Consider the following 121,896-nt stretch of genomic DNA (forward strand, 5'->3'; position numbering starts at 1 on the left):
GCCTTGAGGGAAAAAGCCAGCCGGAGTCAGCCGCTCTGTGGGCTTCAGGGAGGCCTGTGTGGGCCGCCGGCAGAAAGGGTGCCCTTCATTTCTAGACAGCGTGCCCTTTTTAAAATACAATCATAGATAGAGAGCGAGTGGCAGCCTTACTTTTGTCTGTCCCCATTGCTACATTCGCTCAGAAACACGGCCTGAAGGCAAAGGTGTTGTTTCAGCGAAAGCCAAGGTATAGCAATGTGATGATACATCGTAGGAGTACTCAGTGGTGCTGGAATCTAAAAAAATTTGACAATGCCCAATATCTGTGTGTAATGTATGACTTAGAGCAGGGTAAATGCCTTTCAGCCTAACTATTCTGGTGCATATTTCAGCACCATGGACAGAGAGTTTAGGTCTCATTATCATTAGTCTTGTGTTTAAACTTCAAGAAGAATAAAGAATCTCCAATTTAACCACGGGAGTTAACAACATAGCTGAAGTAGTAAGTGTGTGTTTTGAATTCATTTATTACCAGAAAAGGCGCCTACACTTGACACAGTTATAAATAGCCTTGTTTCCTCCCTTTCTCACAAGTTGGAGTAAAAGATTTCAGACTTTTTTGTGCCCACACAATAATTGATTGTCTCAGATTTTGGGCAGAAATCTGTTAAATATCTGTGTTAATGAGCCATGATGATCCATTAACCTGATGTGTGTGGAACATCAAGGTGCTGACTCAACTTCAGAATGAGCACACTGGCAATCTGGTAAGCCAGGAAAGATCCTGGTTGGCCGCCGCATTGTTACGCCAGTCAGACTCTTTCGTTCACATTGGCTTGGCTGTCCTCTTCACCGGCCTTCCCTCCTGCCAATTATGTGTACAATCAATCAACGGGGTGAAAAGTTCCAAATGTGTCAACCTTTACAGGAATACAGTTGGTTTTGAGTTACAAACTATTTTCTATCCATTTATATTTGGCCTTGAGCTATGGGAATGTCCAAAATGGCTCTTTCACAAACAAAAAAACGATCTCAAGGCTTAGGCTATCCACCTTTTTTTTTTTTTTACTTTAGTTGATTTCTTCACAGAAGTTACAAAGGAAGGCATGCTGGTAAAAGTAGTTGACCAGTGGCCTTGCTTGCCCCCTTCTGTGTTAAAAATCTAGAGACGCGCATCAACAACGGCAAGATCAGATGAAAATGTCAAAAAGTAAAAGAGGAGCTGAAAAGCTTAGAGGGAAAAGAAAGCGGGCATTAGAGGCTTAGGCTTCCGAGTACAGCGAAATCCACCCGCTGTTTGGCCATTATGAGCATCAAGTGACAAGCAGTGTGGAAATGGAGGAGCACACACAAGCGGAAAAATCAACATTTAATTCATTTTCGGCAATTCCGGTTATGTGTTTGGTTAAAATGTGCTTGAGCTTACACAACGACACCACTGAAAGTCAGTTTGGTGTTAGCCTACTATTTAATGCATAGAGATGAGTTTCCTCTTCGGTGCCAAAGGAAATGTGTCCTGGAACACTGTTCCAAATGTCTAGAATCACATGACAGTATTTGATTAGCAACCAGCAAGTGTTGCAATGCTGAAGCCTGTATGCTATGATATGTCCTTCCGAGTCTGTAAGTCTATGTATTTAATCTGACTGAGCATTGACAAATCAAAATCATGCAATGGTCTCATTGAAAAATTGTGCAGGATTGACTGAATGGCCCTGTTTACACTCATGTTTTACACTCACTTCATGTAAACATAACATAAACAAAAATACAGTAATGATGATAAATTGTGGTTCTACATTAAACGATATATGTCATAGATCTATATTGACTGCCTCTTTAGTCTGATCATGACAGGATGGCATTAATGTATTTATTTTAGGACGTCTTTAGGATTAATGGGATCTTTTCAGGACAAAGTAACTCAAAGATGTGTTAAATCATGATTTAGTCACTACGAGAGGACACTGTTTGATCATTTTCAGGGCAGATATTCTGACAATAATATCAAAGCAGTGCAATTTCTAATGTTAAAGAAGGCTGCATTCCAGTTAGATGGGGTCGTTCCAGGCCTCTGCTATTGTGCATGCTCACTGTCTGTGAAGTGGGACAATTAATAGAAGTAAATGGAGCCATTGTTAATGTTATGGGTTGCATCTGTGCTTCTCCTGCTTTGACAAGTCAAAATGGGTGCCGTGACACATTTGGGAGAACAATTAAATATGCAGTTGCGTGAATGTGTGCAAGACGGCGAGTATCAATATTTTGCTACTGACATACATATACTCTTCTAGAACCTAAGCTTGTGTTAATTTAATTCATCCAGGCAGCTTTATGTTCTTTATGTTTGCACTTGCAAATTACAGCTCCATGCTGTGATTGTGAAAATGTCAGTTAAATTGCCCTTTGCTGTGTAGATTCATAAAACAAGTAAATGCAACAAATGTGTTGGTCTTGGATTCTGAATAATGCGTTTCAGTACATTAACAGTGTCAGCACATTGACCATTCATCATCTTGATTGTGTCTTTTGGTTTGTTTGAACTATTTAGTATTTTGCCTGAGACTGAATAGGTTTGTAAATATGTACATACTCGATATACTTAATGAAAACCGTTTATGACTTGTTTAAGACAGTTTATGATTGCGATTATGATTTTCCACAAAGCTCCACAGCTGAATAAGTTACGGTAATTACATTGCTCCACGTTCCATAAAATGACAGCACATATATAATGACTAATTTGTCAATCTGACAGGTTTTCCAATGACAGAAGATCTCAGACAGGCAGAGAGATTTTAGGACATTTTTCAGGGACAAAGCATTCTGGTGTTGAAATGTTCTCTCTAATTAAATCGCACACTGATTTATGTTGTACAGGATGTTGTCACACACAGGTCTGTACTGACATTGGAAAGGAGGGAGATGTGTGGTCTGAGGTGGGGCTGTATGAGGCATTTATCTCTCGTCAGTGCAGTAGATGACTGCCAGTTCTCCCCCATCAAAACTAGTAGTAGAGCATTGTACTAATAAACGGAATGACAAGACGACATATTTTAGCCACCTGCAAGAAGACACACCTAAAAATGTATATATCTGTTTTAGTGTGAGCTACATTTAGATTTTTTGGTGCTTAACATTGTTATCAGACAGCCGCTGAAAGTTCGACCCTAACGGCTGATCTGTGGCTGATGCAGACAGGCAACGTAAAGCACCGAAAAATTTTCAAAATATAGCGTACACTTAAACGGATACAGATTTTTTAGGTGGCTAGAATACATCTTCCTGTCAGTTCAGCAGTACATTGCTCTGCTTCCCTATCGGTGCTACGAGCTGACGGTCATCTACTGCAGGTAACACACTGACTGGAGATAAATACCTCATAAAACCCCACACCAGAAGACCAGAATTATCACTTTAAACTAACAGAGGCATGTGTATCAGTAACATCAGTGGTGTAGGTGAGTGCAGGAGTACAGAAGCATGAGCCTGTACTGCTGGTGCAGCAACACAAGCCAAACACCAACCAAAACCAAACGGGTGTCTCAATTAGGAGAAAAACCAGCAGATGCTCTCCAGGAGGGTTTCTGAACAGGGACCGGTGAACCAGTGCTGCTGATGAGCCCAGATGTTGCCATTTTCCAGATGACCCACTGCTATGCCCACCTCCAGTACCTGGACGGACAGAACCTCATTTGTTCGGGATGTGTTTTTCTCCCAAACATGTTAATTTATCTTGTCCATAGAAATATGTTATTATTTTCGATTTCAACTTATAACTGTTGGACACAACATGGACATTTGGACCGGAATGAGGCTTGTTCTGACTTGATCCCGACTTGCTCTGACGTCAGGCACACTTGGGCAACTACAATCTCACAAGACCAAGGCGGAAGTAGTTTTTAGAACCAGTTGGCACAGTTGATCACAGACTGGAGATGGATGGGAGGCTCCTGGCTCCTGTCTGAGCTAACAGCTCATTGGTTTAGATGTTGATTCAACAATAATATGATATCTTGAAACTGTGCTGGAAGGACTGACATTTTTCTGATTTTGATGTATTAATCTGTTAACAAAAAAAACATGTGGCTGATGTTTACTGTACCAAGGGCATACAATATATTTGTGGTCTATTGTATATTTACAATGGAATTTTTGAAGTATTTACAAAAACTTCTAGTCAGTGGGATGTGAGGACACCTAAAATAAAATCTGACTCATAAATACTGAGACCTACTCTCTGATATTGTGCTGAATTTATGAAAATGGAGGTATAACCATGAATGGATATCACATATTGCCCATGTAACATTTTAACAGGCTGCTGTGTCATAATTACCAACAACTGGAAACTGCCTTGCAAACTGATAACATTTTAAAAACATATCAAAATGAGATCTAACAGGATGTGAGTGTTTCGGTGACCTCCTGTATAGACCGAATGCTGCTTGAAAATTGAATGACTGGACAGAAGCATTTAGCTTATAGCCCACAGCTGGGCCAGTTCATCCCACATGAGCTTATTGGCTTTCAAACATGTTGTAATGTCACAAATCTGATGGCTCTTAAAATCATATTTTCAATGAGCACAGTAAATAAAAGTACAATTTCACAAATAAATGGGAACACATGTCAAACTCTGCACATATATAGTTTTTATACTTCTTTTCAACAAACCTTCGAGTATTACATCCAAACAGTACAACCAAATATGTTTGATGTCTCCTCAAGCATGCTGGTTATATTGTAGGTATTGATCCCAGTGTGAGGGTGATCAGCACATTAGGCAGGCCAATGAGTGGATGAGCCCTGGACAAAATGAAGCAGAGGAGCTGTTAGGAGGAGACAGAGGGAAATACATTAGTAGAATATTACAATGATACATCATTCTAGCTTGGTCTGAAAGTGTATTTTCAAAACAGATGAGACCTTGGTAAAGCTTCGGCATGAGTCACATCTACTGCACGGACTTTCCCGACAGAATTAGAACTTACAAATTGGCACATGAATAATGTTAATTGAATAAATCTAAAACATTACACTGTCCGTCCCTGTGCCAAAAACTCAGATTTAAAAAGATGGATAAAACAAAAACTTGCTTTGTTCATGTTGAATGGACTGGGGAGCTTTATACGGCACCCCGAGACACAAAAAGAGCATTATTATTAACTTGATCCAGTAATTCTTAACCAAGGTCAGTACAGTCAGGAAACATGTTGTTCCGACCTCTACTGACATCAGCCAGTGGGTTTCATGACGAGAAGCTATCTGGCTGATGGGGCCTGTTGTGCCTGAGGTCAGATTGACAGCTACTGTGACACAGTCCGACCTCCTCAGCAGGTCATCCAGGGTCTCGCAGTAACTCGCTCCAACTGCCTGCACATCATCCATACTTCTGACTAGAAGAGTGAACAGATGAACATTTTTTTTTCTTTTTTTTAGACTCCCACTCAAATTGTCAACAACAGTTATAAAGAGAGCGCATGCAGTTTTTCAAGGAATGGTAGCAACGACAATGAAAAGGCTACGGTTGGCACAATTTATCCTCTAAGAAAAGTATTACCTTGATAACAGCTGGCAACCTTCAATGGCTATACACCTCATACACATTGTCAATTTAAATGCTGGCATAGACACTTTGACGCCACCCACAGGTTTCTAAAAGGGACAAAATAAAGCTGGTAAAGACGGTTGGCACTGTCCGTGGCCATCTTGACAGGTCCTGACTCCACCTAAGTCACCACACATCAAAGATGGGCAACAAGGTGGCAGCCATCGTATTCTGTTTCTTTGTGCTGTCCTGCAATGACTTTTTTTTTCCCACAACTCCATTCTCTCCTCTGTTCAGTTCGTTTACTCCTCCTGAAGCTCTGGGCTCTGCTCGAGGCTGTCCCCTCCAGAGCTCGCCAGCTTAGCAGCTGTCTGCCGGTCACCAGGGTCACATATTAATCCAAAACACCGGCGTCTATCAAGGTTTAAAGGGAAAACAAAAAGGTGAACCCAAATGCAGACTCAGGGGAGGCAGGATCGAGCGAACAAAAGGTGAGCTGTATTTAACAATAGCTGAGAACAACAAAAACCAAGAGAACAGATGAGAATACCAAAAAAATTCTGAACTAAAACAGAGTACAACCAAAAAGCAAAGTTGAAATCAAAAATGCAAAATAAGAAAATCAAAATCCAAAACAGAGACTGGAGACGCATGAGACCCACGGAACTCGAGGGGGACATCACTCAAACACCAGCAACAAACTGACAGAGACTACGTGGGAAACCAAAGCTTAAATACACAGACACACTGATGAGGGAACGAGGAACAGGTGGGGAGAGAGGAGGGAGGAGGACACGTGAGATAATGAGGGAAAGACACAGAGGAGAGAGCATGAAGGAAACAATACTGACAGACAGACAGAGACAAACATGCAAGGATGAAAATGAAAAGACAGAGGGGAGAACATAGAGGAAAGAACACTGAAGAGACACAAAAAGGGGACAAAAATAAAACATAAGACACAAGATACAACACAAAGACATAGAATCATGAACCATGACAGCGTCTGTCTAAACCTAAACCTAACCAAGTAGTTTTGGTGCCTTCACTTAACCAAAGCTCAGTGTTTTCCCAACGCTAATAATGCTCCAGAAGTCACATTATATTGGATAGGAATTATTGCTAACTTGACAATGGAATCATTCATTTGCCAAACTGATGCTAGAGAGGCAGGAAGAGGCCACAGACAGACAAAAAATATCTGTTAGTCATAATGAGTTATTTTTTATTATTATTATTATTTACTTTTATCCTCTGAGATAATTATGGATGTAGAATTGAGTATGTTAGGCACATGTCCCAATCAATATCCAGTGAGTAATAAATTGTTCCCAGCAATAATTTGATACACAAACAGTTAACACATATCATTCTCTACTTGTACCGCCTCCCTAAACCAATATCACATGTGATAGGCTGGCTCATGAATGTGGGCTGGCTGTAGCCGCTAGCTACATCCTGGTTGAATTTATTTGCGTCAAAGCCGTTCAGTTCTCCGTGGGAAAATAACATCATCACAGTAACATACATTTGTGATTTTTGTGATTTTTGTCAGTGTCTTGAGTTTGGGGGTTTTGTCTTGGCTTTTAAAATATGAAACTCTTATCACCAGATCCAGACGATAAATACATTTCTGAAGCATTTCTGAAGCTGAAGGTTTTAAATGCATGATCACGGCAGAGAATGGAGCGACTGATTCGCCATGGATGAATGACAAGAATGTAACACAACAGGATCATTACAATAAGCTGAACACACACACACACACACACAAACACACACACACACACACACACACACACCAACTTTCTTCCATGAGATGATCTTCCAAAGCTGATCCAAGACAGAACTGCAGCCAGTGAAGCTATAGCAACCAGCCACCCTCCCTCAACGGGATTACTCATTTGTTCTGAGCTTGGTTAATTTAGGCTTGTGACAGTGGTTATGTAACTTGTGTAATTGCTCTCCTCTCTCTCTTTCTGCCCTTCTAGTGTCAGTAGACACCTAGAAAACCTCCCGGCAGGGCGCACTTTGCAAACGCTTTGCATTTCAATATCCAAACCTACTTCCCTGCATATAAATATGTTTAGTCAGGATCTCCGGATTCATCAGGTCAGTGGCTTCACTCCAAACTGTCTTTACTGTATAAATCTGGACAATGTGTGACCTTCTGATGTGTAGAAGAACACAGAAAAACTAACCAATCCTGTCGACGAGTCAGGAGTTTTAAATAATCAATGGAGTGTATCAGCTGTTCCTCAAACGCAAATGCGCATGTTAATGTAGAGATACCAATTTGGTTTCTGCTGCTGGAGGATCGCTGCAGGTAATGTTATTAATATTTTTCTCACTAAGGACATATTTCACCCCTCTCATCCCAACCGTTATTGATCAGGATGATACTCTTTATGACCCATCCCACCTGATCCACGGACTGAGAATCCTGCACATACAGAGGGTAGAGCAGCAGCACTCCTCCTCCTCAGTTTAACATCTGTTATTTTTTATATGCAGTCAAAAAGAGTTGTTGAAAAGGACAAGATCATTTCAAAATGCTGGGGAAGAGTGTCCAGCAGCCGGGAATCACTTTCCCATCCCTTAGATAAGACAAGTGTCACTGTTAATATTAATGCTTCAGGTCCGGGCACACCTGGCTGTTAAAGGGAATGGGAGATGGCACTCTGATTGGTTTAATTTACGTTCAGCCGAAAGCACACCCACGACCAAAATCAGAAATACAACCCTCTTGAAGCATGCGCCTTACTTATCCACTTTTTATCTACCAAAAGGGAACTGGACACACCCTAAAGGCACACATATCAGGCGCCGCAGATATATTATCTGCTCATTTATCTCATCAGTTACAGAGGAAGCCACTTTCTTTTCTGCGTTTGGCCATAAAGAAAATAACAACATAAGTAATTGTAAATAACTGCAACTGTCTAAGTGAAGTAAAGTTTACTTTAAACTGACTTGACTAACACATGTAGAACAAGTTGGAAAAGATAGCAGTCTGGGACAGGAGTGTGTCAGTCTGATTGCGTTCACAGCCTCACAGCTAAACACTCATGAAATTAAAGAGAAATGTTCCATGCAACCCACAACGCAACCTTACAGGACCAAACGACAGTAATGTGGTAGCAGGTAGTGGCTTTATATGAAGAAATTAAAAAGACTGCAGTTATCTGTGGAGAAGTGTCTATCATCCTGTCTGTCATCCTGTCTGTCCTACAGACTCTTCATCACATTTCTGCCCAAAAAACATTGTCTGTTCCCGGCAGCAGAGCCAAGAGGGTCACGCAGTTGAATGGCGGTGATTATGTGACATGCAAAGAACTTTAACTCGTTATGTCTTTGACTCCTTTGTCTGGCAAAATCGCTGCAACGGTCAGCCCTCCCCACTGAGACTTCAGTGATCCCCCAGAAAACAGCATCCCTCCCCGAATGAGAGCCAGAGAGCATCCTGTTTACTGATGGTGATTATGTAATTATGTAATTATATTATGTAAACTGGGATTATGAATTGTTATAAACATATACATGTTTAGATTAACAGATGGAAACTGGAGGAAACACGTTAAAAACTAAACACAGATCTCATTGTCATGTTGTGCACCATCACACCTCTTTTGGTTCGGCAGGAACACCTTTAAGGCAGCGCCAGTTCAGTGTGAACAAATGTGGCGTAAAGGCGAGTCGGCTCAAGTTGCTCACCTGCAATCCATCAACTCCGCATTATATCAACTCTATTTTTCACTCATAACGAGATCCCCCCTTTTTCCCCTAGTCATTGAATTGTATTTTATGTTCTATGTTTACATACTAATGTGCGTTCCATCTGTAAATTGATCCAATCTGTCATTTGGCAAACAAAAGATCAATCTAAATGTTTCAGTTACCTCAAAACCTGACTGCATCTTCTGCAGTCTTCTGTTAACAATATGATGAAAGTGTTATGATTTACTCTCACTCTCAATTTGTCTCACAAAGATGTTTTAACACGCCTTGGTTTGGGGCATTTATGCATGGACATTGTTCATGTCGATGCCAGAAGCGGACCCATGGCAATATCTGCAGCAGTACACCTGACTGCACAAGGCATGTGCGGGTCACCTTCAACCCTCAGGTGGCCTATGCCCGGCCCTCCATTGGCTAGTACCTTCAATGAGGGAATGAGCAGGGAATGATCAGCTGCAGGGTAGCGGCCTCACACGAACATGGCCTGGATTTTAGGGCCGTGCAGCTGGGGATTTTGTAGGAACTCTCTGCTGCAGATGATAAGAAAATGTTGCTTGTGTCACCTTATCAAGAAAACCTGGCTCGAGCCCCCTCTCTGATATCAAAGCCCATGGTTTGTCTTTTTCCATTACCTGCAGGGATGAAACACAAAGATAAACCCATTAGAACTACTCAAACACTCTGATGTATGTCAGTGACACGGAGGCGCAGAGATGGAGTACTCAAAATGCATCTAAAAGCTTTGAATGGCTTCTGTGACACAAAAATGTAATGTGGCCCGGTTGACATCTTCTACGATATGTTGTTGGATATTGAAAGCTGTGTGTGGATTCCTGTGCCGAATGTGGGAGGAGGGGTGGTTGAAGGCATGCCGAGTCCTACGGCAAGCACTGCACATCTGATTTAATTATTGCATCATTCAGAGCGGTAATTAGGACCTTTTGTTACACCAGTTACCAAGACGCTTAAGTAATTCAGATCACCTCTAATTAATCATACATATTTAAGCATGACAATGATAATAATGAGATATTTAAAGGCAGCACATGAATAGAAATTCAGAAGTAGGAATGCATCATCCTGTGAACAGTGCGAATGGACACACATTATGCTCCTTGTTCGCTTTTCTTTCTGTATCGGAAGGACCGAAATTACTGTTTTTTTAATTTTTTCATTAGTTTGCTCATTGACAGCTGTTACCCTAAACCAATCAGAGCTGTATAACTGGGATTAAGAATGGGGACGGCATCTTCTTATATTGCTAGCTTGCAACATACATTAAAAGAAACGACAGAAAAGTGTTGACAAGCGTCAATGAGAATTAAGGATTTGAAACATAATGTGGCTTCCCTTCCCCACCACAGCGAACACTGGGCACTTATTAATATTATTCATTTAGAACAGTCTCAAAATACATGTATGCACTGGTGAATTTTGCTTCCAGTTACAATAAACATTCTTGAATCTAAAATGTACATGCAGTAAAAGTCCCCAGACTAAATAGCTATATAGTTACTGAACCTGCCTCAACACTCTCCTCTGCCCTTGAGTGCACTTAGAATGTATGACCGGAGCTGAGGAGGAAATGAGGAAACATTTTTACAGAGTCCACATAGAGAGGAGGTCACATGGATGTATCAGCGTTACTGCATACGGCACAGACACTCAATCTCAATACAAGTACATCCTTCACAGCAGACATTAGGACTCTTACAGCAGGAAAAGCACTAGTGGAATTTATGACATTAATGATGGCTGTATTCCATTTATGCAAGCTTGTTCCAAGACTCTGATACACGGCACGTTCGCTAACTGTCTTGGCTTACTGGGACCCCGAACTGAATGGAGCCGTCATTAACATTACTGGTCTTACCTATGCTTCTCCCGCTTTGACAAGGTAAGATGTCTGCAGTGGAAAGCGTCTGTTTGTTCCAGGGTGGTATTGTGGTATTCAACAAAAATGTCTGCTGCGGCTCAAAAATCCCTTCCAACTGGAAACCAGGTCATTTTTTAGTGTTTTTATCATGGAATTTTGATCCATTATGGTTTAATATTTGTAAAATGACCTGCTGTAGATGACCGTCATCTCTCCCCGTGTGGAGAAGGAGCGCGTGGAATCGTCAGGGAAGCAGAGCATTGTGCTGCTGAACAGCACTGATAGCAAGACATATTTCAGCCCACCTAAAATATATACATGTGTGAGTGCACACTTTGTTTTCAACATTTGTGGCACTTTACATATAAGTGCTAAAAGAAAGAAAGCAGACTCATTGCTAGTTGCAGTGTCTTATTTTGAGTTGCAGACTTTTTTAATTTTTTGTCTCAATGACTGTCTTTATTAGTACTTAATTTAATATGATTCACTGAATATAAAAATGATTTATCAAACTGAGTTCAATGTATCCATTAGTGCTTTTTTATTCAGAAAAAAACAGTTTTAACATCTACTTTGTGTAGTAATTTGTTTACAGGGCAGACCTGCAACATCCAATATAGTGGACGCACTCTCGTATTACAGAAACGGGGCAACATGGTTAATGCAGCGTCTACGTATTCATGTCTATGGTGATAAGCACCTCATACAATCACACATCGAAAGACCACAACCATCATTTTAAGTGTCATGTAGCTAGAATTCAAAGGTTCTTCCAAAAGCACATTAGTGAACTTTTTGACACTTATAAATGCATTTACAAACGTGGTATGGAAGAATACACAAAGAACAACAGTCAGTGGGGTAACACTGAAATACACTGGCTGCTCCACGACTTAACACTGTGATTGGAGAGCCAGATAATTGCTCTCCAATTCTCATTCCTCAGTTTTAGAAAGTGTAATCACGCCTACGTGTTACCACGGCAACACACGCAGATCAGTTGGCAATTTTCTAGACACGAAAATCGGATCTGATCACTGACAAATAATAGTGTGGACCCGCCATCTTTCAGATCTGATTTGAGAAGCAAACCAGATTTGCATGCAGCACGTGGACTTCAAAAATTGCTTCCACGTCAGGGAGAGACCGCCACACTTCCAGCACCAGTTAAGCTGCCAATCATGCTTAGAGACCAAAATTATGCCGGCGTACAAACTGTGATCATTTCTTTGTTTTGATCCATTCATCGTTTAATGTGAGATAGATTTTAAAGGAAATAAGCTGTTGTCGTCATGCAATAGCAGTTCTAAATGATTTATGCATCTCTGCAGATAATTAAGGTTGGCCAATTTTATTCTTTTTTATGAACAAGTAAACAAGGGTGGTGATCAAAATGGAAATCCAACAAACCTCTGCGCTGACAACCAAATAAACTCCATGCCCTACAAAAACACAAAACTGTGTCAGTTATTTTTTTCAACCATTTGTCAGATAATGACATTAATTTGTCTCATTGCTCTGGTCTTTATGTTCTGCGCTCTCTTCCTCCAGCTCCCTTTGACCTCGACTGGATGAGGTGGCTGCAGATGTTGATGCCTGTGGTTCTGCAGGAGTTTCTGCTGGGTTTTGATCAAAAGGACTTTACGTAGTCTTAGGTATATCCTCTCACACTGGCTATAAAGGTTCTTTCAGCTTTGTTTCTCATGGCACTGTGCGAGGCTGGAAAGAATTTCCATTCCGCAGCTGTTGCTTCCCCACCTTCTGTTCACATGCCAGCTTTCGGAGAGTCCGATCCTGTTCAAAGCATTTTTAAAAAGGAGGCGACAGCAAGGGCCTGAATCACCAGTCATACAATGAACAGGATATCGGTGTACAATAAGCTAAATGTTTTATGTTCAATAGATACCAGATTATCACAAGGCTATAATAGGGAAACAACCTTACTCTCCTCAAATTTATTTTGATATACTTCTGTGGTCATTTTGGTGAAAGTAACATAAAAGTAAATGCCTAAACATCCGTCTAAATATTTATTCATCATGATATGGCCAGTAAAGAATCAAGTAAATTCACAAACTGTTCATGTGACTCTTCTCACTGTTGCAATTTAGAGAGGAGGTGAGGACCCACATGCAGAAACACAAGGGAGACAGGCAGGAAAAGGAACTAAAGATAAGCTTTTAATGAAAACTCAAAACCATGAAATACAAAAAGGGGGCAAAGAAAAGCTAAGACAAAGTACCAACTAAGAAGAGCAACGTACAGCTATGGAAAACATGCGAAAATAAAGCAGAAAAATGATGCTAGGGACAAAAGAACAGAAAATATATCAGGAGGGGGGGAACGTGGGAGACACTGGAGGAAACAGGCTGAGGTGAAACACAATGAAACACAGGAGACAACGGAACGATCCGACAAAGACAAGAGGGAGCACAAAGGCTATATACACACCAACACACTAATGAGAGGATGAGGTGCAGGTGGAGGCGAGGCGGGGAACGGAACGGAACACCACTTGAAGGAGGGAAATCACACGGTGGGAGGAACTGAAAAGCAACACCCGACACACGAGGGCACCATTTCAAAATAAAACAGGAACAACAAAGCCGCGATCATGACACTCACATGTACAGGAGATGCCATTACAGTGTCACTTCAGTCTTAACAGCAGTGAAACAATGAAGCTTCTTTGCTGCGTTAAGGTGAATATTGCAGCAGCCATTGTTTGTTTCATGTATTGCTCACTGGCGCCTCAGCGCCTGCCCCGTTTTGGTTCGGATGTGTGTGTACACCGCTATTAAATAATAAATAATTTAAATTTAAATCATTTCCAGTAATGTAAAGGTTCCCATGTTTTCGCACAGCTGAAAGAAAGTGTCATGTCGGCACCCTCAGTTTTACTCATTTTACTCCCTCGGTCCATCTGTCATGCCCGGCTGTCACTAACCTCTCCTGTCATTGCAGAGCTTGCCATTCTGCACCTTTCCAGGGGTTGCGCTCAAAGTATTACATTCGCCTGATCCCCACACATGCCCCCTCATTAGTCACTCAGTATATTACCAGCCACTTTTCCCCCACTTCTCCGCCAGATCACATTGTCCTCTGCAGCTCTAGTGCTCCAGTAAATGTCTTTATAAACATCAAGTGATCTGTGCTTGAGTCCTGGTTTTGAATCCTCACATCTGGGTTGAGAAACATTACAGAAAGACTAAAATATGAACAATAACGCGGCAAAGTCATCCACGCAGTCATTGTTCTGACTTAGGAAACGTTGGGCTTTCATCCTCACAGGGCGGCGGTGTCTTGTTGATCACGATTCCTTACATGTCTCATTTCTAATTCTTTCTCCGTCGGCTTGCTATGGTTTCCCCCCCATTTATTATGCATCTCTTTTGATGAGTGCAAGTGTTGCTGATAGGGGACCACACATTTCCATATCCCTCCCACTTTAATACGGAGTGAAAGAATGACTGCACGGTTCACTAATGGTCTTGTCTTGAATCTGCAGACACGCTGTACATTTGGACCATAAAATCTTTGGATTCCATTTGCAATTCCCCACTGCTAAAGCCCTGCTGAGCTGACACACTTTCTCTGTTTTACTAATGAAAAGCGAAAGGCATGAAGTCCTATATGGACTCTAAATGGAAGAAGGATTGAAAAATGTATTATCAAACTATTATGTGCATTGATAAAGTAAGGTTTTTGTAAATCCACCGAGATTAAACCATTCCTTTAAATATACTGTGTCAAAACACAATGCTGGAGGGGTGAAATAAATGATATAATTATGTATTCTGGAGTAACATGGTATTCAAGCTCGTACTGGCCCATATTACTCTAATCACGAAACATTATGTGGAAATTACAGTTTCTCTTATTTCTGAGAGTTACTGACTATCTTTATGGTTGAGGCTGCTGATCATTTTCACAGAATTGCTCTAATGTAGTTAATGTGTTCATCAGGGGCAGCAGGGCACGTTAATCTTTGGGAAAGTGGGTGGTAGTGACCAATGACTCCCCAATTAAAACAATTTTACCTCAGAATGTACAAAAAATGACTCTAATATTTTCAATAGTGATAATGGGATGTTTTCTAACGAGCAATAAATAGCCGGTAATTTCTTCTGTCCAACTCCCCCTCAGCGGGCCACTACATTGGACTGAGTCCAATTTCCCGCTAGTTAATTATTATTATTATTATTATTATTATTATTATTATTATTATTATTATTATTATTATTATTAAGCCTCAATAGACAATAAGGAAGGAGACTTTTAAAGTGGGAAATTAGTAAATTGGCTCTTCTTGTATTAGTCTGTAATTAGCTATTGAAAAGACACTATTTGGAATACATTTCTAAAGTTGGACTAACTGCTGAAAATAATACAGAAATTGGTGAGAACTGTAAAAGAAAACATAACTTAAATTTAATGACCTTGACAGAAACAAGATGAAAATGATGTTGCGACACCTCACTTCAATGTAGCGGCCTGCTGAGGGGAAGGGAGACAAAAAGTGGCTGGAAGTTTCCTCAAAATGTATTAAATGAATTACTGCTTATGGGAAAATAGAGGTAAATTATTGCAGCAACATTATGTATCCCTTTTACCATAAAATAACAGCTTCAGATTCTTGTTGATAGTACAGTGTCTTGTGAGAGGATGAATCACAGGCTGATATTGAACTAAGAAAACAGAAAACACAAGTTCTTCGTGCCAAAGGCTGGTAAAACTTCTAAGTCCGAAATTGATAGGGTTGATCAGACATTGCTAGATTTGTTATTCATTATAAAACTATTAAGAGAACAGTGTCAGAGTTAAGCTTCAGATCAATGTTTTTAATCAAAAGGGTAAAAGACCTATTTTTAACAAGGTTTTAATTGACTTTAATGGATAGACTTAAGTTGGCTACCCAGTGGGAATTTTCATTTATCACGAGTGCCAACGCACATTTCACACAGATGAAACTTGCACTCGTGAAAAGGTACATTGAGTGTGACGGATCCTCATTTCAGCCAAGTAGTCGATCAACCCTAATGACTACCATGACTTCATGATGCCAGATAGCATGGCAATGAATTCAGTCGCTGCAAAAACATATCAATGGTGGCCATGAATGTCAACCTCACAGTGGTGCAACACAGTGAGTCAGGGGATGAGTCCGTCAGACGAATCCGTACGATTTCTCCAGTCGTCTCTACTCAAGTTTAAATGGCAATCCATCAGACTGTTGTTGAAATATTCAGTCGTATAGTGGTAGTGGACTGGCTGACTGTCAGACAGACAGACAGAGAGAATATTGACAGGACCAGGGCAACATGAGGAAAACAACACAACAAGTACAGGACAGTTTAAAAAGGCCCAGCCAGAGCATAAAAGAACAAGGTGACATTAGGAGTCTGGTGGCGTGTTGTGCTGTGTGTGTGTGTGTGTGTGTGTGTGCGTGTGTGCGTGCTTGTTTGACTGTGTGTGTGTGTGTGTGAGTGTGTGTATGGTCATGGTTAAAGAAACCACATCAAATGTCCATAATAAAGAGGAAACAGAGACTTCGACACAAGTAATGCAGTCATGCTTTTCATTCCCTTCAGGGTTTGTGGTGCTCTTAGCAACATTGCACGACTTCCACACATTATTTTTCCTCCACAGACAATAATTCAGTTTCAGCTCATGCTGCAGCTAGAGGTCGTTCTCAGGTTAAAGTAAATATAGGTCATACTGAGGTTATTGAGGGCTTTGAACAAAGAAGAAATGCTGTTTCTGTTTGGTGAAGTAACTCTGGCAGCTCCATGTAGTAAGTGCATCTTTGAGATTACACATTTTCGTACAGTTTCCACATGCACAATGTTACTGAATTTTGGAAAAAAAGTATTTAACCAGAATAGGCAAGACAGTTTCAAACAGGATCAGTGAACATGGTGCAGTAACACAACAGAGGAGGAAAAACACCTCTCTGGAGAATGGCTGGGAAGAGAAAGACTTCAGTTGCCTGATCTGAGAAAAATAAAATACAAGAACATGAGATCAGGAACAACAAACTGTAAAAACCAAACCTGACTCCAACCACACGAGCCAGAACTTTTTCATACTTTACTTTCTTTAGCAGGAAAAAAGGTTACCGCTCAGTTGAGTTTGCTCTTTGTTCTTGCAACGAGGGAACTCGCGTCTCAAAGTTGAACCATCTTGAAATGTTTTACAAGGTACCTTTTATGAGCCCAGAAGAACTCTATCAAAGCACTCCTCACCGTCTTTATTCTATCTTGTATTGTTTTTGCAGAAAAGAACCTTCGGAGGTAAAATCCCACTGGAAACTGCAGGAGTTTAGACGTGCGTTATTAAATTTGCCTCAAACCTTTGTAGAAGAATTAAAAGGAATCAACTGGAGGAATTCCTCTGTAGGGAGATTTAACTGAGATTTGTAGGTAATATTTGCTGTAAAGGCAAATCAAAGTTACAGACATAATAGCGTCTGCACGCAGAGACCCTGGGGATCCACGGCTCCCAGATCAGTTTGTACCACTTTGATACCACTAGAAGAAGACAACCTGATTGTGTTTAGTCTGAGAATTCAGCCCTGTGTGTTCACTTTGAAGACAAAATAAACACCGAAATCCGAGAGGTCTCATGTTATGTACAGTGTATACAGCAACAGTCTATTTCCTTGTGAAACATACAGGAACAAATGAGATACCTTTGCCTTGACACTGATGAATCTAAAGTGTAATACAGATTATTCTTTTATTATCTGAATGGTTTGTGAAATTATCAGAGGATTTGTAGTATGAGCCACTCTGACGGCAATGTGAAACGTCTCTACTATAACGGATGGATTGCTTTGAAATTTGGCGCTGCTCTCCAGCCAGGAGAGGAATTCTAATGACTCTGGTGATCTCCTAACTTTTCTTTTAGGACGACCAGACGGCCAGACGTTTTTGTTTTGTTTTTTCATCCAGCGATAAAACATCTCCAGACATCTAAACATCTAATCAATGATGATTTAGTCCAGAAATCCATGCTTCCTTGACTATGTATCCCACCAGACACCTTAAACTAATAACATTCCCATCATCCTCAGCAGCACTTGTTTTTAGCGCAAGTTAGCCGATGTAAGCATGTTACACCACAGGTGTTGAACATACTAAACAATTACACCTGCTGTAACATCACTGTGTTAGCATCAGTGTACTTCTATATTCACATTTATGAAAGCTTACAGAGGTGAATGAAATGTTGAAGCGTCACATTGCACCATGCATTGTAGGCAATAGTGTACTGAAGACGTTTGAAAAATGTCTGTTGATATTTTTATATATCTTATTGGTTAAATGATATAACATTTGTTCATGTTCATCAAGTCCATAAACAGAGGCTCCATGTTGCTATGGTGAACATCATAGTTTACATGTTGTGCTAATCTGTTGTGCCACTCTGATCCCCTAATGACACAAATATATATCACGTAAAAGTTAAGACAGGAAATCAGGCAACAAACACAAAAAAACAGGGTGTACAGAAACCCGATCGTGCCTGCAGCTGTCCAAGTAAGCCTTGCTGCTATAAGCAGTTGCATGGTAGATACACATCCATAGCTGCAGGGCAAAGAGGGATTTTTGTGGAAGTGTGTAGGAGGGCTGTTTAAAGGAGGTATGCTCTCGAGGTGAGGGGGTCGTGAGAGGGTGCAGTATTTCTTCTTTTAGCGCGTTCTTTTTAAAGCTTATGAAAAGGGACAGATCAGGGAAATGCTGAACACCACTCTCCAACATGCTGGATTTATCTCCGCTTCATCTCATCAGCCTGAGAGCGTCTGCGTGGTGAAGGCCGATATATATATATATATAAAAAGGACAGAGCTCCTCTCCGAGGATCAGGCACCGAAAATAAATATTTCTAATATGGTTTAGTTTAATTCCCCATTTGCTGACCATATAATACACTTTGGTATGATATATTTCTTATCACCTCAGCTGTCATTGTGATTTATAAATAATATACTGTAGCTCTAAGTCAGCAAGGCGCTGCTGGTCTGGTTTGGAAAATACTGACCTTGGTATTTGATATTAACACCACATCAGTGCTGTATATAAGGGCCTAATAGGGCCCTGTCTGATGATGAATAGCACTCACTGTTCACTGGGCTGACCTATAACGCGTTGGACACACTGGGGAGTCCAGAGAAGAGAAAGCTAACCTCCCAGCTCATTTACTGTAGCCTTAGGTTGCCTTCACACCTAACCTGTTTCGGTAAGCTTCAACTGAACTCGTACATTTTCCCATAGAGTTTTATTCCGTCTGACGTGTGTGAGAACTCTGGTGTAGTTCCTTTGTGCTGTGAAAACACAGTGTGTATGATAATGGATGACTGCGCGTGTTTACCCCTTGTGGTTCATTTGTGATAAGTCAGACGAACTTAAAGGCAACACCGCGTCATTTTCTTTCCTTGGTTGAGCGCAAGTGACCCAAACTACAGGTGTGAAAGGCCCATTTAACAACCATCGCTCAGGATTAATTGGATCGACTGTGTTCAGAACATTAGAACCACTGACAGGTAAAGTGAGTAACATTGATCATCTTGTTGCAATCAGCTGTTCTGCTAGGAAATATTGGGTCCTGGCATTAATTTGAATGCCACTTGACATGCATCACCCACACAAACTCCGTCACAAGCACATCCACACATGGCAGCGACACTCTCTGATGGCGGCGGCTCCGCCATAAAACGCTCAGGAATGGCCAAAGAAACGTGACCAAGAGCTCGAGTTGTCGACACGTCTTCCGAATTCCCCAGATCCCAATCTGACTTAGCATCTGTAGGATGTGCCCGAACCAGTCCGATCCACTGCCGTGGGGGAGTTCTCTTGCCATGAGGGGATATACTGGGTCCGTTTGGATGGATGGTGCATGTCACCCCAAGGTTTCCCAGGAAAACATTGCACTGTAAAAAGATGATCCATATTATTTACCTCACCGTCACATCAGTGGTTTGAATGTTCTAGCTCATCAGTGTACATTTCTTATGATATGCCCACTGATCATTTAAGCAGACATGTTGCTCCCTGAGCACAGCTGAAGAAAAAGTAAAAGCTACCCATAAAAAATCCAGCCACCAGAGGTAGACTTTAAATTGATGATATTTGGGGGCACCATGAGGTTAAACTAAAGCTGTCGTTTATATTTACTCTGAGTGAGAATGTTCTTTATGAAACAGGAGGGACACACCAGTGAGTGCTTTGGTTTGAAAGAGATAAAAAAAAAAAAAAAAGAAGAAGAAGTGCTCTAATGTGTTCAACAGAGAAATCCAGGCTTAATCGATTCGACTGAACTGAGACACTGGGCGGCTTTCGCACCAAACCACTGGGCTTTTTTTAGGGTCTGTTTATACAGTCGGGGCAGTGGAAGAACAAAAACAACTTGGTCAGGAGTGTTGCTTTTATTTCAGCCCGAGTTCAGATGAACTAAATATCTTGTGGCAATCAATGCGTATCGATCAATCCCCCGAAATGCTTTTATTTCAGGCGTAGTGTGGGCTAAATTGAACAGCGGTGTGTCGTTAATGGAGAGAAAGGGGGGAGAATAGGACACTGAGCTGAGGCTGCTTTGTGTTTCTACCTGACCTCTCTGAACTCATAGTGCTGTTCTGCTTAATGAAACAGGGAATGCAAGAGGGCATGCTTTTAAGACTTACGGCTTGTGGTTCGATAACATTTTTCAAAACTGTTCAGAACTATTGAGTTCACATATCAAGACTGAATCCTGCTGCTGTTTGTTTTTGTTGGCAGAGAGGCCACCAGCCAGGTTTGCTGCGGTTGTGTTTTTGCCAAATCAAAGCTGATTCTGAGAAAAAGAATAGAGAAAAAGAAAACTTGTGGCATTGGCATCAACTACTCAATTTCTCATTTACAACACAGAGTTTAGTCCTTCAGTGATCACACCCCTTGAACGCCACAGGAGGCCTCCTGTAAACCACAAGCTGAGGAAGACTCTGGCCCTCTGAACTCACTGATGTTCCGCTTTACTACTTTGTATCACAAGCGATCATCTGAAATCTCACCGACTGTTTAACTGGCTACTTCAGGCTGTTAACTGGCCAACAGCACACATGGATTATTATTATTATATCACGTTGCTACATTATTTGTTCATTATAATTGATATTGATTTGGAGACAATGACATGTCTGGTCAGCTAGCTTGTCTTGTTCTTAAACATAGAAACAGATTTACTGTTTGCCAACCATACGCAATGATATTGACTTTGAATTTTGCTAGCATGACGTTTTTTGGCTCACAGCTATGACAAAAGGCTCAGCCTTTTTACTTGAGTGGTGAAAGTTTCCATTGCATAAGAGCCAAATAGTATGGTAATGATTGTTCAGGCTATTAGTTAAACCCTTAGCTGTTCCCAGGCAAACAGCTTGAATATTTTACATTTCAATCACAAAACATATGAAAAGAAAATCAAATGGTCTTAATTTCAGTTTCCACATCATCCAATAATTCCTAATAACAGACACCTCATCAGACATTATCCTTTACATTTTTTTTTTCTTTTTTTGTCAAGTTCTTCGAAGAAATGGAATTGGTTCTCAAATTACACATTGATATTTTTTTCCAATATTTATGGTGGTTGCTATGTAGAAGTTAGTTGATACAACAAATGCTATAAATGTTCTCTAACATCTTTAACTCAATGGCGTTTTGTCTCTCTTTGTCAAATGAATAACACTGCGAGAGCAGGAAGGTGGAGAAAGAGTCTGTGTAACCACAACTGTGCAAGAGTGTCCAAAAGGAGCAGTTTCACTTAATGAATAGAGAAAAGTGAACCAGATGAAGTGATACAAAAAGAGCTTAAAGCCCAAACATCTGCCATAAATACAATGTCAGCTGAAACACAACCACTTGCTGGGAGCAGGGCACAGGGAGTTGGTGTGTGAGACAACTAACCACTCTGATGTCTGACTAGCACACCACTGACTCAGACAGCGTTAGCCCCTGATCACACACAGACATGTCGCTGTAGGCGCTTCAAAGACACCTTGGAAAAAGCGTGTTTTGGGCAGAACAGCGTGGTGCGCCTGTGGAGCCACCCTGCGTGTGCACCTGGGAAACTGTATGGTAATTAACAGAAAGCGAGTTCAGTCCGGTCAAAGACCAAGCGTGTTTATGTCATCTGCACAGATAAAGAAACAAGTTTCCCTGTACAATGATGTTGTTCCTGTGACTTCCACTCTGAATGCTGTTTTACGATGAAAAACACCAATCAGACTTTCATTGTGGTGGTCACTGTCCAGCTGGGGTGCCATAGAGTTTTAGCGCCGAGCTAAATGAGGATGAGGATAAAATGATTTAATCAGGCAGTTCTTCTCGACTATCCAAATGTGATTAGACTAAGTTGCCCAAATTCTGACATTAAAACTGATCATTTCAGGGGGGTTGTGATGCTTTTATTACAGTTTTAAAGATGCATCTTTCACAATGTTAGCTTTTTGGAAAAAGTCCCCAGTGCGTCATATGACAATGTAGTTACACTGCTTGGCCACGCCCCAAAACTAACTTCAAGGCCTGGTGCTCTTTGCAGGGGCTTGATCTTGGCCAGCCCTTCTTTGTAGAGGAAGTTACGGTAAAGCCAACCACATTAAATAGTCCTCCTCCTCTTCTTTGTTGGTTTTGCCAGTGGATTAAAAAACAATATGCAAAAAAGTTGAACACTTCTAAGAACTACTAGAAAAATGCAACATGCAGTCCAAGAGAGGAGCACAGGCCTGGTGCGCTGTGATGAAAACAAAGTTTTGCCAGCCATGCTTTTCTACACTTTGTGGATCAAATCCCTGGCTCTCTCTCACTTCTCTGACACTGAGGAACAGTTAACCAGGAGAGACGAAGTACATCCGATAACTTTCATAAAGTACATGATAACTAAGCTTTTAGACCTTAATATAACATTTCCCGTGTTAGAGCTAGCAAACTTCCTGCAGCCTGACCTCTATTCCGTGTCAAATTGTGGTAGTTCCCCCTTCTACAGTTCCTGTTGATCAATCTCTTCCATCAGCTGACCTTTTCTATGGAATCTCAACATCTTCCACACTGGCAGGCAAACTCTTTGCGGGTGCTGGTTTAGAATCTCGTCTGGTCTGCAGGCTCTGACATGACTTTGCGATGCAGTAATAAATTATGCAACGTAGCCACACACTGTAGTATTAACTAGCTCGCTAACTGTTACTACATTGTCTTTTTTTGTCCATTGTATGCCGGAATCAAGGTGCAAGGTTGATGTGATTTTTTACCCAATGTCACTATTTATTCTCACAATTATCATCTATATCAGCTTTTTTGCAACACCCCAAACTGATACATTCAGTATTTTGCAGTTGGGTAGATTTGTTAATTACTAACACCTCCTCGTGGTTTTTGGATGCCACTATATTTCGATTTTAGATGTATTTCCTGTTGTATATGAGTCTTATTCCTAGTAAACAGGGTTGATCCTGAAGGTGAGTTCAGACAGACAGTGAACCGAATTAGCTGGAAACTAGCTGGAAACATTCACACCTACTATGTCTGGTTGTTTTCTCCCCCAGTTTTTCTCTATACGTTTATGAAGCAGATTCCCAAACCCCTGGGATAAGAGCTCAAGGTAAATCATTTCACAGACACGTTTTTCATATCAGTTTGCCCAGCCTGGGGAAATCCACATCTAATCACATCTTTCCATTGAATTTGTATGCAGTCACGCCACTGGTGAAATCGGCCTCGCGTTTTGTCTGAATACCTAGTAAAAATGGGGCATGGATGGCATCTTTCAAGACAACATAGACTTACAATTATTCATCCTCTCAAATAGAAAAAGTTGCGCAAACATGCTTAATAAGTAAATTATAAAGCAAGTACAATAGAAAAAAGGGAAATGAAAACAAATGTACTAATATGAAGCAGCTGATACAAAGTCCAGCCAGTTTCAGATTAATTTGTCATTTTAAGAACATCTTTTGAGTGTGTTGGCAGGTGGTCAAGTCTGAGGCAAACTGTTCTACAACATGGATATAAAGCACGCAAGTTCACTTTATTCATTACATTAAAAGACTGCCATATTAACAAAGAAGCATTCCAAATAGAAGCTGTGGCAATGTAAATCAATCTAACGGCTGAGAAATTACATCAGTGGCGTGACCAGAGGATGGTGCATGGTGAGAGCAGCATGAAATTAGATTTCATGGAGGCAGCGCCAGTGAAAGTGACCGACTTCAGTCAGAATATCTGGCAGAAAAATACGAGAAACATTCACCTTACAGGACATTTTTGGAGGCTTCTGCGTCACGGGCTGTTAGTCATGAAAGGAAACAGGAATGTACAAAAGTGCTCATGTATTAAAGTTCAGTACTCAAAATTGACCTTAAGTACTGTGGAAGAAAAGAAAATATCCCCAGTATATTGTACTGTTAAAGCTTGTCACTGGAAAGAAAGAAAGAAAGAAAGAAAGAAAGAAAGAAAGAAAGAAAGAAAGAAAGAAAGAAAGAAAGAAAGAAAGAAAAGTGTGTGTGTGTGTGTGTGTGTGTGTGTGTGTGTGTGTGTGTGTGTGTGTGTGTGTGTGTGTGTGTGTGTGCATACGAGTGTGTGTGCATGCATGCATGTGTGATCAGATTCTGTGCTGATCTGGCAGGCGGAGAGCTCAGGTGTCAGGTATTCATGTTCTGTCATGCTGACTGGAACTGGAAGGGAAATTTACTTCATTAATATAGCATGTCAGAGAGGCAGGGTTTCCATGGTGTCATAAAAAGGTTAAAATTTGAAAATCTCAATTTTAAGCCTTAAAAGGTCTTAAACATGCCAATATTTTGCATATAAGTCTTAAATTACATTTAGTTAGGTCTTAAATATGTACGTTCATTTACCACTTCCTTCATCACCGTTCCACCATTCACAGTAAGCTCCGTGTGTTATACTTCTTTCTGAAATATCCAGGAACCCAAGTGGCATTTTGCCAATTCAGGAAAATCTTCGACAGCGGAATCTGTTACAACTATGGGAAAGTGTGCATATAACAAGTGTTGGCTTGAACAACCAGAATTCAGCTGGTTAAAAGCCGTACTTAATTATGAATTTGAAGCCCGGTTAATTTAGTAACAGAGAGTAACGACAGTTAGATGGTGGTTAGAGGTTGTTAACTAGCGTCGCTTGATAACTTGGCTAAAACGGACGTGATAAAGTTGTTGTTTATTGTCTTGCTGTCAGCTGTGTTCTGTTGTCATGTCCAGCTGCTCAACCATGCGGCACCTTGATGAGCAACAAAGGAGACTGCTCCTCTTGCTAGCAAACAAACGATGCACCCTTTCAAGTCACCATTGTTGTTTTGGTATTTGCAACGCTTCCCCTTTCCGGTTTTAAACTATTCTGATTGGTTGAAACAGCCTTCCCATTTTACCTTACATCCCCACCTATTGCTGTGGCATATGTATCGCACATTTATTGCATCACTTGGTGGCGGATTTTACGGTTGCGTGTGTGCGGATTTATTCTCGGTTATTTTTATTACACCACTCATGTGGACGTGGAATTTTATTGAACAAAACCTTGGTTGCAAAATAACCTGGTCTCATGTGGACAGGGCCTAAATTAAATTAAATTCCCAGATAAAAATGTAAGTAAAACTACTTAATCACTTGTTAAACTAATTAAAAATAAACTGAAAAACTAAATTAGAATAAAAATTGATGAAATTTAAAAACTATAATAACCCTGACACACTCACTCACTCACTCACTCCATTCTTCATTGCTTGAGCTGCCCTGTGAATGGCGATGAATTTGATTATTTTTAAAAGTAGATCTGGGACTGCATTTTTCCTTAATTTTTTCATACTTTGTGTAGATCTTGAATTTAGTTAAAAATGGTCTTAAAAAGGTCTTAGAATTTCTTAAATTTGACTCGTTCAAACCCTGGAGAGGAGAGGGGAAAGGAAGAGAGAGAGCCAGAGTCTGGTGAGTGCTGAGTGTAGTGAGAGGCTCAGCTGAAATCAACCCTCTCAGAGCTTAGGGCTAATGTGCAGTAAAACAACTGTCTCTTTTGGGCGATTAAACACTCGTAACATGAGCGAGATGAAAAGAAGACAAATGTTGCCATGGTTGAACTCGTGCTAGTAACAGGGAGCAAAAATGAGCTTCCTGGGTGGTAAATACACAACTTAACAGCCACCATCGCTGATGAAAATCTGTCTGACGGAACTCAGGCACACTTTTATACAGACATGGTAATGTACTCAAGTACAAAGTGTTCAAGTCACATTGAGTCTCATCCGCAGACTTCCTTCCTCACTCTCTGACTCCAAGTTATAACGACCTAATGAAACACACTGTTGTCATGAGTCAGCTTACGTATTTCACTGGTTTGAACATTATTGGAAACATTTGAGTTAATGTAAGTACACAACTCATAACAAAACACATAAAACGAGTGGTTTTCAAACTAGAAATCTTCAATCTTCAAATCTTCAAATCATACTACATTTTATATCTTCGGACTCTTCGTGATCTGACTCTACCCTGACGGTGCAGCTCCTCGGCAGTGCTGTTCTGTCTTCTGCAGAGTCAGACTGAAAACTAAAGGGGACAGAGCTTTTGCTAGCAGAGGCCTGAGGCTGTGGAACGACATGCCTGAGGAAATAAGGCTGCCTGAGCCAGCGTCGTCTCTCATGTCTGTTATATAAACATACATTTACTGGAAAGCATATGTTGATTTTATTTGAGCTCGCTTTTTATTTCATTGGTTTCTCATTTGTTATTCGAATATTGTTATTTTTTCCTTTCATTTATCTTAACATTGATTTTATTACTTCATTTCATAAAATTTTTCTCTATGTGAAGCACTTTGCCCTTTGTTTTCATAAGTGCTCAGTAAATAAATACAATGTCAATTGAAAAAAAAATAATTAATTAGTTCAATAATTCCTCACTGCTTCCCAGCAGCCTCCATACTGTCAGCTCCACAAAATACACAGTCTGCTGTGTTTCATCCTCAACACAAGTTCTGTACCTCAAGGCAAGATTATCTGGCCATGCAGCTATTCAAGGTTCATTTAGGTTTCAACAACATGTAAGATGTAGTCGCTTCATGCTGCACACACACACAAAAAAAGGAGAGGTGTTGAGGATGAGTTCAGGAGCCCGACAGCCTGAGGAGAGGCGCTGCTCCATCGTCTGCTGGGGTAACTTCTGAATCTTTTGCTCACTTTTAATGGAGGTAGATCACCACGATAACCCATTCTGCTGGGCCAACCTGCTCCAGGCCAGGTTAGCTTAACATGGTCTGAGCATAGCTGCCAATAGCTCTACTACTTGCTGATCAGATCACTGGAATAACATTCGTACACGGGAGAGAAGAGTTTGAAATAAAGTGGCAAAGAATAAAGAGAAATGCATACTTTTATGTTGGTTGGATCGATTTGCTCTTTCAGACTGTTCATGTGTCACTCTGGTTTTAAAACAATGTCTTACAAAATGAGACTTTATCCCACTTAGCACATATTGATGATAACTGCTGCATTTTAACAGCACTAACTCGTTTTCCTTCTAGACAGGAAGTCTGACAGTGTCAGTGCTTACATGATGTTACTCCATCACTGCAGCTCTAAATAAGACATTTGGCAACTTTGTGATGATAATTGGAAATACAAAGTATGCTGTCTGTAGTCTTGTATTAGAAAAAGTAACACACACACTGTTAATGAGCTCCTGTGATTCTGAATCAAGCATTCGGATCAGATAGACCTCATCAGACATGAACTACTTTTCTTGTCCCCTCTTCTCGTTTCTGCTTTGGCAGCAGAAACGCTCTTTTAACTTTAATGTTGGCATCACATATTCATAATTTATTCATCATCAATCAAAAAAAAAGAACTTACCCTATATACATTTATATTAACTCCTGTACTTAATTAAAACCTTAGTTTTACTATAAAGGTCCAATCTGTAGACAGTTGGTTATTGAGTTTCACGCCCAGCTGGTCAGCTGCTGACGCTTTTGGTGGGTTGGTCAGGAGGGCTGCCAACCCAAAACGTGACTATTTGACAAGGTGGGAATGAGACTCATTAATCAACGGTCTACAAATTGGTCCTACAGTATTTCCACAGCTTCATGCTCTATTTTAGTTAAGTCGATCTCTTGCCAACATTTCACCTTAAATACTTTTTACTGTCACTAGAAGAAGGAACAGTCAGAATGACACAGACACTGTCTGATTTCCTAGTGGTTCCCTGAAATGTAAATCATGTGCATGCAGGTGTTAGCAGCAGATGTTTGTGAACACAGTGTCTTCAACCAACTATTGAACAAGTAGCTTCAATATCCCCAGACTCCTTGAACAAATTGTGCTGTCTGTCAGGAGAAATGTATCAGTCTTTGCAAATGGCTACAGGAAATTTTAAATCATCCTTGCCTTCTTGTAAATTTGGAATAAAATGCTACACATAAATGTTCTTTTCTTGTAAAAAGTGTCAGTTTGTTTTGGCACTGCTGTCTGTACCAGCCTGTCAGCTTACCACACTGATTCAACTGATTTCACCATTTACACTAAATCTATGGAAGAAAACGTTGTACTGCACGTGTCACATTTTACAAATGCTTTGAATAGTTGCTAATCCAGGGTATTTCTGCGTTGCATAGGGAGAACGTGTCCAGACTCCCGTTAAAAACCATTCAATTTAAGAATTGTTGCAATCAGAAGAAGTTCTCTAAACTTTGTGAGATGCTGTCTACAACAAACTTTTAACTGCTTTGGCCTTGTTGTTCATTTGGAAAACATTATACATGAAGGTATTTCTCTCTTGATGTAGAATTCAATGTATCTGTTTGTTCAAGTGATGTACTCTATGTGTTTATTTAGATACAGAGCCACAAGATGAGCTCAGATTACAAGTGGTCACTAGAGATGCATGTTGAGATGCATGTTAATGCCAGGTGTGAACTGGAAGAATGAAGCCGTCTGCCTTCGATCAGATCTCTCAGGGCATATGTTAAACATCAGGTCGGAATTCCCTCTGTCTAATTTATGGTCGTAAGAAAAGTGTAAATACTTACTGTTGTTGATATAATCTCCATGCTCCCTGTTAACTACAGATATCGACAGTCTGTAAATGAATTGGATGCCCATTGCCAGCATTTATGAAGTGAATTGCATTCACACCCACAGGCTAAGCAAACGGTATCGAGTTCTGTTTATTATGTCAGGAGCCATTAATTTGCTGCCAGCTTTATATTGAATATGTTATCAGAAACCTGGCAAGCGAGTGAGAGCAAAGACAAAATGAGCCAATTTAATACTGTTTGGCAGAAGGAGCGAGATTTCACTGCCCGCTGGATTTTTGTCTGACTGGGAATCTCTCAAATGCATTTGCTCGACCTCATTCTCCTGAGGTGTTTGCACCTGTACCTGCATTTTTATCTACATAGCCTCCATTACTGCTCCGTGATGCAGAACTGTAATGGGCGATAATTTTGTGTTTTCTGACAAGGATGCTCATTGTCTGTTAACATGCTCCGTTTCCAAGTCAAACACTTTTCATGTGTAAACAACAGCCATGATTTCAGCTTCGCAGTCACGTACGCATTCCTTCCATTTCCATCCCAGCTGAAGGTGGAGGAAGGTTAGTTAAATGCCAGCATTTCAATAAACACTTTCTTGAGTAATCTGCAACATGCTGCTATTTCACTCATTTGTGCCAAACATTTTTTTGTGTTTCAGCGTGCTCCAAAGATTAACCGTCAGTCAAATAGCGAGGGAAGCGACTCGAACATTTCTTTTCTCAGCTGAATGCTAACTACTCACTCCTGCTTTTTATTGCAGCTTCTTACTTATCTGAATGATTTCTTGCACGAAAGATTGCTGCCCGTCAGCCATTTGTTCTCAAAGAAATAGAGGGAGGCTGAAGACTCGTTGTGACTTTGTCTTGAATTGTTAATCACATTTTTCGAATGTGAGAACTTGAGAGTGTAAGCCACCCAGGGCTCACAGAGCAGCGAAGTTTCTAGGGGAGGTTAAAGGGTTAATGACGGACACAATAGGCAGCAAACATTTTAGGACAAAATCAAAGATCAGTGCAAATCAGTTTTTGTGTTAATTTGTAACAAGAGGTTAAGAATTCCTTTGTGTTCCTTTAAGATCAACTTTGCTCCTCGTGGTTATCAGTTCAGCCAGCTTCAATCAGACAGATTGTGTCAAGACAGATTTCTCAGGGCAACAGGTGATCCGGGTTCAGCTCCCTGGGGTAACGAGATACCTTGCTCACTGGGGACTTGCCATCTCCTTTGTAAAGTGAATCCAAATTTAAAGTCGAAGGATTTCCCAAAAACCTATCCTGTATGGAAACAAGGCTATTATTATATGGAGTCAAGAAATTCCAGAACCTCATGGCCATGATGAATAGCATATCAAAATCCTCAAAATACTACTGCAACAGACTGGTAATGAAATTAATGAGTGTTGTGTTTAACTGTACAACTTTTTTTATCCCCGTTTTACACCAACATTCATTAACCATGAATTATCATTGTCTTTAAATGTTTTACACATGAACTGAATAACTTTACATACAGTCCTCACAGTTTTTGTACTCAAGTCAATTATCATTACCGGTGCATAACAGCTGCAGCTTTAAACAATATGAAACTTGCAAAAGTACAACAGTGAATGGATGAACCATCAGAATTAATGGATTTAACTTCGACCCATATTTCATATTTTCTATCAGGTAATTAATGTAGAAATAAGCTGCTTAACTGGAGCTTTAATGCTGTCATACTGTTCTCAGTGGAGAAAATACCAGCTTTCTACCGCGCCCCGTGTAGGTGCAATGTATAAGAACCGGCCACCTGTTGAGTTCCTACTCCAAACCAATTAAGTGTGGCACATCACCATCTGCCAACTGCTGCTAACTGTAGCTGTCATTAGGTAGTAAGCTCAGTTAGCCATGCAGCTAGTGGTAAAGACTGGGAGCTCAGGGGCCAGGGGGATGTTAGTTTTTACCTGGCTAGAGCTTTGAACTGTGATGGGCTATCTCTGCAACAATAGAAATCATTAAAGCATTATTAATAGAAATAACATTAAACCATATTCAAAGCATTATAAGCAAAAACTGCAACACACACACACATGCAGACTCCTATATAATATATTTTAAGCATTGTCTGTAATTAATGCTTCTTCTTCCTGAAACACTAAACAAGTCATCTTTACAGTAGAGGCCTTAAGCATGCAGCATGCATCTTCACTAAATGTTGACTGTGTAGCCTTCACAGCTTTCAAACGATTCTCTAGACAAAAATGTTTTCTAGGAACTAAACCAGAACGTTTTCCCTAAGAACTACACCTCTGCTTCCTGCATCTGTCAGCGACGGCTGTGGGCTCGCTTTGTTCCATATTTCCTCTTGATGGAGGCAACTGCAAAAAGACCTATCTCACATAGGTAGGATGTGTCAAAATACATAGATTTTTTAAAAACGTTGCTTGTTATTGATACAGAACTGCGGCTTCAGAGTGACATCTTGCAGAGAAAACTAAGTTAGGAACACTGTGGTCTCTGCTCATTACCCATCGCTGTACCGGTGGAGCCGAGGGCGAGACATGCCTCATCATATTTTCGTGTCCTTGTTTTGTTTTGTAGTAAATACGGCGCCTGCTTTACATTTACCTGGGAGTGCTGTCATAAACATGTCCATGCTTTGCTTGTTGTGCAGAGCCATGTCTCATATAGCTCAAACACCAAAAATGAAGTACAAATCTCTTTTCCGAAATAGTTTCTCCCTTTCTTCTGTGTTAACAGAAAAAAAAGAAAGAACACAGCTGGAGTAATGTTCATTCTAATAATGTTTAGAGTTGAACACAGTATATATTAATAATTTACAAGTATTTTAAACATCAGTTGCAATAACTAAAGTTTAATTAATTAAAAATCTGCTATTTATTAATCATGGTTTTTTTTTAAAGAGGACCTTAAGATCACAGCTGGTGCTAAAATGTTCCTCATAGTTCTTTTATTCATATGCATTTAGCTGGAAACAGGTAATATAAAAATGTCAAATACAAATTTGTGTTCCAAAATAGTATTTTTCCTCTTTGCTGTATTAAAAGAGAAATAAAAAAAACAAAACACATCAGTTGCAAATTTATAAACGCCAGTCCAAATTATGTTCATAGCTTAAGCTTATAGCTTAGTATTAATAAGTATCATATACTTCAATTGTAGCTTTACAATAAGCAGTTGCTTTATAAATGGTTTATAAAACATTTCATTGTTTGTTAACAGTCAAAAAACCCTAAACCCTAAATAACCCTAACCCCTAACTATAGTTTAAATTTACCATTTATTAATGATGGTTATTTTAATTTATACATCAGGACTTTAACATCACAGTTGGTCCGCAAATGTTCCTTGATGTTTTATATTTTATTTTTATTTTTGTTAGAATTTTTTTTTCTACAATGTCAAATACAGAGTATCAGTTTTGTTTATATATTGTTGTTCCCTTTTTTTGGTGTGTTAAAACAGAGGAATTAAAAATGACCTTCCACCAACCCATCCCGTTCTGTTTGAAAGAGAGGGGGGGGAAAGAACACGTACAAAAACAACTGAGTGAAATAAATAACAGATAAAGGCTACACAAAAAGTCAAATGGAATGAAATAGGGAAGGGAGGTAATACAGACGTCCAAGGTGCCCACGTCAAAAGAATGGATGCACTGAGAATCCGACGGGGTCCAGAGAGGTAAGTATATTTACATATGAGATTATAGGCTGCCATCTTTTGTAGAAGGAGGCAAATGAACCTCGTAACAAATATTTAACCTTTCCTGACAACAGAAGATGTTAAATCGGTGTGTGGTAGGAGGCGGATTTGGGCTGCTCCACTGTAACAGAATACATCTACAGGCTATGAGCGAGGCAAAGGCTCCCAGCTTCCCAATTACACCGCGAGAAAGGCCACACGTGAGGATGATAGAAGGTCATAGAAAATTGAGATCATACTGTGTGCCTTAGGGAGAGAAAGCCCCTTAACAAAGCCATACCTTTAATGGGAAAAGAAATCATGAATTTAGGCAAAATACCAATGGGGACATGATGTAAAAGTGTTTGACCGCAGTCAGGAGTGTCAAACAAATTACACTGTAAGTCATTCAAACAGCTTGTGGCAGCTGTGAGCTTTACTGAAAAGATCCATCTACTCTACAGATTAGGTAGAAATTGTGAAAAGAAGTCATTTTTCAAGTTATTCGGTGGCTTTATTCTTGATTCAATCCATGAATGAACCATTGACAGCGAAGCTGTTGCCATTTATAATTCCCAGTGATCTCTAAATCATGAAAATTCATTTAAAGAGGTCAAAGCTTCTGCAAAGTTTGGACTTGTGAAATATTCCGAGTTCTCCGTGGGATAGGGCTTGCTTGAAGTCGAGAACAAGGAGAAACTGACATCACAAAAAGCAGACCTCGGACTGGACTCGCACCACCGATAATATACATGTTAATCAGTGTGCAGACTCCACTGTGGCAAATGTAGATCATACTGCTCATACATAATATATACTCAAAATCAGACACTTTCACAGACACTGTGCTCTTCTGCATGAGCCAAAGTGTGAGTATTGGAGAATCTGTAGGTATTGCTTTACGTTGCCTGCCTCGACTGGACACTGCGTCTGTTTTCATCCGCCACTTGTGTTTGAAAATGGAAATGGCTGTCAACAGGGATTTAAAACTGAACCCGCAGCACTTGTTTCCAGCCGTCACACCGACCCCCCACTTCAAAACATAAAAGGTTTCCCTTTTAGTCCCGCCACCTCTCCCGTCTCTTTCTCTCTGAGAGCAGAGCAAGAACAAAAATATTAATGCTGACTGTTATGATCATTGTACTGTGCAAAGCAATCTGCTGCAGGCCTAAAGAAAGCAGAAATAAACACGGAGCCTGTTTGTCTTTCTATATACGTCTGTATGGAGTCTGGAGAAATCTGTTAGACGGGCCCTGGGGCAAACATTTGCTGCAGGAGGGAGGAGAGGGCGACGTGTGGATACCCCATCTCCTCCCTAAAACGAGCCACGCTGTAGACTGCAGTCGGCAGCTCCACTACAGCCCACAGTCCCAGAGATCAAACACTCCTCCTATGCTGGAGTAACAGTGATTAAACACAACTTATTGCGTTACTTCTGCATCATCTGAGCACAATATAAATGAATAAAGCCCTCGGAGCTTCTCTCTCTTCTTTCACTGTGCCGGGCTCAGAACGTGGATAAAAGCCCTCAGCTACCCAGCATGCTTACTCACAGTTAGTGCACACAGGTCAGCACCGTCAACAGTTGGTCAACAGTGCAGGTTCGGTGTCAGAGTTCACCAACATCGATCATACAGAATTCACACGCAGCGACTTTGCGGTGACAACAATGGTGTAACCAGCCCTAATAATAGAAAAAAGCTACCTCAGTGGACACGAGTGGTGCAAACTGCCTAATAATTTCTCAATCAATCAGATCGGTAAAATGTGACTGCATGCAGGGACTTCTGAGATACCCATAACGCTAAAGTGCCAGGATAGTTCCCCACTTTGCACACTTAATAATCCCGCCTGTCTGTGTGGATTGGCTACGTGTAATGACTCCTGTTTCACTCTCAAGCATATTTGGGCTTTTCATTACTACATTGTGCACTGGGCTTGAAGAGCTGCCGGAACACAGGTTAATGCATTCCCTTTGCAGGTGATGTACAAAGAACAACAGTGCTTGAATCCCTCCAGTTTAGACACTGACAGAGGACTGAAGCTGCTGCTGACGAGCTGCTGTCCCTACGTAGCCTGCATCACAAGGTGGCTGCACACCCACAAAATGTAACAACTAGTACTTTGGAGCAAATCAGACAGAAACTAAAAATAATATGTTCTTTATTGACAGTTAACAAACACAGATAAACCCGAATCATAAACCATCCACCTGAATCATGTTGTAATTAGAAACTGCCTTCCTCTAGCTAAACTACACAATACTTGGACACAATTAGACCCGATTGTACTCAAATCCTAGTATACTTTCACACACTATTAAGCAAGACCATGCAATTAGAAATCGAGCATCAGATAAGATCCAGAATATATTAAAGCAGCACTATGTAGAAGTTGGTATTCTGTGTGATTTGCTGCCCTCCACAGTTCCTGAGTGCAACCACACTGTCGTAAATACAATTTGTCGGACGTTAAGTAAGTGCTAACTAGAAACAAAACCCATTACTTCATAACAATGTTATGCGTTGAAAACTAATTGCCGTGATCCCGCCCCTCTAACTGAAGTCACATAGTGATAGGACAAGACACCATTCACCTTGTGACAACACACTGCACTATCAGAAGGATTTTAAGTTTAAAAAAATGACATAATGTTGCTTTAACAAGATGCTACTTTAACCTTACTTCCAATTAATGCTGTAATGAGACACCACATTTTGAGGCACCAAAATGAATCTGCAATGGCTTAATTAGCCAACACAGGCTGTAATTAGACACATGTAATGCCATATTAATAATGGATAGACCAAACACACAGGGCTCAGATGAGGATGATGCATTCATCTGGGCTTTATTTAACATGGTTTCACTTTATAACAAGATAATTTATTGCTAATTACGATAAAACTGCACTGTAAAATAAAGTCAAAGAACATCAAAGTCTTTTGTATCCTGGATCCTCTCCAGTGGAGGTCGTTGGCAGCCGACTAATACTTGCTGATCTGCTCCCATGTAAGTTGCAAAAGACATCAGATCAGACCATTTAATGTCACGTCAGGACAACAGAGACATTAGGGTACAGACGCTACCAGGACATTGCAGTTTAAATGGTGAAATGTGGTGAATATGTAACATTACCTGCTAAACTTCAGCATGCTAGCCTTGTCACTGCAAGCACTCAGAACACTGCAGTGCCTTAGCACGTCTCACGTATCAGCGCTACCATGGCTGCTAATGCTTTTTAGTATGCTAATATGAAACCCCATCATACCGAAACACTATTTGCAGCTAACACTTTTTTCTCTGGCTTTCACTTAGCTAGATAAGCAATCGATGCTTTAATGCAAGCTGTGCAAATTTGATACTAAGTCAAATTATGACTTAGCTTGATGTAACTCAGTACATTTTTTGTTTACTTTTTGTAATAGTTTTTTTTCCTTTGGGGCACATTAAATAAGTGAAAAGTCCTTAAAGTGTGCTGGCGAAGATGGCGGGTATCTCGGTGCGCACACACCGCATGCCTTGCTTCCTCATATTGCTCTCCCACTCGTATATGTATGTGTCTTACATTGATATTTGGGCAGCCACCGTCATCAGCCACCCTGCAGGCCACCGCAGGCGTCATAGATTTTCAGTCGTGTGACATTAACCTCACACTGTTGCTAAAGGATCCCCCCCACCACCACCACACACACACACACACACCCCACCTCCGCTCTCTCATCCAAGCTCAACTGAGCCACAAGAGGAGGAAGAGGAGATGGAGGAGGACGACTAGGAGAAAGCGAGAAAGAGAGAGAGGAGAAAGATGGAGGGAATCCATCCATCCAACCCAGCTGATGTGACACACTGTTCAATAAGAGGAATTGGAGGAGTGAATAACATCGGTGGAAGAGGGAAAGACTGCACACAGGTAGCAGTGGACACAGGATGAATAAAAGGAGGAGGCAGGGAAGAATGGAGAAGGGGGAAGAAAGGATTGATGAGGGAGGAGGAGCTTAAGATGCGTTACCTTTTCTGCATGAATGGAATCAATCAGGGGGACGACTGTGTGGTGTGTGAGGTGATGACTTCTATTCGGGGAAATTCTGACCATGTGTGGATCCCAAAAGGAGGAATGTGAGCAGGATAAAATCCTCACACTAACCGTGTCTGCTGTGTCTGTGGTCAGAGTGCCTTGCTCTCCACTGTAGGAACCAGAGCTCCTCCTCCTGGTGGTTTGGGGCACTGCAGGACACTCTGACATGCAGGCACTATGTCAATTTCAGACCAGAGAACACCCATACGTCAATGTGGGCATGTTGCCATATGTACAAGAGGAGAGTATCGAATCCATGAAGTCCAGCTGAGAGGTTTTGCAGACACAAAGATGTCTAGGATGTAGTGAACACGGCAGTGATATTCAGGTAAACAGAAGAATTAGCTCTCTTGTCACTCAACCAAACTTTTTTGTGTAGTATCTTTATACACACAGACACAAACACACACACATATACATATAAAGTGCGCGACCTACTATTATATACTACACATCATGTGTTCACTACATTTAAAGGTACAGTCATTCATCACACGGCCTGCCCGCATCATAACACACCTGTCTCTGTAAGGATGTTCTGAGCGGGCAGAGCACAGGACTCCAGCATGACACTGAGACGTGGATCATGTGTTTGTATTATTGATGCTTGGTGTTCAAGTGCAGTCAAAGTTGATGGACCGCGTTCAGCTGATGTTGAACTTTTCATTTGAAGATACCAAACAACATCATCTCCGCCATCTTGTTGCTGCTGTTTACATTCCAGCACAAGTTCAGTAAATGCACCACAGAATTATTTCCCGAGTGCATATTTGTTTGTGCATTTATCAGGGACGATGCCCCGATGAGGTGTTGTTTATCAGTCATTTCTGTGTATGGACACCTGTAAGGGCATCATCCCACAAAATATAAAGTCTTTCGCAAGCACTAACTCTGTTTCCGTGGAAACACCTGAGAGTGTTACTAATAGCTGTAATAATCATTACAATCCCAGCAGGTTCTAAAGGAATGGAAATGATGCATATGGTTGACAAACAGTGAATATAGTTTCAAGACAAGCTATGTAACCAGCCATGTCACTGTCCACAAATCATTAAAAATGTTCACGAACAAACAAGCGGCCAGCTTCAGCCTGAAGTAGCGAGTCAAATAGTGAAGGAGATGTGGGAGGATCTCTTGACACAGTGTGCTCATAGGGACATGTAGCACGCTGTTGGGGGGAGTAAACGCACACTGAGTCATCTTATCCACCTTTTTAAAATCAAACTGTGTTACAAAAGCCGTCCTGTGGTGATCAGAGGTTGATGCACAGAAGGATTGCGTATTCACTTATTCAGTATCATACACACATACTTAAAATTAGCTTTCAGGGGCTTCAAAGAGTCTTGTAATGTCCATAAAATGTTCTAAGATAGAGCTAAGAGAGGAAGATTTAATGATTATCTGCTATCCTGCAGCACAGTTCACCCAAGTACTGTACTTAAGTACAGTTTTGAGGTACTTCCATCTTCCTCTCCACTACATTTATTTGATGCCTTTATAAGTAGTGTCTTTGATATTCCACTTGTTCAGTGTTGATAAGTTACTCCTTGTAACATGTAACCAATCAGATACTGTTGTGGGCGGGACACTGAGTGAGACCAGAGTGGTGACTACAGACCAAATCCTGCATTAATTAGATTAGTGCATTTTAGGGTATAAAGTACACGTAAAGAACTGATACCAGTTATCAATATAACGCTGAATGTCGGCCATGATCATTTGACCAGGCCGATAGTGCAACATGTGGAAACATGCTGTGGCAAAGGAGGTAGTGCAGGTCATCAAGACACTGAGCCCCACATTGCTCCTGAGGAGCATATCAACATCTTGCCTGGCAAATTGTGACATCGGTGTATGAATGTGTGTTTAAATGGGTCAATGTAACACGTGTTGTGAGACTAATGATTTATTTATATATATATATATATATATATATATATATATATATATATATATATATATATATATATATATATATATATATATATATATATATATATATATATATATATATATATATTGTATTAATACAAGTCCTTCAACAATTTGCAACCCATGCATGTGAGACCTGGATCACTGGTACATTTTTCCACATTGGGACAGGCAGTCACTTGTGTAAAAGACTTGCAAATCACTTTCATTATACAAGCCCCTGGTTAGTGCTTTGCAGGCATATCAGACACATAGGCTGTTTCAAGGACAAGCAGCGCTTAATAAACTGGACAAATAATTCAAACAGCAATATAGAAACTGGTAGGCAGCCACTGTAAATACTTTAAAATGGATGTCATGTGTGCTCTCCATCTGGTCTCCAGTCAATAAACCAGGCAGCAGACTTCTGAATCAATTGTAACAGATTTATGACTGTGGAGGCGGTGCACACTAGACAGCGAAGATATTAAATGATATATTACAACTGGACAATGAATGTTGTGACAATGTTCCTTCGGTGAATACATGCAGGTAACTGCTGCACCGACTCAAAGGGAAACACAATGAGAAAGCAGACTCATCGCTCCGTTTAGCCCTGGCTCTGAATAATGCTGACTCACTCACTGTGGCACTTCTGCAAGGCGACTGAAAGACAGTCTGGATGGTGAGTTGGGTATCAAAGCTCTGATCTACAATCAACTTTCTCTGAAGTGATACTCCAATTAAATGCATAAACACACACTGTGACTCAGATAAGACGCTGCCTCCAACTGCTGGAGTGAGAAGAAAGTTTGCCACAAGAGGCTCAGAGAGACATGAAAGGTTGCTGCCATTAGTGAGTGATAGGGCTTGACTGGGCGCACACAGATTTATTATTTATTATATGTAGGAAAATACCCACAGGCTGTCTAATGAAAATATATTTTCTTTTTGATTTGGCAAGATTTGTCTAAATAATGCTGGGACTACAATAATTCTACAGCCCGTGCTCCATTGTTCCCTTTTTATCTCTGGGTTTCTGTTCCGTTTTATCAGTGATCCACTGATCTCTCTCCAGCTTTTCAGAAGCTTTGGGTGTTTCTACTACCTGATGATGCAAGTTCTGGCAGGCACAAAAGGCAGCTGTGAAAATCCCCACTGGGATGCTGCGTGTGTGTCTGTGAGGCTGCGTATAATTCACATTGTGGGGACATGAATCTATTTACAGTCACATTGTGCAGACCCGCCTTCACTGCATGGACAAAATGCAAGTCCCTATAACGGTGATCATTAACTTTTAGGGTGAAGAATTGGTTTTGTGTGTGCGTGTGCGTATATACGTATACTGCTGACTTTGTGAGGTCATAAATCTGTTTACACCGTCACATTGTGGTGACCTGCCTTTCTTATAGGGACAAATCACAAGTCCTCACAATGTTAATCACTAGGTTTTAGGGTGAGGAGTTGGTTTATGCGAGTGCATGTCTGTGTATATCTGGTCTTGCTTTCTATATTTGTGGACTCCCAAAACTGGGAACCTACTCATGATATGGGGTCCTACGGCTCTATGGGAACCATAATGCCTAACCTCACAATGTACCTCATTAAATTTGGGTGAAGGTAAGGGTAAGTGTCAGGGTTAGGAACGCAATGGAAATGGTTAGGTCAAGGAAAAAGCTCCAGGAAATTATTGTAAATCTATGTAATGCCCCCACAAGTGATGTAAACAACAATGTGCGTGTGTGTGTTTGTGCGTGTGTGCATGTCTATGTGTGTGTGTGTGTGTGTGTGTGTGTGTGTGATTGCGATGAACTTGCATCCTGCTGTTCTCTCCATGAGTCCATTGATGTGTTTTCTTCCCAGCATGATGCACATGGTTATCATCCAGTTTGTCATCCAGAAATGTTCTTGGACGCAACGACTCCCAGATCTTCAGTTGCTCACACTGTCAGTTCTTGCCAAGCTGGTGGTGTTAACTATCCCTGCCAAATCGTAGCCTACAGTCATACTGTACTAGGATGTGAAACATCAGCATATATTAACACTAGTTACAGTTTCTGTTTTCAGTGTTGCCATGTTGTACTTCGCATCTCAGCCAATGCAATTAGCTGACTCAACCAGAAAAATTCACTTGGGATAGAACAGTAATTGTGTTAGAAGTCAGCAACTGGGCTTATTCTGGGTGTGAGTGTGACTTTCAGATCCTCTGGATATAAGTAATCATCACACTGTCCTCTACTGAAACAGTGCAGCACTATTAAAAAAAATCTGTTTACCACATCCTTTCTGTTGCTTGATACAACACAGGTGACCCCCCTCAACATCTGTTAGAGTAAATATAAGCATGGAGATAAGTTGTGACCGTGTTCATAATGTCAAGATTTAAAAAAAGATTTTTATTTATTTATTTATTTATTTTTTATTCGCTGCTTATGGTCATGATTTCTATCATGGATCTGTCAGAGGCTTATCTGTTCATCCCAAAGACTGCCTGACTGCTTTCCAGCTCCTCCTGGGGGATCCCAAGGCGCTCCCAGGACAGATGGGATATATAGTCCCTCCAACGAGTTCTGGGTATGCCTCAGTTGGTCATGCCTGGTACACCTCCCAGGAGGCGTCCCAACAAGATGCTGAACCCCCTTAGCTGGCTCCTCTCGACACGAAGAAGCAGTGGCTGTACTTCAAGCTCCCTACGGATGACTGAACTATACTCATCCTGTCTTTAAGGCTGAGCCCAGCCACCCCCGACTCACTTCAGGTTCTTGCTATTTTGTTCATTTTCCACAGTTCATGGCCATAGGTGAAGGTTGGATTATAGATGGACTAGTAAACTGGTAAATCTCTTCACCATGGTGGCCACGAGCAGCACCCACAGTACTGCTTACACCACAACAAACCTGAACCGGACCCCAAGATCCTTATTATTATTATTATTATTTGATTTATAGATAGATTTGAGAAGACCCTCTATTTGGAAGTGTCAACTGGTTGTGTCATCATTATTTTTTTATAATTAGTAATTAGAATTAGTAACAGTTTTAAAGCAGCTTGTATAAGCAGTATTTACTGTTTTTCAATGTACTCATCATATGTTTAAATACTTAAAAAGGCTGTGGTGAACAAGGCTGGACTGCAAATGAAATTCATTTAACCCAAATAATTCAGGCTTTCTTATTGTTTATGTTTGTAGTGCTACTTTTCATCCAGAGGAGGGCAGCATGGCCACATGACTGTGCTGTAAACAGAGCAGCCCATGTGGATAACTGGAAATTTGCTTTGAACCAGGAAGACAACCTCAGAGTAACTCTGTCAAGCTACAGTAGCTGACAGTGAGACCATTTCCATGGTTTAGAATATCGTTTCAGTGCAAAAGCCAGATAGGAACAAAAGACAATAATTTTACCCAGATGAGCAGGTCTAAAGAAGCTTTGTGGATTTTTACCTAGTGTTAAGGCTGTATCAAGCAATGTATCCATATAGACTTTTATTAAAATGACTCCCAAAAACCCCAACTCTGCAACATCAAGTTTCATTAATTGTTTTTTAGCTACTAAACAGCTGAAACGGTCACAACAAACAGATATACAGCCACCATAAAATCACCTGAAGCTGTCCAACATTTATGCTAGTGTTTGGGGCTTCTTTAGAATGGCGAGACTGACCAATACAGTAAATGTGTCAGAAAACCAATCAGTGGAGCAGGTAACTGTCCTGATTACCTATGGTCGAAGCCACACTATATACCTCACGTAGGTTGCTTCATATTCAGCCCACAATATAGATGAGAGCAGTAACAATCTTCCTGCATGAAAAAAATCATGTTTATTCCCTAAAATGTCAAACTATTCTATAAATTGCAATGAAATTGCATTTTGCAAAGCTGAAGATAGCAGAAGCCACGCCCTTTCCAGTGGACCACATGGGACCCTACTTCTGAAAAACTTGGTTTGTTTTGATAATCACGCTTGAATTGTGACATGACTAACACATATGATGTTTGTCTATTCAAAATGTTTTTGTTTGTTTGTTTGTTTGTTTGTTTTCTGAACTAAACTCCCATGTGGGAAACCAGAAAAGGCATGACTACGGCTTTGGCCAGTGTTGCAAAATGCAATTTAGTATTTTCTTGTGGACGCATATGAAACACTTTTTACACACTCTTTATGATTAAATTAACGTGTATCACGACTTTAGATAGTATAACTCCATTCTTATGTACTTTGGATTTTGACGTTATCGCTTCTCTTAAACGTCACAAGCTTTATTTTGGAAACGCGCACACCGGAAGTGAACGCTGTTCTGCTGCTAGCTTCATGCTAACCTGCGGAACAGCGGTGACAACTCACATCTGTTATATTTCATATTTCACTTGGCAAGAGTTCACGTCTGCCCGGAACTCATTTTAGACAACAGCCGCAGAAGCAGAGCCTGGATGTTAACGGCAGGGTAACCCCTCAGTTTATTCATTTAACCAAACTGTCTCATTTAATAATTGACTTAATAATAACTTTTATTTGTAAAACGCTACGTTACAGAGAGCTAATCCAGAATATACAACGTCATGACGTTAAAAGTGCACCCTGAGTGGACATTGTGGGACAGTTTTCCTGCGCTTATCTTTTGTTTTCTTATGTATCATAATTCGTAGTCGTTGACCTAAATGGAAAATATTACACACTTTTACTGTAAGGTAAAGTACTCTGTAGTGTAAAGAACAGCGCAGAAGTTGAACTTTTGGCGCTGTTAGTCCTGTTGTGAAGCTTTTTTCAGTCTAGGTTTTGGGATTTGCTTCCGCATTTGCTCCCCAGCAATCCACCCTAACTGTGTGTGTGTGTGTGTGGTTGTGTGTGTGTGTGTGTTTAGGGGGGGCGTGTCATCGTGCAAATTGCAGCAGTGTGCTCAAGAGAAATAGATATGGTGACAGTAAAACTGCATGAAGGTCCTGCCTGTCTCCTCTCCTTGCAGGCATGGCGGTGTTTGAGAACTGCTCCATCCTTCTGGAGCTGAAGAATGTGCCTTTCAAGCAGAAGAGGAGGTTGAAGTCGGCAATAACAGACAATGGAGGAAACATTTGCTTTGTGGTCCATCAACAGGTGAGATGATTCTCCATTATATGTTGTTGTTGTCTCAGAAACAGACTGGACTGGTGTCACCTTTTTTTTTTATTTTATTAAAAATGTATTATCATCATGCAAATATGAATAATGTAGGTGCAGCTTGGGTGAGCATGCTGTATATCTTGGTGGTACAACATCATTCTGAGGCATTGATCCCAACTTGTTGTCTGATTTCTGCCTATTTCCCACAGTGCTCTCTGATTGTGACCAGTGATGTCTCCAACCTGAGCACCAACAGGCTGCGTAGCATCCAAAAATACCAAACGCCTGTGGTCGGGGTGGATTATGTGTACAGCTGTGTGGAGAGAGGAGATCTTCTGCCTGTGGATGGATACAGGCTGGATGTGCCCTCTCCCTCCGCTTCTTCAAACCCTCCTCCTGTCTTCTCATGGATGCAACAGAGTGGAAATCCACCAAATAAATACCAAGGTATTACCCTTTAATTAGACAAAAATATGCTGTTCTCATTTATGTGGATATGACTCATGACGGTTTAACTTCATGATTACCTCCATCAAATCGCCTTCATCAGGTCCACATGAAGTACAAACAGGACATGTATGTGCGGTCTGCTGCATGTAGTTGAATGCTGCAGAATGGGGAAACGATCAGTTGAAAATTACAATTTCTAGTGAAAAAATGTCTTCTTAACTTACAAGTCATGTTGGTAAAAAACAATTATAATATCTGATCGTGGCAGAGTGAGTTTGAAATTGAATTTGATGTGACCCACTTCTAATTAAAGGTGCAATATGTAAAACATTTTGTTGAAAGAAAGACTACAATCATGAAAAGAATGTGGAGAAATATCAGTTTTGACGTTATGACGTGTATGTATTGTGTTGCAGAGATATCTGCTGAAGTTATAATGCTAACCAGTTAGCCCTACCATGTCCAAGTCAAGCCACTAGGAAGAGCAGCAGGCTTTGAAGCCAGTTTGACATAGTCATGAGCAAAAGTGTAAATACAATGTGATGTGATGCACTGGAGCATTGGAATATTTTTTCCCCAGAAACATACATTTTGAAAGAAGTGGCTGTTAAATTGTGGATATTTTTTGAGAGTGCCACAACCTCTTTTCACTGTCATAATTGAATCCATTCAGTCAGATACCATTTGGAATGTCTAGAAGAGCTGTACGATTAAATCATTGTATTGTTTCTCCTAAACCTAAAGTTAGCAGGGGGAAGCCTCTAGTGCTCATGATAAATGGGCCCCACAAAATGGAAGACTCTCAAAGAAATAAATGGGGCTCCACCCCAATGTCAGTTGATCAGCAGGAAAGCTGAAGATTTTTTCTTTAAAGTAAGTTAAAGCTTTAGTGAGCCCTGTTTGACGATTCTGAATTGTAAGTGCAGCACTAAACTGAAGGATCATGACGGTGAAGGCCCCTATATGCCTGACCCTGATAATTGTACAGGCACTTTGTGTTTATGTATCAAACTATGACATTATATCATGGATTGTAGGTTTGTACGTTGTTAGGGAAATATTCACATTGGACTCCTCCCAGTTCCAGCACAGTGACTCATGGTTCCTCGCAATCATTGCCTTTATTTGCACAGACACAGGTCATGTGTTGTTGTCTGGTAATCACTCACAGTCAGTTCAACAGTTCTGTCCTCCCGTTTCTGTTTCTGCACTGATAAATGGACACTATGGTTGAATCACAGTTTAGACTCACTCAGCTGGTTTAACCATGTAGTCTTAAGGTCTGATAAAGGCTGTGTTTGCTCATCAGGTGTGTGGATTTTGTTGTACATTCTCATGTGTATATTTTGGATTCCATCTGTCACCTTGCCTATGTGTACCCAGGTTTAAATGCATACCAGTTCTAATGTATGTATTGCAGGTGTGACGTGAAGGTGTGTCATTCATGTGTATGTATTGTGTCTTCTGCACTGTAGGGTCCAAAGTACCAACAAGCAAAGCAGCTGCTGAGCCATCCAAAATCCCCACCAATCCTGCGACTCAGGGGGCAGAGACTCCACACAGCAGCGAAAATGTCCTGGGGAAGTTCAGGTGTGAACGTTTAGCGTTCTCATGTTTGCCTGGGCACTCAGTAGAGTTACATTAACACTGAGGGGTTCATAAGGAGAGATAATGATCTTAGTCTGCAGATTTTTGAAAACACTTATATGGCATCGTAAACAGGGTGTTAGTGTTTTCCTAGTCACAATAAACAGGTGAGGCCTTCATCAAACAGATTTGCAGCCTTTCCTGTATGTCACTCTAATAGAAATGTAGGTGATAGTGAGTATTTTATAATTTTCTCTTTCAGTTATGCCAGCTGAATGCTAAGCACCAGTTAATCATGCATAATGAATCACCGCTACCAAGATCTAAATTAAACACATAACATTAGCCTACCTTTGTGTCTGACTGTATGTCAGACTCTGACATTTTTTGTTTTGAATTATATTAAATGTGCAGTGCTTTGTGTTAGTTCAGCTTTCTTTCCTGACACCTGCCAGCAGATGGCACACTTAGCTATATAGATAGACTCATTCCAATGTCCTGAGCAATATGATTTGATGAAACCTTTCACTGCGTAACAGATATCATTACAGCCTACATAACTATTTAAATGTCTCATTTAAACTACCTGCCTAATATGTCTCCCCATCCATCTATCAAAAAGTGACAACGCTGTAGTCACACATTTACTGTGTGTGTCCTGCACTCACAGTGCCTCAGTAATACAAAACCAACTCCTTTAGTGCTTCAGTCCTTCAGGTAAAGATTTGCCGCTCTCACACACTAATAGGAAGTGCATGCACTGCATCCGTAGTGTCCAACCCTCCCCCCACATCATTCAAAGATACTCTCCCCACACACCTCAGTAGAATAACCTCTTCTCACACACCTCTGTCACAAGGTAGAATCAACTAGAAACTAAGGCAGCATTGATCTTATTAACGTTTCTGCAGAAAAATAATTCCAAAATAGATTCTATAAAATCTCTCTGATATGTGTATTTTGTTGTAATTGTTACATTTCGCAGGATTTATACTGAAACGGATTCTGACCTTCCACCGTATCCGGATAATTTTCAAGTGGCCAAGTTTTCAATCTTCGAAAAGGTAAAGCTGCAGTTTATTCTAAGCCTGCTATGACTGCTATCACAGTAGTACAGAAGTTACTATTACCACTAATAATACAAATGTCTCCCAAGATAAAGAGCAACTCTTGGTGTGTGCTGGAGCTGCATAGTCTCAGAAGGGAGAATGGATCTCAGTACCGAGTGGTCCGGTACTGGAAGGAAGATATATTATCCAAGGTATGAAGTTTCTTGTCAATTACTACTTGTACTGCACGTCAGCTCACAGTTGACTTTATCTGTTTCTTTGCAATTTGGCAGTCTGACCATTTTTCTGAAGTTTATATTGATAACAAACTGCTTTTTAACCGCTGTGAATAATGCTAGACACTGTATATGTATATCAGTCATATGACTCGTCTGTGTTTGTGCTGTTTACTTGCTTTTGATGTAGTAATTGACTGTTGATTGGTAGACCAGTAATTTCACTGATGATTCTGCCTTTCTATTATCATTCTTATGTTACTTTAAAATCTCACAGTTTAAAAGGCTCATTTCCTGACCTTTAATTTATCTATTCTTCTGATCAGTTTCTTATATTTATTTGCTTAGGTCTTTTAACAGGTTGTCTGTGGCACTATTCTGTAGAAATCACCCTAAGTTAAAAGTGTATTTGAAGTCATATTAAACCAAAGTGTAAAAGTGTTATTTTCAATTTGTGAGTTAAAATGTCCTCCTTAACAGTTATGGAAAGCTTCTGAGACAACACTTAGACAGTAATAGGAGAGTAAACTGTTCAGTGAAACCAGAACCCCCCACGTTGTCAACTGAGAGTCAGAATTTTGAGCTCCATCAGAGTGACAGCTAATCAAATCTGGGACTGAAGTCAGACACTGGAAGAAGAGCTGTCATAAAAAAACATATCACTGTGTTTGTGCAAGCAGAAGATGGAGGTGAGGGATCTGCTGGTGTTTCTGTCCACATCAGAGGATGCTGTGGAGGTCTACAAGGAACTCAGAGACACCCTGCAGGCTTCTGGTCTGCAGCTGAGGAGCAGCCTCCCTCCTCAGGCCAGGCACCTGGGCTCTGCCCCCCTTCAGCAGGTCCGACACAGTCACTGCACCTTACACCGGGCACATTTTACCAGCAGTCTTATCTAAAGCACAGGCACCCTTCACAAAATTGCACAGGCAATTTTGTGAAGGGTGCTGTACTTTTAGAACGCAGATTCTTAATTTGTTTCAAGGCATTGTGGACTTGAAAAGTTTTGTTACATCTGAACATGCAGAACCAGCGTGTACTAAACTTGATTTCTAGCGAACCTGTTGTTTTTCAAAATGATGTTTTATTTTCTTTGCTCAGTCAATTAATTTAGCAACTTTTTCCCTGAATATGACACAATAACAGAATATATTTAAGGTTAATAATGGCCTATTATACAGATCTGCTCAAAGTGAGCCACACAGGAGCTGCCATAATTTTGGTTAGTCAGATGTTTATTGTTAAAGAAACATGGCAGAGTGTCAGGAGTGCAGGGAGTCTGTCAGTTAAGGGACCCTCAGATCCTAGTATCATCTTTGTATCATAACAGTCTAATCAAATGGGTGTTTGCTTTGGCCTGTGACCCACCATGAAGTTTCAGTTTGTCCCTCCAAAGGGAAACTTGCTGCTGGATGTTTGTGTAGCTCAACCTAATGAGCTGATCATTTTTGGTTACATGTGACTTTTTTGACTAACAGCTACTGCTGGAGAAGAAGCTGAACACAGGAAGCTTATCACAGGAAGTGGGCACATTTGTGGAGCTGCTGTGGACTGAGGCCCTCGGCTGCCTGAGCAACATCCTCAGGGTTTCAGTCGACAAGCTCAGCCTAAATGATGTAAGGATTTCTTTGTCTGTTGACAAACTTCTGAAAACATGAACTGCTCCATCGACGCGTTGTTTTGTTTGGCTGTCCTGGAGAGACATTTAAACCATAAATTATGCTTTCTCTTCGTGTGTGTGTGTGTGTGTGTGCGTGTAGGTGAGCAGGGTGGAGGGCTTGTTGCTTCAGGCTCAGATGAAGCTGAAGGAGGCGAATCATGCTGAGGTGGCGTGTCTCTTGGATGAGGTTCACACCCTGCTGCCACTCAAAACACGCTCACCTCCAAGTGCCAAGCTCATTTCCCAGTTGCTGGACCTATGTCAGGTAACACTGAACATACAAACATGCACAACCTCATGGATATAAGCACATGCTAAAAGACACACTACAGACATAAAGAACTGAACATGTTGTGACAGATCACTAAATATATGCATATTTTGGGTAGTGTGTTGCACAATGCAATCCCCAAAGGAAATCAAGAATCATTCACAGCTTTAAAAGATTAAAACAAGTTGTGAATGGCAGTGAAAAATCCATGTGAACACACCAGAATAACTTATAATGAAATAACATCCTTGAACAAACATTCTGATGTCTATTTGTGACAGTTAATTAGCTGTCGCACATATGTTGAACTATTTACAATTTCCTTACAGTATATTTGTCTGTCACAAAATGATACACTCTGAAATATATTTCCTTAACTGACATCCATAATCTCGAGTCAGGACTGTCCCCTTTGCATATCGAGGCTAACCTGAATATGGTCATTTCTTGTTGTCAAGTTAATCAGAGATGTTCTGAACGTGAGTGAGATGACGTTGAGGAGCCCCGTGCCTTCCTGTCTGGGGAAGTACCGCGCTCTGAGGTGCAGCATTGAGACTGTTCCCCGCAGCAGCTCCGAGTTTCAGGCTGTGACCGCTCTGCTGCAGGACAGGTAGAGTACATCCTCCGCAACGCTTGTGTGTCTTATGGTCTGGAGGGAAGCAGAACCTGTTAACAATGCTTCTGAACCCCAAAAGAGATACATCTGTTCACAAAACCTGCTACAAATATAAATGTGGTTTTATTTATTTATTAATTGCTTTTCCCTGATATATTAAAACATTTTATGTACTATATCATCACTTCATCATTACGAGTGTAATCAAAAATGCTATAGACGACACACAAAAATGACTGCTGGTAAATGATGGGGGTGGATATGTGTTTTTACAGTGATTGTCAGTAATCAAGGAGCCCAATAACTGATATATGAAACTGATACAGGGAATGTGAAAGTACTGTACTGTATTGTACTTAATTACAATTTTGAGGTGCCTTTACTTTTCCTCATTTTACTCCACACATTTATTTCAGAATCTGAAAAAGACTTATTGCCAAAAAGGGTTTTATACCAACAAGGAATTTGTCTTGGTGAATAATACACTGAATAAAAATATATAATACACACTCAACGCTAGAAAAATATATAATATATTTTTATATATAAGAATAAATTGAGATAAAAATAAACACTGACTATTATATATACAATATACAATATATATTGTATCGGAAGGTGTTCCTGGCATGTCCCACCGGGAGGAGACCCCGGGGAAGACCCAGGACACGCTGGAGTGACTATGTCACCCAGCTGGCCTGGGAACGCCTTGGGATCCTCCCAGAAGAGCTGGAGGAAGTGTCCGGGATGAGGGAAGTCTGGGTGTCCCTGCTCAGGCAGCTGTCCCCGCAACCCGACCCTGGATAAGCGGAAGAAGATGGATGGATGGATGGATATACAATATAAACAGTATTAACAAACAGAGACATAAGTGTGGGATGATTGATGGAAGAGCTGTACAGGAATGACAAAAAATATATCCTTTCCTTTATTTTTATTTTTTTTATTACAGTTCTGCATTTTCTAATTTATTTAAATAGTCAAATTGTTAATATGAAATAACATTCAACTAATAAATTGTTTTTTTATCATTATTAAGGAGTGGTGTCATACCACAGACAGTAGTGCATTTTTAAATGTATTTATTTTATTGGATCAAAACAACAAAAAACAACAACTAATATTCTAATAATTCCAATAATCAGCCTGACAAAAAATCAGTAAATCCTTGAAAAGAATGAATCAACATTGAAGTTCATTCAGCTTGAACAACTTTGACAGTGTGTTTTGTGTTTATTTTTTTTCAAACCTCATCTCTCATGTGTCCATGCTTTGCAGCAAGGTGCAGATCCAACAGGTTCTGCGTGTCAGCAGAGGCGTGGAGCTCCAGACATTTAAGAGTGATCTTGGGAACATTAAGCCCCTCCTTCATTCCTCCAGCCCCAGCAACTTTGTAGGACTCCTGTCTCGGTGAGATCACATGCAAACATCTGTCTGCAGCAAGGAAATACACCACCAAAGGAACATAGTATATATTGGTTTGTAGCAGTCTTTCTGGTTAAGGCCAATTCAGATTCTCTTTTAATACATCCTCTGCTTTTTGGATCAGAGGTTATATAAATGTACTGTTTGTAGTGACAACTGTATACAGCAGCTCACTCCCTAACATACACACATTTGCATAGTTTTAGACTTTTGTTTTGTAACTCTCTCACTCTCTTTTCAGTGGTCTGCTGCTGCCTCGTGTTGGAGTGGAGCATCATGGGATAGACAGAACAGACGCTGGTAATCTGGGCAGTGGAATCTACTTTGGTGATGCTGTTGGGTATGTAGAAAATCTAAGTCTGACTAACTTTATTCTATAAAAAATGTCAATTTGTCTGATGATGATGCCACACCAGTGAGCCAGTAGACAGCTCTTTCATCCAGATGTAATCTTTAGTAAGCGACTTCATGTTTTTCATCAACAGCACCAGTTTGAAATACTCAAAGGCCAGTGTGACGGACGGCTCTCGACTGCTGCTGGTGTGTGATGTGGTGTTGGGACATTGCCGGGACGTCCACAAGAGAGATCCAACACTGACCCAGGCTCCTGAGGGACACCACAGCGTGCATGGGGTCCGCCGCACCCCAAACACTCACTCTGAGTTTGAGGTGGGTGTGTTTGTGTGTGAAACACATAGACAGACAGATATAGTACAAATGCACATACCTCAAAATGAATTCTTTATTCTGATTTCCTTACACAGATGAAAACCAATTTGATTGATTTACGTGATCACAATAAGCATGTGGGCACAGATAGAATAAAATGTATCCTTGTTCTTAAAGAACAAAAAAAAACATATTTTACTAGCTGAATAAAATGAACACAGGTGAGTTCATGAGTTGAATTATTAGTTGCCTTATCTATATTTACAAAAGACTGTGAAAACAAAACACACATAGCCAAACTTTTAACATGGAGGTATTCTGTCAAACATGATTATATTTGATATAACATCACTCAGCCCTAGTATGTCTACATATCTGTATCCATGTCCACAGTTATATGTATATTGTATGCTATTTGTATTTTGTGCCAGGATGATGAGTACGTGGTGTACAGTCCTGATCAAGTGAAACTCAAGTATGTGGTTCAGTTCAGCATCGAAGGAGACCAGCTGAAGGAGTTCAGTCCTGACATCGTCACCTCAGCGGAGCCATGTCTGCCCTCTTCTGACCAAGGTGAGTACCTCCAAAAATACTTCAAAATAATATGGTGGGAGCTGTGGAATTAACTCTGCTCAAAAGGTAGAAAACCTACATCTACCAGAATGCACTGCAGTCTAATAAACCCTCCCGCTGATGGATGACGTACTGTAAGTTGGGTGGTGCTTGGTTTTGGCTTGGAGTCCGTTTTGAAACAGGAAACAGTAAAGCAGTCAACAAGTACCAAATAATATCACATGACAACTAAACAATTATTCAAAGATGTTCCTGAAAACATTTTCATTTTTAAGTGAAAAATAGAGCAGTAAAAGGATTTTGGTTTATGATGTGTCAGCACTGCGTAGTTCAGACAGTTTGATCAGAACTTAGTGAGACGACATGGAGAGCATCTTAACATTTTACACATGTTGTAAATGATGTAAACCCAAGAAGCTTTATTTAGTCCACATAGAATCTACTATATATATTGTATGGAGTCTAAAAGATAAAGAACAATATAACTATACTGAATACACAATGCATAAATTGTAACTATGAAATGCGTTGAGACACAAATGAGCAATCTTATGAAATGTACTGTTACCTCAGTAACACACACTCTTTGGCTTTATTGTGTGTGTGTGGTGTTTGTGTGTTATGTTTGGTGTGTGTGTAGAGCTCAGCTCAGAGGAGAACGGGGTTGAAAGCATTAACAACCCTCTGGAGGGAGTGACGGCTGGACTGTTGGACAGCTCTGGTCAGCAGATCCCTCTGCAGGCCGTCCATGTGAAGTGCAAACTGATGGACCTGCTTTCTCAGGTGATAGAACATAAACCAGCTCATTCAAGTCTTTATATTTTGCTGTGATGACATCCTGGTGATCAAATGGTTGATTTAATTTGATATCAGCCTCCAAAAGTTCATCAGACAACTGGATGTAAATATTTCACAGGCTGCTGAGTTTACTGGTTCATATCTCTCTGACAGTACATGTCTGTCTTCTGTCCGTAAAGTCTCTTTTCTCTGTTGTTTCTCTTTGTTGTTGTTTCTCTGTCTCCCAGGTCGTCATTTTCCAAAAATACACCAACATGAGCTCTGTGCCTATTGAAGCCAAGTATGTCTTCCCGTTGGATGATTCTGCAGCAGTGTGTGGATTTGAAGCTTTCATCAATGGGAAACATGTGGTGGGACAGGTAACCTAACCAACCTTTACTCATCACAGATTTTTTTTTCCTCCCGTTAACATATTTCTTTACTGTGTTATATTTTTCATGATGACTTTTGTTTATTAGTCATCTTTATTCTCAGCAGTTTGCTGCTACACTATATAAAATGTCCTTATCTGTAAATGGAACTGAAGAAAACAGGAAAGTTTGATATTCTCACAGAAGACTCAAAAAAATTTTAGACAGTTTTAGATAGTCATTGTGTAATGCCAGGTAGCAAACTTCACAGGATAAAACTAATATTATGGATTATTTGCAAAACCAATCTAACCTGTGTTTTGTGTCTGTTTGGATCTCAGGTGAAGGAGAAAGAGACTGCTCGCAAAGAGTACAAGCAGGCTATTGAGAAAGGCCACGGAGCCTATCTCATGGACCAGGACGCTCCTGTACGTCCACCATCTGCACTCGACCAGACAAACATCATCATACTGATTCAAACTCTTATTATAGTCTGTATCATAGTTAATATCATAATCCATTTACACAGGGTTTCATTAATAACATCAAATCATTATAAGTATGTAAGTATACATATATTATAATATATATATATAGCACAATTAATCTACTCATTCATTTTAATGATTCTATAGAGTGAAATCTTCACATTTAAGAAGCAGAGACCAACAATTGTTCGACAGCTTTGTTTAAAGAAATGACTCAAGGAATTAATCATATATCAGAATAGTTGGCAACAGTGTTCTTTCGATTGATAAATCTAGGAATCGATTTATCGTTGCAGTGCTTATTCTGTATTTTGTCTTTCGTTTTTTACTTTCAGCAAAATCCTCAATGTGGCTTAACACGGAATGGGACTGTATAATTTAACAATTGTATAGGTTTGGCTGTAGACGAGAATGTGACAAAGAACTAAAATACACTGATGCTTGCTGCGATAGTTAATTAAACGCAGCACATTACTTGCTGACCTCAACTAAAGTTGACACCACCATCAAATATGAACTGATTTAAGATGCAGATTATATAACATTAATCAGTTTTCACAATGACACAATAGCCTACCATCCAAACTGTAGAAGAGCTCATACCGGGAGAAAATGACATTGTCCGTGAGAAGATGAATTTTACTCTGGAACCACGGGCACCGAAAATAGTCCCCCCCACTACGCAACTCTATTTGTAGACTTGTTTTGATGTTATTTTTGTGCTCACTACAGGATGTGTTCACCATCAGTGTGGGCAATCTGCCTTCCGGTGCGACTGTCCTCATTAAAGTTACCTTTGTGTCTGAGCTGATCATCAAGGACGGGAGTATTCTCTTCTCCCTGCCCGGGAGTGTGGCTCCATGGCAGGAGAGTGCAGCGCTCAACCAGACCACACAGGTAAGGAAAACCTGGACAGAAGGTGTGACAAAACCTAAAACCAATCCCACCTCAGAGTATTACTTTCTATTCTGTAGGTTGTCAATAGTGTGATAACTGGCAAAATGTCTCTTAATTAGTGAAGGGTGGGAAAAAAAAACTTAAAAACCTACTTTTCTACGGTTTAGGCAATGCTTTTATTTGCATCATCGTGATTTATTTTATTTCTCCTTCTGAATTTTCTTTTGGTTGATGTTTCACATGCAATTTGGAGTTGTAAAGTGTTATGAGATAGCAACACATATGAATGGTGGGACTTCTCAGCAGTGTTTGGTCTTTAGTTAAATTTCCTGTACTTTTAATCATATTTTTTGCATGAAGGATTCATCACAGGAGAAGTGTCCCTGTTTTTCTGTTTCTATATCTGTTTATTTATTTATTTTTCTGCATCAGGCTTGTGTGGCTGGTGCAGAATATTCCCTACCTGCAGAGTGTAGTGGAAATACAAGGATATTGGATCTGATAGCATGTGAGGGACACTCCATCGAGTGAACTGACGATCGATTTTTTTTTTTTTGTCTGCCTTTTGTGTTTTTCCATCACTCAACAGGTCACTGTGGAGAAGGTGTGTGTGACCGATGAGGCAGCCAGCAAGAGGTGAGCTGTAATATGTGTTGTTACTGTTTCCTGAAATTTGACTTAAGTGCTGAATGTTCAGTAGTGTACTGTGGTGAAGCATTGGATTGATAGACGAGTTGATCCACAAAAAAATAATCAAAATTAGTTAACCAGCTTCTTATAAAGCATAACATTTGTATAGAAAAGCATGTTGTCTCTCTAGTGTCTGCCTTATATTGCGTATTATGCACAGTTAAATACGTGCAGTTAGAGGGTGTGTTCAATGTAGTTTTTTGATTTCCTCAGAGAGTTCACTCTGGACATGTCAGTTGAGATGCCGTATGAGATCACCAGCCTGGAATGCATCACTCACCAAATCAAGATTAAGGTAATTTGGGTGTTAATTGAGAAGTCCATCAGCAGAGACTTTGTGATTAACAAAATCGGATGATTTCCCTCTGCTTCCTTTTACTGCATAATTAAATTATACGTTTTAAGTTTTGGTTATGGCATCTGGGATTTAGATCTGTCATTAGGTCTGATGATATTTACAAAAGCAGCGTTATGGAAGCTATGTTTGTTTGTTTACTCTGTTTGAAAAATCATAATTATGAGTGAACATTTCCTCTTTTTTACCCTTGTTTGTGTGTGATCCCACAGAGAACCGACTGCAAGGCAGTGGTGAGTGTGCTGCCAGGAGAGGTTATGGGTCCAGATGGTTTCCAGCTGTCAGTCACTCTATCTGAGGTCCACCTGCCCAGGATGTGGGTGGAGAAACACCCAAGCAACGACAGCCAGGTCTGTCTGTCACATGATTATGATTCTGGGCTGTATAAATAAAATTGATTTGATCTGAATTTGAACCATCTCTCTCTCTCTCCTTTAGGCCTGCATGTTAGTTTTCTATCCAGACTTTGACGTCAACTCCAGTTCAGCATCTGATGAAGTCGTCCTGCTGCTGGACACATCTGAGTCTATGAAGGGAGAGTCTCTCCGCACGGCGCAGAGAATCGCCCTGCAGGTCCTCAAAACCCTCGACAAGAAGCTCAGAGTCAATGTCATTTTGTTTGGCACAGGTCAGTTTCTAGAGCTTTAAAGAAGGCACAGACATAGTGAAACTGTCTCACCAATAACGAGGAAGGAATCAAAGATGACAGATGGTGAAAGGATTTAGTTTGACTGCATAAATAATAAAGAAAAAAAATCACCAAAAAAACTGAAAGAGATCCTTCATGCATTATGGAGAGAGCTGCATGACACAGTCCATGAGTAAAGGAATCAAACCAGTCCTTCTTTGGTAATCTCCTATACAAGAATGTCATCCGCTTCATGTCTCTGTCTGCCGTTTATTTTCATCCCTGGATTCAATGTTCTGTTCAGAGCTGCTGTAAATCTCCTCTGCACTGTATCCCCTCCTTCAGTTTGATATCTGTTGGTCTAAGAGGCTGAGTTTTTTTATCCAGCTATGTTCACCAGGAGTCAGCTGAGCCTTGTTGTCCACAGAGACTCTTCCCTTGTGGTCCAAATTTCTGATCGAGCCAGAATTCCATTAGCTAATAGGTCAACTTAGCTCCATGACTAACCAAGCCAACTTCCGGATTGCCATTATTCGTACAGCGAAAAAGAGCTACATTGAGCGCCAGTTAGTGGTTATGCTGTCACCTGAAGTTTTGGATATACCTTTTAATAGGTGGCCATATTTTACAAGTTACACTTTTAAACCTGGATACAGAAGTTAGTTGTCACTAACCTGACTATAACTGTGTTTTTGTCTGTCAGATCACACAGACGCTTTCCTGACAGCTCAACCGCTTGTTAAAGGTCGGCAAGCAGCAGAAAGCTTCATCAGGGTGAGTTGTGATGGACGCATTCTTTATATTGTGGTTTAACCTTGAAGCCGTTGTTATAAGGAATATTCTTGCTGTAGAGCTTTGTGAAGCAAGCATATATTGTGCAACTGCATAACAAGCTTTATAAAATCTTTAACTATAAAATCTACCATGTACTATATTCTGAAAAGAATCTGATCCTATGAGAAAGAGAAATATCAACCATTAGTATTTCTTCCTATATATATTTTGTGATTACATTTCATCACCATATAATAATATATTGAAAATAATGGCAGATTCAGATTACAACATACAGAATTATGCTATATTATATTAAAAAATGATCTTCTATTAAAAATCATTTCATACCTGGTCTGTGTGGACAGTTCATCCTAGAGGCATAATAAAGACTTAAAGGAACAGCTGTCAGATAAACATTTGGTCTCTAACAGTAATGTTTGGTTGATGTGTTAGCTTGTAGTCAGTCATTCTCCAGTCTGTTTGTCTGTCTTGTTAACCTAGATAGTACATAGCCTATATTTCTCTCTTTTTTAATCACCAGCCACCTCCAGCGCTGTTCTGTGACTCTGTGCCTGAAAAACCTGAGACTGAAATATAACTCACTTTATCTGTTACGTTTGATAAATGCAGCGTTGTTAAAGGACAGCAGCTCGGAAAGATAACCCAGTTGCACACAAAATGATTGTTGCATTTTCCACCAGCAACCTACCAGTATTTTCCATGATAACTCATTAATAGTCATGTTATTTAAGAGAGTTCTTATCCTCTCAAAGTGCACCAGATTCCCTTTAACTCTAAAGGGGAGCAGGACCCTGGACCTCACTAGAGGGTCCGAGGTCCACCCCCTGTAGTTTCACGAAATCCTGTGGGAAACATTGAATTTAGTTCATTAGTTCTGTTGAAAGGACTTTGAAATAGCTCTAAATTTACAGTACATACTAGAGGTGGGTTATTGAATGTGTACATTGAACAATATTTATGATACAGTTATAGAAAAATAAATAATAGGCAAACATATAAAAAACAGTTCCTGGTTTTCGTGCCATCAGTGTACCTGTGGTTATTCACTCTGATCCTGCTTGCATTAAAGGTGAATAAGAAAATTATTTGCAGGGTTTTCTGTTGCTGCATTCATGCACTGTCAGCAGACCCACAGGAGAAGCCTGTTGTGTATCATGTAATGCATTTGTAATAGTTTGTTACCAAGTTAAGCCAGTGTGGAGCTCCTATGGAATTAGCTGAAACAACTGTATCAGTGTCAGTATTGCCACAGGCGTGCAGCCTTGCAGAGGAATATATTGTTTGTGTCAGAAATGTGTTATTTGTAACTAAGTCGGAGGCTGACATATTAGGATGTTATAAACTATATTTATTGAATGCAACATATGCCAGTGTGTTCTCTAAGCTCTGATCCTCTTCCTATTATCAGTGCCTTAACCCAGTAGGGGGCAGCACTGAGCTGTGGAGGCCTCTGCGAGCTCTCAGCCTGCTGCCTCCATCCCAAGGTGTCAGGAACCTGCTGCTGCTGTCAGACGGCCACATCCAGAACGCAGAGCTCACCTTGCAGCTGCTCAGAGACAATGTTCAGCACAGCCGCCTCTTCACCTGCGGCCTCAGGTCTGAATGTGTTGAAGGCTCAGAGCTCAAGGGGCCAAATGCCAGAAATCACAAAATGGTCATTTTAGCTTTGCTCTTTAGCTCAGCCTTAAATCAAGACAATAAAAACTACAGTTTTAGTTGCACGTTGTGGGTCAAAGGTCGTCTGAGTTTTTGCCTCAATCGTCAAACAACTACTGTACCTTTACTGATGAAAATGTATTTATAGTTAAGTTACATTTAGTCACATTTGTTCTTTACAGACTCACCTGATGTTTGCCCTAAAAACTTGTCATTTCAGCCCAACAGCCAATCGGCACATGTTGAGAGCCCTTGCCCAGTCCGGGGGCGGAGCCTTTGAATTTTTTGACACAAAAACCAAACACAACTGGGCAGAGAAGGTGAGTGCTAATTAATCACAGGTAACGTCAACAGTATACTCAGATTAAATGTTCTTTTATCAAGTGTTGTGTGAGGCAGCAGAAATGAGGCGAGGTGGGTCACTATTTTTGGTTTTCATCATCTTTTTTCACGCACTCATTTGTCACTTATTATGCAGATAAAAAGAAAAAAAAGTCTAAGTATAAGATTTAAACACTTTTCCTGCATTGTTGCAATGCCTTCACATTTAATTTAGTGCCAGATCAGTGAGATCCGTACATAAAAGCCCTAATGCATGACCACGACTATGTTTTGATCTGCTCGCCTCTGTTATTCTGTCTCTAAATATACAAGGACTCATACGTTGCCACACTGCACACATTAAAACCATTATAAAGTAGATCGGTCCAATCTTAATGCATTTCAAGTGTCATAAAATGTGACATAAATAAACTTTCACATAGAATGAAATTACCCTGATTCCTCTGTTTACCTTTTGTCTGTTTTGGCTGCAGGTAGCACGTCAGGTGAAGCGCATGGCATCTCCCGGCTGCAACTCAGTGTCAGTAAAGTGGCAGCAGTTCAACCCGACAGCCCCTCCTCCTATACAAGCCCCCAAGCAGCTCAATGCTCTGTTCAGTGACTCTCACACACTGGTTTATGGTTTTGTGCCGCACTGCACTCAGGTACATAGTTCACATAAACTGAATTACAGCTGTACTTGCGCTTGGAGATAGTTTAATGTTTGTGTGAGTGTGTGTATTATTCTGATTCTTAGTTAGGGCTGCAACAAGCCTTTTTTTTAATCAGTGATCAATTTCTCTGCCTTTTGATTCTTTGGACTGTAAAATATGAGAAACTTTTGGAAAAACTGGTATCACAGTTTCCCACAGCTCTAGCTGACATCTTCAAATTGCTTGTTTTCTTTTAAGGAAAATTCAAAGCATAATGATTTGAGATTTAAAATGATATAAAAAAAAACAATAAAACATCAAATCCTGATATTTAAAAAGCTGTGAACCAGATTTGAGTGTTTAATGACTCAAAAAACCCCTCAGGCCACACTGCTTGGAAATCTGAGTGGTCAGGAGCTCAAAACCATGGTGTCGACCACTGAGCTGCAGAAGACCAGGGGCACAGTAAGAACACAGACACACACACACACACAGAGCCACACAAACACACACAGTCACACGTAACAGTCTCAACAGAACTGTAATACTGACTTACACAACACACACATCATGACTCCTTTACCCTGCACATACGGATGATTATGACGTGTTTTGATGTGTGCTCAGTTTGTTCACAAGCTCACAGCAAGGGCCCTCATAAGGGATTACGAAGACGGAAGCCTGGCCCCCGATGAAGCTGAACATGAGGTGTGTTTGCTTGTATCACTGAGTGAGGCCAGAGGAAAGCCACCTCGATTCACACCTGTGGTCTGAGCACTACGTGTTTAACATGGCATTCCGCTTTTCCAGGGGAAGAAAGCAGAGCTGAAGAGCTTCATCATCACGTTAAGCAAAGAGTTCTCCATCCTGTCACAGTTCACCAGCTTTGTGGCCATCGAGGAAAGGGTATACTGTCTGCTCAAAGTCCAACCCATACACACTCTCACTTTAAAGCCTGGTGTCATATTTTGTCTCCCAACTTTACACATCTAATTTGTTTCAGGATTCAGAGCAGGCAGAGGGCTTCACAGACATCCCCAAGTTGATCGCAGAGGAAGATGTGGACTTCCTTCCCTACATCAGCTGGATTACTCCTAAGCGTCATGGAAAATGTCTAGATTATACTGACCCTGGAGAATCTGACGATGAAGAGGAAGATGATGATATGGGTTTTGGCCTTCTGTCACCTAGTTCACTATCATATATGCCTGGAGATGGTCTAAAATCTCCAATTTGTCTTGAAAATGTGGAATGGAAAGATGAAGATGGGGAAGACCAGCTTGAAAAGTCTGAAGAGAGCTTCTGGGAGTGTTACGATGCAGCTGAAGAATGCTCGATGCAGCCTTCACCCACAGTAAGCTCCTCATGCACAAACTGCAGCTGGACATGTTTTTGGATTGCATTTTTAGATGAAGCTACTATTTTTAATGCAAGGACAGAATAAAACTCTCAACACATCCTAAATTAACAGCACATCACTGATATCACACGATATCCATGATATTGTGTAAAGTAAAAACCTGGTATCACCATCCGTCCTGAGTAATCCAGTCATAAGTGGACAGCTTTAAGCCTGTCAGCACACACCTAGCATTAGGATAAGTATCTGCATCTGCTGCCTGTGATCAGATCTCACTGTCCCACTCTTACATATTATGCAAATAACACACGTATGTCACTGGAACAGCTCTGTTTTTCACAAAAAGAAGTAAATATCATTTGCCAAACTTTGGAGACCGAGGAGGTCCAAATAGTTAAGATTTTGTTGAAGTCAGCTTTTCACCAAAATCATGATGTTTCTCCTACCTCTACCACTCACAAAGTATATGCTTTTTGTAAGAAAAATACTTTTGAGCCTATTCCCAACTCATCAAAACTGACACTTTGGGATTGTAGGATGGGTCGGCAACTGTCAGTTTTTGACGAGTTGGGAAACCCAGAGCGTCATTATGTGACCAGTTTGGAATGACACCCAAAAATCAACTTTATCTCAATAGCAAAAGGGAATCTGGGGACTTTCCTTAAAGTCAAATAGGTAGCCTGCATTGGTTACTGTTACACTGTTTTGAGAATTTGATATGTTTATCTCCAACTCAATGCCTTCTGTCATAGATTTAGTGTAACTGGTGAAATCAGTTAAGATGCACTTTAGACACAGAAGCAGACAGGCTGCTACACTGATGCTGCCACAGACTGACACTTTTTGTACAAAGAAACAAACCACTTTGTGTTTTGATTTAATGCTGACTTTACAAAAAGAGATCTATGATTAAGAGTTTGCCGTAGCTGTTTTGCAGAGTTTGTTTACGTTATAGTTAAGTTATTGTTTCTCCTCACTCAACAACTTGGAGTCTGTCCGTTTCAGCGGAGCCAACCACTGAACCAGAGCCCGCTATATTACCAGCGTGCTGACAAACATCTGCTGCTAACATTAGCAGAATAGGAGAGCCCGTAAATGTGACAGACATTGATTCAGACTGTATGTGATCTATTCTGCGCATTGTGGCTTTCTCTTCCTCTTCATGTATCGCAGAGGATGTCAGTTGAGTAGGCAGTCCTTCACATGTGGTCCAGGACAGACATGTGTACACACTGCTAAAAGAATGTGTTCACAGGTGGACCATGTCACCTCTAAATGTGGTTTGAGTGAAAAGATCTCAAAAGGCCTAAATCACACTGCCGTCTCGAGGCAGGAATCTTTTCAAACATATATCCCGCCTCCCCGTCTGTAGGAAAGTTACAGAGGCAGAATCCCCCATTCACCTCTGATCTGCCAGCAGAGGTAGTAACAAAACCTCAACAGAGGCAAGATGACTTCTATGTGAAAGGGTAACAGACTGGACACACTTGATGCTTGTGTATCGCGTGATGGCTGCTTTGCTGGGCTGCTGCTGCTGCTCACTCACGCCTATGTATCCACACAGGCAGCATTGTCGGTATGATGTCAGATGACTGTCCACCGGTCATTTTCAGGTCTACGGATTTTTTGCAAAGAATCACAAGTGTATGGCGGTAAAAATAACAAGATTCGGAATAATAATAAAAATATTCCATATCTGTAGATGAAGCGATGCAGCAGCCTCTCTCGACACGCACGTGAGAAGCGCTGCATCCAGTGTGGCTGGTCTTACCTGTTAACACGGCTGCTGAAATGAAAAGCGAGAGGTAACGCAAAGCAGCAGTGCTTGCACAGCATCCAGTGTGTCCAGCCTGTAAGCCAAGACAGGACAGGAGTGTGACAATGTGATGGTGTTCACAGTCTGACAGATAAACTGATCCTTCATCAACAAATGTCCCAAACTTAAACCCACAAAGTAACGTGACAAGACCAAACAACAGCTAGTACCAGCATCCCTCCTCGCAAGTGAAAGTCAGACAGGTGTGATTTAGAGCAAAAAAAGAAAGGAACTTTGTCACTTTACACGATGCATGCTGGTCAGGATCTCAATCATAACACTTAAGAACAGCAGCCATATGATTATAAACAGTCAGCAGTATACATCTAGTAAATGATCTAGTAGATGTGTGACCACAAAAGACATTCTGACTCTTTTTTTTGTTTTTTTTTCTCTCCTTTCTAGGGTGCCTCGCCTTTTCCACTCGCATTTGCAGAAATGGATTTTCTTTGTCCACCAAGTAACTCTTCACATGCACAAGCCCACACCTCTCCAGTCCTTCGTCCTCCCCCTCCTATATGTTTGGGACTCCCAACTCCTCCTCCTCCTCCTCCTCCTCCTGACATTTATCGCTTTTCACCCTTAAGTTGTCGTCTTCCTCTTCCTCCTCCTCTTCCTGCTCCTCACACTTCTTCTTCTGCATTCTCATTTGGTTCTCCTCCTCCTCCTCATCTTCTTCTTGGTGCTCCTCCCCCTCCTCATCCTCCCACTTCTTCCTCTGCATTCTCAATTGGTCCTCCTCCTCCTCCTCTTCATCCTCCTGGTCTTCCTGCTTTCTTTCCTTCTTTTCCTTCTCAGAGAGTCGGATTTGGTGCATCTGCACCTTCAGATGGGCTTTTATTTGGTGCTACGCCTCGTCCTGTTTGTGGATTTTCTGCACCTTCAGATGGGCTTTTATTTGGCAGCGCTCTAACTCCAGTCAGTCACTCAGTGGAGCAACAAACCCAACAAATGTCTTGGCAGCCACAGTTAGAAGTTGATTGTCAAGTTGCTTCATTTACCCGGGGATACAGACACAAGGGAAAAAAAATGAGGCATACAGATACTAAGGGTTATCAAAAGTACGCTGAAGAGTTACATGTCACAGAAGGAGGATCAGAACAGTCTTCCCTAACCTCAGTCTTAGGCACAGTTGGGTCCACAGCTGTCTCCAGCTTACTCCACAGATATAAAGGACTGAGTCGGCCACAGCGGTTTCTTCAGATGACTAACTGTGGTGTCGGTGATTCTGACGTCATAGAGGGATCTCCTGAGAGATCAGAAGCCCCTTCCCCCAAAACACATAACATGCTGGATGATACTGAAATTCAGAAGGATTTGATTCGATTCGATTCAATTGCAATGGGTGGAAGTGAACCTGCTGCTGATGGAAGTGAATATATGTTCATGGCGCAGAAACGGTTTAAACAAAAAGCAAAGACCATTCAAGTGAGAAGGCATGCTCTGACTTCCTCTTCAATGTTACAACAACCCTCTGAGTGAGTACATTTTTATATATATTCAGTTAGAAAACCCAGAGTATTGCTTTTATTACTAAGTCATGTGTATGTTATGAGTTATTTGTGTATGTGCATGTTTACATGTCGAAGAAAGAGAAATCAGCATCAGTGTGTTTTTTGGATTAACAGTATGTGTGTGTGTTTTGTCAATATTCACCACATGTTTCTGCTCTGATCTCATTTCAGGTCAGCGGATCCTGAAGTACTGAAGCTCAGATGGACCAAGATCTTCCAGATGCAGCAATCAGTGAGATTTGATTTTATTGGGTCTTCATTAATGTTGCCACTGAACAGATGAAAGTAAACGTAGCTGAAACTAAAAACATAAACCAGGGCTTTATCCTTTTTCCTGCTGGAACAATCCTAGTGCTCTGATATTGTGTATGCTGGTGTGCTGGTTTGCCAAGATCAAACTTCTTCCTTCTGACAAGTTAGAATGCTTGCTATGAGGAAAGCTGAACAGTTCTGATCCTTTGATTCTTTTTTTTGTAATTTGAATCATATTTTATTTTTATCGAAGATCACTAGCTGTCAGAGAGGCTGCATCGCACTTTGTTAAAACACTGATGCCATTTCTTAAAGGCAGTTTCTCTGAGCAGAGCCACTTTGGTTTGCTGGTTTCAGAGTTCATTTTTGTCTACTTTCAATTTATTTTACGGATGCTTTTATCCAAAACAACTTCCAGCACTGTTTCTTGTTTGTTGTTTTAAGGAAACTACATGCTGAGAGTTCTTGGGGAATTGGGGACAAGTTCTTACCACTTTGTATGGGAAATGATCACGTGTCTGTGATTTGCAGGAGGGCTACTGGGAGTTAACCACAGAGCTGGGAGAATGCATCAATGTCGATGTATATTGCTTTGCCAACGTGTTCCTGAAAAGCAGGGGCATCCAATCTCTAGGTGAGAACTCTCGAGACCTGTTTCAGGCCGTCACAGTGGCAATAGCTTTGTCATTACACATCATTTTGAACTATTCCTAACATCTCACTGGTACCTTAAGATAGACAGAAACATACACATCATCCCCTCAATAAATATTTGATAAACAGTATTTGAATTGTGTGAATTAACAGAGATCAGGTTGCTCTGAAAACAGTGAGTGTCTGGGAGTTTCAAGTGCATCATATTGAACCTTCAGGTGTAAATGTTTTGTCTCTATTCATGAAGAGTTTCATGTTTTACATCATTAAAGCAGCAACAAGGACGTTCTTTTTTTTTTTATCGATTCTGGCGGCCCCTGTGGACAAAGTGAAACAAAGTTAACTAAATCAATTGTTACCAGTTAAAAACTCTGGTTCAAACTGGTTGAAAAAATGAACAAACCTGTTTCCCTGTCGAAACTCTAAAGATATAGTCATTCAAACCACAAGGCTGTGTTTTTTTTAGTAATTAATTAAAAAATGCTGGAAAGTTTCATATTGAATGTAAAATCATTATTCAAAGAAAGAAGTTGTTACAAGACAACACAGATGAGTGGCGGCACTTCAAAACTGCCACACAAGCTCTCGTGCAATGGCTCTGCATTATTGTCAGCATTGTCAGCCAGAAAGGAGGTGAAGGTCATCGTCATTTTTCTCAAATCACAAACATTTTCCAGCAGAATCTAGTCATGCAAATAGTTGTTATTTGATTTGTTCAAGTTTGGAGACCTCAGTCAGATGAAAAAACGACGTTCGTGTCGGCTGTCTAACGCTTGGTCCAGACTGAAATCTCCACAGCTGAAGAGCTGGATATGGATTGCCCTTACATGTTGTAAAGACACTGACGGTCCCCAGAGGTTGATTCCTACTGAATGTAGTGATTTTCCTCTATCATCACAGCATTAGTGGTTGTTAACTGAAACATCTTTTCAAACTCTGGATGGATGGACACAAACATTCACATTGCCATCAGGATCGATGGTGCAAACTTCAATCCGCTTCATGTTGTGCATGTGTGTGGCGTAGGCGCGAAGGCCCATGCGGACATCCTGAGGCTGGTGGCTACTCTTCTGGTGCTGCAGCTGATGAGGGTGGAGAAGCTGGAGGAAGGCAAACTGCTCCGCACCCTCTTCTGCCTGGACGACTCCTCTCAGCCCAGGTCTGTCTAACACTGGGACAAAACACAGTGAACACGGTGCACTAACTTTGGAGGGTATTATTGGAAACACGCCATTTAGTTCAAATTTGAGGACAAATGCTCAGCAATACTCACATGACGTTCAATGAGATCTCATGTGTGGCGTTTAAAAACAAAAAAAAAACAAAATAGGATGACTCAAGACAGCAACATGAAGGCCTTGTATTGTCCGAAGAGGAAATAACCAGCACTGGAAGTACTAGCACTTTATTTATCCATGTCCTTAAAATGCCTTGTGTCTTTTATAAAACTTCTTAAAATCAGAATAACGTTTTCATTTATGTAATTCTCTCTGCTCTGGATGATTTTGTAAACCCTGCGGTCTCTCGGTGGCTACCTCTTGTAACGACTGACTCTTTGTTTCAGGCCTGAGCGGTGGGAGGAGGTGAAGAGAGCAGTGGACTGGGTCTGCTGGGCTGACCGGCAGTACCCATGTGTCTACAGCCGGCTGGAGTTCGGTCTGAGCTGGGAGTCCTCCACACGTCAGCTGCTGGGCTACGAAGGACTCCCTCCTTCCTCACCTCTGTGTGGGCTGAACCTGCGGAGAACCCCTGCCCCATTACTGGTCCACTGAGCAGACAGACAAAATGCATAGCTGTATGCCTTTTTAGAGGAGGGAAGGTGAAATCTTTAAACTAGAAATGTTTTCAAACACATTTGCACTCCTTTCTTTGCCTTATGTAAAGCATTTTGAACTGTCAGTGTGTTTACCTGCTCTTACATACAGTTGGCTTCCTGCAGTTAGCGGATTTCTTCAAGTTCACATGAAACATGTAGCGCACTGCTATTGTATTGTAAAAACAGCAGCAATGGGGGATCATGCCCCGAATAATGATTGAAGTTTACGTATTAGTTGATAGTGCCTAATGTGCATCACTGACTCTGGCCAGACAAGCAGCTCCAGGTGAACGCAGCTGACCCAGGACAGAACGTGTCCACAGATATGTCATTTCCATGCTCACTATTCATTGTCTGTGTAAGCAGCCATTTCAAAAGCCAAGGTGTCATAGTGCCTGCGTCTTATTTGCATAAAGTTGTATTTTAGTCCAATTTATCAAGTTGTGTTTTCATACATGCTACGTCCCTCTTCGTATACATCCATGGCAGTCTTATAAAATTTAATCAAGCATTTATTCAATGCAAAATTAGTCCAATGACTATCAGCTCCTAGTTGATCCATTACTTGAACCTGACCCTGAATTATGTCAGACTGATCTGCTGTCAGTAAATGCCAAAAATGATTATTTGTTCTGTAGACCCAAAAATAGGGATGTGAGAAAACTACTTTGTCTTCGTGGGAACTTAGTAAATTTCAGAAACAGTTTCCTTAATCGAGTTAAGGGGGGAAAGATTCACTGATAATCTGTTATAAATGTTAGCTCACTTTTTAATTATCTTAATTCATCTTCAAAGTTATCTTTCATACTCTGAGTGTTTTTAATAGCTTTATTAGCTTATGAAGGCCTTTTCTTTGTAAGGGTCTTTTTGTTGTTGTGTTTCCTTGTCTTTGTTTTGATCAACTTCATGTCATTGTAAATGAACATCTTCGCACAGTAATCTCGCAAGTATAAATAAAGTTTGAATGAATAAATTAATGAATGTATGCATGTCTGTGACAAAGCCTTCAGGCAGGGACACTGTAACTATGATCATGATAGGTAACAGTGCATCTTCACAAATTAGACCACAACTGAAAATGATCCATTAGTCTCCAGAAGGCTAAAGAGGTCTGTGATGTGCATCATTACTACTGTTCAAGACATTCGGTAGTATTACCAAATAAGGTCAGAGTAATGGAGGAGTCTGATGATTGACCTTAGGCATGTATGTGTGTCATCAGATTACTGATTAGTCATCTCAACGCCGTTTATTGAGTGCAAATAAACCAAAAACACTCCAATTAATGGCCAACTGCTCTGTCTCCTGAGCCATAGCTGCACCAAGATATACAAGCACCTGCGATGGTCTGTTATCACCGAATTTTATGATTTCTGTTGTGCCCTGGAATGGCCTGCGCACACATTCCTTCAACCATTCTAGAGAAAACCAGGATGAATACCTGGAAAATGTGCTTTGACAAGATTTAGCTCAAGGAACTGAAACAAATTGCTGTTAAAATATGAGGCTGCTACACCACTTCTCTCTTTTTTTACAGCTGAAGAAATGTGATAATGAGCCTTATCAGAAGTCTTTGGCAGTTTGACTCTTCACTTAGTCAACAGCAGCAAAAGGACCACATCACAAACTCATTAGAAGTCAGTGAATCTGTAAGGAATCTCTAAACCTCATGGTTCCTCGTCTTGTTTGTCTGTGGAAGAAATCTTAAAGAGGTCATATTATGGACATTTTTGGGTTCATACTTTATTTAGGGGTCCTAGTAGAATAGGTTTACGTATTTAAAAAAAAAAAAAAAAACACATTATTGTTCTCATGTGGTGAATTTCTGCAGCATCCTTTACACAGGATATAGCCAAAATAAAAGCAGAGTTGGGCGTGTTGTGCCCCACAAGGTTTGGTGATCTAAAATATCTCCACTACAGCAGTAGCAAGTGTATGTCTGCTGACTGACTGCTGGAGTGTATATATTTTGTGATAAATACATACAAATATATATTTATATAACACCTGTTACACAGTACAGCACGTACGTTACAGAGGTAAAGGCTCGACTCCAAACCAGGTGTTTCAGGCAGTGCAGGAGCAGTGTTTTCTGTGCTGCATAACACAATAATGGAAAGGCAAAACCCAAAAAGCGTGATATGACCTCCTTGAAAGATACAGCTTATTGAATGATGAAATAAAAAAAAAAATTAAAAAAGATGTTTTTTTCCTCGCCAACAGTTTTCCTATGGAACACTGTCTGGCTGAGTGACAAATGGAGTGCTGAGGCTGTTTTCCTCTGCTTCAAGTCTTTAATAGTATTTAACTCTCACTACTGTGAAGTGAAGCCAGTCAGTCAAACCATTGCGGTAACAGCCATGAAAAAAAATGTTTAAATCTTAGATGTCATAAAATAGTTCCTAAATAAATTGTTTTTAAATGCATTCATTCCTGTAGTAGTCTATTCTTCATAGCATATACAGTCTAAATGTCTATTTTTATTCCAGTGTAATTAGGAGGATGACTTTGTAGCAGGAACATTGGTCGGTTCCGGGCATTTATGTGCTCAGCGGTATATAGTATTGTTGTCTTTGTCGTCATCGGCTTCAGCATCATTCAGCAGGCAAATTGTTCTGGAAATTAAACATGCAAATAAAAACAGAAACAGTTGACAGGACATTACACACAAAGTTAAGAAATAATTAAAGCGAACGTCCACTGTGACAATTTCTAGAATGTGAGCCAGTAGTTTAAAGAAAACGATATAATAGAAGGTGTACCAAATTAAAATAAAAGCAGTTTATGGTTTTTGTTTTCGAACTTTAGCTGCTATATACATGGAATAAACATGCAAATGAATTTAGCTCTCTTTTAAATGAATGTGAGGCCACTTCTTTGCAAGTTAAGAAATGAATAAAAAATGTAAAGCTCAAATGCGTCACATAAAAATGGGTTCTAGAGGTTCCCCACACATTCATTCACTCCTGTTTTGAGGTAGTTTAAAGTCAGCGATCCAACATGAAATAGTCCATTAATTCCTCTTGAAATATATATGCAATGTAATGCAACCATTTCAAGGTTTTACAAAAGTGCCAATTGAAAAGGACCACAGACGTATTATGTACATGTTCATGTGCCTTTACACAGATGTGGAACTTAAAGGTATTGAGCTGGTGGTTTATGTTTCCTGTGCAAACTATTTTCACCACCTTGAAAAACCAATGACTTCCTGAGAACCGTGAGAGACGTTGAATCCACCATCATCATATACATGCACTGACCGTTTAGGAGAGAGCTGGGTACCTTTTGAGCGATGGAGGAGATCTATGAAAATGGTGATTACAACAAGCCTGTCGACCCAACACCTTCAACAAATCAGACAGGTAAGAATGCTCACTCACACACATGGGTTGTGCATATTGATGTTGTGTATTATCCTGTGTTATGATCATGATATCATGTCCTCTCTGTGTTCAGGTCCCAGGAGCTCAGAGAGGAGGCTTCATGGAGCCGTGGTTCTCTGTCTGGGGCTGCTCAGTGTTGTCCTGCTGGTTGGACTCATCAGCCTCGGTGTCTCCTGTGAGTCTGTTTTTCATCAGTCAGTGTCAGGGTGAACTTGTGAGAGATGCACGTGTCTTTATGAATATGATTTTACGGCCATGGTAAATATATTCCAGCAGCTAACGCAGCAAAATGACATATTTGAACATCTGTGGATGATGAAGAGCTGAACCATGTTTGAATTCAGGTGCAGGTTGCTCAGTATTTAGATATTTGCTGGGGAAACATCAGAGCATATTATTATAAAGACTGTACATCACTGTTTGGACTTCAAGTTCATTTCAGCCCTCAGGTTGATATTTCATAGACTGCATGAGCAGAATGAACATCTTCCTCTGTCAGGACAAATTAGGATGATTTTGACTCAAATATAGAACCTTTAGTCAGTATTGGTATCAATGCATGAGTGAATCTTGATTTAATTTCAGACTGGGATTTAGCTGCAGAACACTCCACTGTCAAAGCCAACCTGACGGAGCGTCTCCAGGCCAGTAATGACAAGCTGTCCTCTGTGTCTGAAGAGAGAGACCTGCTGAATGCCAACCTCACTTCAGTGTCCAAAGAGCTGGACAGACTTCAGAGTTTGTCCAAACAGAGTGAGTGCTCGCCTGCCTGTGTGTGTTCTGCACAGCTGTCTGTTAACATGAAGGACAGGAGCTGCCACGGCCTCATTTATAGAACACCTATATACAGAGACTGTGCTGATCAGACACTTGTATCCCACTCTCACTTCTGTCAGTTACATTTATGTACCCATGACTTTATTCATTCTTTCAATTCATTCAGACAGGAATATATTTAAGTTAAGAAACAACAGCGATGATTGACAGTTAGAAACACTGGCCCTAACCCTCCAAGATAAAAATATCCGGGCACCCTGCTTAAAGTCCCTTCAAAGGTGATAGTTAATGTTTGTTTTTGAGAAAAACAGTTGCATGGAGTTCAAAGAGGTTGGATCAACTATTCAAAACATCTTAATGATTCAACAGTGTGCAAATCTTGGTATCAATATATTTTATTCAAAACATTATTGTCATTTAAAAATATCGTTCTGTTTTTGATGATGTTATTTTGTTCCATTCTGGTTTTAATTCATTGTCCATGATATAAGAAATATTAATTAGCACATCAGTTAAAAACATTTTCATCCAAAGAGCATACATTCAATCCTCAACCTCCCAAACTGAGCAACATGGACCTTGTCTGATCTTTAACGTCACTTTGATGCTTTTTCCAGAGAGAACTTGTCCTGCAGGATGGAAGATGTTCAGTTGCACCTGCTATCTCTTCTCCACTAAGACTGATTCTTGGGAAAATGGCAGACAAGACTGCAGAGACAGAGGAGCAGAGCTGGTGACCATTGACACTGATGAAGAACAGGTAGTGAGGAGTTTTTCCTTCTAGAGCCTCGATAGATTGTAAAGTCCACTGAGACAAATTTGTGACTTGTAAATAAAATAGACTTTGCATGGCTTCTTACCCACCTATATACTTCATGCGCACCTCAGTTTTTGCCCCCCAAAAAGTAAAGGAACAAATTACTTTTTCTTTTAATATTTATGTTTACTGTTTTTCAGAATGAGACAAGAACACATGGACAAACAGATAATAGAAAAAAAGAATAGAAAAAAGACCCTCCTTCCCCCCCACCCCAAAACTAACAAGTGAAACAAGAAACATGAAAATCAGCACATCATAATTAAGAGATAATAATGTGTCAAACATGTCTCTCTTGTGTTCATTATAAAGTCTCAGTTTCTCCGGGTGAAGCAGATTTACTGTGGGTGCAATGTCTGACCTCCATGCCTGGAGGATTAACTTCCTGCAATCACAGTTCCAAATAGGATAGCCCTTTCTCATATTTATTGGCAAAAGACAAAGGGGTAGTTGCCCAAGAATGGCTACCGATGGATCAGGCTCCCAACATTTCCCATAAGCCATAGAGAAGCAATGAAAAATACTTTTCCAGTATGTAAGTATTTGTTGCAAATGGGTGAAACATCAGCAAAGAAATTGCAGTTTTTCTCTAGAATAATAGAATGTCTTGTCTTAAACTGTATAAGGCAATGCTTGACATTCACAGAGCAATCATGTATACTTTTTAAACATTCATCCCATACTTCACCTCACAGTTCTGTATTCAGTTCATCTGTCCATGCCTGTCTAAGACTCACTGTGTTCAATGGAGTATTGTTGTGTAAGAGCCGGGAAAAGAATGAATGAAGTCTTTAGCTGCAGGGTCAAACTTGTTCATTGCCTCAAGGGCCTCATGCTCTATCACAATTTCAAAGTTGTGTAAATGCATCCTGACGTAATTTCGAATTTGAAAGAATCGAAAAAGGCCAGATTCAGGAATGTCATACAAGGCAAAAATGCTGTTAATATATAAATCACCTATGTTGCAAATGCCTTTCCCCTTCCAGAGAGAGAAAACACTATCAGTCAGAACTGGTAAAAAAAGAAGGTTTTCACATATTGGGTTGCCCAAGTAGGTTTTTGGAGACTCGATGTAATGTTTTATTTGCTTCCAGATTCTTATGGTGTTGCCAGTTACAAAACTGTTAACAAAGAATACCTTTTTAACAGCAGTGGGACTGTTAAGATGAGCAGATAATTAAGTATAAAACTATATTCATATCATAGAGCAGTTATTTTATTAAGTACTTCTGTTTTAGGTTCAGTTTTCTTTGAATGATCATGATCATCAATTTTGGTTAGTCTTTCCTTAGATTTTTTTTCCGCTGCTGCCTCATACAATATTATATGGTCTCTAAGGACAGCCTTTATGGCCTCCCACAGAGTGGAATCATCCACATCGCCCATGTCATTGGTACTTAAATATAGTTCTGTTTTACCAGAAAGATAGGTTATTCAAGCACCAGTTATGTTCACCTCTCTTATGGTTCAAGTCAAGACTTAAGGAGATAGGAGCATGATCTGATATTAGTATATTATAAGTGCAGTCAACAACTGACTGTTGCAACTTAGAATCCAACAAAAAGAAATCAATCCTAGAGTAGGATTTATGTACTGTGGAAAAATAAGAAAAATCCTTTGTGGTAGGGTGGAGACGCCTCCAGATTTCCACCAAAAAATGAGTGTGCCACTGTTTCTAAATATACTGGTCTGGGAGTGCTGTTGACCAAGAACAAGATCTCAAACATAGTTAAAATTTCCACCCATGATTACATTTGAATCCGACAAATTTGGTAAAGTGTTGAAAAGGTTCTAAAAAAAAAAATCGGGTTGCTGAAATTGGCCCCATATTAGGGGTGTAATGATTCATCTACTACATCGATGATTCGATTTATATTCCTACGATCCAACTACATTGATCTGTGCTCGGCAAGTTGGCCTTCCTTATTTGGGAGTGGATAAATGGTATATTTTTTCTTATGATAATTGCAAAGCGTCTTGATTATGAACTGAAGTTCAACTGATAGACCTTTAAGCCAATGAGGGACAAACTATTTTTGCTGCAGTTTTTTTAATGTGTATCTCCTGAAGAAAATACATGTCAAATTTAAGTGCCCGTTTTTGAAATGAATCAATCCATCTTTGGGTAATGGAAAAAGCGTTCTTGCTTTCTCAGACTTAATTCACTCTAATGTGACTGGTGGTATGTAGTGATGTTTAATCATAAATAAATCTAGAAATAAAACCCTAAGCCTATCAAACATCATATGTCCTTAAAGGATTGATAACATAACTCGTTATCAACTTGACAGAACCCAAAGTTTTTCAATGAACTCTCTCCTGTTGATGCAGGGTTAGGGTGCATGCTTGGAAACCCTGTGCATTACATCAACCTTAAACTCTAAAGAGGATGTACTAGGGCTTTCACTTTTTATTCTAAATTTGAATATTCGTTCGAAAGTGGAGGGGAAAGTTCGTATTTGAATGTAATGACCTGTCCGAAATCAAAATGTACGGTCTATTAGCGCAACTGACAGCTTGAAGTAATTCGCCTTGTGATCCAGCAGAGGGCGCCATTAATTTAGCTTGACCTCTTGTGCGCCCTGTTAACTCTAGACCTGTCAATTCAGCTAGTAGTATTATGTTATTTGCTATGAAAATGGAGGACACTAGCGAGCAAAGCCATCCTGCGCGGACAATCGCGACACCAAAGCATCTGAGATGTAATGTATGTAAGTATTTACTGTTCTACACCGTAGATGGAAAAGTAACTAACAAAGCTGTTTGTCGACTTTGTACAAAGCAGCTGTCTTACTCCACGATGACAACAAATCTGCGGACTCACCTGCTAGCTTACAACCACGTAAGCTAACATTAGCAGTGGAATATACAACCTCGTCTGACAGACTACTACTCCGCACACTCACCGGGGGGTAATTTATTCGAATTCATTCGACTAAATTGCGTGTCATTTCAAATTCGTTCAAACTTGATTTTTTTAAAAAGTGACTCCGGTGTAATGACACACCAGTGTGTAAGCCACAAGCCAGCACCGCAGATCCAGAAGAGGCATGACTGTACATGATGACGACGATATCTGTGTGTATTTTTCAACGTGTTTCCACTGGTGTCCTCCTGTCATTCTAAACACGTACCCACTGACTGTTTATAATCATATGGATGCTGTCATAATGTGTTATGGTTGAGATCTTGACCCACCATGCATCCTGGAAAGTGACAAAGTTACGTTTTTCCCTCTAAATGTCATAATTACATAACTGCAACTGTAAACTGGGTGTTGTCTGACTCTCACTCATGGGGAGGGAGGCTGTTTTCTGGGGGAAACTTCATTGAATTCTCAGTCAGGAGTGGATAGTCAATAGTGGAAGATGACAAAACACTTAGTGAGTTAAAGTTTGTTGCCAGGGACAGAGGCTGATTTTCAGGCAAACATGTGATGAGGAGTCGGTAGGACAGACAGGGGACAGATATTTTGTCAAAGTCAATTTGAATGCTGACGGCTGAAGTGATTTTGAAAAACCTGCTGAATATACAGGAAAATACTCGCCTGAAATGCATAAAACTACAACATTTTGGTACATGAAAAGTTTCTTTAGCTGAACAAAAAGCTGAATATTGGAAATAGGGCTCCAGAATTTAATGCTCAAAAGTAACAGTGTGGTTAATGGGGGAGATGCCAGAGTGCTTGTCGCTCTGGGGCTTCTACATCCAAAAGTTTAAGTCCTACATTTGAAATAACATCATCAGCTGAAAGCCGCCAAGATGTCCAGCATTTCTATGTGTATATTGTCTATGTGAAGTAAAGGATGTGGGATCTAAATCAAGCTGAAGAGAATTTTATCTCCAGTTTTTCTAGCTGATCTCCACTCTAGCAATGATGTCACGCTCTCTAGCTCAAGCAATACACACCTATTATAAAATCTGATGACTGTAATTGCTGAAGTAGTAGCAGAATGAAATTCCCATATGGATGAATGGGAGAAAATTTGCAAAAAATGCTGAATATTTCATGCTTGCAGCATTCACACTAATTAGTGGGCAGCCAAGTTGTTTAGATGTCAATCACAGAATGTGATTTTGAATGTAAACATTTAGAATCAAAGTTAAAAGAAATGGAACTGTCCGAAAAGGCAATAAATCAAAGACAAATGGAACCTTCAATCATCAAAGCTGAGATTCCATGATGCATGTCAGCAAGGGTATAAAAGGGAAAGCTTCAGACTGTCCCATCATTTTATACGTTCAATCGTCTCAACAGGTTACACTGCTGATGAAGAGGGAAAGCAAAGCGAACAATCAACAGGCAGATCACTGACACACTGTCAGACAGCAGGCTTACAATGCTCAGCTCCAATTCACAGCATGAAATCAGCCAAAGATACCCAACTGACTTCATCACTGTCAGACAACAGGCCAACACTCTTCAACACAAGCTTGAAAAGGAAGTCAGGTCTCACGCAGACACAGTGTTGGTTGGCTCACATGTGATCATCAACTTGAGGGTTGAGCTGGACACCCTTTGCCAGAAGATGGCAAAGAAGATCAGTGTCTGGCAGCAAGAGACCACAGGTGATGTGAGAACCAGGATGCGAGGTGCGAGGATGATCCAGTGGAGCTGCAGTAATCGCTCCCTGAAGTCCACTGATAACGCACTGGCTCCTGAACTCCCAGAGGAAGATCAAGTCCCTGAGGAGACTCCCCCAAAAACGTCAGAGTGACCCCTTCGATCTGGGTCGTGGGTTCTTCCGGGTCCTCCGGTTCCCACAAGAAAAATGATACAAATTGAAAATAAATTAGAAAATTAAATTTGAAAATCAATTTGGAAATGAATTTGGAAATGAATCTGGAAGTGAATTTGAAAATGAATTTGAACATGAATTTGGAAATGAATTTGGAAATAAATCTGTAAAATAAATCTGGAAATGAATTTGGAAATGAATTAGAAAAACAAATTTTTTTAATGAAATTGAAAATCAGATGTCTGCATTAATAATTGTATTTTGCAGGATGTTGTATTTTTACAGTGTGATGGAAAAATTCCTTTTCATTATGGGTTGATGAATTTTGAACTATTTTGTTGAATCAAATGTATGAACACCTAACCTCTGCCCTATATGATTGTAATAGAGTCACGAACCAGCCAAAACTCAGATAGAAAGTCGCCTTCTTGTCTCATGTTTTATGTCTGATAATTTTATGCTTCACACAGAGTCCCAGGTCATGCGTCATGAAGTTTTAACTTTATGTCTTGTGTGGATGAGAAGCCTGTCTGATTGGGATAGTCGTATGTACGTATGTGTGTAGCTTAATCACTGCTGGCACTGAGAGTGCTTGTCTCTTCCCCTGACCTTGTTGATATCTGTGTATAAATTGTGAACACTCCTTTACTCGGGGCTCATTCACTCAGCTCATGAATTTGACTGTGTGGTGAGTCCATCTGCAGATGGTTGGATTAAACTTACCGAAAAGACAGATCTGACTTTACTCTTTTATTGACAGAAATTTCCACCACAACAGTCACATGTTTAAAGAGGTGGCAGTTCATTTTATGCACATGGTCAACAGGTGTGTGGAATATCCTGATCAACAGGAACATTATTATATCACTAATGAAAACACATTGACGACATGTTGTGAGAGCGATGCTAGCAGCTCTCTGAAGCTGTACTTAACAGCCGACCACCACAAATAATTGAATGTGTGGCAAAAACTAGTCAGTGCAAAAACAACGTCAACAATCTCAGATGTTGTGTTTGTGTGTTATTGCTTGGGGTTTTAGTTAATAAGGTAATTTCAGTATTTGTGTTTACATTTTATTAAGTTATGTAACATATTTAAATACGTAGCCTGTACTAGCCTACTCAACCACAGTAGGAATACAAAAATCAAGAAGAAATGACGTATACAAGTATACAAGTCCAAAAACATCAGGAAGGCCTGACACTCCATTTCTGAAATGCTCTATGAAGTACGACGGTACAAAACAGTGTCACTCAGTGGAATCAAGGAGTAAGCGAGGTTGTGTGTCAGCTAGAGTTTATACATAGCAGATGGAAAGATGAGCTATGACCATCAGAGCATCTCTCTGTGGTTGCAGAAGATGGTGGGGTGGCGTTTCGCGACTGTTGAGTGTTAATTTCAGGAAACATGGTTACTGTTAATTCTGAAAGTAAATGAACAACGTCCCCATCCTTTACTCCCCATCTCAACTAACTTATCACACTCGGTAGACAGTCAACAGTCTTCCACATGTTACACAACAAAACACACTTTATTTGTCTACTGCATCCAATAAACATTATCCAGTCAAACAATATCACAGTTTCTCGTTAATATTTTGATGCATTGTAAGAACCAAAATAACATGTTTTGGTGATAAGTGACCCAAAAAACATCATCACTTCGCGATGACTTATCACAAAAAAATGACATGTCACAAAATAATGAGTTTGTATCACAAAATAATGAGTTTGTATTACAAAATAATGAGAAACATTCTCAAAATAATGAGTATTTCAAAATAATAATTTGGTATCTATCTTTATACTTTATCGTAACAACGAATTATCTTCTAATAATGAGAAACTCTCAAAATGACTTAGTATTAACCAGTTTGTTATCTGAAAAAACATGATCTAATGTTATTTAGAGACATGATGACTTACAGGATTTTTTTTCTCAAAGTTCCAGAAATGAGCTACCATAACAATCTGGTCTCTGGTCTCTTTATGTGAAAATAACCTGCTTTGCAATGCACTGCTCGTGTGTCGATGTTTGTTAAGTCAATAAAGCTCCTTTGAATTGAGTTGAGGCTGTTTGACCGATCAGAGTTTGAGTTTGAGGCGTCTCACTTCTGGTGTCTCTTGTATGGATCCAGTTAGCTAGCAGCTCTCCCTGTGTGTCCACCAACATACTCACAGTTAAATGCTTTGTATAACTGGCAAATAAAAAAAAGTAAGTGCCGTCATTCATCTGTTACATGTTTTCGGTGGCAACAGTAACCGAGCTAACACTGCCCAGTCCTTGAGCACTAGCTGCTTGGCTAACTGAGCTAATGTGTTAAGGGCAGCTACAGTTGGCAGCAGTAAGCAGGTACTCCGTTGATACGCTGCCCCCCATTTGTTTTTGAGCTTTACAGGTGGCCAATTCTTACATATTGCACCACTAAAATGTAATGAGCTTATTGCTATATAACCTTATATTGACTGATCTGTGTGTGTGGTAGCAGATAAGTTACAAGAAACTGCAGCATAGAAATGGAAGTTGACGCGAGGCGCTCAGCTGCATGCTTCCTTTAATAGCAGGGGTTTAACATCGGCGAGTGTTTGACTGAGGAGGTGAGAATATGGGCCACGGGTCTATAGTTAAGTAAATCTGTCAAGTGTCGCCACGTTTCTTCTGATGCATATGTTGTACGTCACTGTTCACGCCCAACTTCATGCTTCACGTCACGTCACATGTTTATGCCTACCCCAGTGTCGACTTTTTGGGAAAGAAGGAATATTAAACCTCTCTTTTGGATAGACAGGGTGGCAGAGTGCAGCCTTTACCTTGCAGCAAATGTGCCATCTTTTCTATCTAAAAGGGGCTAGTAATTCCTCTCTCAACCAGTGGAAAATGCTGTGAACACCTGATTATGCACGAAAAAAAATACCTCCATATACCGTGAAACCTAACCCTAACCATTTTGAGAAATACCATGATATACATTTCTCCAAACAGGGTAGACGAGACACCCCCTTTCACAAATAAACACTGAGAAGAAAATAAAACTCATTAGTCCTCACCCAAACTAAACATGAGCATAGCTTATGAACTGGCAGTCTTTGTTAAACAGTGTTAACTTACACCATCCTTTCATGTGGCAGCATTACTTGCATAACATGTCTGGAATATCAGTCCATCCCCTGGCTTGCAGCAGCACTGACGGCTATGTCCCATCCCTCAACTTCACAGCTCAGGAACTTCTCGGCTTCAGCCAAGTTAGTGAATGTACCGGTGTTGTTGACCATGACCACTAAGCGTATTGGGTTTCGGAATCCACACTGAATCGACTTGGCCCTGCACTTCTCCCTGATGGCTTGAAAAGCCTGACGTTTCTTCATCATGGCCGAGGTGAAATCCAGAAAAATGTACGCTGGGCGGCATTATATTATAGAGGAGCTTTCTCTCTTGCAGGCTGTATCACAAGCTCTGTCACCTGATAATAGTGTATCCTAGCGATGATGGCTCTTGCTTTGCCGTCTGTAGCCGGAGCCAGGCTCAGGTGGGCCCAGTCCATTTCTGTTGGAAGGTTGGAATGCTCCTCTCCAAGCAGTTTAGGAAGCAGTTTAGATATAAACTCCGTTGGCCGGCCATTTTCTGTCTTCTCCTTAATCCCGACACTACGAATATTCTGCCTGTAGGAGTGGGCCTCAAGGTCATCTAGCTTATCTTGTTGCTGCTTGTATTGGGAAGCCAACGCGTCATATCGCCTCTCTAGCCCCTCTAGTCACCTCTCATGTTACTCGGTGGCGGCCTCAGTAGATTACACCCGGTCACTGAGTTTGGTTAGGGCTGCTTTAAAGTCCAAGATAACTCCATTGATGGTAGTAGGAGCCAGGGAACTAGCTACACTAGCGTTAGCTTCACATTCGTCTGTTAGCATGTCACAATGGTCGCCAAAGTTGTCCTGCCCAGGACATTTGTCTTGCTTCTTTCTTTTATCAGTTTTCTTCATCTTGACTAGGATGTTTTAGTTCACTTCTGGCACATGAAATGATGATTAAATGTCTTATACATGAGGCAACGGTGAAGTCGAGGTGGAACTCCCCTAACACACGTTACTCCATATCAAAACCAAACTGGAAGACCTGAAAGAAACAAAGTTATGTTTATTGCTCTAAATTACATAATTATACCCCACCCGCTTATCCATTCACATTTGTTCAGTTTGCCGGTGCTGTGCCACAGATACTACCTCCAGAGGCGCACACAGGAGAGTGCTGAGAATTAGAGGAGGTGGCAGTCGATCAGCTCATTAAACCCCCCCTCCCTGGTCTCTTTGCATCTGTGTGAAGAGGGAGATGACATGTCCAGCTTGTCCGCAGCATACGCAGTCGTCCACCGAATCTCTGCTGGTGTTCTGCTGGGGTGAGACACATCCTGCCAAGTTGCATAGACTGAGGGTGTAGATGGAGATGGGCATGTGGTAGAGTTGGCTGGTGGCATATACAGTATTTGGGGCTTTTAGGCTGAGGGTTGGCAGGCACTAATCTAGTGTCCCTTTCCCTACGTCTTTCTCTTAACATATTGTCTAGACGTATAGACATTGAAATGTGGACCTCCAGGGAGGTGGTTTCATTTAGACACTTGTTAGCAAGAGCTTTTCTAAGACACGTAAACATTTAATCACATGGGTGATTCAATTAAACAATTATCTGTCTGACATTATCACCTTGCTTTTGTTTTTACTATGTTTTAGCTATGATGATCAGGTTATTACAGTAATAATGTATATTGTATCATAGAATGAATGGCTTTATTTCCCTCTACCTTGAACAGGAGTTCATCTCTAAAACCATCACGGAAGACAATTGGATTGGTTTGAATGACAGAGAAGAGGAGGGGACCTGGAAATGGACAGATGGAACTCCACTGACTGTGGGGTAAGGCAAACAGTTCAACACTTGATTTGAAAATAGACACAAATACACCAAACAGGCAAAACATTATGACCACTGACAGGTGAAGTGAATAATACTGATTATCTCTTCATCATGGCACCTGTTAGTCAGTGGGACATATTAGGCAGCAAGTGAACATGTTGTCTTCAAAGTTGATGTGTTAGAAGCAGGAAAAATGGGCAGCGTAAGGATTTGAGCGAGTTTGGCAAGGTATAGATTGTGGAGTCCATGCTATGATGGGTCAGGGCAGTTTTGGCATCAAGGTGGATCAAAACAATATTAGGCAGGTGGTCATAATGTGAAGCCTGATTAGTGTACAACGATTGTACATTACTAGAGTAATTTCTGTCTAATGGTTTGAATAATTGTTATCAGAATCAGACTGACTCGCTGTAAGTATGTGATTTGTCAAGTACAAGTACAAAAAGCAATTTGTATGAAAACCTGGCCTGCAGGAGCAGAAAAGGTCCATGTCAGCTATATGCTGTAGAATGTTGAAGATGACTATCAGCAGGAACAAAATGAAAAGAGTGTCAGATTGAAAGGAGTGGGTAAGAAGTAAATAATGTTTTTAATAATGCAAGGCTGCTCCACTGATCCTTGCTCTTCCCAGTCCAAAGTCCACTGTTGCCAGCATCTCAGTAAGGAAAGTCGCTATTGGCTGTCCTAAAAAGTCACTAAATGACGGCGTCGCCCAATTTGCATAAATGGCCATGTGCATTTAATTGAAATGTGCTGTTGGAGAGAGGAATAATGTCATGGGGGTGACAAAAAGTGAGTAAAAAAACACCTGTATTATGTTTAGCACTACAAACAAACTTACTAAACTTACTAGATTGACCGTATTTTAGTTTTCGGCTCAAACTCATTTTCAATAGGTGTGCATGGGGCACTTTTACACCAGCATCAAAACCGCTATTTTTAAAGCACTAAGAAGGCTCGACACAACATGAAACTTTGCTCGTAGTATCACCAGGGGTGAGAACATTGTTTGTGTACAGAGAGTTTACTAAAAAGAAAGTTTCTGTATAATTCACGTCAGCAGTAGTGTCTTCCTCTAGTCGTTGTCATGGCAGCCCAGAAGCGTCGATCCCCGAGTGCAACCTAACAGGAAGGAGAGTAAAGTTGGACCGCTCCTAAAGCTTAGTTCCATATAAATGCCCGGATAATTTGTTGTTTTGTTGTTAGCGAAAAACAATATTAACCTTCAACTTGAAAAAGGAGCCTCATATAAGAAGCAATACTAAAGTCAAAAGCCAGAAAAGTCACGTGACATCTCTTGTGGCTAGTTTTTGCCGTGCAAATCAGTCAAATGGCCGAGGAGGAGTTGGAGAAAGTAAGTTTATCATTTTTTCACAGAGCCTTAGTGGCTCATGGGGAAGTAGTCACATCGGGTTCATGTCATTCAGACAGACCAGTGTGGAGATATGCAACACTTTGTGTTTTGAGCAAAATGTACAGGAAGTTGTTGTTTAATAATTTGAGTATTGTTTGGAATGTCAAAATTCTTTTAATAGCTTTTTGTCACTTGACTTTTGTCACTGACTTGAGTATTGTTTGGAATGTCAAAATTCTTTTAATATCTTTTTGTCAGCAGCGTCAACAGATCATGTGTGCAAAGTTTGGTGCAAATCAGTGAAATCGCCTGGGAGGAGTTAAAAAATGCAGGTTTGTGAAATTTTGCAAATTTGCGGGGATAAAAAAGGTAGGCGGAAACGGGCGTGGCCTATATGACAGTTGTGACATTTATTCAAAATTTAAGTACGTTTTAAGTAAGTTTTTAGTAATAAGTTTTGAGGCATGTTCAGGCAGGGAAAAAGGGGATCATTTGGGACGAAAAAGTTGTCATTTGAAAAAACTCGCAGGTCGAGTCCTGCTCGGGCCCTAAAAAGCCTAGGTTGCATTTTGGCGAGCGTTTCACTTTAAAGTCAGGTACTCGGGCTAGTTGCGTTGCATCATGCAAATCTGCAATCAAAGTTGTTCCAAATGTGGCAGCTGGTTTTCTACTGCAGCACATCTAGACCTAACTGAGTAAAGTGAAAGAGAAACTAATGGTAGAACAGTGCTGGCACCAGCAGAGCCAGTAGAGAGAAGAGTGAAAATATATTTTCCATTAAGAAAAGCCTTCAGTGTTCTTTCTGGCTCTTTGTTCAATGAAGAGACACTCTGCAATTATGAATAACTAACGCTAGAGCAGCAGTTTGGCATATTTTGTCATTACAGTTAGAGAACTTAACAAGTCTTCCAAGTTACACAATAAATACAGTATGTTCTTTAATGAACAAACAGCAGTCGCCTCTACAAAGGCTTGATATTTTGTTGGTCCATGTGTCCAGCCCGACGAGTCAACGACCTGCCACTGGAGAGTTTGTTTGTCTTTAAAGAAGTTTTTTTTCTGGCCTTTTTGGGGAACTTACTAAAACAACTAATGCTGGATAATCTCTTCAGGAAACACTACAAAGACACCTGTAAAGATGTAGGAGTGACTTGCTAACAATTCAGGACCCAGAAAAATGTGATTTCTCCGAGGCTGATGGACCTCTGTGATGAAACGTTGTGTCAAGTCTGTGTTCATGTCAGTGATAAACTTTGTCATGATTCTCTCTGTCACTGCCCTGACAGGTACTGGAGAAAAGATGAGCCTAATAATGGTGGTGGAAATCCACAGTGGGGTGAGGAGGACTGTGTACACATCAGATCTGGTGTGAATGCCAAAAACAGCTGGAATGATCTGCAGTGTGATAAGTCTCTGAAGTGGATCTGTGCCAAAATGTCATGAGTTTTGAAAGGACTTTCTTTTTTTTTCACGGAAAAGCTGAAATTGCTTTGCTTGTTATTAATGTGAACTAGCTAAATTTAGCATTTGTACCCCTTATTCTATCATAAAGATTGACTTTTAATAGGGAGATAGTAATAATAATAAAGTTGCTTGATCTCTTATCAGAAAGGTCTGCATGTCATGTGTTGTGGAAATTCTACTTTGTGAGGTTGAGAGTTGCTAAGTCTCCGAAGAACATCAGACTTCAGCGTATGAATCAGATCTCTTTAATAACACGCAGCGTGGAGAGAAGTCAAAAGTGTTCTCTCTCTAACTGAAATCTAAAATGTTATTGCTTAAGTACAGAAACAGAGAGGAGGTTACCTTCATTTACAACAGCCATAAAACTTTTTCTTTACATAACAAAGACTCTTTGCTGTTTGGGTGTATCCTGTCCTTCCCAGGATAGTGACTCTTTGATGCAACAGATGGGACAGCAAATGTCATCTTATCTACATTTCTGTATCTTCCCATGTAGGGGATGTGCCCCCACCTGTAGCTCTCTGACACCTCAATCAACATGACATTCTCCCCTCCTCCTCTCACATCCTCCTCTGACATCAGTCAATATGCCATTCTATTCACCAAACAGTACAAAAATCCAACCAAAATCAATGGATCAGTGTAGATTTCACTACTAGTTGGCGATCAACAGGCTCAGCACCTCAACAGAATTTTAGGCTACTCTCAAAATTCCAAAAGACATATTGGATATTTACTCTGGATATTTAATATGGTTGCTAATGTCCACATTATTAAACATCATGTTCAGGCATCTTTTTTTAATTTCAACATAACCCTGTTGGAAATGTGTCACACAAGAAATATAATACAGCAAAATGACTTTCTTTATTTTATTGCCTCAGGTGACAACTATTACAACTTTAATGGAACAAAATAATATGACATAACTTAATTAACTAGGTGCAGGTCCCTGTGAGGTGGGATAAACAAGAGGGTGACACACTGCAGATACTGCTCTGGGGACAGACCTTCACCCTCACCACCTGAGGAGACAGCAAACAAGACCGGCAGGGTGGGTTATACAGCAACGCAACGCAAAAAATAAGCTGAACCCAACACAACCACACACACGCGTAGCCTACTTACGTGTCCCTGTCTTCAAGCGCAAGTTCAATCCTTGAACATCTGATGCAATGCCACACTTCACACTGGCGCTTGCACAGGAGCATCCTCGGGCACACATGCTTTTCTTGCAGCGGCAGTATTTGCTGTGTTTGAGTTCAGAAGGTTTTGCCTCTTTCAGCATCATGGTTTCCACCATTTTCCCATTGATATGTTGTCTCCCAAAATCAATGGCAGTTGGTTAGGTTGGCTGAACCATGTGTGCTCGCTTACACACAGCCAACTGATGCAGGGCTCGGCGAAGGTGCGATAGGAAGGCATCTTCAGTTGGTGGAAGGCAACGCATCTTTCCTTTGATGCTCACAAAGAGAGGGGCTCGCAGTGCATCTACAGTACCACCAAAGTCACTCCTGTCATACAGTGACACCATGTATCGCCGTGCAGCTGTTATAACCTCCTCCTGAACATCCAGGCTTTCCTCAGGGTCACCGTACCTGCACAGCAGCAGAAGGTCTGTCAGTTGTGTGGACCTGCCTTTGTCCTCTTCTGTACAGATAGCTCACTGTGTCACATCCAGTAAGTATGTAGGTGCTGAGGAGAAGGCATATAAGATCTGAAGCTGTAACATCATACTTCCCCGCCAGAGCTTCAGGGATGGCATGAACAGGTAGGAAGATATCCGTCATCTTCACCCACAGCTTCAATCCACTGAATAAAGCTAATCTGTTGAACTACATGGGGGAGGCATGGGCAGCTCAGAACAAGTCACTTCCTGCAGGTTGCACACTTATTCTTGGTGGAATCTTTTGTGATCCTGGTCGCACTGTCCTCTTGTCAGCAGATTGTCAGGTTGAGCTCTCAGAACTTTCCTATGAGAAACATGAGGAGGCAGATACCAGGATGTTTGCTGACTTTGCATACTCAGTGTAAATTCTGCACCACAAACGGGCTGTAGTGGTGGCGACAGACACAGATGTGATCATGTTGTGCATGTACTGCATCACACACGTGGATGGGCTGCAGGAGCTGTGAGAGAAGACGATGGATATCTTCCTACCTGTTCATGCCATCACAGAAGCTCTTGTGTGTGTGTGTGTGTGTGTGTGTGTGTGTGTGTGTGTGTGTGTGTGTGTGTGTGTGTGTGTGTGTGTGTGAAATCAAAGCAAACTAGAACCTCCACATCAACATTCCATTCCGGACCTATATTAAGGGCAGGTTCACAGGACAACAATTCTTCAGTCTGATTTTCCATCGAATGCAAACACAGCCGTGTTAACATGAGAAAGAAAAGTGAGGAACAATGTGACGATATCTGTTTATCAGAGACAGCATTTTTCTGAGACAGAATAGCCAAATGAAATGGGAAAGACTTATCCAAGAGCTCAAAGACACCAAAAAGCAGCAGAGAAAGCAGAAATCCATGAAGGGAATGTATCTCAACAGGGGGAAAGGGACCACCAGAGAGCTGGAGCGGCTGAGAAAGTACAGCGATGAGTTAACTCTCAGCAACGCAAAGATAGATACTCAGGTGAGGGACAACACCAGGCAGAGGAAGAAGAAGGATGTTATAAAGATTACGAGGAGCTGAAGGTTGCCCATTTAATCAACAAGGAGAAGTTTCAAGCTGACCTTCAGGCACAGAGGCATGCATCTGATGATACATGCATACCAAGTGTCATTCATGTATATGCATGTAGGAAGGGGAGCTTGGATTTTTGAAACACCTTTGATCAGTTATCCTCAGGAGGGCATTGGCAATATTTGTACAGTTTTGTGTTAATTTTACCTACCAATGTGGAGATATAAAATACTGCAGTTTAAAGAGCGCTACCTTGTGGTCATCGCCCAAAATTTTGCACAGAGTCTCAGGGGCTCATGGGGAAGTAGTCACCTGAGTTTCATGTCATTCAGACCCACCAATGTGGAGATATGCAACACTTCCAGTTTGGAACGAAATCTGTAGGAAGTTGTTATTTAATGACTTCAGTATTGTTTGGAATCTCAAAATTCTTTTAATAACTTTTTGTCAGGAGGGTCAATAGATACTGTGTGTAAAGTTTGGTGCAAATCGGTGAAATCGCCTGAGAGGAGTTGGAAAAAGTAGGTTTGCGAACTTTTGCGAATTTGCTGAAAAAAATGGCAGGCAGAAATGGGCGTGGCTTATATCATGAGATTCAGCACAATTCAGTGAACGTGTGGATATAAGGCTTTTGAATGTGCGACAAAGTATAAGAGTTATAAGCCAAAACGCACTTTCCTTGATTATAGTGCCACCTAATGGTGGAAATTACGGATGGCAATAGATTATGAAATTTTCTGGCAGGCGTGACGTATATTCAAAGTTTAGTGAGTTTTGGGGCATGTTCAGGCAGTGAAAAATGCAGACAAAAAATCGGCACTGCAAAACAAAAGGGCCCGAGCAGGTCTCGACCTGCGAGATCCCTGTAAAGATGGGTTTGTAATATAAAAATGGGTTCTAGAGGTTCCCCACACATTAATTCACCCCTGTGTTGAGGTAGTTTAAAGTCAGCGATCCAACATGAAATAGTCCATTAATTCATCCTGAAATATATATGCAATGTAATGCAACCATTTCAAGGTTTTAGAAAAGGTTCAATTGAAAAGGACCACAGACAGTCGCGTGCCATTACACAGATGTGGAACTTAAAGGTATTGAGCTGGTGGTGGATGTTTCCTGTACAAACTATTTTCACCACCTTTAAAAACCAATGACTTCCTGAAAACCGTGAGAGACGTTGAATCCACCATCATCATATACATGCGCTGACCGTTTAGGAGAGAGCTGGTTACCTTTTGAGCGATGGAGGAGATCTATGCAAATGTTGATTACAACAAGCCTGTCGACCCAACACCTTCAACAAATCAGACAGGTAAGAATGCTCACTCACACACATGGGTTGTGCATATTGATGTTGTGTATTATCCTGTGTTATGATCATGATATCATGTCCTCTCTGTGTTCAGGTCCCAGGAGCTCAGAGAGGAGGCTTCATGGAGCCGTGGTTCTCTGTCTGGGGCTGCTCAGTGTTGTCCTGCTGGTTGGACTCATCAGCCTCGGTGTCTCCTGTGAGTCTGTTTTTCATCAGTCAGTGTCGGGGTGAACTTGTGAGAGATGCACGTGTCTTTATGAATATGATTTTACGGCCATGGTAAATATATTCCAGCAGCTAACGCAGCAAAATGACATATTTGAACATCTGTGGATGATGAAGAGCTGAACCATGTTTGAATTCAGGTGCAGGTTGCTCAGTATTTAGATATTTGCTGGGGAAACATCAGAGCATATTATTATAAAGACTGTACATCACTGTTTGGACTTCAAGTTCATTTCAGCCCTCAGGTTGATATTTCATAGACTGCATGAGCAGAATGAACATCTTCCTCTGTCAGGACAAATTAGGATGATTTTGACTCAAATATAGAACCTTTAGTCAGTATTGGTATCAATGCATGAGTGAATCTTGATTTAATTTCAGACTGGGATTTAGCTGCAGAACACTCCACTGTCAAAGCCAACCTGACGGAGCGTCTCCAGGCCAGTAATGACAAGCTGTCCTCTGTGTCTGAAGAGAGAGACCTGCTGAATGCCAACCTCACTTCAGTGTCCAAAGAGCTGGACAGACTTCAGAGTTTGTCCAAACAGAGTGAGTGCTCGCCTGCCTGTGTGTGTTCTGCACAGCTGTCTGTTAACATGAAGGACAGGAGCTGCCACGGCCTCATTTATAGAACACCTATATACAGAGACTGTGCTGATCAGACATTCTCACTTCTGTAAATTACATTTATGGCCGGTTTGACTTGTACCAATAACTTTATGCATTTTTAAATTCCTTCAAGCAGGAACATATTTAAGTTAAAGCACCTTTTTACTTGGATATCTTGATAAGTTCCATATTATAGTGTTTTTTTTAATGCTATGTCTTCAGTGTGGCCACTGACTCTGTGACAGGATCCTTCCTCAGTTTGACACTTTCACTTCCCTGTAAGGTTGTGAACCACCTAATGAAAGTGCAGCCTTTTCTAAGGTGGAATACAATATTTTTCGCTCTATGAAGATCTTTCCTTTTTGTCGAGCAATTAAAAAAATGATCTAGTCAATTACAAGCTTTGTGATTAATTAGTCAAAATCAATCGCATATGGAGCCGATATTTTAACCTTCAGTCCTCTGGTTGTATACAAATTCATAATTGCGCAAGACATTGCTCCTGTAGTTACATGGGCATTTTAATGCAGCCCCACTCTGGTTTGGTATTAATATCCATGCTAAACTTTTCAAATGCATTCATTCCTGTAGTAGTCTATTCTTTATAGTACATACATTCTCAATGTCTATTTTTTATTCCAGTGTCATAAAAAGTCCATCTTTGCAGCAGGAATATTGGTCAGGTCGAAGCATTTATGTGTGCAGCATTTGAGTCCGGGACAAATTTCATCAGGGGGGACAGCAGAGTGTATTGTCATCTTCATTGACATCATCCAGCAGGCAAATTATTCTTGAAATTAAACGTGTAAATAACAACAGAAACAGCTGACAGGCCCTTACACAAAAAGTGAAGAAATAAATTAAAGCGGACATCTGCTGCGACAATTTCTTATATACAGGCCACTCATTTAAAGAAAAAAATGAAATAATAGATGTCTACCAAATTGAGATAAAAGCAGTCCATGGTTTTGTTTTCTAACTTTAGCCGCTATATACATGTAATAAACATGCAAATGAATAGAACACTCTTTTAAAGGTCCCATATTATACTGTTTTTCATGTATTTCACGCAGCTGTCAGAGGTCCATTCGATATGCATTGCCCCAAACCATCCATAGTCCTGAATTTCAGCTGTCTAAAAGTCCCTCAAGTGAGCTCTACTGAATGCAGGCTGTTCAGGCTGCAGGCTGATGAGCTCTGTCTTGCCTGTTACACACCCCTCTCCGGGGGAGGATGACGCTTGCACTACCGGTAGCATGCACTTGTGTTTTGCAGTGGATGTATGGCTATGGCTCGCGGTGATGCTTTTGTTCAACCATACCAGTTTGACCCAGAACTGGACCCAGAAGGAGAGGCTCCTGAGGAAGTACAGACCTTGTGGCTGCAGCAGGATGTTTCAGAATGGTTAGTGTGTCTGAATGATGTTAGTTTGTTCATATGTATTACAATTACTACCATGTAGCTAATGGCTAACAGCTAGTGAAAGCTGTGTTTGTCTCCAACACAGTCTCTAAACTCTTGGACACTGTTCGCATCATCTCTGTCTCCAGTCTGCACGTTTCCAGATTTTTTACTGTGACAACCAAGCTCCATCATAAGATTATTAATATTAAACTCACTTGAAACACAATTGCATTGCGGACCAAAGCAGAGCTAACTATTAACTAGCCAAGTTCCAGCTGACCTCACCACTCGTAGGCAACTGTAAATACTATCAAACCGCAGCAACACTTACCTGTGGCTCAGGTGCAGTTGCTGGGTCCGGTATGGTTGGGACTGATCTTTTTGCGAGGGTCAGTGTCGAGGCAAAGCCAGCTTTGTACTGACACTCGTTACTGAAGCAGTCTGATGTGAAGTGGTTAGCACACACACACAAACTAACACGCACTGTAGGCGGCACGTTGTCGTTAAAATATGAAACACAACCACTGTCTCGTCAGTTGTTCTGTAGCTGGGACAGAATATAGGCACTAATGTTGATTTTTACAACCAACAACAGAGTAATTTGCGTGTCTAACTCTGAGCGACGACATTGCGAAACATTGCTATCTTACAGCTGGACACACCGAACTTCACCATGGGGATGGACGCCCCCCTCTCGGATATCTCCTATCATTGTGCAGAGGAAGCCTGTCTATGTAAATGGCTACTTTCATTACGTAATGAAAGGAGCTGAATCTCAACAGCCTGTAGGAGCGCTGTTTTACCAGTGGGTGGGCTGCAGAGACCATGCAGGACTCGTTTGCTTTCCTCATTCTGGGAGTTGGCAGGCTCAGGGAGAACCAGCTTATATATGTAGAGACCAGAGAAAATGTGTTTTTCATAATATGGGACCTTTAAATGAACGTTAGGCCACTTCTTTGCATTTCAAAGTCACATGCGTAAAATAAAGTTGCATTCTGGAGGTTCCCCACACATTCATTCACTCCTGTTTTGAGGTAGTTTAAAGTCAATGATCCAACATGAAATAATCCAGTCATTCCTCCTAAAATCAAATCTATATCATCCAACTATTTCAAGGTTTTAGGTTTTATTTTTCGTATTCATTTTTACCTTCGAAGGTGTTAGTTAAGGTTTGGGTTTTTAGGAAGAAAGAAAACAGCCTTGTAGAATGAACATGTTTTTACAGTTCAAACGGGGAAAGAGGTGGGACCAACTCTTCAACACATCTTAATGACGTAACAATGCGCAAATCTTCAGTAGAGATGAATACCTTCCATTTCAAAGATTGAGGTTTTTGTTACATGAAAAAGATTCTGATTTTGATGAGTTATTTTGTTCCATTATGATTAAAGCAAATATAAATTAGTAGTGAATATCAGTTTGAACATCAGATAACAACAGTTTCATCCAAAGAACATACACTTAATCCACAACCTCCCAAGCTGAGCAACATGGACCTTGTCTGATCTTTAACGTCACTTTGATGCTTTTTCCAGAGAGAACTTGTCCTGCAGGATGGCAGATGTTCAGTATCACCTGCTATCTCTTCTCCACTAAGACTGATTCTTGGGAAAATGGCAGACAAGACTGCAGAGACAGAGGAGCAGAGCTGGTGACCATTGACACTGATGAAGAACAGGTAGTGAGGAGTTTTTCCTTATAGAGCCTCGATAGATTGTAAAGTCCACTGAGACAAATTTGTGACTTGTAAATAAATAATAATAATAAATACTCCTACATGCCTTCTTACCTTCCTACATACTTTATGCGCACCTCAGTTTTTGCCCCCCAAAAAAGTAAAGGAACAAATTACTGAGAGACAGAGAGATCACACGACATTAATCAGAAACAGTCAGCGAGCCTGGCAGGAGTTGAGCCACTTGACAGAACGCACAAAAGTGAGATTCTTATGGTGAGTGCACATGAGGACAAGATGGGCAGCTCCCTCCAGCCAATGTCTCTGTTCTTGGAGGGCAAAAACAACGGCCAGTTGCCAATGTTGCAGGTGTCATGAGAGGAAAGCACAGGCAGGAAGCTTTTGTTCCTTGCTGTGACAGGACGGCTCCTGCTCCGGTGTCAGAGGAGTCAACCTCTGGATCCAAATATTGATACCAACGTTGGTGTTGACTTTGCTCCTCCTACCCCCTCTTCTGTTTTGATGTTCTGTACTGTCACATGACTCAGCAGCACTAGGCAAACAAGCAGACAGAGCAGAAGAATGGCAGAGAGGAAGAGGAGCACCACGTGGCTATATTTTCAGGCCGTAAATGAAGCAACTGCAAGCTGTATAATTTGCAAAAAGGCTGTAAGATAAAGTAGTAACACAAGAAGGGCTACAGAAACAGAGCCCAGGCCCCCGACCCAGAGGCAGAGGTCATTGGCAGAGGCCTTTCAGTCTGGCAGAGAATATAGTGGTGAAAGTAGTATTTTAGTCATCTTCGGGATTAGTTAATATTAAGTGAAACTGGTCTGGTCTTCTATGAATTATGCTAAGACCTTGATATAATAGATTTATACCATTAAAACACATTTAAATGAATACATTTACTGGAATTGAAACAAATATAGTGAATATAATATGAGTCAGATTTGATTGAGTAAAATTTGCCTTTTGTGTTAACTGTGTATGCTTACTATAATCAAACTTCAAGTAGATGTTTTTCACACTTTATTATTTTATCATTTCACTTAGCTGATTCCCCAAGAGTTTCCGAACACTCTCCCTACAAAAAATAACACACAGAGGAGCCTGCTGTGCACGAGCAGGCTTGTAACCACGGTAACGGAGGATGCCAGATAACCAAGATGTCACATTCAAATAACAACAACTTAATCCCTGATTGTTCTATTTCTAGTACCACTAAATTTAAATGACGAGTGCCTCATGCAGATCACTGTAGTAACCCGAGTAACAAACAATATTCCTCACATTGCGGTAGACAGAGTTACCATGAAATCATTATCCAGTGCAATGTGGAAATGTTAATTCTCTAAACCAATTCAACCACTTCAGAGCGTCCTGAACACAAACTAATGTTATAACCACCCAGTCACTTGAAAGGCACTTTTGCTAACCAGTAGCCATGAAGACAGAGCTAAACACTGGACTTAGTATACAAGCTAACAAGATAGATTTACCATCAAGCTACGGAGCTCGACTGCAACAGGGGTCCTTACTTGTCCAGCAGAAAAGCCACTAACTCTGCGTTGCTCTTGAGTCCTTACAAATCCCACAGTTCCTTCCACCTCTGAAATGACGCTCCGATATTTATCCTTGTTTTCTCTGTGGCTCAGTCCAATTCTTTCTTTTTACACTGCTTTTCTTCCTCAGTCTTCTCATTTCTTCTCTTTGACATGGGCAGTGGTGGGGCATTGTTCAGCTCTGTTGTTGTTGTCTGTTCTCCACCATTATTTACAGTTTAGGCTTGAATTTATCTGACCAGGGTGAGAGCAGGCATGGTGCCTGCGTGGGGGAGGGGTACTGCCCAGTACATGCTGCATGAGGGAGGGGGGCTGCCAGCAGCATGCACAGGAGTGATTGATACTTCTCAGCCACTCCCCTTAGCTGTGATTGGTTGTGCTGAGCCATAGCACAATATAACATCTGCAAATCAAATTGGGGCCACTGGGTGGAGCCACAGACAGTGGATTTTTGCACAGCTGACCTGTATCTTATTCAGGCGCTCATAAAAGTTTCATATGAATGTTATTGTATTGCTCAGATGAATCCCTATTAAATGTAATATGGTTCAGAATTAACTGGAAATAATGGCTTTATTTCCTTTACTTCGGACAGGAATTCATCTCTAAAATCATCAAGGAAGATACTTGGATTGGTTTGAATGACAGAGACAAGGAGGGGACCTGGAGATGGATAGATGGAACTCCGCCGACTGTGGTGTAAGGCAAACAGTAGCAGACTCTACATTACTAGAGTCATTTCTGTCTGATTGAACAATTGTTATCAGAATCCGACTGACTCACTTCCTTTAATAACCTCCTAGGTACTGGTTTGAAACACAGCCTGATAATGGTGGTGGAAACCCAAAGTGGGGCGAAGAGGACTGTATACACCTCATATTTGGTGAGAATGCCAAAAGGAACTGGAATGATCTGCAATGTGACAAGTCTCTGAAGTGGATCTGTGCAAAAATGCCTTAGTTTTGAAACAAAGCATTGACAATGAAAGTGAGATGATTATGAAAATGTCAGAGAGAGAAAGAGTAGACAACATGTTTAGGGGTGTTATTGAGCATTTAGCATGTGTATACCTTATTCTATCATAAAGACAGGCTGTTAATAGGAGGATAATAATAATAAAGTTGCTTGATATCATATCTGAAGGGTCTGCATGTCTTGTCAAAATTCTTGTTGCACAAAATAAATACAGCAGCCAGTTTCCACGACACAGCCAAGAGCTTTCAGTGTAAGAACCCTAATGTATTTGTACTTAACTTTTCAAGGTGATACACAAGATATCTGATGTGAAAGTTACTATGTTGTTCCCCATCAAATAGAATGTATGTTCCTGAAAGAGCTCATGTAGCTCTAATTCTAACTCTGGTGACAAGACTACACAACTTAACAACCCAAGTATGCTTATACTTAATTTTTTTTCAGTCAGGACAACTTGTTCAATAAAGACCTTTATGCTAACATTCACTGCTTTGACCAATTCAGACGCACCAATTTTTCTAACTATTATGACCCCTCTCTCAGATTAGTTACTATAACATTTCAAAGTCCATTTCTAAATTTCTAAAGCTATGATTTGACGGCGACAAGTTGTTTTTCCTGATGGTGAGTGTGGGAACGTGGTGATCTTTGTGTTGACATGTCCAGGAGCCCGGAGCCATTAATCAGCTCTCTGTGTGCCTTAAAGGTTAACTGAGTTTGGCCCTCATGCCAGATGATGCCTTTTTTTCTCAAATGCCCTCTCATAATGTTACTGGTGCTGCAGAATAAACCTCCCCTCTTCTTCCTGCTTTAAGTGCCAACGGGCTGCAGGCAGAATTCCATCACCTTGACTGCAGGGCGGTGCTGCGCAGACCTATATGTAAGTGCGTGCCTTCCTCATCAGATGTGTGTCTGCTGCCCTGTTATATGGAGCCTGGTTTCCGCGTTGGCGGCGTGGTTGTTTCCGAAGCTGTGTGTGTCGGATCGTATTTTCCCACTGAGATTGTAAGCGGAGCTGGCCTGTGTGCTGGCTGAAGGGACTGGGTTGGAGTCCAGAGCCCGTGCTTAACGACCTGGGCGTAACGGCCCGTGTGCGCTCGGCGTCGCTTTGCTGAGCTGCTGCGCTTCATCCCCGGTGTCTCTCACTCCCGTTGACGGGGCCGCTGCACGGGAAACCTTCCGGCCAAGCTGGACACCACGGCAGGTGGTTTATTCCCAACCATAAGCCGTCTGCTCGCTGGGAATCTCCGCTGTTGTGTCTGCGCTGTTCCGTCTGCATTGTCTGTCCACGCTGCACTGCTTTACTCTGTCCGCTCACTCTACACCGAGCATCATTAAAGGAGCATTCAGGACTTTTATTTAACTAGGACATGACCATTGGATTGTCGGTACAGGATCACTTCATTCATTTTTCATTTATTTTTTTTTGTTGTAACCCCCAGTGTTTAATTTTATATTTTCCTTATTCCATTATTCATTTAGCCCATTGGTCATAGTGTCTGTGTGAAGTACAAGTAAACCCAGTGCTGACATCCTGGCCCTATTCTAGTGTGGTAGTGCTCTTTGAAGCCAGTGTGGTGTTTTGCGCTGTGCCCACCTTCCATGACTTGATTTTATTGTTTGCTGTCTCTTTCATCAAACAGCTGCTGGGCCTGAGCGGGTGGCTGACAGATCCCTTTGGTGGCGGTCCCCTTCACTTCCTTTTTCAGCAGCGTGCAATGTGGTGTGATCTGATGGTGTGTGTGTGTGTGTGTGTGTGTGTGTGTGTGTGTGTGTGTGTGTGTGTGTGTGTGGGTTTTCCTGTTTGGTGTGTCTCATTGGACCCCTTCCCCTCTCCATCAGCTAGTCACCTTTGATGGGAGGCCCACAGCCCTGCGCACTAGACCTTTAATTTTGATTATACTTTTGAGTGAAGGTTATGTGGCCAAAAGAATAACTGTGCAATATTGGGCTAAAAGGGTAACTGTGCAATAAAATGTACAAACTCTCCACCAGACTATAATACTTTTAAAGAATTGTGTTCATTTAAAGAGCTTAAATAAACTTGTGTGTTTTTGGAAGCACATGAGTGATTTTGGACCTGTGACCTTTTCTGTGGAGTACCAAAGTGGTTGTATCCACCTAAAATATATCCTGGGGGTGAAATTCCCCTAGTTGGTGTTGTTGGATTTAAACTTTAAGTTGATTTAAAATGTAAACCCTTGCTGCTTTGCCACAATAAGTAGAGAGCATAGGCTAACCCATAAGCCAGAGGGAAATGCCTATAGGTGGTACCAGAAGAGCACAACTCTGGATGAGAGGATTCCTTTCAGCAGCATCAAGCAATATATGCGAGGTAAGTCAAACCCATGGGGATTCAAAGTGTGGGTGAGAACTGGAATCTCTGGTGTGACTTCAGTTTCTACCACGGCAGTGTCAGTGGAATACGAGCCAAATCTGAACTTGGATTGTCAGGTCATGCTGTGATGAAGCTTGCTTCCACACTTCCAGATGTAACCTTTAAGAAGGTACAGAGTACACAGGGGCTTCAATGAAGATGCCACAACAGACAGTGTGGGTCATACATGCCATTTATTTTATTACAACTGAAACTCGAAGAACACAGGCAAGAGGAGACAAGAGGCCAGACAGTCATACTAAATATATCATTATAAACCCAACACACTTCAGATAAACACCAAATTACTACAGTGTGCAACCACAAACAATATCACCATCTAAAGTGAACTCCCAGCATCAGCCTCGCCAGCTGCAGCACTAGAGACAAAAGGAGACAGAATGTTAACACTCTAAAAGAATTCCAGTCCTATAAAAAACTATATAAAAAAAGATATTGATATATGAATATATGTATATATATATATATATATATATATATATATATATATATATATATATATATATATATATGTATATATATATATATATAAATTTAAAATGTATTTATTTTAATTATAAATTTAAATGAGCATGAGGCCACTTCTTTGCATTTCAAAGTGAAGAAATACATTTAAAAGCTCACGTGTGTTCCTTAGATTAAAAAAAACAAAAAAAAACATGGCTAATGAATTGTCTCCTGTTGAGACTTAGGTTTCCTCAGCCCAGGTTTGTCTAACGCCGGACAAAACAACGTGAACATGGTGTGCTATATTTTTGGGCGGTATCTCTATTTAAATTTGAGGGCAAATGCTCAGCAACACCCACATGAAATTCAATGAGATCTCACATGGTGTGGTGTTTAAAAAAAAAAAAAGAAAGAAAGGAAATAATCCCCACTGTAAGTACTAGCACGTTATTTATCCATGCCTTTAAAATGCCTTGTGTCTTTTATAAGACTTTGTTTCAGGCCTGAGTGGTGGGAGGAGGTGAAGAGAGCAGTGGACTGGCTCTGCTGGGCTGACCGGCTGCCCATTACTGGTCCACTGAGCAGACAAACAAAATGCATAGCTGTAGCCTTGTTAGAGGAGAGAAGGTAAAAACTTTAAACTAGAAATGTTTTCAAACACAATGGAACTCATTTGTTTGCCTTACCTGCTGTTAAATAACTAAATACAGTTGGCTTTCTGCAGTTAGCAGATTTCTTAAAGTTCCCATGAAACGTATAGTGCACTGCTGTCGGCTGCGGCATGGTTGCGTGTCCTGTAAAAACAGCAGCAAGAAAGGGGCACGTCCCGAATATTGATTGACGTTTACAATAGTTGATAGTGCCTAATGTGCATTACTGAATCTGGCCAGACAAGCAATCTAAGTGAACACAGCTGAACCAGTGCATGTCCACAGGATCCATCGTTTCCACGCTTACCATTCATTGTCTGTGTGTAACCGGATCAACCTTGTGTGTTGAATCAAATGTGTATATAATTACACAAAATCTGTTACTGCCTGACAAGAAAATGCCTCCAAATCCATTATGTGTAGACTGTGTATGTAGCTCGGAGCGCCTACTCTTGAATTTCTTCTTCTGTGGTCCCTGCTATAAATGCCCACCTCTGCCCTTTCGTACAATGTTCCTGTAGGAGAGGTGGGTGTCATTGTTTCATTCAGTTGATAATCACCCTAAACCATCTTATTGTTTCACTTTGTTTATTATATGTATTTCTGGGCTCTGTCATTGTCTTGGTATCATGTCTTTGTATCATGTCTTGTGTCATGTTTTGTTTTTCCATGCCCTCTTGTGTCTCTTGTCCTTTAAGTCTTTCCTGTGGTCTGCCCTCTGTCTCCCTCTGTCTGTCAGCCTTGTTCCCTCCTGGTCTGTTCCTCTGTGCTCCTCGCCCTCGTTATCACACCTGGCCTCCTCCCTCCCCTCTCTCCTCACCTGTTCCTCGTCATGTCATTAGTGTCTGTGTATTTAGTCTGTGTGTTTCCTTCACTCCCTGTCAGCTTGTCGTTTGTTTCTATTCTGTCTTTGGTTGTTCACGCTCACGCTCATGCTCCTGTTTCCTGTTTGGTAGGTTTTGAATTTTTTTGCATTTTTTTTTTTCCATGTTTGATTTGACATTTGACTTTGATTTGAACTTTGTATTTTTGCTTTGCTGCTTTGTTTCGTCCTTGGTTGCTACTTTATTTTTCATCCCTGTTTGTCTGCTTTTGGTTTTTGTAAACAGCTTTTAAATAAAAGCTCGCCTTTTGTTCCCCTGATCTTGCCTCCTGTGTAACTGCGTTTGGGTCCACCTCCCCTTCCATAGTCTTCCCTATTTACCCCAACCTGACAGTCTCAATGTTGTTGTTGTGATTATGTCTGTTCCTGTCTAATAATGTATACATGTCAACAGAGTAGCATTTAAAAATAGTAGTTTTAACAGTTGAAAGCCGCTCGCTTAAAGTCATGACAAAACGAACTTTTGGGTTTGTTTTTATTTTATTTGTATAGGAGCTGCAGTGGACTGTCTGATGCACATAGAGGTTCTGCTTGTTAATCTTTCAGTCAGGTATGTTTTGCTGAATATGTGGTTTATTCACTGTAAGATATTTTTACTATGTAGTTGCCCCTTTGGTACAATTCTCCTGTGGGAGAGGAGCTTGAGTGGACAGTATTATTTACATGGAGGATCTGCTTGTTGTTCTCTCTGTCAGAATAAACGGGGATCATGTCCAAAGAGGTCCCGGTGTCACAGCATCATTCAAACCAACACAACGCAGAAGCACACCGGTCACATGTGTAAGCAGCCATTTCAAAAGAGAAGGTGCCGTAATGCCTGCATCTCATTTGCATCTACGCTACTTTATGCAACATCCAGCAGCAGTTTCTCTAGAGACTCCTGAGAAGCAAACCACTGTTGAGCCAGAATTAAGACGGATTCTGCAACTGCCTGGCATATTTCTCACCTAACATGTCTTCAGAAATGCATTTCAATGAGATGTTCTAAAGATAAGCAAAGGTTTCCAAATGAGCCACCAAATTGGTCTGTTTTGAAATCCTGGATTTGATTTGTGTTGTGCTGCTCTGGAATGGCAGTGTGCTTTGACAAGATTCAGCTCAAGGAACCGAAACAAATTGTTGTTGAACTATGAGGCTGCTACACCACTTCTCTTTTTGTTTTTCTCAAGATGGATATCAACTTCACATGTTTCTAATGAGCTGCTGACACTTCGTTTGAGCTGTGTCTTTAGCTGATTGTGATCAGATGTTTCCTTAAGACAAACATGTTTATACAGTAATTAAACCATCTACAGTTTTAATGTCTAATTTTATTCCAGTGTCATGAAGAAGCTGACTTAAAATGGAAAAATAATTAATAGGAGGTGTACCAAATTAAAATAAAAGCAGTTTATGGGTTTTTTTTGTTTTTTTTTTTACTTTTGCAGTTTTATACATGGAATTAACATTTAATGAATTGAACACAGTCTTTAAAATTAACTTGTGGCCATTTCTTTGCATTTCAAAATTAAGAAATGAATAAAAAAAAAATCTTAGATGTTTCTGTTTTACCATGATGTACTTATTTTATCATCACCAGTTTGTATATATGAAATGTCAGATTTATGTTGATCAATTGCATGTACTTTAGTGGGACTTGTTTAAGAAGCCCATAAACTACATTTTATACAGAATTAGTGTACGTGCAAATGTAAGTGAACAACCAAACCACGTTTATTCAAATGTTTAATTGGACTTTACAGTCTGGAAATACAGCAGGGATCACAGCCTGATCTGAATCTGTTCATCTTGGTCCATTTATGTGTATAAAGTAAAAATAGTCTATAATGTCTCCACAGTCACAATAAGATTGAGACACAGCCAAGGCCGAGAGGACAGGCCGAAGAGAGTAGTGACAGCCCATCAGTCTGGGAGGGCTATAAGGCAGCATCTGGGACAAATGTGCATGTATCTACAATCGGACAAAAACTGAATAGCCATGACAGTTGTGGGAGGATTGCTAGAAGGAAGCCTCTGCTCTCAAAAAAAGAACAAAGCTGACCGTTTCAACTTTGCCAGAGAGCACTTGGATAAACCAGAGCCTTTTGGAAGTCCATTCTCTGGACAGATGAGTCATGTGAAGGTCTGGGGCTGCTTTTCTGCTTCTGGACCTGGATGACTCCATATTATCCAGGGAACCATGAATTCTCAGGCCTGTCAACAAATTCTTGACCAGAATCTCCTGCCATCAGTCAAGGAGTTGAAGCTGGGGCGAAAATGGATTGTGAAACAAGACAATGACCCAACGCATTCCAGCAAAACTACAAAGGAATAGCTTCAGAGAAATGGGATTCGTACTCTTCTCCAATTGAAATGTTGTGGCGAGACCTGAAGAAGTTGGTACATGCCACATGTTCCTCCAACCTCTCTCAACTGGCTGAGTTCTGCAAGGAGGAGTGGAGGAGCAAAAATCCCCATAAGCAGATGTGAGAGACTGAATGAGTGAGAGAGTAATGGCTTACTTTTGCACGTTAGATTTTCATTTTTGTGAAATAAATCTCTTTTGTTGAATTAAATAATGAAGACATATCTCGTGTGTGTGTGTGTCCATTATTTTAAATATCTGCTTTACAAATTGGGATTTTAATGTATGTTTAATATGGTTATTTTAACGTTTTTTACAAAAACAGTGACTGTCTGGAGGGTTCACAAACTTTCATGTGGCACTGTACCATTACACAGATGTGGAACTTAAAGATATTGAGCTGGTGGTGGATGTTTCCTGTGCAAACTATTTTCACCACCTTTAAAAACCAATGACTTCCTGAAAACACTGACAGACGTTGAATCCACCATCATCATATACATGCGCTGACCGTTTAGGAGAGAGCTGGGTACCTTTTGAGCGATGGAGGAGATCTATGCAAATGTTGATTACAACAAGCCTGTCGACCCAACACCTTCAACAAATCAGACAGGTAAGAATGCTCACTCACACACATGGGTTGTGCATATTGATGTTGTGTATTATCCTGTGTTATGATCATGATATCATGTCCTCTCTGTGTTCAGGTCCCAGGAGCTCAGAGAGGAGGCTTCATGGAGCCGTGGTTCTCTGTCTGGGGCTGCTCAGTGTTGTCCTGCTGGTTGGACTCATCAGCCTCGGTGTCTCCTGTGAGTCTGTTTTTCATCAGTCAGTGTCGGGGTGAACTTGTGAGAGATGCACGTGTCTTTATGAATATGATTTTACAGCCATGGTAAATATATTCCAGCAGCTAACGCAGCAAAATGACATATTTGAACATCTGTGGATGATGAAGAGCTGAACCATGTTTGAATTCAGGTGCAGGTTGCTCAGTATTTAGATATTTGCTGGGGAAACATCAGAGCATATTATTATAAAGACTGTACATCACTGTTTGGACTTCAAGTTCATTTCAGCCCTCAGGTTGATATTTCATAGACTGCATGAGCAGAATGAACATCTTCCTCTGTCAGGACAAATTAGGATGATTTTGACTCAAATATAGAACCTTTAGTCAGTATTGGTATCAATGCATGAGTGAATCTTGATTTAATTTCAGACTGGGATTTAGCTGCAGAATACTCCACTGTCAAAGCCAACCTGACGGAGCGTCTCCAGGCCAGTAATGACAAGCTGTCCTCTGTGTCTGAAGAGAGAGACCTGCTGAATGCCAACCTCTCTTCAGTGTCCAAAGAGCTGGACAGACTTCAGAGTTTGTCCAAACAGAGTGAGTGCTCGCCTGCCTGTGTGTGTTCTGCACAGCTGTCTGTTAACATGAAGGACAGGAGCTGCCACGGCCTCATTTATAGAACACCTATATACAGAGACTGTGCTGATCAGACACTTGTATCCCACTCTCACTTCTGTCAATTACATTCATGTACCAATAAATTTATGTATTCTTTCAATTCATTCAAACAGGAATATATTTTACATTTTACTTGGATATCTTAATAGTTTCCATATTATAGTGTTTTTTTTTTGTTTTTTTTTAAATGCTATGTCTTCAGTGTGGCCACTGAGTCTGTGACAGGATCCTTCCTCAGCTTGACACTTTCACTTCCCTATAAGGTTGTGAACCACCTAATGAAAGTGCAGCCTTTTCTAGGGTGGAATACAATATTTTTGCTCTATGAAGATCTTTCCTTATTGCCTTACTTTTTGAGTTAATCGAGGTGGAAAAAATATTAATGAAAGTATCGTGAAGGAGCACAAAAGTATTGTTTCTACAGAAGACCTGAGAGGCAAGTGATCTAAACAAAAGATCCAAAAGATTTGCCCCCTGCAAATGTTTTTTTCCACCCTGTGTCATAAACACCACAGGGGAAACAATTTAGATTTGAAATAGTCTTAATAGTTAGTGCTGTCAAGCAATTTAAAACAAATATTTCATCACTTACAATCTTTGTGAGTAATTCATCAAAATTAACCACATATGCCAATATTTGCTGTTCGCATCTAAAAATAATTCATTGCAAATGTATTTTGGTAGATCGGTGAAACAATGGATAAATTAACATTCTAAACTTTAACAGGAGCTTATAATTTAACCTTCTGTCCACTGATGGCAAAAAACAATCTTTCACAATAATTTAACAAGACATTGCTGCTGTAAACAGTTGAATCTGGGTGTTTTAATGTAGCCCTACTCCATTGTGGCTTGGTATTAATATCCATGCTAATATCCATGCTATTGCTATCCATGCTAATTATTAATTAGGTCTTTTATTTAATTGTGCAGAAACAACAGCATCTGGTAGCGATGGTATAATACCTGTAATCAACCACAACCTGTTCTTGGTTTGAGAAAGAATGTTAACAGCCTGACAGTTAGAAACACTGGCTGGAGTGGGACTCCAGTGGGACCTCAGTGTTATAATGGTAAGGGAGGTCATAGAGCACGATTCATCTGCAGTTGTTTTTTTAACAGGTCATTTTTTCTGTAATCATTTAATTGAAATTAACGTGTTATCTTTCCAGCATTGTTGAACATACAGTGGCTCGACCCTCCAAGACAAAAAACATCGGAGCACTGAGCTTAAAGTCCTTTCAAAGGTGATAGTTTAGGTTTGTTTTTGAGAAAGCAAAAAAACAGATTTGTTTGAATTAACATGTTTTTACAGTTCAAACAGTGAAAGAGGTTGGATCAGCTCTTCAACACATCTTACTGACTTATGTGCAGATCTTGAGAAGAGATCAGCCTCCATTCAAAACATTACTGTTATTAAAAATATCAATCTCTTTTTAATGATGAGTTATTTTGTTCCTGGTTTTGATTCATAGTCCATGATATAATAAATATCAATTAGCACAGTTAACATTTTCATCCAAAGAACAAGAATTTAATCTACATCCTCCCAAGCTGAACAACATGGACCTTAGCTGTTTTTTTTTTTCTTACTATTTTTTGGCTTTTTTGATAGATTAGCCGAAGATATGACAGGAAACAGGATGAAGGGGCGTTCAGACCAAATGGGACAGAAGCAAATACAATATTGCGCCGCTTGATCATTTTGGACTATTCGCGTCATTCGCGCTTATCGCGCTTGACGCTCAGGGGGAAAAAAAGATGACGCGCTTGTCTGCTCATTTTTGAACCGGTATTTCTCAACCCGCTCTCTTTCCACGTTGATCATGGCTGACATCACCAGTGTGCACTGTACCTGCTGTACAAGAAACCACCTGCCGTCGTGTCTGGGTTCATGAAGTCCTCTGGAGACACGGAGCTGGGGGAATTTCACTGTCTCCTCCAGGAGCTCTGTCTGGATGACGACTGGTTCCAGCGGTACCTCAGGCTGACCGGAGCCCAGTTCGAGGACCTGTTAGCTCGGGTCTGTGCCCACACACAGCTACAATTAGCTTCTCCTCCATGCTGGTCTGAGTGTAAACAACCGTACGTGAGGGAAGTGACGTTGTCGGCTTGAACTCGTCGCTGATTGGATGTCACGGCGCAATGCTGCCTGAAAAGTTAGATATTTTCAACTTTATTCGTGTCACTTCAGCTGCTTTACACGCTCCCGATGCCCCAGATGCTTCAGACATTCCAAACGCTTCATTCGCGCCACGCTAGACGCTCTATTCGCGCCGCCTGAATTGCGTGTCATCGCGCCATTTACATTGATTTTCAATGTAGAGTTGCCACTCAATTCCCATCTATTGCGTTTGGTCTGAATGCCCCTTTAGAGAGAGGGGGAGAGGCCAAGGCCTTAGGCCGAGAGTTGAACCCTGGTCTGCTGCGGTGAGGACATGGGACACCTGCTCTACCAACTGAGTTAAACAGCATTCCTGTCAGATTTTTAATGTCACGTTGTTTGATGCTTTTTCCAGAGAGAACTTGTCCTGCAGGATGGCAGATGTTCAGTTGCACCTGCTATCTCTTCTCCACTAAGACTGATTCTTGGGAAAATGGCAGACAAGACTGCAGAGACAGAGGAGCAGAGCTGGTGACCATTGACACTGATGAAGAACAGGTAGTGAGGAGTTTTTCCTTCTAGAGCCTCGATAGATTGTAAAGTCCTCTGAGACAAATTTGTGACTTGTAAATAAAAAAAAACTTTGCATGGCTTCTTACCTTCTTCTTTAGTTTTTGCCCCCCAAAAAAGTAAAGGAGCAAATTACTGAGACAGAGAGATCACACCGACATAAATCACAAACAGTCAGCGAGCCTGGCAGGAGTTCAGCCGCTTGACAGAACGCACATAGGCGAGATTCTTATGTTCAGTCCACATGAGGACAAGATGTGCAGCTCCCTCCAGCCAATGTCTCTGTTCCTGGAGGGTGAGGACGACGGCCAGTAACTCACAGTTGCCAATGTCAGCAGGTGATCCCTGTGACAGGGCGGCTCCCACTCTGGTGTCACCAGAACAGAGGAGAAATTCTTTTTTAGATGTACAAAGGCTTCCTCAGCTTGGTGGAGGTGAGCTGAGTCAGGGAGGCTCCCAACACGGCTGTAGTCAGAGATGAAACATCGATAGAAGTTGGCAAAATTAAGGGTACAGTGAAGTTGCTTATGGTTGTCAGGAGTTGGCCAATCAGGCATTGCCTGCACTCTGCCTGCCCTCACTCAATGACAAAACCCAGGAAACGCAGGGATGGAGAGTGAAAGAGACACATGAAATTTGTTCTTCAGAAGCTTCTGGAAAACTAAACATGCTGAATATGCTCCTTCTGACTCTGGGAGAAGATGAGAATATTGTCTAAATAAATGAACACAAACCATTTCAGCATATAGCGGAGAACATTGTTGACCAAGTTCTGCAAGACTGCATGGGCATTGGTGAGACCAAGAGGCATGACTGGGTACTCTGGGAATTGGCCAAGAGGAGTGTTAAACCCTGTCTTCCACTCATTTCTCTCTAATATGTGCACAAGTCGATAAGCCGTTGTTTGTTCACACCGAGCCAAGCAGCTCCGACGTAAAGACACACCGCTGTGTAATTCACACAGGTGATTTTTGCCGGTGACAGATGCTTTCATACAGACGGTGCTGAGAATTAGCGCAGGATCCCCGCACTCACAGAGCAGTGTGAATGGGGCACAGTCCTTTCTAAATACATCACCAAGGTTGTGGTAAGGAACAGAGGGAAGGTCATTGTGTTCAGGGGTGGCAGTAGTGGAGTGGTAGCAGGAGAGGGCAGCAGAGTGAAGGCATGGGAATGACAAAATATACTCAAATTGACTCTCCTGGAGGCTCACCAATCAATATGGGGGTTGAAAATGTTACACCACAGGAGACCTAATAAGACTGGGTAGTGAAGTTAAGGGATAACAAAAAAAAAAAAAAAAAATGAAATGTCTCTGTATCATTACCGGAAAGAAGGAGCCTACAATGAATGATACAAGCAAGTAATCTATCTTCATTTGCAAAAACGTCCTGGGGTAAGGGAGCGTTAGAATGTTAGCTTGGGAATTCAGAGTCAATGAATCGTCAGCACCTGAGTCAGTCAGAACCTGAATTGAGAGAGTCTGTTAATGCCAGAAGAGAGTTCCTTGGAGCTGGAGGCAAGAGGGAGTAGAGGAGGCCGCTGTGAACTGTGTATTAGCTATGATGATCAGATTACAGTAATAATATTTATTATATCATTGAATTGATGGCTTTATTTCCTTCACCCTGAACAGGAGTTCATCTCTAAAACCATCAAAGAAGCCACTTGGATTGGTTTGAATGACAGAGAAGAGGAGGGGACCTGGAAATGGACAGATGGAACTCCACTGACTGTGGGGTAAGGCAAACAGTTCAACACTTGAATTAAATATAGACACACATACACTGATCAGGCATAACATTATGACCACTGACAGGTGAAGTGAATAATACTGATTATCTCTTCATCATGGCACCTGTTAGTCAGTGGGACATATTAGGCAGCAAGTGAACATGCTGTCTTCAGAGTTGATGTGTTAGAAGCAGGAAAAATGGGCAGCGTAAGGATTTGAGCGAGTTTGGGTCAGCGACTGGGTCAGAGCATCGCCAAAACTGCAGCTCTTGTGGGGTGTTCCTGGTCAGCAGTGGTCAGTATCCATCAAAGTGGTCTAAGGAAGGAGCAGTTGTGAACCGCCAACAGGGTCACGGGCAGCCAAGGCTCATTGAGGCACCAGGGGAGCAAAGGCCTGTGTGATCAGATCCAACAGATGAGCTCCACTTCATTGATCCTCGCTCTCTCTCAGTCCAACCGACTGCAGTTAAAGTTAGGTACTTAAGCCAGTTGCTTTGCATCGTGCAAATCTGCAATAAAAGTTCTTCCAAATGTGGCAAATGGTTTTATACTGCAGCACATCTAGTCCTAATTGAGTGAAAGATGAAAGAGAAACTAATGTCAGAACAGAGCTGCCACCAGCAGAGCCAGTAGAGAGAAGCGTGAAAATATCTTTCCATTAAGAAAAGCATTCAGTGCCTTTTTTGGCTCTTCATTCAATGAGCAGAGCAGAGTAGTAAGGCTGTCATCAAATATTCTAAATTCAAATATATCTTCAGTATTAAGTAAAAATGAAGATTCAATTGTGAAAATTAATATTTAACTTGGAAAAAGCACATCAGCGGCTGCTACGTTGGTTAAAAGCAGTCTAAAAGTGGTTAAAATGATCAAAAAAGATGTTTTAGCAAAAAAGCTGACAACGCCACCTAGGTTTGAGGCCCTAGGGCTCTTAAAAAATAAGCACACAGGTTCTTATCAACAGTATACTCAGGATTTACTGTAAAACAAAAGACAAGTCTCTCCCGAGGATCCCAGTGTCTCTAGATCGTTGCACTCTCAGACAAGGCCGAAGTGGCAGGTAACACTTGCACTTGCAAGCGTCACTCACTGCTGAAAGTGAGATGTGACAAAAACCATGGCAGAAGCAGATGGCAGGGAGAAAAACGAAAAGTTCAGAGCCCAACTCGGCAGCAGAGAGAGTGGTTTGGACTCCAAGCAACCTAGAAAAGCCCCATTTGACTGACTTTGGTCAGTAGATGGCAAATATGCAGAGCCTCGAGATAAAGTTGTATGCAAGCTGTGTCAGCTACAGTTAGCTTACGATTCCACCACTGGCAACATGAGAGCACGTCTCAAATGTGAACCCAAATGACCATGCCATGATGTCTGGAACTCCAACTAAACAGCCACGTCTTGACCACCACAAGCTCTTTTTCTGCAGCAAGACAAGAGGTGCACACGAAATAAACTTGCTTCATTCATATGCAAGGACATGATACCCATCACTATTGTTGATAGCACAGAGAGGCTTCAGTCAAGAACTGGAACCGAGGTACTGTATCCTGAAAATACCTATGCAAGTAGTTATGTCTGATTGTATTAGTTTGTTCCCCTGTTATTGACATGATGCACAAATATAGATATCTGAATTGTTTGAACCTATGTGGGTTTTTTTAGAGCAAATATTCGTCATTTTGGAGCAATTTTGATAGCCCTATAGAGCAGCGGTTTAGCATATTTTGTCATTACAGTACGAAGACTTAAGTCCAAATTACATGATGAATTCAGTGTATTCTTTGATGAGAAAAACAGCAGTCGCCTCTACAAAGGCTTGATATTTTGTTGGTCCATGTGTCCAGCCCAACAACCTACCACTGGACAATTTGTTAGTCTTTAAAGAAGTCACCTGTTTTTGCTCGAGGGTCTCGTTAATGTTGACTGTAAACATAATGCTTTTTGGGGAACTTTCTGGAACAACTAATGCTTGAAAATCTTCAGAAAACACTACAAATGAGACATTTAAAAGATGTGGGAGTGACTGCCTAACAATACAGGACCCAGAAAAATGAGATTTCTCCGAGGCTGATGGACCTCTGTGATGAAATGTTGTGTCAGGTTTGTGTTCATGACAGAGGCAGACAGTGTCATGATTCTCTCTGTCACTGCCCTGACAGGTACTGGAGATCAGATCAGCCTGATAATGGTGGTGGAGATCCACAGTGGGGTGAGGAGGACTGTGTACACATCAAATCTGGTGTGAATGCCAAAGAAAGCTGGAATGATCTGCGGTGTGATAAGTCTCTGAAGTGGATCTGTGCCAAAATGCCTTTGTATTTACATGAGTTTTGAAAATACTTAGCTTGAGCATTTAGCATTTATATACCTTATTCTATCATTAAGACAAGCTGTTAATAGGAAGATACTAATAATAACGTTGTTTGATATCATATCTGAAGGGTCTGCACATCTTGTCAAAATTCCTGTTGCACAAAATAAATGATGCATCCATTTTCCACGACACAGCCAAGAACTTTCAGTGTAAGTACCCTAATGTATTTGTAATTTCAAGGTGATGATACGGTACACAAGATATTTGAATTGAAGGTTACTGTGTCGTTCTCTATCAAATGGAAATCACATGTAAGTTCCTGTAAGAGCTCATGTTACACTTATAAATTCCACAAAATAATAATTGGTTAACTCTGGTGACAATACACAACATAACAACCTAATGCTTATAGTGAATTACCAAGCACAAGTACTTGCTGTAATTCATGGTAATTTTTACCAATGCATTATATCATTTTTTAAAATAATTTCTAAGTAATTTTCCCACATTACACCATAATTAGCAGGCTGTAAATTAAGGACTTAGCAAATCAACTACTTTAAACGGGCAAAATGAACACAGAAAACCATAAATTAATGGTCTAAATTTCTTTTCTTTGGCAAGTGACCATGACATAAGCGGGATAATGCCCTTTGAAGTGTCCATAATCGAGTACTCCCCCAGACCATGGTATAAAAAGTGTTAATGTGTTAAAAACACCTTAGGTTCCAGACATCCTGTAATACGGTTTAAAGTGTAACATAGGTTACACTTCTTGAAAGCTAAATTAGGAAGAATATTGCCAAACGTAGACCCATTACATTACAGATGTAAACAGACGCCTCCTATCATGTGTTCTGGTCTTGTCCAAAACTTATTCCTTTCTGGTCATCCTTTTTTTAAGTCATCTCTAACGCTTATGCTTATAAAGTCTCACCTTCTCCCTTGGTTGCTGTTTTTGGTTGGTTTTCATTTACAGAGGGTCATTGCCTTTCCCTCCTTATTAGCTAGATGCTTGATTTTATTTAAATGGAAGGTGGAATGGAACTTACGTGATCAATTTACCTGGTCTGGTACTGGAACTCCTGTCATAAGGAATGTTAGGTGCACTTGTATTTTTTTTTTTTTTTTGTCTGTCCGTTGGCTGTGACAAGTTTGTCAGGTTGATTTTGGGTTTGGTTTGTCTTTGTTTTTTTCTTGTTGGGATTGTTTTCTATGGTTATCTGTAAGCCAGGGAATATGACTGTTTTATATGATTATTGGAAAATCACAAATAAAGTGTCAAGAAAATCCTTAATTTGATGACAATTAAAATGCTGTTCAAACAATAACATTTGCTGAATTCAGTGCCCAGTGTTGTCTTCTTATTCAACTACTGTGTATCACCAAAAGGTGTTTTAGGGGAAACCATAATGCTGTTTGTTTTTTCTCACACTTGTGTCTGCAAGATGTTTTTTTTTAACTGGACAAATGAGACGAGGTGTTGAAGTATGATCAGGGTACAGGCCAGGAAAGGCGGTGAGATCTTTGATTGAGGCCTGACACACAACCAAAGGAAGTGGTGAAATGCCACACAGTGTCTGATGAGGACTGATATGGTTGTACAGTTTTTCTCAGTTTGAGTTTTGAGTTTGTCACACATATCTTAAGTAGTGCATTGAGTTAGTATTGGTGATTAAAATAGGTGACACTGCTTCACTTAGAACTGTACATGTTTTCAGTTGTTTGAAGGCTGAAGTACCTTATTGTACAATAAATAACAATACAATAGCATGATTTGTCATACAGCTCTGTCATCATTTCTCAGACACACTTACACTACAAGAGGTTAAACTGACTTTGATGTATTTTTATCAACATTGGCAGACAACAGATCATACTGGATATATAAAAGTAAGTTAAAGTATATTGTGTGTGTTTGTGACCTGTGTGTATGTGACGCGTGTCTAAGACGTGTGTATGTGATGTGTGTCTAAGTCTTAGACACACGTGTGAGGTGTGTGATGACAATCAGCAGGAACAAACTCACAGCATTTCTTATCAGATTCAGTCTTTGGTGAAAATCATGACTAAGGTGAGGCAGGTGTTGACAGACCAAATGCAGCTTTGACAGAAGAGACTGCCGTTCTTGTAACATTAGATAATCAAAACTTCTCGGTTAAGGTAAAGTTAGAGGAAAAGTTGTGCTCATGCTTAAAAGGAACATGTGTTGATGCTGGTTGTAGACAAAAGTATCTGATGATGAACTTGCATCTGTAACAAAAAGTATTATTTTGCCCCAAATTGTCATTACACAAGCAACATCCTTAATCACCTATAATTTTGCCATCTTATTGCCTGTTGACTCGCTCATTCATTCAGATACATATTAGCAATCTCTGTAAACGGCTAACATTATCTATCTGACAGATCACCACTAGCTTGATGAGATCGATATAATTGTTGTAGCTTCTTTTCTATAAGTTCAGCAAATCACTCGTATTTCTTCAGAGTTTGTATGAGTGCAGCATCTCTTCAGTCCTTATGCGCAGCGCTCCTCTCCACCACTTTCAGTCCGCTCACTCAGCCTCACTGTGCCCCTCCCCTCCTGCACCGCCTGCCAGAGCAGAGACGGACTGGCGACCCTTAATGATGGCGGAGAGGAAAAGGAGTGCTGTTTGGAGTTATTTCAGAATCAGAATCAGCTTTATTGTCGAAGCATGTGAACAAGTACAAGGAATTTGACTTCATTTTTTTCTTAGCACGTAATTTGCATAGATGTAAACATGAACACTTGACAGAACAAGAACAACAATGAACAGTAAGTTGAAAAGTGTGTATATATATATATATATATATATGTGTGTGTATGTATGCACCCATATATGTAGCACCTGCACCTGGAGCACCTTCACACAGTTTCACACAGAGAAACTGCCACCTATGACGTATGCAGGAAAGCAATGCGTTTCTGTGGTAACACCACTAACTTGTATAAGCATTTAACAGCAGCACACCCAAAAGTTAACGCAGATCTGCAAAGCAAACACAGGGAGGAGAAGGAGGAGGGAGCTCCCCAGACCCGAACCAGACCCCTGGCACAGAGACTGACAGAGGCCTTTCAACAAAAACCTCAGAAATATCCAGGTAGCAATTTCTAGAAGTGAAAGTTATTTCCAGCATTAATGTTGTTTTTCAAAGTGTAATTGGTGGTCAGATATGTCATTTTTGCAGAGTGATTAAACTATTATCATATATTCAGACAGTTGAAATAAATCTTAATTGTTTTACCGGAACTCAAAAATATATACTTATATTAAGATATATAGCCTACCTCAAACCTGAAGTATGAATATGGCCGAATGTAATAACCCTTCTGTTGCAGGAACATTAGTGTTCCTATTTAGGCTACATGCAGATAGGTTATAGATGTAATTATGTTAAATATTATCTTCTTATTTGGCTAAAATCCTTGTCCTGTATTTTATTATCATTATAATCATGATCAACTAATTAAAGGCATACGTACAAAATCATTTGATGATCAGGAATTTTCAAGTAAATAGTATTGGTATCGGCAATACTGGCCCTGTAACTACTTGGTATTGGATCGATCTGCAGTATCGCTCACCCCTCGTTTTCATCCAGTTTTCTCAAGCTGTTGTGCTAAGCTGCATGCCACAGGAGATGACTGGTCTAATGATAATCTTGATTCAAAGAGGTGGTAGATGATTGTCACACAAAAACACTTGTAGCACCTCTGAAACCCGTGACTTCCTCAAAAGTTAAAATGCTGTGAAATTGAAACCAACGGAACCTTCGTTAGTTATATGTGCTGTAGTCTGTGTTGCAGAGCTGAACCTTAAGGAAGGAGTTGTGAACCTTATGAGCGATGGAGGAAATTTATGTTAACAGTGGTTTTATCAAGTCTGTCGAACCGCGACCTTCAACAAATCAGAGAGGTAAGCATGGTCATTCAGATGGAGTGGTTGATCTCTAAACGGACGTATACTATCATCTATTGTGTGATAATCATCTGATTACAGTTGTATGATTTATTAATCCAAGTATCTTCTCTGTGTTCAGGTCCCAGGAGGTTTCATGGAGCCGTGGTTCTCTGTCTGGGGCTGCTCTGTGTCGTCCCTCTGGCTGGACTCATCAGCCTCGGCGTCGCCTGTGAGTGTAAACCACATTCGGAAATCTGAAACTCAGGTGCATAATTATGCTCCTGTTTTATTAAGATGTCTATTTTAGTTTTTTTTAAAAAAACATACTATACCTGCCTCCCACAGGAGGCAGCTACAGTGCAACGAGCCAGTAACCCAGAAAAAAAGGCCTTTCCATTTTTTTAATACGCACAATAGTTATGTTGCTGTGGGATTATATTATATTTCAAAATAATAGTAGTAACAGCACTGGTAAAAAAATTTGTGTATATATATATATATATATATATATATATATATATATATATATATATATTCTTTTTGGGGTTTTTTTCCTCCCCCCATTGTGGCTTGTGGATGACGGCACCCTTAGCTGTTGCCTATACAGCCTATGCAGAGGGCCAGCTCTGTATAACCTGGCTATGTGTAATTTAACTGGATTTCTGATCACTGTTCATCAAGCAGAATTCAGGAACATTTTGACTTGTGTAATTGCAGGTAACTTTTTACACGTAACACACAGATACAACAAGTGTTTTGTGCTCAGGAAACAAGTCTCTTTTTGTATTTAAATTTCTGTTGACTCTTGAAACAAGAACAAATTGTATCAACTACTGTACATGTACACTATCTTACTCAATGTCAAAAGAGTTGCATTACTTGATAGACAAGGTGTTTTACATGCACTATATAATGAGGAAGTAAATAAAGTTATTATCAGTGTTAATAAATCAAAAATCACATACAGTATACAGTAGGAGATTCACAGTAGTCTCAACCATCTTTAATCTAACACACATATCATGCTGTTTGTCATTATTTGGTATCTGATACTGAGATGCTGATATAAACATACTGCTGGTGCCTCTGTTTATTTCAGACTATGCCTCTGAACGGTGTTCGGCTGCACATCTGTCCACTATCAGGGACAACCTGACTGAGTGTCTCCAAGCCAGCAATACAACGTTTCCCTGCCTGACTGAAAATGGAGACCTGCTCAAAGACAGAATCACAGAAACGACCAAAGAGCCGAGTGAGTATGGCTGAGTATGCGTTGGCATTGTGCACTCATTGTCATCTATTCAATTCAGTTCAATTCAAAATACTTTATTTATCCCCGGGACGGCAATTAAATGCATGTGGAATAGTTGTACACAAACACAAAACAAGTCAGCAAGTAAAGAACACGGTCAGCACGTTAAGTACAGACGCCAGCATGCTAGTTACACAGACCCAAACCAAGTCAGACAGAACAAACATAGACTAAATAAATCAAATAAAATATTAATAGAGGTGCAAAGTAGCACTGAGGTAGGTTGGACTGTGGTGAAGAGGCAGCAGCAAGTTAGTGCAAATGTGAAAATTGTCTGTAGCAGCAACACTTGTTCTCAGTTCTGCAAAATTAATCTAAAATCAACTTGCCTTTCCGTTTTACTGCAGACATTTTCTCTTGAGCATGAAAAGTAAAAGGTGTGAATAAGCACATAGTCCTACTGCGTCTTGACTTTCAGTTCAGTAAAACATATTTGTTCTCACATGTCTTAAACACACAGTTACCTTGTGTGTTTCTCTGGTTCTGAACATTTGGGATGATAATAGTACACAACTCATCAACTTAAAAGTCTTGTCTTTTTTAGACGTTCAATGCAGAGGTGTTACATATCATATCTTTAACCCATGAACCATAATGATAAAGTAATGCTCAGCACTGATTCTCAAACGATCTGCAAACTAAATACAAGCTAACACGCCAGCAAAACTCTACCAGACTGTGCTTTGAAAGGGGGGGAAAGGGTCAATAGCAGCCAGACTGTGTGAAATAGAAAGTATAACTCTGCTACATCATATCCCATCATTTGCCCCCAACAGTTTCGGTCTAATACTTCAACGATTTGTGAAAGAGAAACAAAAAAAGGCAATTGACACTCAGGAGGGAGAGTCACAGGGACTTGCTCATGTCTCATGACTTGCTTTACCTACATTCAATGTATTTGCTCTGATGTAGCCACAATTAGTAATGATGAGATTTGTGTACATAAATAAGAAGCCACCACTGTGCTTTGTACCAAATGTGCATGTTTGCAACTGGATTTATCTGATCAATCGTATCTAATGTTTAACATTTCAGTGTTTTATGTTACAGGATGTTCCTGTCCTGAAGGATGGAAGATGTTCCATTGTGCCTGTTTTTTCCTCTCTGGTGAGTCTGGCAACTGGGACAAAGGCAGAGACGACTGCATAGACAGAGGAGCAGATCTGGTGGTGATAAACAGTGCTGAAGAACAGGTACGGTGCATGTGTGTTCGTGTTATATTTAAATGAGTGTTAGAGAGCTTCATAAATGTTAAATGTAGACACATTTGTTCACCTGACAGTCTTTAGCCATGCAAATTAAATGCTAGCGCCAGCATGCTAACATGCTTTAAGTGATGATGTTAGCATGTTGGTGTTTAGCATCTATCATTTTTACCATGTTCACCATTTTAGCTTACAATGTTAGCATGCTACCATTTTCTAATTAACACTAAACACAGTAAAACTGAGGCTGATGAGAATGCGAGTAGTTTTTAAGGTTTTTGGTCAAAAACCAAAATACTGTAAAATGTCATATGGTTCTGATGATGGCCCACAATAAAAAGTTGAGACATCAAAGTTATTACAATTAATCCATTATCTATATGCTGAGATATTTCAACAAACAAATAGCTCAAAAATCATCCTTGCAACTACATGACAGGCCAAAGGATCACTTGAAGGTCATATTGATAATATTTCACATGATATCTGTGTTTCATCAGCATTAGCAGCCTTGGTAGTTGCCAGTTTGTGGATTTTTTTTCTTTTTTAATGTAAAAAAAAATGTAAAAACTTCCACAGTCTGCACCCAGCAAGCATTGCAGCCCTAATATTTAGGTAAGATTGCTAGCCTTAGCAACGTAAGCTAGTGCACAACCCAGCAGATGATTCAAACAACAGCAGTGTTGTGATATAAATGCAGTGAAGGGAGGCCACGTTGTCTCGCATAAATAAATGTCATAAATGTCCTGACCATACATTGTGCCAATCTTTCAAGTAAATTGAGATACATCACAGCGTAGACTCTGCCCTTATGTTCATGATATTCCACTCATTCCAGACAAACAAAAAATTACAAAGTCAGTGGGATTTATCCTCGAGGCACAATGGATATCTGTACAAAATTCCATAGAGCTCCATTCAATAGTTTTTTTGAGATATTTCAGTTTGGATCAGAGTGATGAACTGACAGACAGATTGACATTGCACTCCCCTGAGACAACCAACTAGCATCTGTGAAAACTGATCGCAAAACCAGACAACATGATTACATTTCACCACACAAGGAAACACGAAACGCACATAGATAGCCAGCAGGTTTTACACACAGTACACACAGTACAACTTAATTCTCACTGTTTACATTTAATATCTTGATACGATCAAGTTACAAAAAATATTATTAAAAATTGAAATATAACCACTGTGACTATGTCTTTATTGAACAGACATTCCTCTCCAACTTTACCAAGGAAAAAACTATGGCTTGGATTGGTATGACTGACAGAGTGAAGGAGGGGGCCTGGACATGGATCGATCGAACTCCAGTGACTTTCCAGTAAGGCAGAAATGAGCTTTATCTTTGTTCAACATACTTGTTAACATACAATAACTACTATAACTGCCATATGGTGCTATGGTTCTCTTAATTAGGCCTCTTTAGCATATACAACATATCTGGGCAGGCAGAGCTTTAGAGATGTAACTGAACAAAAACTCATAACCCAATCTTTTTCTGACCATACTGACACACACTGATAAAATCCATAAGCACAGCAGTTTCAAAACACCCCGATAGGTCACATTTTCAGTAAAGCGTTGAGAGCTTAGCCGGAGTGTCACAAGTTTATAATTTATAAGTTTATAATAGATGAATCACTTTTTTAGTGGCCATCTGTGACATGAAAAATAAGACCTTCCTCTCCCTCTGTAGACAATTTGTTGAACTTGTTTAATGGTGCGGGACTAAAGATTTCTTTGTGAAGAAATCTTAAAGATTTCTTTGTGAAGAAATCTTTAGCTAGCTTCCAGCTTAGTAGCAACCGAGAATGACATTAACTCACTAAATCCAATTAACAGTAATACATAGAGTCAACAAACATAACTTACGTGCATTGCCATTTGAAGTCGTTAAATGGCTTTCCTTTTTTAGCAATTGAGTGGGCATTCCTAAATAATGGTGCCATCTTTCCAGCTGTGCAGTCATCAGGCTGTTGAGGGCATTCCCCACTCTCTCCCCACTCACCAAGCAACAGGGTAGCCAGCTCCACAGACATACAGTAATACGGCTGGCTCGGCTGACCGGAGTGCAGAGTAATAATTAGTGACAGTGAAGAGTCAAAGTGAATGCTTGCTAGTGAAGTCCAACTGACACTTTGATCCAATCAGAAACATATAATTTGAGCAGATCTAACTCTGGGGTTGTGGAAAGTGCACTGTTATGCCTTAACCAAGCTATCGATCGTTAAGATTAATTGGATCTGATTTGACTGGAATGAACCTGCTACAGTGGCTGGTAAACTGATTCAATTCACCCGCCAACACACAAATTCACCCACATTTGGCTGGTGGCGGGTGCTAATTTCCATCCCGGGCACGCACACACTATGGCAGTGACAGTGGAGTAGGAGAGAATATATACGTAGTTGACCAGAATGTGTAACAGACTGCATTCATGTTAACAATGCCATCATTGTCCTGTTTGTTGACCTGTTAGGTACTGGAAGACATCACAGCCTGATAATGGTGGTGGACATCACACACTTGGACACGAGGACTGTGCCCATATCATTATTGGAGGCAGTCACTTGAACTGGAATGACTTGTCTTGTAAAACCAGTCTGAGGTGGATCTGTGAGAAAGTGGTTTAGCACTGGGGCATATGTAGATTAGTACCTTCAGATCATGGCTCAGTTAGTAATAAGGAAAATCATTTATCATTATATCAATCAAACTAACAAATGGTGGCTCATTTCTTCTTCATGAATCCCCTTAAGTTACACGTAGGGGGTATCATTGACGCTGTCATTGCCAGCAAGCGTATTGTTAAAAAACTGCTTGTGATCGCCAATAGTTCAGACGTAGGGCTTACAGATAACTTCAGGTCTTTCTCTTGAGTCCATGGATTAACTGATCATGCAGCAGCCATACATGATCTACTGTTTTTGAGCTTACCAGATACCACCAGCCACATTTACCAAACGTTCATTCTTTCTTCTGTTCTTAAAGGACATGCGCAGACAAGCTAGCTCTCAGTGCAAAGCGAATAGACTCATAACAGGCTATTGTAAGGCTCATGGGTCATGACAGGCTGTAACATGGACATGTACGTTATGAACAGAAAAACTAAAATGCTGGAATACATTTCTGCCTGCAAAATTAAGCGCACACTCAATGGATCGACTAGTTTGGACTACCGGAAGACAGGGATGTCAACATGTATGTAGCTGCTTGCACAAACACACTGTTTTAACTACTTTTGTATTCATTTTGAGTCATACATGCTACAGTGCTGCGTTGTAAGGTGTCTGCTGATGTTGCATAACTTTTGGGGTGAGATGTGGAGCATGTTAAGACACTTAAAACACAGTGTAAAGTTCTCACCCTATGCTGTTAGCTGTCAATGCTAACTCTCCGTTCACAGAGCCTGTAATGGTTGCACCAAAAGTGTTCACATCTTCGGTACTGGCAAGTCAAGGGTAGCTTGAGCAATGAAGCTGCATGTTGAAATCCACCGAAGGTCTCCTTTAAGTAACATGAATTGCATGCTCCATAAAAACTTGCCACATCAGCATTGTTTTGTGTTTGTGTCTTACTAGGCTGCACTTTTCAGAGTTTATTTTGATGAGCCCAAAGAACACCTGCGCAGTGATCATGCTCTTTTCTTACAAATAGCTCTGTTAAAGCCAACACTTATTTTTACATTTATATGCTCTGTTATACTTAATGACGTGTTAGATCAGAATGTGTCTTTAACGATTTAAATTACTCCTTTAAAGAAAACCACGTTATAGACTTTCTAATGTTATGTCTTCTAAAATATCTTTTTGACGCTTTTACACATTATGTTTTTATGGTTGTTCCCCCAATGTTCTATAAAGAAACCAACTGTTTTCTAAAATAGGTGGTTTTCTCTTGACAATGTGTGTAACAATAATGAATGAATATGATTGACTTTTGTGTTGTCCATGTTCTGTCCATGAGCTCTGCATTTCCTACTCATACATGTCATGTCATGTCATTGTCCGTAACCGCTTATCCCCAGTGGTTAAATTGGCTTTTGTAAGGAGGGGGACCCCTTCTTTACTCAGCGGCTATTATCTCTCAAACTATTTTTGGGGTTTTCTTGCACCATCAGCGTAATACATATGTTAACAACTTATGGCCTTCTTGATTATATCTCACATTCACATATTGGTAACTTATTAAGCCTACATTTCACCATCAATCTACACTGTAATTTGTAAAACGTATTCACAATATACATAATCAGTTCACATATTAGCAACATTTATTTCCATCTCTTCAATACACATGAAATATTTGCATTGTTTACACCTCACCATCAATTCATATAGTTATTTACATCTCACACATACATCTGCGTGTCAAAACATCAAACCACATATCAGCACACAATTTCATTTATAACTTTACAAATTGGATTCAGTTCAAGTTTCTGCCCCTCCTGTCTCTTCGGGTCATAGCCCACATGTTTTTCTGGGTTCCATTATAGTGTTCATAAGGGAAAATCCTCTTTCACATTCTGCTGTGCCACCTTCGGTGCGTCAGCAGCACCGTGTGTGCCACTGTGAAGATTTGAGGTTGGCAGAATTTCTAAGTGGTCAATACCTTGTTTCCCTACTGGTAGATAATCATTATCAGTGTCATGTCATGTCATTGTCCGAACCGCTTATCCCTTTCCATGGGGTTGCGGGGTGTTGCAGCCTTGTGTCAGGGCGAGGGCAGGGTGTTCCCTGGATAAGTCGCCAGCTCATCGCAGGGCCCTCACTAGTGAGCAACGTGGGGTTCAGTATCTCACTCAAGGACACTTCGACATGCAGCTCAGCCCTGCCCGGAGCTGGGATTTGAACCAGTGACCTTCCGATCACTAGTCGACCTGCTCTACCTGCTGAGCTACAGCCGCCCCCACTATCAGTGTTTTTGTAGTCAAAGCAGATCCTGAACTCTTTTTCCACATGCCATTTCATTTAACACAAAAATTTAATTATACTTTATCATCATTTTCATTTACATCAACATCTCTGGATGACATAAAACCACAGCTGGTCTAATCGAAGGGGATCTAATACAACAG

The 121,896-nt window shown here is 40.6% G+C and overlaps 5 protein-coding genes and 2 long non-coding RNA genes across 18 annotated transcripts; 5 read left to right on the forward strand and 2 right to left on the reverse strand.

Annotated features, from left to right (window-relative positions):
- Positions 1-4,613: 4,613 nt before the first annotated feature.
- Positions 4,614-6,219, reverse strand: LOC119025904. The gene is made up of 2 exons (XR_005076960.1): positions 5,543-6,219; positions 4,614-4,788 (listed from the first exon to the last, which is right to left on the reverse strand). It is a non-coding gene; the product is annotated as an uncharacterized LOC119025904 (long non-coding RNA).
- A 36,960-nt stretch (positions 6,220-43,179) lies between these two features.
- On the forward strand, positions 43,180-68,536 carry parp4 (poly (ADP-ribose) polymerase family, member 4). The gene is made up of 35 exons (XM_037109719.1): positions 43,180-43,327; positions 43,847-43,974; positions 44,190-44,427; positions 45,906-46,020; positions 47,003-47,081; positions 47,174-47,278; positions 47,983-48,141; positions 48,778-48,915; positions 49,060-49,224; positions 49,689-49,840; positions 51,125-51,256; positions 51,513-51,611; positions 51,757-51,940; positions 52,372-52,513; positions 53,154-53,296; positions 53,539-53,670; positions 54,003-54,089; positions 54,882-55,046; positions 55,636-55,682; positions 55,950-56,031; positions 56,304-56,441; positions 56,530-56,719; positions 57,423-57,493; positions 58,926-59,113; positions 59,394-59,493; positions 59,989-60,159; positions 60,532-60,612; positions 60,775-60,855; positions 60,958-61,053; positions 61,151-61,501; positions 63,729-64,801; positions 65,009-65,069; positions 65,621-65,723; positions 66,770-66,902; positions 67,308-68,536. The coding sequence occupies exons 2-35, from the start codon at positions 43,849-43,851 to the stop codon at positions 67,513-67,515; spliced, it is 5,535 nt and encodes a 1,844-aa protein (XP_036965614.1). The 5' UTR covers positions 43,180-43,327; positions 43,847-43,848; the 3' UTR covers positions 67,516-68,536.
- Positions 68,537-70,698: 2,162 nt separating this feature from the next.
- On the forward strand, positions 70,699-85,728 carry LOC119025659 (CD209 antigen-like protein C). Its single transcript, XM_037109448.1, has 6 exons — positions 70,699-70,924; positions 71,019-71,120; positions 71,531-71,698; positions 72,340-72,482; positions 82,083-82,186; positions 84,827-85,728. Exons 1-6 carry the CDS (start codon positions 70,855-70,857, stop codon positions 84,981-84,983), a joined length of 744 nt encoding a protein of 247 aa, XP_036965343.1. The 5' UTR covers positions 70,699-70,854; the 3' UTR covers positions 84,984-85,728.
- A 134-nt stretch (positions 85,729-85,862) lies between these two features.
- LOC119025660 lies at positions 85,863-87,180 on the reverse strand. Of its 3 annotated transcripts, none has more exons than XR_005076896.1 (3): positions 87,166-87,180; positions 86,133-86,977; positions 85,863-86,029 (listed from the first exon to the last, which is right to left on the reverse strand). It is a non-coding gene; the product is annotated as an uncharacterized LOC119025660 (long non-coding RNA). The 3 variants fall into 3 exon arrangements; XR_005076895.1 differs by having other exon boundaries at positions 87,117-87,175; XR_005076894.1 differs by lacking the exon at positions 87,166-87,180 and having other exon boundaries at positions 86,133-87,156.
- A 155-nt stretch (positions 87,181-87,335) lies between these two features.
- LOC119025657 (C-type lectin domain family 4 member A-like) lies at positions 87,336-99,646 on the forward strand. 7 transcript variants are annotated; one of them, XR_005076893.1, is made up of 11 exons: positions 87,336-87,636; positions 88,764-89,195; positions 89,606-89,773; positions 91,109-91,237; positions 92,773-92,915; positions 95,073-95,176; positions 95,281-95,360; positions 96,268-96,332; positions 97,096-97,787; positions 97,866-97,959; positions 98,787-99,645. XR_005076893.1 is itself a non-coding variant. In XM_037109440.1 (10 exons), exons 2-10 carry the CDS (start codon positions 88,930-88,932, stop codon positions 97,306-97,308), a joined length of 1,074 nt encoding a protein of 357 aa, XP_036965335.1. In that variant the 5' UTR covers positions 87,336-87,636; positions 88,764-88,929; the 3' UTR covers positions 97,309-98,241. The 7 variants fall into 7 exon arrangements, 5 of the variants coding, with proteins under 5 accessions (XP_036965335.1, XP_036965334.1, XP_036965333.1 ...); XR_005076892.1 differs by having other exon boundaries at positions 97,096-97,959; positions 98,787-99,646; XM_037109440.1 differs by lacking the exon at positions 98,787-99,645 and having other exon boundaries at positions 88,764-88,999; positions 89,094-89,195; positions 97,096-98,241.
- A 170-nt stretch (positions 99,647-99,816) lies between these two features.
- LOC119025658 (CD209 antigen-like protein C) lies at positions 99,817-112,100 on the forward strand. Of its 4 annotated transcripts, none has more exons than XM_037109444.1 (9): positions 99,817-99,899; positions 100,323-100,380; positions 100,526-102,295; positions 102,650-102,787; positions 102,882-102,983; positions 103,394-103,561; positions 106,162-106,304; positions 107,953-108,056; positions 110,204-112,100. In XM_037109444.1, exons 4-9 carry the CDS (start codon positions 102,718-102,720, stop codon positions 110,376-110,378), a joined length of 762 nt encoding a protein of 253 aa, XP_036965339.1. In that variant the 5' UTR covers positions 99,817-99,899; positions 100,323-100,380; positions 100,526-102,295; positions 102,650-102,717; the 3' UTR covers positions 110,379-112,100. The 4 variants fall into 4 exon arrangements, with proteins under 4 accessions (XP_036965339.1, XP_036965341.1, XP_036965342.1 ...); XM_037109446.1 differs by having other exon boundaries at positions 102,693-102,787; XM_037109447.1 differs by lacking the exons at positions 99,817-99,899; positions 100,323-100,380 and having other exon boundaries at positions 100,463-102,295.
- Positions 112,101-113,432: 1,332 nt separating this feature from the next.
- On the forward strand, positions 113,433-121,551 carry LOC119025906 (CD209 antigen-like protein E). The gene is made up of 7 exons (XM_037109922.1): positions 113,433-113,484; positions 114,179-114,299; positions 114,424-114,513; positions 115,384-115,536; positions 116,647-116,789; positions 118,028-118,137; positions 119,296-121,551. Exons 2-7 carry the CDS (start codon positions 114,230-114,232, stop codon positions 119,447-119,449), a joined length of 720 nt encoding a protein of 239 aa, XP_036965817.1. The 5' UTR covers positions 113,433-113,484; positions 114,179-114,229; the 3' UTR covers positions 119,450-121,551.
- The last annotated feature ends 345 nt before the right edge of the window (positions 121,552-121,896 follow it).

The sequence above is a fragment of the Acanthopagrus latus genome, chromosome 9, assembly GCF_904848185.1.
Source record: "Acanthopagrus latus isolate v.2019 chromosome 9, fAcaLat1.1, whole genome shotgun sequence".
In the NCBI taxonomy this organism is placed as follows: domain Eukaryota; kingdom Metazoa; phylum Chordata; class Actinopteri; order Spariformes; family Sparidae; genus Acanthopagrus; species Acanthopagrus latus.

Bases quoted from the DNA above. Each gene is read 5' to 3' on its own strand.
- LOC119025657 (XM_037109438.1), top strand. From the start codon at position 88,943: ATGCAAATGTTGATTACAACAAGCCTGTCGACCCAACACCTTCAACAA. The intron at 91,238-92,772 runs GTTAGTGTGTCT...TGCTTTTTCCAG, and splicing joins CAGCAGGATGTTTCAGAATG to AGAGAACTTGTCCTGCAGGA. The intron at 96,333-97,095 runs GTAAGTGCGTGC...TTCATCAAACAG, and splicing joins GGTGCTGCGCAGACCTATAT to CTGCTGGGCCTGAGCGGGTG.
- LOC119025658 (XM_037109443.1), top strand. From the start codon at position 102,731: ATGCAAATGTTGATTACAACAAGCCTGTCGACCCAACACCTTCAACAA. The intron at 106,305-107,952 runs GTAGTGAGGAGT...CACCCTGAACAG, and splicing joins TTGACACTGATGAAGAACAG to GAGTTCATCTCTAAAACCAT. The intron at 108,057-110,203 runs GTAAGGCAAACA...CTGCCCTGACAG, and splicing joins GGAACTCCACTGACTGTGGG to GTACTGGAGATCAGATCAGC.
- LOC119025906 (XM_037109922.1), top strand. From the start codon at position 114,230: ATGGAGGAAATTTATGTTAACAGTGGTTTTATCAAGTCTGTCGAACCG. The intron at 114,300-114,423 runs GTAAGCATGGTC...CTCTGTGTTCAG, and splicing joins ACCTTCAACAAATCAGAGAG to GTCCCAGGAGGTTTCATGGA. The intron at 114,514-115,383 runs GTGAGTGTAAAC...TGTTTATTTCAG, and splicing joins CATCAGCCTCGGCGTCGCCT to ACTATGCCTCTGAACGGTGT.
- LOC119025659 (XM_037109448.1), top strand. From the start codon at position 70,855: ATGGAGGAGATCTATGAAAATGGTGATTACAACAAGCCTGTCGACCCA. The intron at 72,483-82,082 runs GTAGTGAGGAGT...TACCTTGAACAG, and splicing joins TTGACACTGATGAAGAACAG to GAGTTCATCTCTAAAACCAT. The intron at 82,187-84,826 runs GTAAGGCAAACA...CTGCCCTGACAG, and splicing joins GGAACTCCACTGACTGTGGG to GTACTGGAGAAAAGATGAGC.
- parp4 (XM_037109719.1), top strand. From the start codon at position 43,849: ATGGCGGTGTTTGAGAACTGCTCCATCCTTCTGGAGCTGAAGAATGTG. The intron at 51,612-51,756 runs GTATGTAGAAAA...TTTCATCAACAG, and splicing joins TACTTTGGTGATGCTGTTGG to CACCAGTTTGAAATACTCAA. The intron at 53,297-53,538 runs GTGATAGAACAT...TCTGTCTCCCAG, and splicing joins TGATGGACCTGCTTTCTCAG to GTCGTCATTTTCCAAAAATA.